The sequence below is a fragment of the Castor canadensis genome, chromosome 16 (genome assembly GCF_047511655.1).
Source record: "Castor canadensis chromosome 16, mCasCan1.hap1v2, whole genome shotgun sequence".
In the NCBI taxonomy this organism is placed as follows: Eukaryota; Metazoa; Chordata; class Mammalia; order Rodentia; family Castoridae; genus Castor; species Castor canadensis.
This window is the reverse complement of record NC_133401.1, coordinates 74,669,155-74,813,333: the sequence shown is the minus strand read 5'-3', so window position 1 is coordinate 74,813,333 and position 144,179 is coordinate 74,669,155. Positions and strand designations below refer to the sequence as shown.

The following is a 144,179-nucleotide window of genomic DNA, read 5'->3' as shown; positions in this document are numbered from 1 at the left end:
GATCAGTCAAGATAGGTTATATTATGCTGTAATAACAAATAGTCCCTTGTCTTACTGGTTTCATGCAAGCAATGACTATTTCTTGTACTTGATACATACCAAAAATGGACAGTCACTCAGAGATCCAGAGTAATGAACACATCATCTTCATCAATTGTCAAGAGAGATTAAAGAAAAAAAAGGAAGGCTGGTATTGATTGAATACCTGCAATTAAATACCTCCAGGTGGAAATGACCCACACCACTGTGCTCATTTTGTTGCCCAGAACAAGTCACACAGTCATCAAGGATGTGAGCATGTGTAATCTGATCGTGAAACCAGAAATAGTTAGGAATAACCCTAAAGACTGCCACACGTGTTAATAAATTAATTATTCACTAAGGAAAGATCTCTGAGCAGAACGATTGACTACAAGAAATTTGGGGTTTTTTTTTGTTTTTTTTTTTAAGTGTCATTGCCAAGGAGATTGATAGAAACCTGACTCAGGAGAGACTTTAATCCATATCCAGGAAACCTTCCAGAATAAGGACCATTTCTTTTCTTGGTGTTTCTAGAACATCATTTATCATCAAAAGAATGAGAAACTGCAGTAACTTTGACCATGGGCATTTCTTCTCAGAATTGTGCCTTGTATAGCTGCCCACATCGAGTGGAGACTCCAGATTTTCCATACGAGGGGCATAAAGGCATAAACTAACAAAGAGGAATGTAGTGAGACTGTCTAAAGCTGAGTTTGCTTAGCAAGGTTGCTATTTATATTTACAACATATATTTATTAGAAATGGTGTAGGCTGCTAATGAGTATTACAGAGACTAGCCCCCAAAGAGAGAAACCCCTTCTTGAACTGTCACCAGCCTGCAGTCAATGAGGGGTATCACACAAATGTTTGTGGCTCTCTCTCACCACAGAAGATGAATTGGTAGCTTACGAGAGTAACTGACTTCATTGGCTTGCCAGGATTGAATGATTTCACTGTGTGTCCGTGGGACTTTGGGGACTAAAACAGGGACAGTTCCAAGAAAACCAAGATAGTATCTCACAGCCTATAGGCATCACCCAGCTCTCAAATATATTTTGTCATTTGGTGTTTTTATTTTTGAGTAAGTGAGCATCATTTAAAAATGAGGTTTTATGAAAGCATCCAAGAGATGTGCTTCTCTTAATAGTTCAGTGGATTCTTGCTCCCCTAGTCCCTCACTGATATAATTAACCAAGGTTGTGGCAGCTGCCTTCTTAGGACATTGCACATGTCATATGTGTCTTCATGACCCTCACCTGACTTTTCATTCATTTGTATCCCTTGGCTAGACCTTGAGGCACAAAGATCTATTAGAAATGTCCGAATGGCCTTTAACATCCAGTCTTTAGGCTGCTCCCCAAACCAACTGCATAAGAATCCTGGAGATGGGACTCTGGTACCCATATTTTTATGTGGTAAAATATACCTAGCATAAAATTCACCACTTCAATCATTTTGAGTGTACAGTAAATTAAGTGTGTTTATATTGTGCAACCATTACCACTATCCATCTCCAGAACCTCCTCATCCTTTCAAATATAAACTCTGTACCCATTACTCAGTAACTCCCCATTCTTCCATCCTCCAGCCTCTGGTAACGACAGTTATATTTTTCTGTCTCTGTGAATTTTCCTTTTCTAGGTAGCTCACATAAGTGAAGTCCCCCAAAATGTGTTCTTTTGTGCCTGGCTTATTTCACTCAGCATAATGTTTTCAAGGTTCATCTATGTTGTTGGTATGTGTCAAAATTACCTTCTTTTTTAGAGTGGAATGCTATTTCATCATATGCACATTCCACATTTTCCTTATGCACTCATCCTTATATAGACATTTGAGTTGCATCTACAATGCAAATATTGCTAGGACATTGTTGTATGAGTATCTGTTTCAGTCCCTGCTTTCAATTCTTTGGGGTTTATACCTAGGGGTGAAATTTGTGGATCATATTCTACTTCCTTGTTCCATAGCATTCATAGTTTTAAAGCCCTGTGGGTAATTCCATTATTCAAACAAAATTGTGAACATATGCACTATAGCTTGTTACCTGTAAAGATATGTACTTTTTCTCTTTCCAATACCAGGGGACTGAGAACTAGTGAGCTATTAGTTGATTCAGTCACAAACCAGGAGCTTAGAGGTTTTAGACTTTATGGAAAGTCTTCCTACTTCTTTTTCCAATCTCTGAATAAAATTCTCTGCTGTCCTTCACAGAATATTTCAAATTTCATTATGTATACTGCTTTAAAATATTAACTCAATTTATAGAATTTTATAAAAACGTCCTGGATTGGAAAATGACACAAAAATAATATCCACTGCTTTTCTTTTATAATATCACAGAACTTAAATGACACATTTTAGAGTAGTGCAGTTATTAAAATGCAGACTTGCAGTGGCATGAATGTCATATATTTAAAAGGAAAGTAATTTTACATGATTTGCTCTCTTATTTTTTTGTCCCGGAAATACAGGGAGAACTGTGGATTCAGTGACTTCACCAAATGGTCTTATTTCTTCTACCATACTACTTTAAAGGAAGACTGGATGTTTTTAGAATCTTTCTTCCCCAGGGAATTTATGAAATGTCAAAATGGTCACATTGGCCACTTGGGCTTGCCTGGGAATGAACGCTTAATTTGGTCATGGGAATAGAAGTACTTTCACCCTCCTGGTCTTTCTCCTCTGTAAACATTCCATTACACTGTATCACTGTCCAAAAAGGAACATGCACAACTGGACTCAATTTATCAGGGGCATCATTTAGGATTCTCCATGTGTTAAGTATAGGAAACACCACTTTATATGACTTAAACACTAAGGAAGGAAGAAGATGAGTTTATGTAATTAAAAAGGAGTGGGTTTCAGATGAGGTTTGATCCAGAGACTCAATGCCACCAAGTACCCAATTCGCCTCTGTCTCTCTGTTCTATAATCTATAATGTTATCTTTACCCTCCAGTGGCTGGATTTTCCCCTTATGCTACCAAAAGACTTACTATAATTCTGTATCTCCCATCTTTACATCATACTGCCTGGGCAGTCTCCTCTGGCAAAGTTGATGTCTAATCCTTTAACTTAGGAGAATGGGACAATCAGCATTCTTTTACCAGGCAAGACAGGAATGGATTCTGAAGTGCAAACAGCATGAGTCTTACCATGCAGGTGGGTTCTGTCCAATGCAGAGCACAGCATGGCTCCTAACCTCCCTGATTCTAAGCAGTGCTCAGCAGTAGAACATTCTGCTATTTGGTGCAGCCTCTATCAACCCTTGACATGTGGATAATGTGAAGCATGGGATTTTTGTTGTTATTTTAAAAAGTAAATTTAATTAAATAGCCACTTATGAGTAGGGGCTGCTATATTCTGCAACACAGTTCTAGAAACTTATATAATGTCACTTATTTTTATGAGGAGAGGCTGAATCCAGAACCCCCAATACCAATGTCTATAGATTCTCAAATCCCTTACGTGGAATGTCACAGTGCTTGCATATACACCCATCCTTCCATATACTTTAATCTTCTCTAGATTACTTATACTACCTAATACAAACCAAATATTACATAAATACCTATTATGCTGTTCTGTTTAGAGAATAAAGGCAAGAAACAAGTCTGCACATGTTCAATAAAGATGCAAAATTTTTCCGAATATTTTTCAATCCACGTTTGATTGAACCCATGGGTGTGGAACCTGTGGACTTATAAGGCCAATTGTACATCTGTTATTCTTTCAAGAATATCACACTTGTGGATTTTTGTTTTGGTAGGAATGTATTATTATTTGTGGTATGTAATGAAAATTATTATCAACAAATCCAAACTTTTTTGTATTTATGAGGGTACCGTGTCATGTCTTGGCCATTATGTCTACTTGCAATCAACTATTTAGACTTCAGTGCAAGATTTTACATTTATTCTACACCTAGTTATTGTCCTCATCCTAAAAGAAATTTTTTATTTGGAGTTTTAAATTTGCCATCTTACTTGCTCTACCAAACTTATGTTGGTGCCCATCATGAAGGAACTGTCCTACACAGTACTTTTCCTTTTAATCTGAGACTGTGAATGCCTTTGGAAATGAAGCATCTATAGATCGTGTGCTTCTAGTGTGATCTTTTCTCCTCCAATACAAAAAGGAGTTCATTAAAGTTTTCAAAAATCACTATCAATAATCAATCATTTCTATCTTTGCACACAGTTTTTAACCAGGGAAGAAACTTAAGACCTGCAGTTAAAATGGCATGCTGAGTAAAGTCAGGCTCAAAAGATTAAAGGTCACATTTTCCCTCATATGTAGAAGATAGACCTACAAGATAAATGCACACATAAATACATATATGATTTTTATATGCATACATACACACTATATATAGAGAGAGAGAGAGAGAGAAAAGAGAGAGCAAACATGGCTGTATTAGTGGGTCTGTCAGATGCAACTACAGGGAAGCAGAGAGGGACAGAACATTAGAGAGAGAAAAATAATGAAGCATTGCATTTGTGTATGAAATAATATAACTCATGCACAGTAAGCTTGGATATTAGGGGAGCAGGGCAACAATTAGGGGAGCAGAGCATCAGTAATAGGGGAGTTAGTCTGAGTAAAGCACGATATATACATGTCTGAAATATCAAGGCAAAAATCCCTTGAACTATCAATATACACTTAAAAAAATGAAGAACAGGAAGGTAAAACAGGTCCTATCCAGGAGTGGGTACCAGTGAGAGAGAAGAGGGCATGAGGAAAGGGTGAAGGAAGGCAAATGTGGTGGACGTATTTTGTATTCATGTATGAAAATAGAACAATGGAAACTGCTGAAATTGTTCTAAGAAGAGGGAGGGGGATGAGGAAGAACAATGGAAGGGGTGAATGTAATTAAGAGATATTTTGAGCACATACATAAATGTTACAATGTATCCCCCATACAAGTATTATATGCTAATAGAAAATTTGAAATTTAATTAAATTTTTAAAACTGGATGTCCAGATTAACACTGGAGTTGACCCAAGGCTCTGTTTCTGGTTCCTTCCACCAGAAAGATGATGAATCCATCCTGAGGCAAAGTCACAAAAATCAAAAACTTAGTCATGTTGTTTTCTTTAAATTTTGACTTCCTTCCCACATTTGCTAACTGTTGTTCTCTCTCTAGGGCTTTTAGGGAGTTGTTTTTATATATTTGCCCAAAGCTTACAGTTATTGGGTGTGAGAAGGTAATTAGTATTCTGATATGTATAGTATTTATTTAACCAGACCTGTATTAGTGAGCATTTAGAATCTTACTAATTTATTTTTGCCACTGCAATCATTTCTGAAATGAACATCCTTATTTGTGCCTATTTGAACATATGGGCAAATAAATAATGAGAAGTGGAGGTATGGATTATGGAGTGTGCACATGAAGGTTATAAAACACATGGCTAAAAGCATAGAAACAATGTCACCATAAACCTATTATCATATCAACAAACCATTTGCTGTAGATTAATAGGCACAATAAATGTCCAAAATTTATCAAAGGAACCAAATGTTTTCAGATAGTGACCACGCTGGAGAAATTACCAAAACATTTTGCAAATGTCTGAGTGTTGAACACCATCCTGTGTAAGTAACCAAGGGAACTGTGGGTTTTCTCTCTCTGGATGATTTGGAGAACCATTTCTTTCTATCAGTAGTGAATTAATGATGGCCATCAAAAACTATGAGGCCAGAGAAACTAGAAGTAGATGAGCAATATAGTTCACTTGGTTACTCTTGGTGCCCCTGCTTGCATCTTAAACCAGGGCTCAGGGCAATGGGATATTATCTCCTCCAACTTTGCCTTATCTCACACTGTGGGGACATCAGGGAGCTATTGTATTTGCACAACACTGGAGCAAGAAAGTTTGCAAACATGAACACTACTAGGGAGGGTAAGACCATGAAAAGGAACCACTCCTCAATAGCCCATTCCCTATGTGTGCCCTACCCCCACTCAACAAAGAGCAAACATTAAGGATTATTAAAGCTTCCTTAATTTCCATTTTGATTTGAAAATCATAGGAAGCTATGATCTCACTTTATGACTCCTTTTTTTTCATGCAATTGGAATGGGTAATGTGACATTTATTGGCTGGTAAAGATTTTCTTTATGGCATTAAATATTCTTTTTCATAATGGTGTTTTACTTTAAAAATGACAAAGAGATCTTATTGTGACCTGGATAGAAATGTATTCTAGGGTGGTCTGAAATTTCTGAATGATTTCCCTGTCCTGTGACAGGTTGAAATTCCACCTCCATGTTTGACGCACTTTGTGCAGGTATCACTGACACTGAGTGAGACAAAGTCAACTAGTTAATGTCTTGTGTTTGGCAAAATTGTTTTTCTAATGCAGTCTAAGAACATCACAAAGAAGATGCTTTTGCTATCAGTCTTTTTCATGTTTTCTTTTTTCAATCAGGTGTTCACTCAGGAAATATTTACATGTGCCAACCATCCATCTAGACCCTGTGGGAAATACAAACATGAAATATCCTTAGGCCAGTTTAGGGGAGGGTCCCAGTTAGTCTCTTGCCCAAGTTAGGTTCTGATGTCAGGCTCATTTTCAGTTCAATTTGACAGCCCTGATATTTTAAGATAAGCATAGTTTCTATCCTTATAGAGTTTACAGTCTAGTAATGAATGTGAACGTTAAATCAAAAGTTACAAGTGTATGAATTCACAGTGAAGAAAAATATCTAAACCTGCTTGTCTTTCCCTCCATGTTAGACAGCCAATATTTAATAAGTATGAACTTCTAGGGATTTTCCACCCCTTTCATTTCTTTCTTTCTGCTACCACATTTCAATTTCCCTTCTATGTGATATTTATTTAAGGACTACCTCTTATGTGCTCAACTCTGTATCAAAACAAGAATATCATTGTATCTACATACTATGGGCACTGGTGCTCTTGCTTGGGGTACCAGGAGGTCTGAGAGCAGGCTTTTTCTTTGTAGCTCTCACAAGGTGACCATACCTTTTTTCTCCCAGTGGAGTTCTAAGAATACCCAGGGTGATAAATTAAAAGGGTTGTTCATGGCCAACAATTTGCTGGGGCTGAGGACAGAGAGACAGTATGTCCCAGGGAATGAAGGTTGGCTAAATGGCCAAAGTTTATTGAAGCTCTCTCTACATTGCTCAAGACTGCAGTTCACCGTCAGCTGCTGCCTGGAGTGGCTTTCACTCCATCCTTCCTTCCAAGAACCACAGAGATGAAGTAAATGAGCCACAGGAATAGGGATCTCTTCCAGGCTGGAAGTATTACAATCTTTCTCTCAACATAAGAGTTGACTTGAAAAGGGAGCATTCACTATTGAGGGATAACTCCGAAGAGGTCTTGTGGTTATAATGGTTTTATGATTATTTTGAATCTTTGTAAAGACTCCTGTGTTTGGGTAACTGATTCCACACTGGAGAGGTCACACAAACATTCCTTAACATTAGTCTGTGGCTTTGTTCAACAGAATTGAAAGAGCCCTGTGTCCATTCCAGTCCCCAGTCATACCCCAAATCTGCCACTCACATGACTGTGGATTTTTATTTTTTCAGACTTAGACTCCCAGTCCTCTGTATTTTTCAAAAACCATATATGTGAAACAGTCTGGGGAGAAGGAACAGACTTCAAGGGACAAGACTAGAGCAGGAGGCTAGTTCAAAGGCTAAACAATAATTCAGTAAGTGCTGATGACCACTTGACCTAGCTGGTGGTGGGGGTGATGTGATAAGAAGTGTCTGAATGACAAATATATTTTAAAGGGAGAATCGACAGGAATTGCTGATAGGTTACAAGTGAGATGGGAAAGAGAGGAATAAGGATAATGGCAAGTTTTGTGGCCTGAGCAATTGAAGAATTGCTTGTTGAAACAAGGAAGGTTGTGGTTGGAGCTGGTGTGGGGAGAATGGATATTTAAAAAATGGATAGGGTTATTGGGTACATTAAGTATAAGATGGCTATTAGACTTCTGTGATAGTAGGGCCTTTCATCATCAGGACAAAATACCTGACATAAACAATTTCAGAGATGAAGGACTTATTTTAGTTCACAGTTCAGCCCATGGTTGCTTGGGCAGAACATAATGGTGGTGAGAGTGTGTAATGGGGGAGGTTCTTATCTCATGGCATCCAGGAAGCAGAGAGAAAGAATGCCTATATCAACTGGCTTTCTCCTTTTCCTCTACCTCCATCCTGTCCCTCAGCCTATGGGTTGGTGTCTCCCATATTCAGGGTGGGTCTTCTCGCTTTAGTTGATCTTACCTGGAAACCCCAACCCAGACTCACCCAGAGGTATGCCTTACTAATCTCCTCAGGACTTTCCAATCTAATCAAGTTGACCATCAAGATTAACCATTACAACTTCCAAATGGAAGTACTAGGTGTATAATCAAGGGAACAGGTTCAGAGTTCAAGGGAAAAGTACTAAAATGAACACAAATTTGAGCTATTTAAAACCTGGAGAAAGGGTGAAGTAACCTGGGGAGGGAGTGAATGGAAGGAAAAGGAGAAATTCAAGGACTAAGATCTAAGGAGGTTCCCAAATTTAAAGGTCAGAGAATCAGGGGGAATCCATTAAAGAGAAAGAGAAGTGATCAGAAAGAGAGGGAGGAAACTGGGCAAGCTGTGGCATCCTAGACTTCAAGAGAGGAAATTGTCTCAAGGAAGAGAGATTAAGCAACTATGTCAAGAGATACTGCTCCAGCAAATAAAATAAGGTCTGAGAAATAAACTATAATTGAAGAATACACCTAAAAATCTAATAGAAGAGATTAAATAGAGTATCTTAAAAAAAAACTGGTTACTACAAAATATGTCAGGAAAAAAGAGAAAGGGTAGCAAAGAAGACATGGGAAAATTAAATAAAATTATAGCCATATTAGTAATTATACTAAATATAACTGACTAAATACTCCAATTAAAAGGCAGAGACTGCTAGACTGAATAAAAATATCTAAATCCTTATATTTGTTTTCTATAAAGAAAAAATTTAAATATAAAAAATAATTACATAAAAAGTAAAAGTATGAAAAATATATACCATAAAAATCACTATTCATAAGAAAGCTGGAGTGACTATATTAATATCAGATAAAGCAGACTTCAGCACAAAGAATACTATCAGAGCAAAGAAAGGGTGTTGCATAATGAGAAAAGTTTAAATTCTTAAGATAATACTGTAATATAGTACAAGATCATATGTTCTCCCTAGGATGGCTAAAATTTAAAAGATTAGAAGCATCAAATATTTTTAAGGATATGAAACAGCTAGAATTCTCTTATATTGCTGATGGGAGTATAAAATGGTATAACCATTTTGAAAATCAATTTGGTGGTTTCTCATAAATTTAAATTTATAGCTTGTTATGGCCCAACAATTTGTCCATAGGTGTATAACCAAAAAAGATTAAAACATCTGGTCCCAAAAGATGCATATAAGAATATTTATAGCACCCTTGCTCACACAATTCCAGACAGGAGAGTAGAAAGCATATGAGAAAAAGTGGACTAGAACTTAGAAGTTTAAAGGAATAAACCATTGTTGTACATAGCAACAGGAATGAGTTTGCAAAACATTTCTCCTCAGAACAAAGAATTCAGGCACAAAAGAATCTATATTGTTTAACTCCATTTACATGAAGTTCCAGAACAGGCAGAGCTAATCTATGGTGACATCTCAGAAGGGGGTGTGTGTGTTGGGTGGTGGGATATGGATGGAGTTTAACTAGGACAAAGCATACTGTAGCTTTCTTGGGTGATGGATGTATTCTGTAGGTCAATCCAGGTATGATTATTTAGGTATAGAGTTCATTTCATTGTTGGATTATTATATTTCAATAAATAGAAAAAAGTTCAAAAAATATATAATAATCTTTAAATAAAAAGTATCCAATGATAATTTCCTCTTCTATATAAAAACAAAAATCTATATATTTGTATTGATATAAATACATATATGCGTATATGTAAAAGCAATATTTTTACATGAAAAGAATTTGACTCAGCACTAATAACTGAAAGCAGTATCTCTCACTTAACTTTCACTTACTCCACTTACTTACTCCATTTTATACCTAATACATCTGAGTATTAGAGAGTAACATGATTTGTTCAGGGTCATATCAATGTTAAACAGTAGGATGGGATTTGACTCCATAACTGTATTACTTTGCTTTGTTCTCAGACAACTAGCATCTTGGGACAATTGTGACCTCACCATAATGTCTCTATGCACTGACTCTCCTCCCAGCTTGCTGTCTCCTGGAGCCTCCAGATTTGATCTTACAACCTTCAACTTGGTTCCCACCTGTCTATCCACCTCTTTTAGACTGATCTTCATTTAGTAAAACTGTACATCTACTTCCCTTCTATCCAGAAACTTTATATTTTTAAGCCATAAGGTAGAGATAATTTTACCGTACCCCAACACGAAGCTCAACAGTGTTAGATCTTAGGAGAACCAATCCTAATCAATCAGAATTTTAAAAGTCTAACTTGTAGATTCCGACAATTTGACAACCTTGTTTTTCAAACATAAAAAATTGATCCTAAAAGCTAGGGCTAAATCTGGCAAGAAAGCAAGAGAATTTGTTTAGAATGTAAAACAAACAACCTTTCAGCAGGCTAGGCCTTTTAACCCCAGGAAACACTCTGGCACCTTGGAGAACACAGGTCAGTGTATTTGTCTCCTACTTTATTGAGTTATTAGTATTAAAAATAACTCTGAGCAAGCATCAAAACACAGTACAGTGCTTTCTACAGATAAAATTTAATTTGCTATCTCAAGAGCTGCTTTTATCGACAAAGATTGGACCATGGTATTTTCAGGGAGAAAGTTTTCTTCTTTCTTCCTTTTTATCTAGTTTGGAGGAAACATGGCCAAAAACATTAGTTCCAAATATTTTATTTCAAACATAAAGACAGAACCAATACTAATAAACAACAGGCTCTTACGCCAACATCGGGGCATGGTTTTGTTATTGCATTACACTGCATGAGAGTTATTGTGCATAATTAAATAGAAAAAACCCTTGAACTTGGAATTATAAAACCGTCACCACAAACCAACAATTCCACTTGATGTGCATTAAGTCATTAAATTTATTATTTAAAAAATGGAAGAGGGAAAAATCTTTTCTTTGTAAATCATTAAAAATGCATGAGGTAGAAAGCACAGCAAACAGCCCATACGTTTGTTTAGGAACAACTGCTGAAGAAGGCAGAATGATCAGAACAGGAAAGAGGTTTGCTAGAAATCAGAACACTGTTATCAAAATGACTTCCACAGGGGCCACCGGGAGAAAGGACTGACAAATTCTAAGAGTGCAAATACTGGTCCCAGTGTCGGGAATGCGAATAAAGCATGCTTGGAGGATGACCGTGGTCTCAAGGAGCCTCATGTGGGAAAATCTAAAGGATGGATTGTTGATAGGCAAGAAGGTCCAGAAACACATGTGGAGGAAGGACCTGGCTTCTGGACAAGTGTCAACCCAGTAAGCACCACACTCACACCAATGACAAAAATAAGGGCTTTCCTGCCAGTTATCTGAGCACCAAAAATTACATCAGTCTGTTCATGCTTAGGCATAACCACCATGCATGCAATGAGACAAGTGGTGTTGGTTAGCTCTGAGAAGCTTTTTCTTTTATGAAAGGTGAGGCAGATTTAGAGGGTGAGCTCAGGACCTTGCACTTGCTAGGCAGGCGCACTAACACTTGAGTCACTTTTCCAGTCCTTTACCCTTTGGTTATTTTTGAGATAGGGTCTTGTTTTACTCCCCAAGCCAGCCTGGATCACAATCCTCCTATTTGTGCTTCCCTGCATAGCTGGAATGACAGGTGCATAACACATATTCAGCCACTGCAGAGATGGGGTCTCAAGAACTCTTCACTGAGGCTGGTTTACAACTACAATCTTCCCAATCTCCATCATCCAAGTAGCTAGGATTACAGGCATGAGCCACAATGCCTAGCCTAAAAAGACTTTTCTTAGTGTGTTATAACTGAGAGACATTAATGAATGGGCAGAATTACAGACAGAGTTAGAAATAAAAGGAGCTCTAGCTGGCACAGGTGTCAACAAAAGTCCTTTGGCTGTCAGAAAGATACTCAGAGACTGGCTTAGGTAGGATATGTCTTTACTAAAGGGAACGTCCAGGCCACTAAAGACTGGGAACCAAGCCTATGTTGGAAAGTGGGGAAGAGAGTTTCCCTCTGTCTCACATGGTATCTCCTGTTAGCTTCCTGTAAGAAGAGGCTCTAAGTGAACAGAGGATTATTTCTGTTTACTCACCTATTCTCTTGGGTGCTCACTAAACATCATCTGTTTTACTTTTTATGTGGTACCATGGATTGAACTCAGGGCTTTGAACTCTACCACTTAAGCCATGCCCCAGTATTTTTGCTTTTTAGTTTGTTTTTCCAATAGGGTCTAGTGTTGTTGCATGGAGTGGACTTGAACTACAATCCTTCTACCTTCACCTCCCAAGAAGCTGGGATGGGTAGCTTAGGCTATCGTGCCCACCTTCCTCAACTTTGTTTTTCCATGCTATCTCTTTTTTGAGACTCCTTTTAAATTTAGGTTGTTTGTGGCATTAGTTTTACATGGTCCAACACTGGCCCCAATGTATATGACCTCTCATCTAATTGATTCTGCCTTTTTCCATCCATATATCTCCTCCTGCTGCTGCTTCTTCCTTTCTACCTCTACTTCTTGATAAATAAGAGGAACTTGTTGGCCTAGTTTGGATCACAGATTTAGTTCTGTCCCAGTCAGTAGTGGTTAGAAGAATGGGTCAACCTTGCAGTTACAGGGGCTAGGGTGGAGCAGATTCTCCAGGAAAGGGCTAAGCATCCATTTGGCAAGCAATCCAGTCATGAAAGCTATACGATCAACCCTAGGATAGTCAGGATTTGAGGCTGCAAAAAATACATGTTCTCACAGAGCATGTATAGCAAATAATTGCTATAGCTCTTAAGAATATATTTTTTGTATTTTAACATTTTTTCCAATTGAAGTGTAGATTGCAATCAACCTGTACATTTAGTGCAGTGTTTTCCTCCCTCCACATAATAGCTGCTATTAAACTCATGATGCATCTTAAATTCAAGTTTCTCTAAGAATTAAGGAAATATGGAAAGCAAAGCTCTCCGGGCTCATAATTTTGTCAAAAGCTAAAAATTTAATCTTTTTTATATAAAATTACTATTAAGCACCATCTCCCTAATTGCTGTGTTTTTCTCTCACTTTCATTTGGAAGATGACAATTTCATCATTTCAACAGGTAATTCCCCAGTCTCATCCTGTTATCCTGTCCTCTGATATTATGTCTAAATCACCTCTCCCTGGATTAACTCATTATTCCAATTAAAGTCCTTGATATGTGTCAAAGACATGCCCTTATTTGTGACAGAGACAAAAAATGTGTTGCTTTAATTCATTCTATAAATCAACTTTTCCACTCCCTTCTCTTAATTATGAGCTGTTTTTCTCTGGAATCACTCCAATGTCTAGGATTTTTTTTAAAAAACCCAAAGTGTTTCCAAAATTTAAGTCTAACACACCTGGCTGTGCCCTTTTGTAATATTCCTTTATACATAGTTCCAAGTGAGTCCTCTAACATGGTTACATGAGTCCCAAAAAAGAACAAACTAGTGGGGCATTGGTGGCTTATGCCTGCAATCCTAACTACTTGAGAGTTTGAGATGGGAAGGATCTGTGGTTTGAGGCAAGCCCAGGCAAGGAGTTCTGCAGACCCCCATCTCAAGCAATAGCTGGGCACAGTGGGGCACACCTGTCATTCCAAGCTACACTGGAGGTTGAGATCAAGAGGATTGAGGGTCCAGACCAGCCCAGGCAAAAAAGTCTGTGAGACCCCATCTCAATGGAAAACAAGCTCACCATGTGCACACCTGTTATCCTAGCTACCATGGGAAGCATAAAAAAATAGGGGGCTTATGGACCGGGCCAGTTTGAGCCAAAAGCGAGACCCTATCCCCAAAATAACAGAGTAAAAAGGGCTGGAGGCATGGCTCAAGCAGTAGAGTACCTGCCTCTCAAGCCTAAAATCCTGAGTTCAAACTCCAGAAATGCCAAAAACATAAAAGAAAGCAATTAAACTAACTGCAGTTTCATCCAGCAGGCTTACTTGTGAGAGCATTTTCCTATCAGAAAAGACTATTTTGGATAATTCTTACACAGATGACTAATCTTTCACTTTTCTCCATTCCAGTTATCTCTGATTTTTTTAACTCTGGATTATTTATTTAGCTCGGTAGTTAGCCAGAGGGGCTAAGAACCGGCTTCGCCGGCAAGTGGGTGATGTGGAAGGAATATACGCTTCCCCAACAGTGTTCTTCAGGTTGTGATGTCAACATGCCGTATGTCTTTAGGAAAGGAGTTTGTCTTTTGGTGCAGTAAATGTTTCAGAAGACAGTACATCTAGGTGACTCTTTAGGGTTCTTTAGCTCTATCACTTCATAAAATGCTTTTTTAATGCTCTGGTTAATTGTCTTGAGTTCTCATAGGCTCAAAAGCAAACTAAATCCTAAACCAGCATGTATAATAGCTCCCTGTTTAACACCCCCATAGTCAGCATCTATCTTGTTAGAGGTTCTAAATCCCATCCACCACCAAATGCACATGCGTGTCAGGGATGCACACAGCCGCGCATGTGCAGGCTCTCTGCTTTGAAAATGAGCTCTGTAGAATCTAGTCCTATAGGAACTCACCTCTGTAATTGTTTTTCCTGATGGATACATAAAAAAAGAACTAATTAATGTTCTCAATCTTTGCTCTGCTAACAGGATGGCACACTTCCTTCAAAGCAAAGGAGGAACTATTTATCCAGATGATTTACACCGCTTTGCAATAATCTGGTTATAAAATCTGGTTAAAGTGGGAAGCCGGATGTGGAGATGTACACCGGTAATCCCAGTATTTGGGAGACAAGACAGGAGACTCAAGAGTTCCAGGGCAGCCTGGAAAACCTAGTGAGACCCTGTCTTTAAAATAGCAAAACGAAACTGGACTATAGCTCGCCCTCCAAAATCTTTTTTTTGTATTTTGGTTTAGGAGGACGTCCTTCCTTCAGGCACCTCATGGGTCCTCCTACCCTGATGGGTGCACGTCATCCCCAAACTGAATCATCACCATGGTGTGACCACTCCCTGGTTGTGAAGTTTACAACCCTCTCTGTCTGGCTTCTGGGTTCATCTCAGATCACAATCCTGCTTGCTAAATGAAGAAATAACTGTGAAAAATTGAATAGGTCTGGTAGCAACCCCTTTAATCTCCTAGGAGGCACAGCATCCCGACTTGCTGATTCGTACAGTGTGTGTGTTATGCTCAAATTACTCAAGAATTCTCTAGTTGCCATTTGTCGATGCTTATTTTTGCAAGGTCTTCATTACTTTCTAATTGACCAAATTTATTTTCTTCATTTCTCTCATTAAGGACAGTTTTTGAAGTAACCTCAGTTGTATAGCTTTTCTAATGACTTTCTTCCTCTAGGATTGGCCTCATTTTTAAACAGGACTGTATTCTTATCTATCCAGCTATTCACCTAGCTATCTGGGGTCTGATGGGATTCTGAAAGGTCTCTGGTCACTGGATGTCTACTTTTATACCCTTGAGTATGGTATTCCCCTGCTAGCACCCCTGCCCCCACGTAGAATATAAATGATACTACATGACTAGGTTAGCGGGAGCCTGGCTTCTCCATTTCTTGATTATTTCTTTTCCCTAATCTAGGCTTCTGAGATCAAGTCATGCTTTGTGTTTCTTGCCCATTGGATCCAAAACTCTGATGATGCCAGAAAACTCTCCTATTGCTACAAAAGCCTGGTTGATCCAGAATGAACTACATCCCATTGGGGTTCTATGTTCCTTTCCAATGCAAATTCCTGCTGAAGATTCAATAGGTCCCATGCTATTTTCAGTTTGTTTCATGACAAAATTGCCTGGAATGTCTGAATTATAGTTGTGTGTGTATTTTAATTCACTGAAAAAGTTGCTTCCCAAGTCACAAGGTTGGACCAGATGATCTGAATCAGAGCATGTTCCAGAGTCCTAAGCCACTTGAGTCTGGAACAACCATCCCTTTACCATTACAGTGAGTGCCTAAAGTCCTGGATGGATGTCTTTCAGAGTTACAGAACTAGTGCTCAGAGTTATTTATCACAGGAGTCTCAAGACACCCCCCTCCCACCAGTGAATCAGTCAAAGCTACTCAGTCTGCTCCAACACAGAAAGCTTAGAACTGTAGAGAAAGGAGCGGGACACAGTCATGCCTCTCTGGGAGAAGCTCCCGACTCCAGGCTCCAGTGCTTCTCTCTCCTTTGCGTTTACTTTGCCATGGCCCTTCACAGACATTAAAGCATTTTACTAATGGCTTATTTCAGCGTTTACCCTCAGAGACTTTATCTACACCTGGTTGACAATTTTAACCGTCTGCTTGGCAACTCAATCTGGTCCAACAACCAGTGTGAGTGTGAATGTTTTTCACAGAATAAACTGCTTTTACTGTTTTTACTGGCTTGACCAGTCAAGCAGACTAAGAAGAGTCACAGGTGCTTTTAAAAAATTAAACCATTTTTGCTGCTTTGATCAGTGGTTTGATGAAATCTAACTGATGTTTGCAGTGCTTGAGTTTTACCCAAGTTGAGGCTTCAAATTTCTTTCATCTATTCACTGCCTTGACTTCCCATGCATATCCTAAAGGACAGCAAATCCAGTGTTGATTCTCAGTCCTCTTATCTATGCTTGGGCATAATTGATATTCCCAGCTCTTTGCTTCATATCAGTACCTTTGAATATTTTGGATTCTGGCTGCACTGTGTACCAACTACATGGCTGTGAGTGTATTACTTCACCTTCTTTGTGCCTCAACTGTCAACTGTGAAATGGGAATGAATATTAATGGAACTTACTTGACCAGCCTATGGCAAGAAATAGACTAGACAGCACATGAAAAACCACAGTAAACCAGAAATGCCAACAATGACTAATGTTTTGGCAGAATTTTCTATAAATCAAACACTGTATCAAGGGCACATTCAATGTTGAATTGAATTATGACAACCAATGACATTTATTGGTATTATCATTACAAATATTTGATTATTGTTTTCTTTGCAGTGAGTACATTTTTGGATGCAAAGATGACCAAGATAATAGCCTAAAATTAATTAATTTATATTCTAAATCAAAGAATTAGACCAAAGCTCAATTAATGGTAGAATCTTTCAACATGGCGAACTTGCGATGTTGAATGGTGAGTTCATGAGATATCTGAGTGTCAAAGGAGGCATAAATGGAAGAGAGATTATTTCTCTGGGAAGGGGTGTTATCAGGAAACCTTTTTGAATATCATAATTTTAATGATGGGTTTGTTTAAATAGGCAATAGCAAAAAAGAAATCATCAGTAATGACAACAGTTAACATGACTTGTTCCTTAGTTAATCCTTCCCAATACACTATGGGAGTCAGGCATCATTGTCATCCCCCACTTTACTTACAAGGCTGAAGAGGTTCCGTAACTTGCCCCAAAACACATGTTTTATAAAACTGAGTCAGAATTTGAATCCAGAACCTGTCCCTAACCTCTATTGATGGTCTGTTTTTAGGTTCTTGGACGGGGGGAACAGCACATTTAGTAGGACAAGTATGCAGACATACAGAAGGAAAGCTGCATGGCGTTCACAGAGCACTGTTGTTTTGTTTGTCTGTAGGGGTGGGAAAGAGGAGGGCAGGGATAGGAGATGAGGATGAGACTGCTAGCTAAAGTCCCTATAGAGAGAGATGGACTTTGAGAACTCTACAAGTGGCATAAGCCACAGGGTCAGAGAGGTAGACACATTTGGAAAAGCGCACCTCTAAGGTGGTGACCTAACAAGACTTGGTGCCAAGTTGAGTCCAAAGAGATGAAGATGAGGCAGGGCTTGAACACAATCCTCAGATTTTCATCAGGAGATAATGACTAAGTGCTAATTAGACTGGGGTTTTGCTTTGTACCCATGATCATCTCAAGTCAGGTAAATGCATGGGTCCTCTACACTTTTCTTTTACACAAGAATATTCTTGAGTTCCCTCAAGGAACTAGGGAGGGAGGGAAGCCATCCAGCATGCTCTCGGGAAATCTTATGTCCATGTCATGTGTCTATCACACATGATGTGAGTGAGCTATCCATCACTTTGCACCTATGCCAGACAAAGTAATAAAAGTGAAGGGCTGGTGGAGGGGCTCAAGTGGTAAGAGCACCTGCCTAACAAGTGTGAGGCCGTGAGTTTAAACCGCACTGCCACCAAAAAAAAAAAGGATAGACGTGAAACAGAAAATGCATGGGGATAGGGGCCAGAGTTTGAAACCTGTCCAATTTACACCATTTTGGACAAAGTCACTGATGTCTCAGCACCAAAATTATCTCATTTAATCCTCTTAATCACTCCATGAAGCAGGCAGAGAAAAGCCCATTTTTCAGATCCAGGAAACTGAGGCTCAGAGACAGTAAATGAATGACCCAGTGGTGGAATTGGGAATTATGCTCAGATCCATCATGCTAAAAAAATAGTGGGGGTTATCAGTTCACTGAAGTCTCAAAAATTGTATCACTCATTTCTCCATAGTATAAACGGTACTACTGTTTTATTGTAAAGTATTCTGTGTACTTCTTCAGCTGAACTTCCAGTTCTTCTTAACCTTATAACACTAAAGTTTGCAAAGCAATTTCCTCCAAACATCTTACGTTTTGCTGAAAATGGCTCTTGCATAATTCCTACCCCTGGCCAAACTCTCTTAATGATGGTATTTCACACCTTATGCATTGAGGTGGAACTGACTCAGCCATTTTTTTCTCTCTTTTGATTTTTTTTCTCCTCCTACCTCCTTCTTTCCCAATCAATATTCATTTTAAATGCAAGAAGTCAGCCTCCTTTTTAGCTGACAAGGCTGCTTGTTCTCATACCTTTCGGGTACATAACTGACAAGTGTCCACTTAGGTGTAGGGCTGATTCTAAATCAGTTCTCTCAAATATTAAAGGGAGAAAACACAGGGGAAAACGAGTTTGCTGGACAATGGGGGATAATGACAATTGGAGCCGAAATGACCCCCAAGTGCTACTGTGTAAACCGTATTGTTGGCAAGAGGGGAGACTACAGGCTCCAGGCGTCCCTCCTCTGGCTCCTCTTTTTGGTTGTTTCCCAGAGGAGAGGACTCTGTCCATCTGGGGCAGCCTCAGCACCTCCTCTCAAGTCAAGTCTTCATCTAGTTCCAACCCTTTTGCTCCTTTTCTTCCTGCCTCTTTCTGGGCAAAGTGCCCATGTGGTGGTATTTTAATCTGATTACATACTGGAATCCCCAGGAGGATTTAAAAAAAATGTCTGTACCATGGCTTCACTCAAGACTAGTTAAGTTAGTGCTCATGGAGGTGGGCCTGCACACTGATTTTTTTTTTGAGGTCCGTAGGCTACTGTAATATGCAACCATATTCAAATGTGCCGTTTCAGGGAGTTGGAGCTCTGGACATGAGTGATCCAGGAGAGGAAAAGTTTGAGAAAAGTCTGTCTGTGGGTTTCACTGTCATTCTTTTTCAAGACATGTTACTCAAATTTAAAAAAAAAAAAAAACTCTACAGATAAAGAGTCACTCTGAAAGAGTCTCCCCAAGCCAGAAAATAAGAAACCATTCTAGTTTTGAAAGCAAAGAAAAACCAAACAAAAGGCAGTACAATTTCATAGGGTAGTTTTGCTTTCTCCATCCCTGTCTCCATCCTAACTAAGCATTCGTCACGCAGCTTATAGGGAAGAGTGTGGTGCTGAATAGATACTCAGTAAATGGCAGCTAGTGGAAGTGAATACACAGTTACTCCTGCAGTATTTATAGAAGCTGCTGTGGCCACAGACCCACGTTCCCCACCTGCTGTGCTCAAAGGCAAACCCTCTTCACAAGGCCACTGAACTTGACCCAGTTTCCTTCACTGTGTTCCTAACTCCAACATCCATTACACAAATACAAGACATCAAACACCCGAAGCCTACTCCAGGCTTTGATTTTAAATAAGTGTACTTTTTAAAAATTTTAGTGCAACTGCAGATTTACAGAAATGTTGCCAAGAGAGTACAAAGGCTTCCTGTATGCTCCCATCCCCAGATTCCCCTATAGTTAATGTCTGGTACATGGTACCTTCGTCACAAATAAGGAAATAAACACTTATTATGTTACTATTAACTAAAATCCACAATTCAGATTTCGCAGGTTTTTATTTAGTGATACTTGTATATGTGAGGATCTTATTTAAGACTTTTCTTTTCATTTAGTGGTCACGTTTCCTTAGCCTCGTCTTTTCTGTGACAGTTTTATAGACTATGAGATCATCCTTACATTTGATGACAATTTTGAGAAGTGCTAATAGAATATCCCTCAATTTGGGTTTGTCTGGCATTTTCCTCATGGCTAGGCTGGGGTTATGGGTTATCAAAGAAAGAACACAAATGTTGGTACCCTTTTCATCACAGGACGGTGCCATTCTCCTCAAATCGCTGGACTTTGCGCTTTTTTTTTTTTTTTTAGTAGCTTAACAACACAAATTTATAATTTATTCTATTACAGTTTGGAGACCGCAAGTCTAAAATGGGTTTTAATGGCAGGGCTGTGTTCCTTCTGGAGGTTCTGTAGGGAAAAGCAGTTTTCTTTTTTTTTTTTGGGAACTGCTGAAGTTTATTTAGTAGCATTTGAACTAGTTTCACATGATTCTTTTTTTTTTTTCATTTTTCTTTTATTATTCATATGTGCATACAAGGCTTGGTTCATTTCTCCCCCCTGCCCCCACCCCCTCCCTTACCACCCACTCCACCCCCTCCCGCTCCCCCCCCCAATACCCAGCAGAAACTATTTTGCCCTTATTTCTAATTTTGTTGTAGAGAGAGTATAAGCAATAATAGGAAGGAACAAGGGGTTTTGCTGGTTGAGATAAGGATAGCTATACAGGGCATTGACTCACATTGATTTCCTGTGCGTGGGTATTACCTTCTAGGTTAATTCTTTTTGATCTAACCTTTTCTCTAGTTCCTGGTCCCCTTTTCCTATTGGCCTCAGTTGCTTTAAGGTATCTGGACTTTGCTCTTAAGATCTATGCCATCATGGTAGCTGTGGTGGGCGATGGCCCAACCTTTTTTTTTTTTTTATTCATATGTGCATACAAGGCTACAAGGCTTGGGTCATTTCTCCCCCCTGCCCCTACCCCCTCCCTTACCACCCACTCCACACCCTCCCTCTCCCCCCAACCCCCTCAATACCCAGCAGAAACTATTTTGCCCTTATTTCTAATTTTGTTGAAGAGAGAGTATAAGCAATAATAGGAAGGAACAAGGGGTTTTGCTGGTTGAGATAAGGATAGCTATACAGGGCATTGACTCACATTGATTTCCTGTGCATGTGTGTTACCTTCTAGGTTAATTCTTTTTGATCTAACCTTTTCTCTAGTTCCTGGTCCCCTTTTCCTATTGGCCTCAGTTGGTTTTAAGGTGTCTGCTTTAGTTTCTCTGCATTAAGGGCAACAAATGCTAGCTAGTTTTTTAGGTGTCTTACCTATCCTCACCCCTCCCTTGTGTGCTCTCGCTTTTATCATGTGCTCAAAGTCCAGTCCCCTTGTTGTGTTTGCCCTTGATCTAATGTCCACATATGAGGGAGAACATATGATTTTTGGTCTTTTGGGCCAGGCTAACCTCACTCAGAATGATGTTCTCCAATTCCATCCATTTACCAGAGAATGATAACATTTCATTCTTCTTCATGGCTGCATAAAATTCCATTGTGTATAGATACCACATTTTCTTAATCCATTCGTCAGTGGTGGGGCATCTTGGCTGTTTCCATAACTTGGCTATTGTGAATAGTGCCGCAATAAACATGGGTGTATAGGTGCCTCTGGAGTAACCTGTGTCACAGTCTTTTGGGTATATCCCCAAGAGTGGTATTGCTGGATCAAATGGTAGATCAATGTCTAGCTTTTTAAGTAGCCTCCAAATTTTTTTCCAGAGTGGTTGTACTAGTTTACATTCCCACCAACAGTGTAAGAGGGTTCCTTTTTCCCCGAATCCTCGCCAACACCTGTTGGTGGTGGTGTTGCCAATGATGGCGATGGCCCAACCTTAAGACCTAGCTGTACCACCCACTCCTGTGTGATCTCAGGCAAGTCATTTTTCCTCACCAAGTCCTACTTGCTTTAGACATCAGCGGGAGTAACAAGCCACCTGCTGTATGTATGTGTTCATGGCATTTAGCAAAGCACCTGGCATAAGGCACATCAAAGAAGTACCAACTAATCTATTTCTCCTTGTAAGCATTATCTTGAACATATTTCTCCCATGTTTCCTCTCCATTGAGTATAGGACTTGAACTAGGGGTCTTACACTATAATATTATTAGATCCTGGGTAAACCTATTCGCATGCTTTGCAAATAAAAAAAAACTCAGTGTATACTATTTCATAATGCTCCATCCTACTCTCCAATTACCCTTTGTAATTGAACACTGGCTTAGCAACTCTGCCAGTATTCTTGTAGTTGAGTTCTATATATCAGAAATGGCTATGATGTATAGAACAACCGTCAATAGAGAATTAAGAGATTTGAGATAAATTAGGACTTAGTTGTTAAGTTAGAGTGTTTTAATACTAGAGATGAGTTGACCTTAATCAACGAGGCTCCCTTGAATGGGGCGGACTGGAACTACTGTGGTAGATGGAAAGCCAGGGTGGGGTATGACCTTGGATGGAGAGTGGAGGAGAGTGAGGAACCACATTGGGAAGCACTTGGAAGTCACAGTCTACTAGTTGGGAATTGGCCAGTATGGCTGTAGGGTCTTCCTGAAGATTGGCAACCTATTCAGCTACAGGTTTAGCCTCATGTTCTTCATCAATGAAAGAAGGATAAGTCCTCAGAGGCTTTAATGGGACCGTGTATTTGGGAAGACTTTAAAACCTGAAAAATGCTACTCGGATGTATTATTTGTGAGTGTCTAACAATAATGGTAAGTTTACCATACCTAGATGAGCACATAAATTTTTCTTCTTTACAAAAGTCAATGATGTGGGCAGAGGTGAACTTTGATCTCTTTAATGCTTAACAAATTTTGAGTTTGGAAGGCCTTGTGCATCTTGAAGGCAGTCTCATAAACCTTGGACCAACTCAGTTCAACAACAGATGTGTAGAACTCTAGATTCAGTGAGGTTGGGAATTAATGGCAAACTTGCTTCTCTCGGATAAGGATCTCTGTTAATTAACATTTTAAATTTTAATGTGTCAATAACTTAGTAGCCTAGTTTGCTTGCGTTGTGAGTTTTCCCCCCTTCCTATGAAGAATAATACTGCACAAGTAAATTCACTGAGTAGGGCATTCCTGTAAAATTCATTAAGAAGGTGAGGAGGTTAGTACATTGTCTCAGTATGTCCATTCTTTTATTGCAGAGGCTGGTTCCCGATTTTTATTTTAGTATTAGTCTTATGAGATTCAAGATGATGAATCTGATCTTAAAACTGGAGACATGTGGCTTAAAATTAGGACTCTCTCAGAAAATGGAGGTAGAATGTAAATAAAAGGTTTTGCAGTTCAATTATTGCCCAGGATAGTGCATTTTAGAGTGTGTCTAAAATGACCTCTTATAGTAGCTTAGAAAGCAAAAACATCAATGAGTGTTTTGTTCCATCTGGAGCAGGAGTGTGCTAACTACAGTGCATTTTGGCTAACCCAGCCCATCTATTGTCTGTATAAATAAAACTTTTATTGGACCAGAACCATGCTGGTTTGTATACATGCTGTTTACAGCTGTTTTCACACAACAAGATGAACCACTGTGAAAGAGACTACATGATCCATCCACCCTAAAACATTTATCATCTGACCCTTTACAGAAACAATTTGCCAGCACAAGACTTGAGGTCTTTGGAGGTCCACAGGCAAACATTGTTTGAATAGTTATGTGTTTATTTTTATAAGTATTACAAGAATAACCCTGCAAATCTGTAGCTTCATAGATCTTTTGTTGTTGTGGAGGACAAGTGAAAGAAGATACATGAGGAAAACCTTGATGAGTCTAAGAAAAAATACTAGATAAATAATAGCAAAATGCAAATCTGTTATATGAAACAATATGATTTTCATATTGAATTGACCTTGTTGGTTCCAACAAAACATGACCAAAGAAAGGTATTTTAACAAGTATACTCTTAACATTTCTTTCTGAGTCTTAATAGTAGTTTGGTGTAGAAATAAAACAGATAAAAACGATGGCTTTCACCCACAAACATGAAGATTAGGCATAGATGAACACCTCAGTTGTGGTCATGCAGACACAAGCAAACCTATTTTGGTGAACAAGGAGAACAGAAAAGAGCTTTTGAAGTAAAATCATTCTTCAAGTCTTAGCTCATCAGAAATGTTCTGGCTAACTGGAAAGCCATAGACCTGAAGCAAGGGGTGGCAGATGCTCCTAGTTTGTCATGTGACCATGAACATGAGAACACAAACCGATGCAGTTCTACCACTTGTGGCAAAGTACATAGGCTTAAAAGAAAACCATAAACATCGCCACAATGTTCCACCTTCACTTGGATCAGTGTCCTCTACGTACGTTACATGGAATATTTTGTAGATTTTTTTTTCAAGTTCAGTGCCACACAACACTGAGAAAGGAGCACTCATCTAAACAGAGTTTAGATGCAGGATATTTCAACACTTGCACAGATTTAGAGAACACAACTGTGCCTAAATCTACCTGGTTTGGGGAAAATGCCATTTTTTAAGGATCTACAGTAAAGCCGACAGAGGTTACATCATATGAATTGGGGTCTGGAATTCCTTCCCTTTAAGGCATATCAATCTGATAAGAAACAAGTTGCATGGTAGAAGATGGTGTAACTTCAAACACAAGAGGACCTACACAGAGGACACTTGAGAACACTGACAACCAACCTATGCTCAAACTTGAAGGAGGCTAATTAAGAATACATACCAAAATCCTTGAAGATGTGTATTACCTTCAGTAAACAATTCTACTTTTACAAATTTATCCTTTGGAAATCATCAGAGATACATATATACTAGCATTCCCTGTAGAGTGATTTATAATACTGAAAAACTGGAAACAATTTAAATATTCCATAATAGAGGTTAGGAAATCTTAAATATAATGGACTATTAAGCAGATAATAAAAACCATGTTACTAAAGAGAACTTATTGACATGGAAGATTGTTGTATGTATATATGTGTGTGTGAGAGGAAAACTATTAAACGATATTCATGGTATTGTCCTTTCATAAAACTATGTAAGCAACAAAAACATGAAAAATATTAAAAAGAACTACAGGAAGTGTGAATATGGGATGATTTTGGATAGTGGAATTATTGGGGAAGAATTCCTTTTTGGTGCTTTTCTGTTTGCTGACTAACTTGCATTGAGCTCAAATTATATAATTAGAAAGAAAGTTAAATTCAATTACAGTAGAAAATTATACAGAAAACAAAGAGATTCTCCTTACATCACTTTTTCCTAAAGGACCTGTGACAAGGAACTTTTTGCAAGTACACAAAGTCATATACTACTAACGCCAGAAAGGATTTTCTCCCAGGAGCAAGTATGGCAAAGGATGATAGGACAACCGTGGAGGGTTCATGACTAAAAATCATTCTTCCTGTTTATTTTGTTCAGAAACATGTCACCATGAGCAATGCTGGTGCCAGCATCTCAAGAATGACCTCAGCTTTAGAATCTGGGTGGAACACTTCTCTACAGTACATCAAAGCCCTGAGTCAGCTTGTCCTATATTTCTGCTCCATCTATATATAGCTCAGATCTCCTTGTCATTTCTTTCTGCTGACCCTGTGTATACCCACCTGACAGTGCCAGAAGCAAAAAGTAGCAGGGCAAGCAATGCCATCAGGCTTGGACCAGGTTTGGCATTAAGATGCTTATGTATCAGGTAGTAAGCTGTCTTTACATTGTTGGTCTCTGGCCACTGCGTGTTTATAAATTCTCTCAATGTCATACGTTATTTAAAGAAGAAAACTCATGTCTTTGCTGGCTGGCATTGGCCTGAGGTGTTCTTCTATGAATTTGCTGTGAGATCTTTGATTAAAAGTCCCCTGTTCTGAACCTCAATTCTCATGCCTATTTAATGACTTGCTTAACAAATGTTCAGTGGATTCCTACTCTCACAAAGGTGCACAGAAGAGAAATCACCCATGCCTAAATGGAGATTACAAGTTAGTGGGATGGACTGATATTTTTTTAAAGGAAATTCAAAGCAGTGTGGAAGTATTCCACAAAGGAGAAAGCAAAGAGATTCTTCTGGAACCAAAGGAGGGGCTGCTGAAGCAGACTTAGTGTCAAGGTCATTTTCTTAGAACTGGAATCACCTAAGAAGAAAGTTCCAGAAGACATACTGAGATATAGGCTGAGTATTGCTTATTTAAAAGGCATATGAAATTCACTAGGTTTCATAGATACCTTATGCACATAAAGTGAAAACAATTTTATACAATATATTTAGTGAAAACAATTTGTACAATATATTTAGTGCATCTACATTTTGACTGTGACCTGTCACATGAGGTCAGGTGTCACTTATGGAGTCACGTTAGTACTCAAGAAACTTCAGATTTTGGTACATGTTGGATTTCAGATTTTGGATTAGGGATGCTCAATATGTATGAGTAAGAATTAGTTAAAGAAGGGTGGTGGAAGGAAGGAATTACTTACCAAATGGCCAGCAACAAGAGGGTAGGCAGTAAATTCAACAGATTAAAGGATATTCATATGACTAACATAGAATCTTCAAGAGAGAATGGAACAAAATGAAGGCAGACCATGGTAAAGAGTTTGGATGTGCTCTTTAAAATCCAGTAGTCACATCTTAAAAAAGGAATGGAAACATCCAAAGTTCATTTTAAATAATACATAATAACCCCATGTATCTAAAATATTACTTTATCAATACAGCAGTTTACTAAAATAACCAATGTAATTATGTTGCTATCCCTTTTCCTACTAAATCTTGAAACCTAACATTTATAAGTCCAGTTCGTATCACGAGCTGCATGACCACGTGTGGGCATAATGGAAAGCCACCAAAGGGTTATACTGAGTGTTAGGGCACGACAGCCCTTGGGCAGTGCCTGAGTGGGTAACAGATAATGGACTTCATAGGGAAAGGTGAGAAGCAGAGAAACTAGGAAGGAAGATACTCTAGAAGTCCAGCAGATACATTAGGGGAATGACAGTGAGTAGAAATAAAACTCCACAGCATGTGGGACAATTAGGATAGGACTTTAATCATCTTGCATGCACCTGTGCCCATGGACCACTCAGACCCAAGAGCTGTGTCACAAGGAAAAATGATGTATTTATTTTTTCCCCTCTGACATCTTGGGGCTGAAAGTCACAGCCCCAAGTGAGTGGTCACATGGACATGATCAGTTTCTTAGGAGCCCTGTAGCAAAAAGTTTGGGTGACTGGTTTGTGGTGGTGCTGTTTTGACCCTTTAACATACAGTGAGATAGAGGAACCATCAGAGAGCCCAAAACTAATGGCTGCCTTTTTTCTCTTTCTCCATCAGCTGACACATTGAATCTATGGGGTGAGCAGGGGAGGGAGAGGTAGGTACAGAAAATGACTTTGTAGGGGTGATTACAGCCAGAGAGGGACCAAAAGAGACAACCCTAGGCCCTATATTTCTTCTGCCACCAGTGACTTCCAAATCAAATGAACCCAATCTGCAGATCAAAATGAGATTTTTCTTATTGACTTCTGGAAAGCTTAGCCGACTTCTCTGCAAATCGAGCCTAGTGTATCCTGCATCCTCATCAGCCAAAGCCGACTGCAGGGATGTCAGAACTGGGCCGCGGCTGGCAAATCTGTCACTGATGCATGAGGCCAGGGAAAATCCAGTGCTTATTGGCCTGCCAGTGCTGACCTGGTTTGTTCATAAATGAAAGGCAAATGCAATTTGCAAAACACATAGAACTGATAAGGGGTTACAAGGTGGGGCTGGAATCGCTTTTCTGAGAGCAGACAAGCTCCAAAAGAGACAAAGCAGCTCTTGAGTCAGTTTCCAGCAGTGTTTCTTAAAGTGTTCTCCATTTACCATTCTCACCATAATGACCAGATAACTTTGTTAAAAAATATTCATAACTCAGTCTAACCCTAGACTGGCTGGATTAGAGTGTTTGTGGTTGGGGCCTGCAAAAACCCCATGTTTAACACTCTTCCTGATAATTCTTAAGCAAGAAAAAACATCTTTGAAGAGAAAAAGTGAGACAATAAGTTCCACTTGTACCTAGGAAAAAGCACTGAACATGGAGTCCATCTACTTGGTCCTTAAACTGGATCTGATATTAACTGGCTGGGCAGCCTTTTAGGAAGGGGCAAGGAACACAGATTGCACAAAAAGATGGAGGCCACAAGGCTCAGGTAGGCTTGTTCTTACCACTAGAAAAATGCAGAGGTGATCCCAGGTCTCAGAAATGTTCTACCTCTGACATCTTATTTCTTTAAATCACCTAATCTCACTTTCTTCATTTGAAAAATAGGAAGGTTATGCCTCTTTTTGACTAGTAAAACAATGTACATAAATTTTGGAAAAAAAGTCTAGAAGGTTGACACAGATATATAGTGTTGGTATCAACCCATAGTAGAATTTTCCCTGCTTAGGATATTACCATAAGACTTTTTCTATGCTGACAAAGTCACCTCCCCAAAGCATAGTATTTAGTTTTCTACAAAGCACAAAAGAAAATGCAAAGTGACATATTTTGCTCATTTACTATAGATCACATTCTGTGACAGGGGCCAAATTAACTTCTATTTAATATTGCCACCAGCCTCAGAGAAGACAAGAGAGTTGCCCTGTGACATTGTAGGTTTCATGTCCAAAATCAGAAAACCTATATGCAAACACACAAACAAAAAAGCCTTCAAGAATGGTCGTACCTTAACTTAGCATTCAAGTCTATCAATAATTTGTTCACAAATTATAGGTGAAGCACACCTGTAATCCCAGCTACTCAGGAGGCAACAGGAAGAAGATAATGGTCTGAGGCCAGTCTGGAGTAAAACAAAAACCTATAAAAGCAAAAGGGCTGGGAACATGGCTCAAGTGATAGAGCACTTGTCCAGCAAGTGTGAGACTGAGTTCAATCTCCAAAATTGCTAAAAAAACTAAAATTTAGTCATTGTCTCCTCACACTTATTCAACAGTAGCAACATCTGATTTTTTTTGATGATATGGCTGTGTTTTGCTACTTTACAACTTTGTACTTTTTTGCTCCATACTCTTTGTCTGAAGTGTTTCCCTTACCCCATATCCTATCAGACCCCTACCTATAAAAAGATTATGGAAATATGTATATACTTAGCTTCAAGCATGTTGAATTTGATGCTGTATGTAAAACCCAAACAAATATTCAAACAAAAAAAAGGGACATGATTAAATACCCAACATAACAGAATGATTAAATGAGCACAGCTGTGCAATGCAAGACTATCCACCAGTTCATGTATTCTTGTAAGAGAATATTTGATGGCAGGAAAGATGGTCCTGAGATACTACTGAATGAAAGAGAAAAGTAGCATTTTAAAAATTATCTGTAAATGCAGTAGAGGACACACACTGCTGATTAGCATCTGATTTTTTTTTTTTCGCATGATATAAGGTGTTTGTTATAACGCCACACAATTAGGAGAAAGCCAAGCAGAAAAGTTCTCAAGACTAACACAGAGATCTCACAGAGAAATGAACATCCTGCTCACTGTTCAAAACTGTAATATTGAGCTAAATGTATTGGTGCATACTTGTAATCCCAGTACTCAGGAGGCAAAGGCTGGGGCATCGTAAGTTCAAGGCCAGCCTGGGTTACATAGGCAAACCTATCTGTCTCAAAAACAAAATTCCAATACTGTTCATGGTGAGGTAGTCAGAGTCTCCCAGGACCAATATTCCCACAAAGGAGCTTCTCTCTGCCTCTGATTCCCTCTCAGCTTCTTTCTCCTATCCTCTGTCTCAGATTTGAAACATGAGCAAGAGGGTCTGATTGATTCTCACAGTCATTAGCCAGGACTGGGCAGAGCTCTCAGGCCAGGCCACATCATGGCCAGTGGTCTGGGCAGCCCACAGACAGGTGCTTTTGGCCTTGGTCCAATCAGTCATGAGCTCATAGCATAACGACATGACAGAACACAGACAGGTGTATGTCAGGAACTATTGTGGATGCTCCACTCAAAACCAACTGAACACGTTGCAAGCGCTCAGACTCACACACACCTTTCTCCATTACATTCATCAAAGTGAAATCCGGCGGGGAGGGGAGTAATACCTGTGGTTATACCTGAGTGGTGTGGGAGAAAGCTGTTCAGAGTTGGGTTTGGCTTTACATAGTAGATAACCCTAAATCACAATTGTTTAAACATAGGAGGGCTTATTCTTTCAAGCAGAAGTTCTGGAGATGGCTGTCCAGGGCTGGTATGGCAACTGACAAAGTCATTAGGAACTCAGGAACATTCTGACTTTCTGCTTCTCATCCTAGCATATAGTACAGAATATTTCTATTCACTAGTGTTCTTTTTATTCTCTCATTTCAGGAACATGATAGGACTACATTTCTTTCTCTTTTGGAATTTTAGCATGATACAGGACTTGCTTTGACAAGTGAACTATGAGGGAAAGTGACATGTGCCAATTCTAGGAAGAAGCTCCTGGTACACAATTTGTCTGACCTTCCACCAACTACTGTGATTTTGAAAGCACATGTTGACAGGAAGCTACCATCAGTCAGGCAATAGAGTGATTAGCGAGCACAGGTTCTTTGCTGAATCCTATTGAATATTTAGGTAAGAATGAATTATAAAGCCTCTGAAGTTGGGGCATTGTATGTTATTGTAGCATAACTGGATCTGTCCTGATGAAATACATGTTGGCAGTCACTTCCTGGTCCACCTAGACAGCTGGAGGTTTAGCCATCACTGTCATGTCCACTGCATAAAGAAGGGAAAATGGGAAAGGACAAAAGAGCCAGCCCTCACAGTGAAGTCATCTTTCTAAAGGAGCCTTCCTGGAAGTACCACTCAATTTTTTAATTTACATTTTATTGACCATAATTTAGTTGCATAGCCAACACAACTGGCTGCAAAGGATGTTGGGTAATGTAGTCCTCTAGTGAACTGTATGGCTACCCTGGATGTACTCAATCTTGTATTACCAGGAAGAAAGAAAGAAAAGATATTGGATAAACAGCCAATAGTATCTACCACAAAACATGAATCTTACCTTCTTCTTATATTTACATTTTATTATTTTTTAAATAAAAACTTACGATTCATATAAGGAAAAATATGTTATTAGAACCCTCTCATTCAATGATTAGGACAGCACAAAATCTCTCTTCATTGATTCAACAGAAGCCAATTTTCCCTCCTCTGAGTCTCTAAATATTGTTTGTCTCATCCTCATCTTCTGCTCCCATTTGTCATTGTGTCATAGTTATGTGCCATGTCTCCTAGCTATCATAAGTTCTTTGAGGACACAGTCCAGTTCTTATATTGCTCAGTCTTCAGATTCAGTTGCTTCATGTGGTAGAAAACACCCCAAAAAAAGGAGCACGATGGAGGGCTATTGCTTAAAACTATTTATTTTCTTTTAAGTCTCAAATTGGAAGCAAAATTAGCTAAAGCTTCCTCCAGAGGAAACACACTAAGTACTTAAGTACAGTATCAAGTTCAGATCCTTCTTGAAGAGTTCAGATTGTAGACCCACCCTACAGGCATGCAAGAAGGGAGATGACATGACTCATATGGAAACATGGACAGGTTGAATCTAGGTTTGTATGAATGTAAGAAACACATATGCAGGTTGTCCTGGTAGCTCAATGTCAAAAAGGTTAGCACAAGAATGTTCTCAAGAGTACACCAGAGCTACCCTTCACACTCTCAGTGCCTCCTGGCCACCTCATATGTGAACCTTCTTCATAATGAAATGCACAGTATCTTTGAGGACCTAAGACCTGGAAATTGCATCTGAGTAAACCTCATGCAAAATTTCAATCTATAGCAAAGAGCTGTACAGGAAGAAGTTGACATAATGGTGTTACCTTCTAGGCAAGTACAGGCACATTGAAAAGCAGTTCCATAAAATTGGAGCTTCTAGAAAGGCAATCCAAAATAGCAAATCTAAGAGGCGACACTCTGAGCACCTGCTATATGTGCTATGTACCCGGCACCATGCTAAGCACTGTAATGAATTGCCTCAATACCTCCCACATCTCTGTGCAGTGGATATTCTGACTCATAGTTCTACCAAAAACCAAAGAGCCTGGGAATTTTAGGAAGTCATCTACACTAATGGCCATTTAATAGTAAATGGCCCCTGTATACATTTCCTTTGTCAAGTCACTTTGTGGCTCTTCTTGTCAAAGGATGGAGTCTATTTTCCCAACCCATGGATCAAGACTGGTCTTGCAACTTGCTTTGGACTAAACAATTTTGCAGAAGCAACAGCATGTGGTTCTGAGCCCATACCTTAAGAGGACTTTCATGCTTCTGTTGTATTTGTCTTAAAATTTTGCTACTGCATGTAAAAAGTCCCATTGAGCCTCTATATTCTGGAAGTATGTGGTACAGAGTTGAGTCACTAACTGACACCACCCTCAACTAGCCCTCCCCTAGCTGACCCACCAGCTGATCACAGGAGCCTAAGTGAGCCCAGCCTTACCAGCAGAGCCATTCAGGCAAAAATACTTCAAAAATCTTTACTGCCTTATGCCACTAAGGTTTTACAGTTGATTGCCATACCAGGCGATACACAGAGGGATTAAATAAGTAACCTCCTTAACATCACCCAGTTAGTAAATGGCAGAGGTAAGATTTGAACCAGCTATGTCCAACTTCAGAGCCTGCCACACATGGAAAAGAACTGTGAAAGATTAAATCCCTTGGCAATGTCTAAAGTTTCTCAGGATCTCCAGGCTCCTAGACAGAGGTCCTGGGTTGCATCTGAGGCTCTCAGTGAACTAACCTAGGCCTCGGGACCTTGGTTTCTTTGTCTTTAAAATGGGTACACTAAGTACTTCTTTAAATAGAGTTCCTGTTAGGATCAAATAAGTTACCTGATGTGAAGCCATTTTGCAAATGGTTGTTGAGATGTCAACTTGGTTAGTGATGAAGGGCTTTGTGCTCTGCAGTCCTAACAACCCCTCAGCAACCCAGGTTGCTCTGCCAGCAAGCATCTTTGAAAGAAATTTCTGTGCAATTCTCCACTCAACAAATGATGCCAATGTGTGAGTGTGCAGGGAGTGAGGGGCATGGTTTGTCCTTATATCACTCCCCCCTGCAGAAAGCAGGGAAGCTGAGATCTAACTAGGATTAAAAAAATAAGAAGCAACAGCTAAAGCTGCTATCATGCTCACAGAGGCCTTTTCTTAATGGTGATTTAATGCTGGGAGATGTAGCTTGCCACAAGATTGGGACAGGACTGTATTTTTTTCTGTTGTGGTTAGGTGAGTAGTAGTGTGGTTGCACTTAAAGGCAGTGAGGAGGGGCTGATAGGAGGGACATTAATCGTGTATGTCAGTGCATGGTCTGGAGTATGAGTGGATTTAAAGGGACAGAAGATGAGGTGTGAGGGCTGAGGAAGACTCTTGGGGCAGGACATCATGAAGGAAACACAAAAACAAGGGTCAGGCTACCCATTGCCTGCACTTATTTTTCTCATTTTTATAACTCAATTCCTTCTCCCTGCAACCCCTAAACCCACTCTAGTGAGTCTTTACAGAGATAATTTAGCTTCCCTAGTGGTACCAGATGTGGTCTCAGCATAGGAAACATCAGGATTCAGAAGCAACACACACACACATGCACACATGCATGCATGCACACACCTTCCACAGTCTCCAGTTTATGCTTGTTTTCATCTCTCATACATCTCAATCCTTTCATAAAATGTGGCTGGGTTTAGTGTTGAACTCTAGAAACTATCCAGCACCATGCACGTACCCGTATGCATGCACGCTCTCATTCCTCAAACACAACTTGCACAGATTATGGGCTGGGCACTGTGCTTGGCCCAGGGGAGAGAAAGATTGTGACAAATGTGACATCTGCCCCAAGTAGAGCCCAGCCCATCAAAGAGGTATCATTGGAGGAGAAGGCTTAACATGAATTGCCAATCAGAGCTGGGCTTCAGTGGCTCTTGTCTGTAATCCTAGCCACTTGGGAGGTTGATATGGGGAGGATCACAGTTTGATGTCAGCCTGGGAAAATAGTTCTTGAGACATGCCATCTCCAAATTAACCAGAGAAAGCTGGACTGGAACTGTGTGGCTCAAGGGTAGAGCACCTGCTTAGCAGGCATGAATCTCTGAGTTCAAACCTAAAGTCTTACCAAAAATAAATAAATAAATGAATAAAATGGAGACTCAGAAATCCCTTCTAGGAAGGAGTAGCATCTGAGCTAAGGCATGAATGAGGAGGAAAGGGAAGACACAGAGGCAAGAAACTGCAAGGTGTGCAGGGTAACAGCAGGGGGCAGGAGGAGGCTCTGAAAGGTGAGTAGGGTTAGGTCAGGGCTGGGGCTTCTAAGCCATGCAGAGAAACCTGCTGCCAGTGGGGAATCAGTGAAGGTCTAAGCAGAGAAGCACCACTGCTTAGTCTTCTCCACCTTCAGGACTCAAAACCTGCTAGTCAAAAATTCACTTATTCATCACTCACTTTTCCTTGCACATCCAGAGCATTAGAAAATACTGCAACTTCTTCTGCTAATATGGAGCATTTGTCTTCACCTCTATTGCTTCTCTCTCCTCAAATCCCCATCACCTTTCACCACCTGGGACAGTCTCCTGCCACTACAGCATACCATGGGTTCTCCTGCTGTAGTCACAGCCATCTTTTCTAAACCTAAATTAGAGGATTTCAGTCCCTTGAAATCCTCCGTGATCACCTACTATGTGAGGCTGGATCCCTTGCTGCCTCCCCAACCTTGGGAGCTTAGGGCCATCTCCCCACATCTGCCTTTGAGCTTCCTTATGATTGCTACTCTTCTTTAATCTTCCCATGATCCTCTTATGTTATTCAGGTCTATGCTCAAATGTTTCCCATTCAGAGAGGCATGACCCAAGCATATGAAAGGAAGCTTTCCACCATCCCTACACCCGCCATTAATCCCTATCCTCTTACCCTCTTTACTTTTTTCTGTAAACTGTAAATTGTGTTGTCCATGTATTTGTTACACTCTAATTCTGTCTTTTATTCTAGAATTCTCTGAGAGAAAACTGGTATGTCCATCGAGTTCACCGCCTGCTATGGTTTGAATGTGTTGCCAATTGCTCAGGTGCAGGAGGCTTGCAACTTAGTGTGTCAGTGTTAGAAGGTGAGTAGGGACCTTTAAGATGTGGGGCCCAAGGGAAAGCCCTTAGGTCACTGGGAATGTTGTGCTCAAAAGGTATTTGTGATGGTTATTTAATGGTCAACTTGACTGTTTGAGAGAGGCCTAGAAGATTAGTGAGGCACACCTGTGGGTGCATCTGTAAGGGTGTTTCTAAAGATGATAAGATCATAAGCGCTCTGACCTAATGAATGGATTAATCCCTGAATGGATAATAATAGCATTCTTGAAAGGTGATGAAGGGTAAGAGGTGGGGCCTAGCTAAGGAAGTATGTCATTTGGGTGCATGTCCTCTAAGCTATATCATGCCCCAATCCCTTCCTATCATCCCCTTTTGGACCCTCCTGGCTGCCATGTTGTAAACTGCTCTCCTCTGCTATGTTCTTTCCATATGATGGACCTCTGGAACTGTGAGCCCAAATAAATCCTCTCTTAGGTTGCTTCTGCCAGGCATCTTTTCAAAGTGACACAAAAGTAACTAATACTATATTAGTATAGTTCTCATGAGATCACTGAATTAGTTCTCATAAAAGCAAGTGGTTGCAATGTCTAACCCCTGAATTGCTATCCGGTTTCCAATGTTGCAGTGTGAACTCTCTCTGTCTATCTCTGTTTCTGTCTCTCTCTCATTCTCTCTATCCCAGCATCCACCATCAGACCCTCACCAAAAGTCAAATCAGTGAGTCACTTGATCTTCCCAAACTGTGAGCTACAGAAACCTCTTTTATTTAAAAGTGAGCCAGAGTCAGATATTTCCTTCTAATGAAAATGGACTGATAACACCACCACATCTCATCTCAGAACCAAGGTCTAGGATCATAAGAGGTGTTAAAAATATTTATCAAGATTGAGGATACATGAAATTAACTTGTTTTGGGAAATCATCTCTTGGAATGATTATCTAAAAACTCAGTCTCCATAACTAGATTCAACCTTCTTTTAATCTTCTACACCCATGTTTTTCTTCCATATAAATCTAGATTCTGAGACCACTCTCTAAGGTCTTTAAAAAGGAATGCCTTACCTCTCTGAATCCCAGCTGTAAAATAAGAGTAATGACACTCCATGAAAATGCAATTTAAGGATCCAATAAGAGAGAATTTATAGCTTAGGCCTGATGACGGGTTTAGATTCTAGGAAATAGATCATCACAAGATGTTTGGATTCAATGGGTACATGCCTATTATTGTTCTGTATTCTGATATTTAATATTTAGGGTTTTCTTCTTTGTGTGATAGCGTCTCACTATGCAGCCCAGGCTGTCCTCAAACTCATGATTTTCCTGCCTCTGCCTCCTGTGTGTACCATCATGTCTAGCCAGATAGTTAATATTCATTTAAATTTAATATTCTAATTTTTATGCTAGACCACAAAGATCAATTCTAATTCTTTTTTATACTTCCCCATCTCCCCACTCCAGTTTCTAGCACAATGTCTACTTTTTGTTTATTTCAGTGGAAACAAACAGTTTTTTCTCCAGAATCAGGGTACAACTGGGGATTCTTTGCTTTGAGCCATGCAACAAGAAGGAGCTGACTCTGACTGCTGACCTTCAAGATCTGATTAGTCCTCCCCATTTCCCTGGCCTCCTGTTTGTTCTCCTGACTGTGAAAGTAACTGAATCCTTTGTCTGAGTCACTATTTCCTGGAATATGTTTGTGAGGAGGTTCTCCCTCCTCATTTTGTCACTGTCCTGGGTTTGAGTCTAAATTAGACACAGGCACACTCTTCTAATGGGCACACACATGCACATGCTTTTCTCATAACAAATATTCTTTCTTAAGAATTGGAGCAAATGACCTGTATATGGTATATGAATGTTGATTTTTTTAATGTAATAGAGCCAGTAAGTCATTCCTTATCATGATTTATAGACAGATGACATGCCTTTCTACTGCTACATAGTCTTTCATGGTAAGATACTCCAGAGTTTATTGAATAGATCTTTTACTAGTCTTCATGCAAGAAGACTGACAAATGTAGGTTTGTTGGAAATTCAGGTTTCTAGTGCCCAAAAAAATTATACCAACTTACATTCTAATCAATGGCAAATGAATGTCTGTTTCCCCAGTATCAAAGGCATTTTTAAAATCTTTGAAAATCTAGTAAGCAAAGCAAAAAAATGAAATCTCATTCTTGAAAATTGGTATTTTTAATTGTGCAGAAAGCTCGATATTTTTCTAAGTTAAAACCACTTGTGTTTATTTTTCTTTGAACACGTTATTACTATTCTTGGCTCATTTTTCTATAAGGTTGTTGGTTTTGTTTTTTGATTTGCAGGCACTTTGAAGAATTACAGAGATTGGGCTTTTATCTGCCATATCTGCCTCAAATATTTTTATCTAATTTGATATTTATTTAGTTGTAGCATTTTCCATACAGAATTTGAAACACTTTATATTGTTAAATCCATCAATCATTTTTAATGGAGTTTAACTTTTGTTTTTTCTTCAGATCTTTTGTAAATTACAATCACAAAAGCATTCTATTTCATTTTTCTTTCAGTGATTTGTATAGTTTTGTCAAGTTTTTACATTTAATTTAATTAATGCATATGGAACTTTGCATTATCTTTCCCCTGATACTCGTGTTACCATGGACTTAGAGGCCTATAACAACACACATTTGTTGCTGCATAATCTCAATGTATCAGTCCAGGGATCTGGGCTAGCTTAACTGGGCCCTCTGCCTAGGGTTTCACAGGCTTCAATAAAGCTTTTGACCAGAACTGTGTACTCATGGCAGCTCAGCTGGGGAAGACTCCATGGCAGCTTGTTTTATCAAAGCCCACAAAGGTAGGGGGAAGGGAAGAGGGGGCTGACTCTAGAAAGACTGGCACTACACTCTTAAGCCTTCATGTAAAGCCTTCACTGCCTTTGTCACATCCAATGGTTAGAAGTAAATCTCTGACCACACTAAAAGGGATTACACAAAGACTGACTACCAGGAGGTAGGAATCATGGAGACCTCTTCATAGTCCATCACCCACAAACATTTTGCTAAAAGGAGGAAGGTATAGATATGAATTTTTTTAGATGGTTAGCTAAACATCCCAGTAGCATGTATTAGATTATCAAACTATCCCCTACTTGTTAGAAAGTCTACATTTTAAAGCTTTTCCTGGATAGAGAATAAAATGTCCCACACTAGGTAATTTCTCCATTGTTCCTCATCTTAAGTATATTATCTGTAACAGTGGAAATGTGGCTTGTCAATCCTACAGTCAGTTTACTAGGCACAAAAGGAACACACATCCTCAGAGGCAGTCACCATTTTCAGCTTCTGTTTTATGCATGTTTATATCCATATTGATATCTAGCTATAAATAAAGGTTGAGGGAAGGCAAGTAAAGAAAGGTCATCCATTATCTGACTCCTTTCCTCAAAGAGGTACATGTTCTTGGCATAGCCCAGACAACCTCTGACAAACCCAAGTGTCCACTAAGAGATGCTAAATCAGTCAGTTTACCAAGACCCAACACTAATCTCTCGCACAAATGAGGCAAACTCAGGAGCAACGTGGGGAAGTGGAAAAACAAGAGGTAGACCAGGAACACTTCTAAGGATAGCAACGTATCTCAAAAAGATGACACAGATAAGAAAGGTTGGAGAATTTGGTAGGAGACCCATGCAGTTGAATTGCATGGTAACCATTTTTCTCTTATAAGTAGGATCCTGTTGAGTTTTTGGTAAAAAAAAAAAAAAAATACTTTCTGTGACTTTTTAATATTTTATCTTAGATTCTATGGCCATCCATTGAAACCAATGTCATTGTCTTTGATGGAATTGTAATATGATGGAAAGACGATGCTAGAAGCACATACTAACCATGACATTCACCTCCACCGTTCCGACAATGCATCCCCAGCCTGCCACAACCTTCTGGAAAAAGGCTGTTTCTGCCTTATGCATTAATGGCTTATGAAGTCTATTTTTTAATTAAATGGGACATATACAGATATTTAAAAGACAATGGCAGCATGAAACACACAATGTTCTGAACTTTGCTCCTGTCACTTAACGATATGTCTTAATATGGGTTCCATATTAGTACTGTAGAACTACCTTGGGTTTTTAACAACTACAGGAGACCCTTGGTATCCATGGTTATATGGCTCTAAGGAGACCACCATAGAGGAAAGACTGTGAACGCTTAGAATACATGGAGTTCAGAATCCTAAAATTACTTGCTTTAGGTCTGAGCATCCATAACTGCATGGAGAAGGCTACTTTACTGTCACAAAATGACTGTTGTGCACATTAATACTGCTGGCCAAAAAACAGATCCAATTTCATGCTCTTTATCTCAAATAATGTGGATGCTTGATTCATTTTCCTGGAAATGGCATCCAACTTCTCCTAAAGACATGCATCCCTTCAACAAATCTCAAATTTGCACTTTATCATCAAGTAAGTACATTATGTGCCCTTTTTGGTTTTGGAGGATTACCATATCTCTTACTTTGCTTTTTGGGTACCATTTACTTTTTGGGAGGCAGACTGTATTTTCACAAAATCAAAGGCAGGGAAACACTCAGCAGATCACAGAACAATTCCAACCAACTGATAAGCATGTAGGACCCACCAAGAGTTTCTCTACACCCACTGAGCTGCAGAATGCATGCTTGGGAATTCAAAATTTTAGTTTTCAAATTTTCTTTTGATTTTTTAAAAAGTTTATTATTGTTATTTTTTGACCATGCCTTATCAAAATTGCATGTTATAAATCCTTCAATAAGGACTGGAGGCTTGGCTCAAGCAGAAGACCTGAGTTCAAAGCCCAGTACCACCAATAAATAAATAAATCTGTAAATAAGAGGGGCTTACAGTATACACCATTGTTTGGATATAATTTATGTAATCAGCCCCTATTAAAGAACAGTTAGCCAGTTTCCAACTTTTTGCTATTAAAATAATGTTTTTTGAAAATGATGTCATATTTCACAATACCATTTTAATTTACACTACTTTAGAAAATCAATCAGATGCTATTACCACCATAATTGATGTAGTTTCCACCATGGCTCTCTATCAAAACTCAGTGCTATAAACAGATGCAGTGGCCCTAGCCTATAATCCTAGTTACTTGAGATTTAGAGGTCAGGAGTGTCACACTTAAGAGGACACAGTCCAGGCATAAAGTTCACAGACCAGTCAGGGCATAAGGTGAGATCCTATCTCAAAAATAACCAACGCAAAGAGGGCTGGTGAAGTGGCTCAAATGTTAGAGCACTTGCCTAGCAAGCATGAGGCCCTGAGTTCAACCCCAGTACTGCAAAAAACAAACAAAAAAGTACTATCCTCTGCAACAAGAATCAAAGAGGTTTACGTTGACAGCCACTCACTGAAACGAGCCTACAGACAGGTTGAGTTTGAACCAGAGCTTACTTTTCCATCTTGTCAGCATTAAAATCGGCAGCATTTTGATGTGACTTAGAGAAATTCTATCAAAATCAAGATGTGGAGGTTTGTCTTGAACGATTAAACATGGAGTCACTCTGGCCTCACAGTCTCTACTCGAGGAGCATAAAACCTCTTCAATTGAGATGTCTGGGGGGACTTCTGTCCCCCACATTTCCAGGATGGGGCCTGGCAAATGCTCCATGTCTCTGAATAGTCAATTGTCATTTATCATTACAAATTCCCTATTTTCTCCTCTACAGCAGAGTTGGGAAAAAGCCCGAAACATTTTTTAAGCTCAGCATAACAGGAAAACAAAACAAAAAAAAGCCCATACTACCAGCAGGCCCTATTAATTCTTTACTCATTTACATGACCAGCCTGGTCTTGAACAAAATTTGAGTTTGTAAAGACATAATTAAAAGAAACAGGCCCTCTCCAAAGTCAAACATAATTTTAGGAACAATCCAAAAACTGCTTACTATCTCCCTTCACTCTTTATTAAAACCCCCCTCCAATTTGTGAAACTTTGTGATATTTCACCTGGGAGAAATTATTTCTTAATATCATTTGTTTAAAACAACCTAAACTTCAAAACAAGTAAATAACAATAGCCTGGAGTCTAACCACAGACTTTGCAGTGAAAGTGGGCAATTCATTGGTTCTGAAGGAAGGAGAGGAGCTGGCAAAACTTATCAATGTTGAACATTTGCATTTCTTCCCTTTTTGATGGTCTCCCTCGGTGCTGGGAGATTGGTTTTCTGTGTTGGAAGAGAGCATGGCGAGCAGCTGCTTCTTTTGGCCTAGTGCAGGATAAAGAAGGGAACGTGGCACAGAATTCATCTACCAAATATCCCGACAGGTTAACCAGGTCTGGAGTACGGAAGTCACAGCTCTTGCTTTTGAAGTTTCCTTGTATGGAGTATAAGAGATTCTGTTTCTGGGAATAAGAATTTGCTCTTCAAATTCATTCTCGCTACAGACCCTAGGAAGTAACTTGCCTCTTGGGCATGATAATCTCCTAGTGATGAGATACCGACAAGAAACAGGTTAAATACAAGCGTGATCTTGAACAATATAAACACGCACGCACACTCCTAGGAGGATACAACAAGGTTATGCTCATTACAAGTTATTAAGTGCCTCCTATCAGTCGGGTGTCATGCTCTGTGGTACACATGCATATCTCATTTAACTCTCTCAACCCTGAAAGATCTATGTGTGTTTAACCCCGATGCATAAATGGAGAAACTGAAGATCAGAAAAACACAGTGATTTTTGCAAAGGCTGTATGCCTATATAAGACAAAGCTGTGATCCATCCACTCTTTCTGCCTCCCTTAGACACTTAGCTAAATTGCTGGACAGATTCTTTATAGAACAAATATCCTATGAAGAAGTTTGCACTAGCTTTTGATGAGCATCCTCTTTGGAGTCTATAATTCTGCTGAAGGTAATCATTTAGCAAGAAACCTTTGATTCTATTATTTATGTCATTTCTTTCCTTCCTCAACTTCTTCATAAGAAGCAAGCTCTGCTTGGCCCCCTCCTACTCAAACAGCTCACAATTGATGCTGCGACCTCATTTCTATTCCAAATAACTTTCTGTTGTTATATTTTATCAGCCAGTTCTCTTCTTGGCACCATCGTTTATGCTCAAAAAAGTAAGCCACTATTCACTATTTCTGGCCACTGTCAGTCTACCATTCACTGAAAATCCTTGACTAGACATCAGGGGGCCACACCAAACCTCGGTCACTTGTCCTACAATCCATGAAGTGTTTCTCACCCTATATCCATCCACAAATATCTACAATGATACTGTTTTTAAATATGTAATTGTTTTAATTGCATAAAGTAAAATTCATTCTTTGTGGCATGCAGCTCTAATGAATGGCTATATCTATCTAGCCACTACCAAAATCAAGGTACAGAAACTTCCAGGTTATCCTGATTTTTCAAGCCCCATCTCCTAACTCCTGTCAGTTACTAATTATGTTTTGCTCCCTGTAAATGTCATATAAAGTGTGATCATACACTGTGTCACTTCCGGCCTGGCTTCTTCCACTCAGCATATGTTTTTGAAAAGCTCACCTATATTTTTTTAGGGTATCAGTAGTCTATTCCTTTTTATTCCATTGTAAAGATATTTCACAGATTGTCAATCCATTTGCCAGTTGAGTGACATTTGGGTCGTTTTTAGTTTTGGGTGACAATGAATAATAGATGCAATAAACATTTATGCATAGGGTTTTTGTAAATAGAGATTTTCTTTCACCTATACACATTCCTAGAAAGGTGGTAAATCTTAATTCAAATGGTAAATATATGTTTAATTGTGTGAGGAACTCCTGGACTGTTTTCCAAAGTGACGGTAACAGTTTGTGTTTCTAGCAGCAATGTGAGTGTTCTAGTTGTTTCACGTCTTTCTCAACACTTGATACTGTTGAATTTCTTGATATTTCTTGGGTTTTTAAGCTATTCTGATAGGACTGTACTGATTACCATCACAGTTTGAATGCACTGCTCCGATGACTAATGTTGAATATCTTTTCTTACATTTATTTTCACCCATGCATTTTCTTTGGTAAAGTATCTTTCAAATAATTTGCTCATTTAAAAATCTGGATTCTATTTTTGGTGATGTCCTTATAATTTAAAGATGAATTCATTTGTTGGGTGCCGATGACTCACACCTAGAATCCTAACTACTCAGGAGGCAGAGATCAGGAGGATCACAGTTTGAAGCCCGTCAGGGCGAATAGTTCCTCGACCCTATCTTGAAAAACCCTTCACAAAAATAGGGCTGGTGGAGTGGCTCAAGGTGAAGGCCCTGAGTTCAAACCCTAGTACTGCAGAAAAAAAAAGAATTCATTTTAAGTTGGTTCTATGTTAAAACTTAAACACCTGAGAAAAGCAACATGTTATACTTCTATACTGACATCTCAATGTAAGTTAGTTTTATTCAATTCACTCAAAAGGAAAAAGGCACCTACTATTTCCATTTCTCTGTTTTAGGGACTTGAGGATGAAAATAAGCAAACATAGCCAGCATTCCAAGAGACTTTTCTGGGTAATAGGATCAGATAAACAGGAGATGGCTTACCAGAATAACCATACAAGTGGCTACAGTAAAGGACAGAGTATGATAAATGCTTTGTAAAGTAATTTAAACAAAGTATTGGGGATCCCATTGTGGAAGGGATGGTATCTGGTTGGGTGTCTGGCCTTTACTGATGGATGTTATTTTGAAAAACAGAGATATAAAGGTAGAAAACAATATTCTAAACAATGCTACAACATATAAATGGTGAGGATTCCATAGCTAAAACCATACTTAGGGATCAAAGATTGAATGTTCCCCCTAAGACCAAGAAAAGGATGCCTGTTCTTATCACTTTCATTCAGTGTTACTCTAGAAATTTGGACCATACAAATTAGGGAAGAACATATGGTCTTAAGTATAGACAAATCCTAAGGAGTCCACTAAAAAGTATTAGCATAAGTGAATTCAGCAAGGTTACACAATGTAAGATCAATACACAAAAATCAGTTGTATTTTTATGCACCAAAAATGAACTATCCAAAAATGTAGTTAAAAAACAATTCCACTAATGTAAAATCAAAAAGAATAAAACACTTATAAATTCAACCAACTGGGAAGTACAAACTATTGTTGAAAGAAATGAAAGACTATCCAAGTAAACTGAAAAATAATCCAAATCTAAGAACTGCAAAAATTAATATCAAAATTGCAGTACTCCCCAAATTCATCTACAAATTCAATGCAAGTTGAATATCATAGCTGGCTTTCTACAGAAATTGGAAAACTGGTCCTAAACTTCCAAATAACTGAAAGAAGTCAAAAGTAGTCAAAAAATCTTTAAAAAGAACAACAAAGTTAGAGGATTCACATTTCCAAATTTGAAATTAAACTACAATAATAAAAACAGTTTGGTACTGGCATAAGGATAATCATATAGATCAATGGAGTAACATTAAAAGTCCAGAAATAAACTTTCAAATATCGATTAATTATGGGCAAGAGTGTCAGAATAATTCAATCAAGAAAGAACATTATTCTCAACAGACAGTACTGTAAAAACTAGGTGTTTGTATGGGGTATGCAAAAATAAGTCTCTTTGGACTTCTCCCTCATACCATATGCAAAACTTAACCAAAAATAAATGGTAAGAGCTACATATGAGATAAAAATTTTAAAGTTTTCAAAGGAAAATACAGGAGTAAATTCTCATGACCTTTGATGAAACAGTGTTTAGCTATGACACCAAATGCACAAGCCAAAAGTGAAAAAAAAAAGAGTTTACCACAATTAAAAAATTTTTGTGCTTCAAATTATATCACCAAGGAAATAAAAAGATAACTCATGGAAGAGGAGAACTATTTGCCAGTCATACACCTGATACCGGATCTATACCCAGAATATGTAAATGACACTAAAAGTAACACTAAAAAGACAACATAATTTTAAGAATGGATAAAGGCTTTCAATAGACATTACTCCAAAGAACACACACAAATACACAACACACCCATGAAAAGATGCTCATTAGTCATCAAGGAAATGCAAAGTAAAATTGCTTCACAAATATTAGGATGGCTAAAATCATAAATATTGGGTGACCAGGGATGTGGAGTCATTGGAACCCTCACACAGCTGAAGTATTGTAAAATGAGATAGCTACAGTGGAAATCAGTCTGGCAGATCCTCAAAATAATAAACCTAACAGTTTTCACGTGCCCAGAATTCTAGTCCTAGGTATATACTGAAGAGAGTTGAAATATATGTCAACTGAAAACTTGCATAGAAAAGTTCCTAGCAGCATTATATAAATAACTGAAAAGTAGAATCAGCAACTGATGAATTCATACAGGAAATGTGATACAGCTATACAGTAAAATGTCATTTTCCCAAGAAAAGAAATGAAGCACTTGATATAGACCACAACATGGATGAACCCTGAACACACACTTAGTGAAAGAAGCCAGATACAAAAGGCCACATGTTGCGTGGTTCCATTTATATAAATGTCCAGAATAGGAAAATCTACAGGGACAGAGATCAGATTAGTGGTGGGCAGAGGCCAGGGGAGCAGGGAGTGACTGGGTTTCTTTTAGAGATGATGAAAATGTTCTAAAATTAGATAATGCTGATGGCTGCACAGCTCTATGAATACATTCAAAACCACTGAAGTTTGAGTTTGTAAATCATATCTCAATATATACAGCTTTTTTTTAAAAAAGAAGAAAAATGGTAGACTCCACTGAAGCAAGGTGTTCAGTAGGTTCCGGGGGATCTATGAAGAGACGTGAACAGCCATATGGTCAAATCTGCACTAGTATTTATTCCAGAAAGAGGGTCTGCAAGAGGTAGACTCATTCATTGTAGTGTGTTAGAAGGCCACTGCAGAGACTACCCCATCCTCAGTGTTCAAATGAAGGTGCCATTCTGTGTCCACATTCCATATGAGAAACTTAACAGGTGACCTTGCTTTCACAGTCTTAGACAAGGTCTTCCTAATACCTTCCTGTAGAGTAAAAACATTCATCCAGCACCCATTCGGCTGCTGATTATTCTGTAAATTGAACGGACAATTGGAGTTGTTAGTTCTAGAAACACACACTTTAAACAAAAGTTCGCTTTCTAAGTTATTCCTCTGCCAAGGCCATCAAACATCACATACAACAAAACCACAGAGATAGCACACCTGGTGAGCTGTGAGTAGACACAGCCACAAGAAGTCAAGGAGCTGTGTTAAAGAAGAGCATGAGAAGAGGAACAGCGAAAAATTTAACTGGAAATTAAGGATAAAAGCTAGTCAGTGCTATAGAGCCTCAAAGTAAACATATATTCCAAAAGTCCAAACAGGAAAATGGTTCAAAAATTATGGCATATTAGTGTAGAAAATATTATGAATTTAATAAAAATGGTTCTTCATGTTTAATGATACATACTATTCACCATGATTCAATCATATGTTAAAAAAGACATTGAATTATTAACACAAGATAATCTCAAGCATCTATATCTATAGATATATGTATAGCCATAGCTATATATTTTTATATAATATTCTTATATAGGTATAATTTTATTGGCACAAAACACAGGTATACATATTTAAATATCCTTTATTATATATAAAATAACATGTTTATATATTTACATAATTATTATAAATAAAATAATTTTATATGTATTAATAGAATGTTAATTCTAGGGCTGAGATTTTGAGCATTATTTGTTCTTTTATTGTCAGAGGCAGGAAGATGGATAATCCAATATCTTGGTAATTAGGGCAGTAATTACCTGCTCTTTGATGTGGCCACTTTGGAAAACACTTTGGGCATTTCTTAAAAAGAAAACAACAGGGCTTGTGGAGTGGCTCAAGTGCCAGAGTGCCAGTCTAGCTAGTGTGAGGCTCTGAGTTCAAACCCCAGTACTGCCAAAAAAATCACTACAAAGAAAACCATCAATTACTATATGATCCAGCAATTCTACTTTTAGGAAGTTGCTCAAGAGGGATGAAAACACTGACAACACAAAGCTTTGCAGAGGAATGTTCATAGCAACATTACTCCTAAAAGCCAAAAAGTAACTCAAATGCTTATCAATACTAATACATAAAACATATGTTATCCATATAACACGACAGAATTCAGCATTAAAAAAGAATGTATAATGAAATATGCCACAACGTGGATGAAGCTCCAGAACATTACATCAAGTGAAAGAAGCCAGACAACAAAGACATATTACAGGACTCAGTTGCATGAAGTGCATCTGAGAACAGAGATTAACTGTAAGTTATAGATCTTACTAGAAGGTTGGAAGTCTTGCGATGGTGATTTCAAACCCAGTTAACCTTCTAAAAACCACTGAATTCTACACTTCAAATGGGTTATGATACATGAATTGCTCAAGGTTGAATATTTTTTGAATCCACCATGGAGGCTTGGTCTCCAAAGTAGTGGTGTTGAGAAGTAGGAAGCCTTTAAGATGGGGTTCAAGTAATGGGGGCTCTTCCCTCATGAAGGGACTAATTTTGCTCCTCCAAGAGTGAATTAGTTACCATAAGAGCAGTTTGTTAGCTGGGTGCATGTGGCTCACACCTGTAATCCTAGGTACTCAGGAGGCAGAGATCAGGAGGACTAAGGTTCAAAGCCAGTCCAGGCAACTAGTTCGGGAAATCCTATCTTGAAAAAGGCCTGCACAAAAAAGGGCTGGTGAGTGGCTCAAGGTGAAGACCCTGAGTTCAAGCCCCAGGACCACAAAAAAAGAAAAAGAGAGAGCAGTTTGTTATAAAGCAAATTTGCCTTCCTCAGCTCACTCTGTTGCTCCCTCTCCTACTATGTGATCTCTATTCTGCTCACACTCACTCAGCCATTTTACGCAACCACCTGGGGACTGCCCCAGAAGTTGAGCCAATGCTAGTACCTCTAGGAGGTTCTAGGACCTCTGGAACTTCAAGCCAAATAAATGTCTTAGAAATCACCTTGCCTAGGGTATTTTGTTAAAGTCTCAGAAAATGGACTAAGATGTAGAGTAGACTACAATAAAATTTTACAAACTGCCCTCCCAGAGTTTATCAGAGTTTGGTAGAGATCTAGAAAGCCACCTTTAAAAGACAGAATGGCTCCCAGACCAACAAGACTTGACTGTAGCCCAACTGAATGTAGCAAGAAATCTGTATAAAGAATGTGCCATTGGAACACAGGTGACAAGTCATAGAACTGGTAATAAAGGGGGGAGATGGCCTTGGCTTATAATGTAGCATTAGGTCTTCCATTACTCCTGTCATGAGTGAGGTAAAGAGCCAAGAAGGTTGGTGCTGAAAAGATCACTCAGCCAAGAGTTATCTGAGGCCAGACCAGTCCAAGAAAGAAGTGAATGCTCAGTTTCCCATGCAGCCTTGCTGCAGGGTGAAGATGCACTAACAGGTCAGTGAAGATTCTTCTGGACTCTGGGTGTGATCTTTGTACACCAAAAAGTTTCACATTCTAGGTACTGTACCTATTTCTGAACCAAGTTAGTGATAACAATTCCTTGTGAAAACCAGGTTTCTGAGCCTACGATCTGAGAGCTAGCGTGTGGAAAGTAAGTTCCCTGGACTAGATGTCTTCCCACACAACTGGTCTAAGTAGTTAGAGATCCTCCCAGTTGGTTCCTTCTTTCTTGATCTGTGCTCCTGGACTGTAGCAGACATGATCCAGTGCAGCACAGTAAGTAGAGCATGTTGGGTAAGATGGAGAGTCTACAGTCAGACCACCTGGATTCTATTGCTTACTACCTGTGCAACTTTGAACACCTTACTTAACTTCTCTCCATTTCAATTTCCTCGTCTATAAAATATATAATAATAGTACATACTGTGCATGGTTGTTGAAGGGATTAAATAAGCTCCTTAGCAAAGAGCTTGTCACATGGTGGTCACTCTAACAGTAGTTATTATTCTTCGTTTGACAACTAGCAATCTTTTTCCATTTTTCTGGTTTTTTAAATTGATTTTCTTTGTGTAAGCAACACTTCGATTCTGAGTCAGAAAACAATGTAATTCCAAAAATTTGAAATAAATATGATTTCAGTTTAACCAAGAAAAGACATAGAAGAAGGAAGAAAATAAAAAACAAAGAATGCTCTAAAAATACTAATGAGTGACAGGCATTTTTCAAAAGATAGAACTTTAACATTCAGGCCTTTCCTGGCTAATACAAGCCATTTGGTGACTGAGTCTGAACAAGCCCCATCAAGACTTTGTTTATGGAATCATTTCACCACTGTTTAAGCCACACTTCATCTTCCCAGAAAATGGGCATGGATACCTGGACACTGTAGGGATAGCAATGGAGCCAGGTGAGAAGGAACAACACAGTGGCAAAAGTGAGGAGTAATCACAGTCCCTCTCCACCTCCCTTTCCATTTTCTCTGCCTCAGAGTCCTAGTCTGTGGTTTTAAACAAAGCTCATGCACAACTTAAACCACAGCCCTGAAGGCCCCAGTCAACCCTAGGCTTTGCGAAGGGAGCTTCCAAACTCTCCAAACTGTCACCCAAGGTTTGATTAATTTTCTGAAAAACATGAATGGTGACAAGATAGCATTTCACATCCAATTTCACTAATTAATATTGAGACATGAGCATTCCTGTTGTTTTTCAAGACTACCTTCAGATCCGTCCTTACCCTTGCACTGATTTTGCAGTGGAGCCTAGTAAGGACCATTAACATGAAAAGGACCAATGGTGTGTAGGGGGAGAGTAGCACCTGTGCTTATGCTGGGAAAATCAGCTTAGAGGGGTTCACTCTCCAAAGCCCATTCCCCAGAGAAGGGTTTTAAAGACCTAGAAGGTCTTTAAAAAAAAAAAAAAAAAACCTGGGAGGGTTTAAGTTTGTTTGGTGAGCCACTTTCATTCTGCTGATGGCCTGGAAAGGAACTATCAGCTACATGAAGCAGAGTTTCCCTCGGGTTCTAACACACTCTTCAAACTGCTTCCCCTCCTCATCCTTCTTTCTGTCTTTTTTTCCCAAGCTACAGTCATCTTCAATTTCGTGTTAATTCAGAAGAGAGTCAAAGGGGAGCAAAAAGCAATCTTTGCTTCTTCCACTCAAGTGAAAACTCTAAAGGGACCATGGCTCCCATTGAGGCGCATGCTTTAGGGCCTGGAGACAAAGTAAAATGTTCTCAGGAACACTGGGAGATTAGGTCATGCAGATAAAACAATGTGATTAAAATCGTGATGGATTTTTGTTTGATGAGTGAAAAAAAAAGTCTTGTTTGCTCTTGGTTACAAAGAATGCCCCTGGCAATCCCTACTTAATCAGGATCCTGATGAGTGCATTTTCCCTCACAGGACTAAGACACCAAGGAAGAGTCTATTTGAGTCATCCTCTGGTCCATTCCCCATGGTTGCTCCATTCCTGTCACTTCACTAGGCCATGCTCTGGAAAATAGATGTTTCTTCATTCCACCAATTTTATAATTGTTTTCAACTTCAATCTGAAGATTATGAAAATAAATAAAACCCTAGCTCTACCTAGCCTCAGAGGGCCACAAGCATTCTTAAATTTCTTCCACATCTCTATGGGGAAGTAACATTCCTTTATTATTAAGTCAGTCATCTTCTTTACTTTAAGGATGGGATGACAGGGCTGGTAGAGTGGCTCAAAGTGATACAGTACCAGCCTAGCAAGCATGAGGCCCTGAGTTTAAGCCCCAATACTGTCAAAAAAAAAAAAAAAACCATGAAGGATGGATGACAAAGACCCTAAAATTGGAGCAATTTTTTCAAGATCACTTCCTGGGTAACAGGTCCCTCACAAGTACAGTCTTCAGAACAATGGAGGAAAGGGATGGGTAGGCTAATGTGAGAACACCCTGCTGGATGCTTGAGCCACACCTTGAAAAGGGTTAAGAGAAGGAACATTCTTTACTATTTATTTCTGTCACCATGCTCCAAAACCTTGGAAAAAGCTAGCTGCTCAGCATCAAAAAGTACAGAGCTGTACAGATGGAAATTAAGTGGTAGAGGTCATAGTAGCATTATTTCAGATTCAGATATGTTTTGGTTATTAAAAAATAAGTAAATGGAAGATCAGGGAAGGTTCTGATTTGATATAAAGAATTGGAAATAATGCTAAGAAAAGAATTAAAATATTTTATTCTAGCTAGGTATGGTGGTACATACCTAGCTAGAATACCTCTAACCCCAGCAACTCAGGTGGCTGAGGCAGGAGGATTGCAAATTCCTGGCCAGCCTGGACTACAGAGAGAAACCCTGCCCCAAATAAATTAAACAAAAACAAGTTAATTCTATTCTGAAGTCCCATCACCAACTTGCAGGACAATCTTGATCTTTTTACTTAACCTCTCTGGTCCATGCTCTTTCATGGGCTTACGGAAGCTCAGCTAAACTCGCCCTGTCATCAGGGTTGGTATGGAGTAAGAACTGATAGAATTTCTTGAGCAAAAAGCTCTCTACAATCTTTAAATGGTACCAGGTATGGAGTGGGAGTTGGGTATCTACCCCTTAGAAAAGAATGATTAAGGGCCATAAGGCTTCAATATGTCCCAGGCACCAGGCTACAGACTTTGCAAACTGACCCAATTCAGTTCACAAATGTGCTTTCACCTAAGTGCCTGCATCTCTGCTTTAAAAAGTGAGGAAGCTGAGGCCCAGAGATATGAAGACACTTTCCTGAGAGTCACACAATCAGGAGGTGTCAGAGCCAAGATTCAAAGCAATCTTTCATTCTGAACTTGAGCACTCCCACTCTACACCACTCTACATGGCCACAGCACTATAGGGAAATTCAGATCAGCCCTAGCAGAGCTCCACTGAACAGGACACAAAAAACACTGAGTTGGAGCACAGGCATGCAAAAGGGAAGGACTACCGCCCTAGTCAAACCCTTTTCCCCCATCCAGAAGGTTCCAGTCCCTCTGTCAGATGAGTGCTTCCAGGCAGAGGGCAGAAGGGGAGGCTTGGAGGCAGCCAGGCTTGGGGCCGCCATAGCCCTGAAACACAACAGCTGAATGTTCCACAAATCCGTGCACGGCTCCCTCTGCTTGAGTTCATTCCAAACAAATCCATTAAAAGCACCATCTTAATGAATATTTTATACAGTTATGACATAGTGAGCCCCATTTAGAAGGGGCTCGTGCTGAAGGCTGAGACGACGAGCTACTAACATAACCAACTCATCACCGAGGCCAATAGAAATCTGGTCAGGGAACACAGTAATTTTACACAAAGAAAAAAAATGAAAGCTATATACCCCCTTCTCACTGGTTGACAATATTTTTTAAAACACTGTGTACCACATTCCAGCCATCAACAAGAGGCACCTGTTTGAATAATTAATTTGTTTTTGCTTGGCCTCTTTGTGGCTTCTGAAAATATTCAATGGACATATTTATTTGCTTGTTTTTCTTTGTTTTTTCTTTTGTTTTGTTTTGGTTTTTGGTGGTACTGGGGCTTGAACTCGGTACTGGAGTTTGAACGCAGGGCCTCATACTTATAGGCACTTGACCCATTCTGCCATCCTTACTTATTTTTATTAAACTTGGTTCTACCTTTGAGCTCTTCATGAATGTACACATGAATTCACTCAAAACATACACATCTTAACTCACTTCACCTAGCAATAAAAAGTAGAGAGCAGGAGAGAAGTCTCAGGGACAGGTTCAGTGGTGCCCCGGGTACTATGCCACTTCCCCAAGTCTTGCTCCTCTCCCACACAAACATGGTGTGGCTCAAGGACCTTGGGGGAAAAGAGGGATGATCTTCCAACACAGAGAGTAAACCTATGGCCTGCATACAAATGCCCCCTGAAGTGAGGTTTTGTGGCTTCCTATTGTTTTTAAGAAAGATGAATTCGTTAACATTTGAAAATCTGGAGATTTCACCAACTCTTCTGGATTTCTGTTTTCTTGAACAATGAGGAGGTTTGTCATGATGGGGCCTATGTTCTTGTACAGTGAGAGCCACCTGGAGCTGAGTCCTATCTGATAGAAGACCCAAGTCCTAGTTCTCAGTGTCCACAGTGTTTCCTTGACAGAAAGATGTCAACACTTGTCATTACCTTTACATGGCTGTTTTCCTTACAGTAGAAAGGAAAGTGAGGTATTTTTCATGCTCACATTTCTATCCAAAGTAGAAAATGAATGACAGATTGGATAGCCACTCATTCAAAGAACGATGGGAGAAAGCTTTTCAGTCTAATTCTGTGTGGGAGTGAAAATGATGCACTCAGGTCTTATATGCAAACAAAAATCATGTTGGCTTTACCCAAGATTCTTGCCTGGCCACTGTGGGCATTTGAGGATGACAACCTGTTCCAAAGACTCTAAACATGTCTGGACATTGGTCTTTCCATCTGCATCCTCATAGCTCCAAGTGTCCTTAGAGCTTGGCCCAAGCCAGGCATAAAGTAGGGCCAAAAAATAAAATGCACAGTAAACAAAAATTATGCTGTACCCTTTCACCTTTTTATTTGGACTGATTTCTGGATACTACATACCTGATACTCCAATTCTCCATTCTTGCTGACTTAAGAATACTTTTTACTTCAGGACCAATCAGAGTAGAAAGGACCTGGGAGTGGAATCCCATAGCGAGTTAGTGGCTGGTTTGATGAGGGGAGTCATGTGAGGATCAGCCAAACTAATATTTAAATTCTACCTTTGCACTCAAATGACTTCCATTTCTGGGTCACAGACATGAGCTAAAGGTGTGTGAGATAGTTTATTGGGGAATATGATTTCCTCCCATAATAAAGAACAAAAATGTGGGAGGAGGAAAACACAATGAAAGGAATCAGGAACTGCTTCAGCCAAGTGGTTACTTCATCCAGGGATTTCTAAGTGGAATGAGGCTCAGATCTGCAAGCCAGGGACAAAAGTCTTCATCCATCACCTCCTGTCACCATTGGCAGTGTGTTACCAATGTAGTATGCTGGCATCCCCATGCAACCAACGGAAGCCAAAAAGAAACATGTAAGATGATACAGCTTTGGCTGGCATCAGTAGCAAGGCCAAGAAGGTATGAGGTGCTATACAGAGGATGTTCCTTCTGTACAGAGACTTTGGTGGAATTATTTCACTTCTTGAAACCTCAGTCTTCCTATCTGTGATATGGGATAACACTAGTGCTTCCTTTTAGGTAATAAAATAATCCATGTAAAGCTCATAGAAAAATACCCAGCATAGATCCAGGTGTGGTGGGGCATCACTGTAATTCCAGTTATGCAGAAGGCACAGATGGGAGAATTACAGATTGAGGCCAGCTCAAAAATAGTTAGGAATACCCTATCTCAAAAAACAAGTTGAGCCTGGTGTTATATGCTTATTATCCCAGCTACACAGGAGGCAGAGGTAGAAGGATCATGGTCTGAGACTGGCCCCAGGCAAAAAGTTGAGACCCTGCCTGAAAAAGAAACTAAAAAGTAAAATGGCTACAGATTGGCTCAAGTGGTAGAGTGCTTTAATAGCAAGCATGAGGCCCTGAGTTCAAATTCTACTACCAAGAAAATGAAAAAAAAAAAGGCCCAGCTCATCACTCATCATGCATGCTAATGAATGACAGTTCCTCATATGAGCTCCTACCTCCAGGGCTGTACACCCCAGGGGACCATTATCTAACTGCTCTATGACAATAATCAATGAAACCAATGATAATTTTGACCTCAGCCTTCTCCTAGCGAGAAATTGCACATGGGTACTGCTTGGCAGGTCTGTTACAGACATGTGTTCTTTCACTCCTCGGGCCAAAAAATACATGTCTGCAAATATATACATATTTATATACAGAATGAACATTTCCAGTCCCAAACTCTGAAATCCAAAATGCTTCAAAATCTGAAAGTTTTTAAGTAGTGCTCAAAAAGTCTGGCATTTTGGATTTTCAGATTAGAAATGTTCAACTGGTATAGCCTGAGCCAATATTTCAAAATCCAAAGAACTCAAAATCTGAAACTCTTCTGATCCCAAGTGTGTCAGGTAAGGCCTCCCCAACCAGTATGTATGCATGTGTGTATGGATATGGATATGGATCTATTTTAAATGTAAGCAGGAATTGGCCACCACCATCTAAAAATCTGAACATTTCATATAAAATGCAAATCTCCAGCTTATCCTGTGCCCACTGGCAACAGGAACTAGTAGTGGTAACCCCATGCAGAAGGAGCGTGTCTTTTCCAATCTGCCCGTCTCCCTTCTACTTATGCACAGCCTACAGTCACCCCTGGGCTTTTGCATTTCAAACTCCTGCACTGATACTTCACCTAGAAAGGCAGGGGCCCTGGGAATCCTGCCAGGACCCAGGGAGAGAAAATGCCAGAAACGACCAGACGACCAGGCGTTGTTTGTCAGTGAGAAGGCTGAAGACCGCCTGATAGCCCTCAGAACTCAATGTTCCTGTGATGGAGAGCTAAGTGGATCCTGCTGAGGTGACAGTGTGTGGTGCCTGCGAGGCTGGTCATTACTAACCTGAGACTGAGGTCACTCCAGCTGCTCCTGGTGCCTGCAACTCTGTTTATTTCATCTCGGTTCATACCAGAGATTTATTTTTATGAACAGTGAACATTTTTTGTAACATTCCCTCATTTAACCGTCATTATCAAAGTCTCTGCCCAAAGCCCATAGAAGCACTGTTATTGCCCATATAACATTTTCCAACATAAACCATTTAGGGCATTTTTTCCCATTTTTTATTTATTTCTCTTCCATTACATTTCATCTGAAATGTGCAAGGGGGAAATGTGTCTTGGTTTTATGTTGTCTCCTACAGACCATAAGCGCTAATGGTGGGGGCTGCCTATTTTGGAGGTTAATAAGCTATGAGGACATTCATCATGTAAGACAAACAACCAGGATATAGTGGTCTCCTTAAAAAGTGCTGGAGTTTTGTATGATGGAGGAAATTGAAGAGGAAATAAACAAGCTTCTTTGTCTCTTCTGAAAGCCAAGAAAAGAAGGAACATGGGGTTCATAACAGGAAGCCAGGGAGATTAAAAGCACAATATTGTAATATTGCTCCTCAGATAACTCATCAGTAAGCAAATGCTCTGTGGAGAGCACCCATCTCTGAATTCTCAGAACCTGAACACAGTGACTAATTTAATAAAAGTTTGTACTGTACTCTTAGAAGCTCAACTCAATGGACTTAAGCAAAAGCACTAATAGGCTCACGGACTTGGAAAGTTTAACGTCTCAGGCCCAGCTACATGCAAGAACTGAAACAACGTCTGCATGTGTTCCCCTAAATGCATGTGCTGCAACTTGATCCCCACTGTGGAATTAAGGGGTGAGGCCTTTGCAGAAGTGATTAATTCATGAAAGTTCCACCCTCACAAATGGCTATGTGTCTATGAAAATGGCTGCAGAGAATGTGCTCCTTGCTCAGTAGTCACGTGGGACACAGTGTTCAACCCCTTTCTACCCTTCTGACACCCTGTAAGGACACCACCAAGAAGATGCCATCCAGCCAACAGCCCTCACTCAGTATCAAACTGCAACAGCCTTGGTCTTAGATTCCTCCTCAAAACCATGAGGAAAAAACTGCTTGCAAACTATCTGCTTTCGTATGTTTTATGCAGCAGCACAGACAGTCTAAGATACTAGCTTTAGATTATTTCTTGTTCTCTCTCTCCTGAACACTCCCTCTTCCTTTCCTTCTGTTGATTTTTACTTTAAAGCACGCTCTCTTCTTTGGGTAGTCAAAAATTTACCAGAAGTTTTAGGCTTAAATATTTCAGGTTCTCATTCATTTGTGGAATCTAGCCCCAACAGGGTGACAATAATAGTGATGGGACATGCAGGTGAACAAAGACAGTCTGAGCGGGGGTTGGTGTAAGGGGGGTGGGGCAAAGGAAAGGAGGGAGGTGTGGAGAGGGTCCAAGTATGCCACACACAAAGACAGACAGAAGACACACACGCACACACATGCACACACAGTGACAACAGCACAATGAAACCCACCAAACACTTCGATAAAAGAAGGAGGAAGGAGGAGCAGATTGAACCTGTTCACTCCCTCCATTACAATTTCAGAGTACTGTACACATGTATGGAGTTATCACAATGAAGTTCCCATGTGTTATTAATGTACACAATTCAAAAATATAATAAAACTGTTTCAAAAAGAAGTTCTAGGATTACATTCCTATAAACTCAGCAACTCCATGATAATAGGGAAGAAGGGAGGGAGGGAGGGAGGGATCAAGGGGACAGGAAAGAACCAAGCTTATCTTTTCCAGCAGTTCTATCAAAAGTCCTCATACAAAGTTCACTGGACCAGTTTGGATCCCCGAACAAATAGCTCTGGGCAGAGGTGAGGAATACATTAGGTAGAAAGCCAAGGTTTAACCTACTCTATCCACAGGGGCCGAAATTGGGGAAGGTGGAATGCATGCTGGGTGGGCATAAGGTTCAGCCACCTCCACAGAGGGGCAGGTGGTACTGTTTCATAAAGAGAACAGCAGGAGTCAGGAGCCCTGGACACTTCGTTCAGCTTTGGAGTAATGACCTAAGAAGTCTTGGGAATTCAGCTTAATTCATTGCTACAAATAGGTACTACATCTGACTATGTGCTAGGGCTGTGATAAGACCTGAGAGCAAAGTTGTAAAGCCATTGACAATGATCTCAACATACCATGAAATGGCAGAGGTCGTAGTACTTTGGGGGAAAACAGTGTAGTATGTTCAAGTTACCAGGGTGTTTTTAGATTCTCCTAGAAATGGACTCATTAGGAATGGAATGCAATCAATAGATAATTGGGATACAATCTAGGAAACTTGAGTAGAGTCACAGGAATGTGAGACAAGGTAGGGAAGGATGTCAGTGAAGAGGGGCTATCCAGCAAGCCATCTCCAGTGCCCAGTAGAACTTAATCTGCTAATAACTCTGGGAGCCAGGATAGGATCCATGCCTCCACATTCCTTCACAGCAAAGGTAGAGGCTGATGGAAAGGAAACTGGGGTACTTAAGTATTAATTTTTGTCAACACACCTGCCATGTGTGTGGACAGAGTGGCCTTCCAAGGCAAGGGAAAGCCCTCAGGCAGAGATTCAGATGTTAGCGGTTGGCCGTGGGAGGGCCTAGGAGTTAAGAGGGGAGCAGGGTACTGACGGTATCTGATCTTAGAGTAGGTATCATTTTGCTGTTTTTCCTAAAAAAAAGAAAATTAGACCTAAAAATTCCTGAGGGCCTAAGCAACTCTACAGTCCAAAAATGCAACATCTATTCAGACCATCCTATATGGTATATACTTCCATGTTAGCTTGTCTTAAGCTGATTTTAAAACATTTCAAATGCACATGGGAAATATCTGGGTGGTGGGAGGAGGAAGCAGGTGGGAGTGTAAGGTTAATTATTTTGTGGTTAAAAATGCAGGATTCCACACAAAAATGCCTGACATCAAAACAGCCTAACCTTACTTCTGGAGGACCTGCTGACTTGTAACCCTATGAGCTTGTGCTCTGCACTTGCAAGGTAGAATTTCAGGCTATAGGCTATCATTAGAGGACCCTCAAGTCTGGAGTTTCACAGGGAAGGTAACTGAGGCTTCAAGCTGATCCTGAGCTCCTGACAAGGGCTCTTCCCTTTACAAGACCAGTGCCAGAAACCAAAAGGTAGAGTTGTACATCATCTTCACTGCTGCAAAGCTTCCAACCCAGGGAGGATGAATGAATCTGCTTGTAGTATTTCTAATATTTCTTATCCTTGCAAATGTACTAATGGCTGTCATACAGACAAAATCCCAAACATTTCTGCAACATGCCCATGATTCTGTGTGACTACAGTTTCAGAGAGGAACTCTTCATTCCAACAAAACCATTCCCCAAGAGCCTACCTTTGAAAGGCACCTGTTCCCTCCAAGAGCCCACACTGAGCCGGGTACCAGAGCATGTGTGTAGTGAGTTCCCTGGGACAGATTCATCTTCTTCTCATTTCTTAGGATGTGTTTTGGTAAATTGGATCTTTTCTCTGTTTTTTCCCCTCCTTTCCTTTTTCCATTCCCTGGAGCACCAGTATTATTGCTTCTAAATGAAGCTCAAGAATTGCATTTGATTGCAAAGGATGAAGCATGTCAAGAGATAAGACTAGGGATAGAAAAAATGACACTCCTATAATCCAATAATGAATAAGGACAACGGAGAGACTCTTCCAGAAGCACTGTTGAAGATGGGATGACCATCTCCCATCTCCTGTGTACTCAATTCAAAGGCACTAACACGACCCAGCAGTTCTCTGGTTAAACACAGGATCAAAGTAGTTGTAATGAAAATCCACAGTACACACATAATAATGGATGGCTTACCTTTGTGTTCTCCACTGGAAATAGTTTTCTAGGAAAAGAGTTTAGCAGATTTTAGGAGTGATTTGAGCATTGTTGGGCACTGTTTGTTTCATAGTGAATAGAGAAAGGATACCCTTATTTGAACCTAAAATAAGCATGAAGCTTCCCTGGGCTTCTCTCAAGTCTTAGCACTTACTTTAGGCAAGAGAGTTTCCTCCAGAAAAACTTTGTGGCTCAGTGGCTGAAGGAAACCAGAATGCAAGTGCTTCCTGAATGAGGATTTAATACTGCTTGGCAATAATGAGTGCTATCTTCTATTGAAAAGTTATATTAGGCAAACTTCCAAGTGTTTTATATTCATTTACACCCTGAAAACATCCCTCAAGGGAAATGTTGTTCATGTTCCTACTTTACAGATTAGAAAGCTGTTTATGTCTTATGATCTTCCCGTACTGCACAAAAGAAATCCTGTAGACAACTCTACTACTGCCATTATGTTGCTTCTTTGAGTAAAACTACTAATGGAGTTAAAATTACTTTTTAATGTATTTCCATGTTAGCTTTCCATTGCTATAACAAATACCTCAGATAACCAACTTATAAAAAGAAAAGGTTCATTTTGACTCACAGTTCTGGAGGTTTCAGTCCATGATTGGTTGGCCCTGTTGCTTAAGCAAGGCAACACATCACGGTTGGAGTATGGGGTCCAGCAAAACCACTTACCTCATACCTGGGAGGGAAAAAGAAAGAAGATGAGAACAGGGTCCTGTTAGGGTGAACATAAGGGCAGCCAGGTTTGGACCAGACCCCCTCCCCCTCTCAGGTAGTTTACTGGAAACCCCCACCCAACCCCAAAGAAGGACAAACATTCACTTTTAGCCATTATCACTGGGGACCAAGAACAGTTGAGCAGATGAGTGAGCTAACCACAGCTGATATTCCCAAGTTGCCCAGCAATGGCATTCCTTAGCTACCTACAGGAGACTTTTCCCACCTAGGGACCTTCCTGGTACTTTTCCACCAGAAAAACTCCCCCTCCATCAACCCCCAATCTGTAAGCAACAGTGGACTCTGGCTTCTGCTAGAGACCCACCTTCACAGGCTCTCTTTCCTGAATAAAGCCTGTGCTGATACCTAGCCATCTCCCCATCTATCTCTCTGTGTCTTTTCAGTCTAACAGATCCCATAATCTCCTTTGAGGGCCTCCAACAATGCTCAAGACCTCCCACTGGGCACCACCATTTGAACTTTTCACCACCTACTAGAGAGTTGGAAGGGGAAAAGAAAAGGGGGAGAGGGGAGGGGATAAGAAACAGTAACAGAGTGAATGTGATCAAAGTACATTGTGTGCCTGCATGGAATTGTCACGATACACATTTCCCCTTACTATGTACAATTTAACACGTGCCTAAATAAAAAGTTTTCACCACCTCCCAACTGGGGACAAAGGCTTTTACACATGGGCCTCTAGCAGTTACTAAGCATTAGTGAATATCTGAAGTTTGAGAGAGTGCTAGGCAATACTGCTGAAAAAGAAGTAAGAATGTACACAGATACAAGAAATTACTCAGACAGTACCTGGAAACAATTATATTCTGGGAGCTTCCTTAAGCAAAATTCTGTTGCTGTGCCATACTACACCTAGAAGGAAAAACAAGAAATAAAAATATCAACATTCTCAAGTAAAGTTTTATACAATTTTGACATGTGTTTTAAAATTTAAATGTACAAATAAAGTTACCAGACAGTCTCAGAATAAAAGTGGTACACACATATCAAGCATTTATTCTAACACAGTTTTGTAAAAACAAGATGCTTTTTTAAAGCAGCACTAGTGAATACTGAAGTTTTGATTTTTCTGTAATCTCTTTTATTTAGGGATAAGTACTAATTTGGGAATATTATACAGCAATATTAAAAATACAGCAGATAAGCTGCGGGGTAGTGGCTCATGCCTGTAATCCTACCTACCTGGGGGGCTGAGATTGAGAGGATGATGGTTAGAGGCCAGACCTAGCAAATAGTTTGAGAGATCCACCCCCCCATCTCCAAAATAACCAGAGAAAAATAGACTGGAGGTGTGGCTTAAGCTGTAGAATACGTGATTTGCAAGCCCAAAGCCCAGATTTCAAACCCCACTCCCACATCCTCCCAAAAATACAGCATATAAAATAAGTGTATATATTTCACAGGCCTTAATAACATACTGATATTGTCCTGAGTCTTATTTTAGGTACTTACACATCATTACTTGGACTGTGTGATGTTAAAATTTCTTCATATAAAAGGAATGACTTTCTTGATATATAAGGAGATTTTATAAACCATTAAGAGAAAGGATGATAAACAGCACAATGAAAATAACAAAAAAATAACCTAATATATATATAAAAGACTAGCATACAACCCAACAGAAAATGAGCAGAAGATATGAAAAACATTCTCAATAAAAAAATACTTCTGCTTATAAATGCATAGCAAAATAGTCAACCTCAGTCAAATGAGTAAGACATTTTACTCTATCAGCTGAAGTTTTCAAAGAACATATATTTCAAGGAAGTGGTTCTCAGATCACAATAAACATTGCAGGTCTCACAAATGTTGATCTCAAGCTCTTCATAAAGAGTAAGATTTTCCCCTTTTCTTTTTATTAATCCCCACACTGTGATATTTCTCACTTTGGCTGCTTCATATTTTCCCTCCAGCAACAATGTTGGCTTTGTCTGCATAAAATTCCTAATCCACAAGTCAGAAAATAACTACTTTGAAAGTTGTATGTGCGGTATTGGAGAAGAGAAGTTCTGCATATATGAATCAGGAAGGCGTTTATCAAGTCCTTCGGTTTCAATGTTGTACTTTCGGAGTGTTCAGCGTGTTCTGAAAACAGCTATTCAGATGAGGTAGTTAAAGCCATAATTTACACTCAACCAGAGAAGACAGAAGTGAGTGTGAGCCATTTCAATAAGTTTGGTTGTCAGTTTAGGTAAATTTTTATTGAAAATATTTGGATTTCTTACCCATGAAATAAACCATTGCTGCCTTTTAAAATTTGACCATAGATGTTAATATGAATAATGCATGCTAGTGACCATTTTCCTGTTTTATCACATTGAACTCTTACAATAACCCTACAACAGAGCTGCTCAAATCATTCTCCATTCACAGAAGCTAGTGTCGCCAGAGATTAAAGGATTCATCCAAAATCACATGACCAGTAAGGGGAAGAAGTTTGATTCCATCCTGGGTAGTCTCTTTGAAATCCAGTTTCTTAAATATGCAGCCATTCCATCTACAAATTCTTGCTGTGCCCAGAAAATGATTTTATTTACCTTCATGCACTGAATCAGTAAGCATGTCCATAGAGATGAATTTCTTTTCTTAGAAACTACTGTTCCTTTGGGTGAGGCTGCTGTTCAGTGGTGTTTAGAGGGGGCAAAGGGCATCTTCTCTGTGTTTTCCTCACCTTTAAGTTCTCCCAGTGGACTAGCTCTAATGTTTGGTTGGACATAATCCAAAATGCTCTCCCTCATTGCTGCATCTAGAATGCTAATCAGCCGCATCAGCAACCAACATTCCCTGTGAAATTCAGGAATAGAACAAGTCCAGTGTACCAGCAGAGGTTTGGCTAAGACCAGAGGGAAAGGGTCTGCTATATGTCTCTACCTCTTCAAAGATGTTTCCGACAGGCCTAAGAATATACAATAAAACCAACATCACAGGGGGATAAACTTCAGCTCCATCTGGAGTGAGTTTAGTAATTGGGGTTCACTCAGAAAGAACTGATACGCCCTGCTATTGGAGGTATGCAAGCAGAGGATGAGTAACTACTTAGCAAATACAAAAGGAGCCAGGCACCAGTGGCTCACACCTGTAATCCTACCTACTCAGGAGGCAGAGATCAGGAGGATCACGATTTGAAGCCAGGCAGGACAAATAGTTTGCAAGACCCTATCTTGAAAAAGTCCATCACTTGAAGTGGCTGAAGGTGTAGGCCCTGAATTCAAACCCTAATACCTCAAAAAAAAAATGCAAAAGGGTCTCAAATCTTAGGTGAATAGTTAACAATTTTTCAACTTTATTGGCCACAATCACTCACGTGGTACATCACAAATAATTTGTTACTAATAGAGAACAATATTTGTGATCGGTCTTTTAAAATACATAAATTCAGGCCAGGCACAATGGCTCACATCTGTTATCCCAGCTGCTACTCAGGAGGCAGAGATTGGAAGGTTAGCAGTCCAAGGCCAGCCTGGGCAAACCATTAGTGAAACCCCATCTCAACAAACTTGGTGTGGTGGTATGCACCTGTAATTCCAACTATGCAGAAGATAGAGGAAGGAGAATGGTGATTCAGTCTGGTTTGGTCAAAAAAGCACCAGACTAATCTGAAAAATAACTAAGCAAAAAAGGGCAAGGGTATGGTTCAAGTGGTAGGGCACTTGCCCAGCACAGAACGTATTCTCTTTGTAGTGAGAAAACTTGACTGGTCTACAGCAAAGTGGGATTCTCACCCTTCTCTCCATTATCCCTCCTGTGTGTTTTGATAGAATGAAGTCTTTCGGATTTCCTCCACACCTCAGATGCCATGTGTCTGTGATTCTGCAGAGTGCCAAAACAATAACCGCAAGCAGAACTATTCCAGGCTCACATATACATTGTGTAAGAACACATGTAAGTGGCCATGTCACTAAAGTCACATCTTAGGCACCTAGAATGGCAAGATGGTCCCTTTGGTTCCCTGTAAGAGAGTTTCAAGGGATAAACAAAGGGGTCACTTCACTTCTAGATGAAACCAGGCTGCTTGTGTAAGACTACAGCAGTGAAAACTGGAAAGAGAGGGAGAGAAAGAGAGAGAAACTGGGGAGTAGAGAGAGAGAGCATGCAGGCGAAGGGAGGGAAGGGAGCAAAAAAGCAAGAAAGAGCAAGCTTTTTCACTGGCACAGAGACAAAGGCTTACCCCCAAGGAAGGGAAGGGAATAAGGACCTATCTGAGGCACGGTCTTGGGCAAGGTGTTTGTATATATGTGTACGAGGAAGGAAGGGGAAATGTAGTAAAAACAATCAAGTGTTTTGAAGGAAATGACCCTGTCTGTCTGCTCATCATGGAATTTCATGTTATTTTGATTATTTCATATTAATTCTCATTTATTTAGCAAGCCTTTATTTGAGCACAAATTGTGTGCCAGGGCCTAGACTTAACATTAATTAAAATACAAGTCCTATTCCTACTTAATTCTTCAAAATGCCTTATTATTGCAGACTGGAGGAGAGACTCAAGCTGTAGCATACTTTGCAAGCAGGTAGCCCTGAGTTCAAACCCCCAACCCATCAAAAACAAGATGCCTTGTTGTCAAGTCCCAGTGAAGGTCACTTTTGTACTATTAGAGTTACCTGAGCAGTGGCCATACATCCCAGTGTACACATGTAGTCCTCTATGTGTAATAATTATTTTTAAAGGGTCTCTTCTGTCTTTAAAAGTGATGGATGAACTTGCAACTTCTATCCTGAGATTTAGAGAGCCAGCAGTGCTGCTCCCTTTCTTATACCAAAAGTCATAGTAATGTCAAATTAATTTTCTCAAACCTACTGGTGAGCTGAAATAGCAAAGTGTAGCCCCAAATCTAAGAAGGTTACAAGGAGGGAGGAGATGTGAACACATGCCCTCCTGGGGAGAAATCCTGGAGGCCACACCTCTAAGTTCCTGCAACATGTTCATGTTTAAAACGGGATTAATAGAAATAAAAGAGTTCACATCTCCCATGTTCAATCATCACTAAACTAGGAAGCTTCAGAAAGACACCTGAGAGCAAGAAAATGCTGGAAGAAAAATGAGAAAGGAACAAAATCTTTTAAAGGTGCCTTCTGAGATGCAGCACAAAAGGAAGTCCCAAAACTAAGAATTGCGCAAACATTTCTTTTTTTTTCTGTAACCCCAGAAAGAAAGAATTTGAAGCCTCTGGCAACAACAACACAAAACCCAGCCCAATACCTAATTGATTTAACTCAAACTCACATACTTAAAGTCCAAGGAAAGCCATGCCCATTGTAGACATAAGACCAACTTAATCCAGTCTCGATTGTACTATAAAAAGATGTGAAGCATACACAAAAAGTATTCAGAATAAGGCAGTCATCTAAACCAGGTTCAGAAATGACACTCTATTAGAAATATCTGACAGAAAAATTTAAATAACCATTAGTATGAGCCCTAAAGGGAAAGATGTGTAGCATGCAAGGTTAGACAGAGAGTTTCAGTAAAAAAGAAGGAAACTATGTGAGAAACTCAAGGAATGCCTTCAACAGACTCCTAAGGAGAGTCAACACAGCTGATGAAAGGAATGATGAACTGGAGACAGGGCTGAGGAATTATGCAGATTGGAACACAGAGAAGAAAGAAAGAGACTGAAAAGGAAAATGAGGAGAAGGAGATGGAGGAAGGGTAGAAGGGGGAGGAGGGGGAGGAGGAAGAGGAGGAGAAGAATGTGGAGGAAAAAGTGAAGGAGGGGGAGGGGAGGAGGAGAAGGGGGAGGAGGAGAAGGGGGAGGAGCATGGGGGAGGGGGAGAAGAGGGAGGGGGAGGAGATGCATGAGGGAGAGGAATAGCAGGGGAGGAGGGGGAGGGGGAGGAGGAGGAGAAGAATGAGGGAGAAAAGGAGGGGGAGGAAGAAGAGGGGGAGAAGGAGGAGGGGAAGAAGGGGGAGGGGGAGGAGGAGGGACAGAAGCAGGAGGAGAACTACCACCACCACACATTTAAGAGTTGTGAGACAACCTGAATCACTTTAACAGACACAAAACTGGAATTGTACAAGGAGGGAGAAAGTGGGACAGAAAAAGTATTTGAATCAAAATAGGTGAAAGGTTTTTAAAAAAAACCCTTTCCAATACTTTCCAATACTTAATAAACTTCTGTAAACAAAAGAGAAAAATTTTGAAGACAATTGGACATTACATACAAAATACAAAGGTAAGAGTTACAGCATATATCTTATCTTAAATCATGATAATGGAGTGACATCTTTAAAGCACTGTAAAACTTTTAAAAAGCCAAAAGAAGCTGTTATTTCAGAATTGTCTGTCTGTAGGAAACATCTTTCAAAAATGCCTTTCTCTCCCATTAGATCTATAGATTCAGTGCAATCCCAATCAAAATCCAAGCATAGACATACTTTCATACTATTTAATGTACATATTTATATACATATTAAGAAGCTTATTCTGAAATTTATATGAGAAGGCACATGAACTAGAACAGCCAAAATGTTTTTTGCAAAAGAAGAATAAATTTGGAGGGGGTCACACTTCCCATTTTCCAAACATTAAATTATTAGTCAAGGCTGTATAGTAGTGACAAACTGGAATGGAATAGAGAGCCCAGAAATAAACCAACACACATGAAGCAACTGATTTTTGACAAAGGTGAAAAGCAATTACATGGTGTAAGAACAGTCTTTTCAGCACTTGATGCTTGAATAATTGTATTGTCGTATGCAGTGTACTTTGACCTATACCCTATGCAACATAACTCAAAGTAGATCATACACCTAAATTTAAAATGTAAAACTGTAAAATTTCGATAAAAGATGTAGAATAATGGTGTCTTGGGTTAGGCAAAAAGAATTTAACTATAATAACAAAAGCATGCTCCATAAAGAAAAAGAATGTTGGACTTTATTAAAATTAAACACACTCACTACCTGAAAGAAACCATTATGAGAATGAAAAGACATAGTTAACCAAAGAAGCTATACAGTTTGTAAATAAGCATGTTAAAACATGCCCCAAATCATTAATCAGTAAGAAAATGCACATTAAAACCACGAGATGCTGGCATGAAGTATCATTACCCCTTTTAGAATTGTTTTTTCAAATAAAATGAGAACACCAAGTTTAGGCAAGGAAGTAGAGCAACTGGAACGCTCATACACTGCTGGTGGGAATATAAAATGAGAAAGTCATTTTGGAAACAGTTTGGTGGTTACTTGTAAAGTTGAACCCAAAACTACCATAATTTACATAAATGTGAAAAAATAAACAAGCCAGGACAAAGTGGGAAAGATGGAATATAAGCCTGTGGTAAATAAACTTGTTTGAGTTTTGATTGACTCACCATATCACACTGAAAGGGTTAGGGAAGAATGTAGCTGGCCTGAGAAACTTGAGAAAACAGAGTTGTGAGTGGACATTGTTAGGATACAAATACAAATCTGTACTCTGAAGTGTTTGTAGCACAGGAGCACATCCTCCCAAAACTAGTAAGTAATTTCAAAGGGAGAAAATAAACATGCAGTATAGAATACAGACAGTCAGACAAGTAATCAAGGTTAATATCACCCATATGCCATATCATAGTCCTGTACCCCTAGGAAACACTGCCTGTGTTCTAGCCTTCCCAAAATGCCTGAGCTCAACGAAATTAAGAGAAAATGTCAGACAAACCCAAATTACAGGGCAGTCTACAATATAAGTGGCAAAGACACTTTAAAAGTGTTACGGTTGGAAAAGACACAGAAAGACTGAGGAATTACCAAAATTCAATGTGGGAACCTGGATTAGAGCCCAGAACAGTAGAGAAAGAAATCATTATTGAAAATACTACTGAAATCGTAGTAACCTTTGTAGTTTGGTTAATGGTATTGTAGCAAGTTAAACTCTTGGTTACATAAGCTTTTAGAATAGTTGGATGTTACATGAAGGCCATACTGACTTTGCAACTGTTCTCTAAATCTAAAATATTTCAATATATAAATGATTTTCTCTAAAGTGAACAATGACTTATATGAACATTCTTTTCATTTGCTATAACTAGAAGCAATGGCCCTATTCCCTACATCTAATGCTACACCTTCCTGTACCAAAATCTTGTCTGAGGAAGGAGAGGAGGGTAGAGGAGAGGAGGGCTGAAGAGGACCCAGGAGCATAATATTCCCTTCAAGGGTATGCTCCCAAGGATCTCACTTCCTTTCATCAGACCCCACTTCCCAGTAGCACCAAAGACTGTGGCCTTTAGTGGATATTTCAGATCCAAACCATCACACTCAGTTGGCCAAGATTTTAGCTTTGCTCATGAAACTACTGGTCTTTCAAAGGGATAAAAAAACTTAATGAAAAAGAAATCGTTCAAATCATGAGGAAATACAGAATATTCTGTTCTGCTGACTGGAAATTTCAAGCTTGGCCAGGTCCTATTTTTAATGTTTTTGCTCTTGATTGCTTGGGGTGTGTGTGTGTGTGTGTGTGTGTATGTATGTGTGTGAGTGCATGTATGTGTATGTATGTGTGTATATATGTGTGTGTGTGTGTGTGTGTGTGTGTGTGTGTGGTCACCTGGGCCTGTTAAGAACCATGAACTGTTCTTTGAGTATACACCATTTGTTCTCTGGTCTTTGAAACCATCTTGAAATCTGTGTTTGAGGCACCGATGATGCACTTGAACCAAGGACCTTAAGTCCAGAAACTCTGAAACTACTACAGGAAAAACACTTCAAGATATAAGTATAGCGAACCACTTTCTGAACAGAGCTCCAATAGCTCGGGGAAAAAAAGAGCAAGAATTCAAATGGGATTGCATCAAATTAAAAAGTTTCTGCACATCAAAGCAAACACCAGAATGAAGAGATAAACTACAGAATGAGAGAAAAAGCTTAGTCAAATCTTCATCAGATAAGGGATTAATATCCAGAATATATAAAGAGCTCAAAAAAAAAAAAATCAAACGCCAAGCTAGTTTCTCACTGGTGACTCACACCTGTAATTTTACTTACAAGGCTGAGATCAGGAGGATTATGGTTCCAGGCCAGACCAGGCAGAAAAGTTTGTGAGACCCCATCTCAATGGGAAAAAGCTAGGTGTGATGGCATGTACCTATCATTCCAAAAACAGCAGAACGCATAAACTAGGAAGACTATGGTCCAATCTGGCCTAGGCAAAAATGGAGACCCTATCTCCAAAATAACCAGAGCAAAAAAGGACTGGAAGCATGGTTCAAGTGGTAGAGCATCTGCCTAGTAAGTGCAAAGCCCTGAGTTCAAACTCCACCACTGTCAAAAATAAATAATAGCAAAAAAAAAAAATAAGTGGGCAAATGAATTGAACAGACCATTCTCAAAACAATTACAAATGGCCAATAAATAAATGAAGAAATGTTCAATATCCCTATCCATAAAGGAAACACAAATCACAATGACATTGAGAACCCATGTCACCCCAGTTAGAATGACTATAATGAAGCACACAGAGAGCAAGTGTTGGCGAGGATGTGGGAAAGGTTCCCTTATACACTGTTGGTGGGAACATAAGCTAGTATTACTACTTGATGCAGCCACTATGGAAATCAAATGGAGGTTCCTCAGGAACTAAAACTAGAACTGCCATATGACTCCACTACACCACTCCTGTGCATCTAACTGAAAGAATGTTAAGTCAGCAGACAATACAGGCACCTGCACACCCATGTTTATGGCAGCACTATTCACAATAGCCAAGCCATGGAATCAGCAAGGCGCCCGTCAACAGAATAAGGGACAAGGAAAATGTACACACATACACATACACACAAACATACAATGGAGCATTATTGAGCCACAAAAAAAATGAAATTATGCCATTTGCAGGAAAATGGATGGAACTGAAGATCATCTTGTGAAACTAGACTCAGAAAGTCAAATACTGCTTGTTTTGTTTCATTTGCATCAACTAGATCTAATGAATTAAAAATGGCCATGAATGTAAGTGGAGACTTTGGGGGGAAGACCAGGGGAAGGTCACTGGGGCAAAGAAAGGGCAGGGGGGAAGAATATGATCAAAATACATTGTATGCATGCAAAGGTCATAATGAAACTGAATTTTTTTAAAACTGCAAGAAAGCTTTTTAAAAGGAAAGGTGGGAAAGGGGAGATAAGAGTAATACAGGGGATGAATTTGATCAAAGTACGTTATAGTCATTATGAAAATTTCACAATGAAACTCCCCACACTACAATTAATGTGCACTCATAAAAATGTGAAATATGTAACAAAAAGAAAAATGTCAAAATAAAAACAATTAGTGAACCTATAAGAGGAAACTGGTCAGGCTAGTCATTTTAAATGAGAGGGGCTCTGAAGCTTAAATACTGAGCTAAATATTACTGGCATTAAAATCACTATTTTAGCAACATACAGTAAGCCATCTACATCTACAGTGTTCTGTCCACATGGATTTAGCCAACTGTGGTCCACAAATGTTTGTAAAAAACTCGCATGTGTACCCAACCTGTACAGACATTTTTCTTGTCATTATTCCTTAAACAATCTAGTATAACAACTATTTACATAGTGCTTATACAGTATTAGGTACTGTAAATCATGTAGAGAAGATTTAAAGCAGATGGAAGGATGTATGTAGGTTGCACACAAATGGTGGGCTGTTTTATACAAGGACATCTGCAGATTTGGTCATGGGGGGTCTTGGAACACAGCCCTCATGGACAGAGATGGACAACTGTAGTATCACAGTAGCTCTCTTGATGTTCAGCAGTTCACTAAATGCTTTGTACATAGGAGAGTTTTCAATCGTCTCAAAACCTTATGAAGTATATATTGGTTTTCAATCCCCCTTAAGAGATCAAACAAAACCAGAGAGGCTAGACAAGTTTCTTAAAGTCACACAATTATAAAGTGGAGTCCCCACTCCAATCCAAGGATGCTAGACTCTAGAATCTGATTTATTACAAACTATGCTTTCCTGTCTTCCTTACCAGACAAACTACCACCAGTTTGTTTGTTTGTTTGTTTGAGTTCCTAGCTAGAAAAACTAGTTCAAACCCAGCCCTGGGTGAATTCTCAACTTGGGGACTCCAAATCTCCCTCCATCACCATCTCACTCAAGAACAAGGCAACCTATCAGGTGTTTCTAATAGCAGTTAACCTCCTCCCAAACTAGGGCAAGCATTCCTGCCACGGATCGGATCCCTATCTGAACTGCTGGGCTTATGTTTTAATACAATTACATAGCTCCCACTCCCCCACGGATCCTCTTTATTCTTCATTTGCTTCCAATAAAGAGGCATTATTTGCTTGAGAGCTTTCCAGAGCAACATGAATCCATCTTTTGAAAACTCATCCCTGCATCTGGAAAATTGAATGATGGTTTGGTGTTTGTTTAGCAAGAAAGTCAGTCTGTGGAAACAGCATTGTTATTTTATTATCTTTAATGCTTTTAAACCATATTAGGCAGATTTAATTAACAAAGAAGTCTTTTCTTACCACTCTCCACTCCCCTCCTCTTTAAGTGGACAAGTTGGTTTTCACTCTCAAACGAGTTGCCTTTGAAACATCCCACTAAGTACTGACATGACCACTTAACTGAATTAACCAAGTGGTCCATCTGTACCTTCCTGCGCTAGCCCAGTAAAACAGGTGTTGTCTTTAACATAATGAGAAGGCTTTTTTTGATCAGACCACTTCTTATAAAATTAAATACACACCCATCACAGAAGCAAACATCCATCATCTGAATAAAAAAGCTTACTCCCTCAGCCCTTAAGAAAGTGATGTCTGACTTCCCCTGATCCATTCACCAGAGTTTTTCTGATCACTTTAGTTCTTCCAGTCTTGCTTTTTGTTCTTTGTATCAATAAATGCTGTAACTGGGGATGCTGACAGTGCCAACGTGTGACGGCTTCCATAATTATCCCATCCACAGCTCCAGGTACTGCTTGGTTCCCTCACACACCAGGTAAGATTCTGAACCAGAGAAGGCTAAGCATAGCTGGTGTCCAGTTACTCCTCTCAGTTTTCCAAATCTGAATAAGGGAAATGAAAATATTCTTCAAAGATAAGCCTTCTTTGTTTTAAAGAAGAGAATCAAAAAGAGAATCCATTTCTTTTTCGAAGAACGCATATATAAGATCCCAAATAAGACACAGAATGCATAAAGATGATCATAGATAGTATCAACTATTGATTGGGGGACAGAGCAAACTTGCCTGTGAATTTATTCATCTCAATTGAATTTTTTAAACCCCAAACTGAATTTATTTAGAGAACGTGACTTTGAGCAGAAATATTCAATTAATTATAAAAGTCATAATAAACAAGAATAAGAGTTTATGGAACTGAGAACAAACACTTGCCCATTCAAATAACATATTCTGGGTCATAAAAGCAAATATAAAATCTATACAAATATAAGGTCTGAATCTGAGAGAGGATCCAGGGTCATCTCATGTTTTTCACAGGTAGCTAAAGAACTGGATGTCTTTTTGGTTAAACTGTGCAAAGTGTCTACCATGGGATCTTAACACACAACGCTCCCCACTCACATGGCAGTAAGGATGACCTCATGGCTAAGGGAAAGACCTTTCTTCTTACTTTGTATCATTTCCTTCTGTTATAATCCAATCCATATAGCAATTATCAAGCACCTATAGGAATGACTGACAGCATTAGATGTGCACAGAAGAACCCTAGGCAGCTTACATTAATAAAACATTCGCCCTTACTTCCAGGTCAACAGAAGATCTATTTGTGACCCACAGTAAAAGGAGCAAGCAATTAAACCCTTATGTAAATATGTGCAAGGAAAGCCTTTTACTTTTCCCTTTATTCTTATTCTTACTTCCGTGATGCCTACTAATTTTTCGCACCGTCCTTTCAGAGTTTACTCCTGATTGGAGATCCTATGAGATTCACAGGTATAAGAAACAGCCCTAACTTTTGAGGACTGTACAGTCTCACTCTGGGAAAAGACAGATGCATAAAACTGTTAAAAAATTAAGGCTTCAAGATGAAGTTATGGGTACAAGATCAAAAAATGCAGAATGTTGTGTTAAAGGCCTTTTTTCTAAGTCTTAACCTCTATGTAGCCCAAGGCAGAATATGCTATGTGATTAAGAAAACAGAATCTGAGGAAGACTATTGAATTACTGCGTATGAGATGAACTGAGAAGGAAAGAGCACAATAGCATAATGTAGAAAAGTCACTGTTGTAGTTTTTCCAACAGAAGGCAATGAGGCCAAAAGCCTTCTGACGTACATTCAAATCACTTGGGGAGCTTTTGCAATACGCTCCTGCCACATTAGCCACTAACTACAACTCTATAGATTGTGAATATAGCAATGCATGTGGTTTCTATAAAGAACTCCCCAGGGTGCTGGGCATCAGTGGCTCATGCCTATATCCTAGCTACTTGGGAGGCTGAGATCAGGAGGATTGCAGTTCAAGGGCAACCTGGGCAAGAAGCTCAAGAGATTCCATCTCAACCAACAGCAGGGCTCAGTGGCATGAGCCTCTTATCCAAGCTACACGGAGACTGAGATCAGGAGGATTTTGGTTCCAGGGCATCCCAGGCAAAGTAAGCTTGTGAGAACCCACCTCAATGGAAAAAAGCTGGGTGTGGTCACCTCACCTACAGTGGGAAGCATAAAATAGGAGTGCTATGGCCCACACCAACCTAGGCAAAAAGTGAGACCCTGTTTCCAAAATAACCAGAGCAAAAGGGCTGGAGGTGTGACTCAAGCAGGAGAGCACTTGCCTAGCAAGCACAAATTCCTGAGTTCAAATCCCAGTACCACCAATAAATAAATAGATAACTCCCTGGGTATGTCCCCCCTTAGTTAAGTACCACTTCCCTAATTAGGACATCTGGTCTACCAAACAGGCTTTTCTTCAAATCCAGGTGGTCCTTTTCTAGCTGTCTGTTTGACATCTGACAAGTTTATCATACTCAGGAAATATACAAATAAGTTATTTGGTTTATTTTTCTACTACAGGTGTAAATAAATGTGAGTCCACACTATAAATCTTAGGAAATTAAGTCAAACCTACCAAGACCCAGACTTCTTGTACAGTACTACCAAATCCCAAGTAGAAATGTATTTTTGATCATCTTGCTTCATATTATATAATTTATCACTTCCTTTCCATGTGTCAAGTATCCTGTGACATGTCACATATAGTATCTCACTCAGTCCTCACCACCACTTATGGAGAAATCACTATTATTATTCCCATTTTATTTTCTTGAGGTAATGGAACTTGAACTCAGGGCTTCGCTTTTTTTTTTTTTTTTTTTTGGTGGCACTGGGGTTTGAACTCATGGTCTCATGCTTTCTAAGCAGGTGTTATAATGACTTGAGCTACTTTGCCAGCCCTTTTTTGTGATGGGTTGTTTTTCAAGATAGAGTTACATGAACTATTGCCAGGGCTGGTTTCAAACCGTGATCCTCCTGGTCCCTGCCTCCTGAGTAGCTAGGATTAGAGGCATGAACCACCCATGCCTGGCAAAGGCTTTGCACTTGCTAAGCAAATGTTCTACCACTTGAACCACACCTCTGATCTTTTTTTGTTCTGGTTATTTTGGAGATAGGGTCTGGCTTGTAGCCTAGTCCAACATGAACTAAAGTCTTTCTATTTTATACCACTGGGATGACAGGCATACCACCACCATACCTATCCTGTCAAGATGGAAGTCTCACAGACTTTTTTACCTGGGCTAACTTAGAACCTCAGTCCTCCCAATCTCAGCCTCCTAAATAGCATGGGATGACGGGCATGACCCTATGCCTGGCTATTGGATGAGATGGGGTCTAGAGAACTTTTTGCCTGGGTTGAGCTCAAACTGAGATTCTCTGGATCTCAGTCTCCCAAGTAGATAAGTTTATAGGCATGAGCCACTGGAACCCAACTTACCCTCATTTTGTAGATAAAGAAACTGCAGCTCAGAAAGGCTCACTCATTTGCCCAAAGTAATACATAGCTATTAAATTATTGAAGGCCTATGTGTTAAACTATTAGCATCAGTTTTATAATCAAACAGAAATGAGTCAAATAGTTTCAATATAAGTGAGGCTACATATGCTAAAAGTCATTTTTTCAAAAAAAGGAGATTAAAAACACTCACCACAAACTCTATTTCTAGTGAAACTAAGAGAAAGATGTATTTGTAGTTTGCAAAATGTAGAGCACTTGCCTACATGTATGAGTTCTGGGGTTCTGATCTCAAAGAATTTTTGAGACCAGAATACATGTGACAGAGAGTAAAGAGAAAATGCTTGCAAAATAGTATGAAGGCTGATCGGTGGAAAAACTAAAGGAAGAGCCAACAAAAACAGGGACTCAAAGTCAAACACTATTTCTTGTTTGCAATTGCTGGTAGAATTTAGAGGAGTGGGGTTGGGTCCATGCAGTCACACAAATAAGGTATCTCCGTCTTTGTGGCAGTACAAGGCTACTCTGACCATCTGCCACACCCCACAATGACAAATATCTTGCCAAAGAATATCAAAATCATTGAATGAGGAATAATTTACAAAGTAACAAGCAGAGCATTATCACAAAAAGGCTGTAGGAGAAACACAGAGAAAAGCCACAAAGCTTACCAATATATAAAGGACACTCACTAGAAAAGTGTCTCCATGGAGATGAAAAATGTGACCTGATGCCACCTTACACAGTTAAAAGTATGAGTAAGGCAAGCACTCCTATGAAGGAATATAACAAAACATAGATGCAGAATCTCAAGGGATAAATGATGAAATTACAGAAGATTTTAAATGATCTAGCAGGGGCTGGGATTATAGCTCAGTGGTACAGCACTGGCCAAGCATGTGTGAGGCTTTGGTTCTAATCTCCAGGACTGCTCCCCCCCTCAAAAAAAAAAAGAGCTGGCAGAATGAAGGAAGAAACAGAAGAAAAATCAAAACATCTAATAACAAATGAACAGATATGAAAAACCACACTAAACTATTTAGTAAGAGAAAGAATAAGTCTAGATTCATAGTACACTAGTAGAATGCTTGCCTAGTATACAAGAGAGAGGAGAAGAAGGAGGGAAGGAGGGAGAGAAGGAGAGATAGAGATAGAGAGAAAGAGGGAGAGGTAGGAATATAGAGAGGGAGAGCTAGAGAGAAGGACAGACAGAGATAGAGACACACACAGAGAAAATAGAGAAACAAAAGGTAAGCAAAAATAGAAATAAAGAGTTAAAAGGGATTGATGACTGGGGATAGGTATAGAAGAAATGTTGTGAAGATGCAGCAGTTGGATAATTGGAATCTAAGGAAAAAATTTAAAATGATGAATCAGAACACATTTTGGAAAATGTAATCAGAAATATGTCTCCTGCTAATGGTGCTTTCTATTTCTGTCATTCCTTTGAATATGTATTAATAGCATTACTATAAGAAAGACCTATCCTTTTTCCTATTTATCTATTTCATCATTCATTTCTATCAATATAGACTAATGGATGATTTCTTTTATTCTTTAAGTTATATTGTAATCTGTCATTAATTTTCTTATCCTGATTGTCTCAGCTTTGAACACTAAGAGCTTTTCAAGTTGTCTCCAGTGTCTTTTCAAACATGTCACCATCATTTTAAAAATACTTCCTTACTTTTGGAACCACAGTATTTTTCAGGCTTGTCTTGTATTTTCTCTGCTGTATTCCTGGAATCCACTAGTTCTTAAAGGAGCTCTGATTCCTGCTAGTGGAGAAAGGCACATAGAAGCCATAACCTGAGGACCTAGTGTGCTCACTGCCACTGGAGAGCTTAGCTCCTCTTGGTGTACACAGGTAGGAACACATGTGCCATACTACTTATGGACATATACACACATCTGTGTTTCTTTTTCTGTCTGCATGTATTAAATATCATGAGTTCAGATTGATATTTCTCATACTAATCTAAAATGTCCCAGGACTTATTCTAGTCTTCCCTCCTTTACTCTATTTATAATTTATTTCTCTGAAAGTAAGAAATCTGCTTTCATTATCTGTAATATTCATTAACTTTTTAAATTCTATTATATACATAAATTAAGAATTGACTACCATATCCCTGAGAGAGCCAAATTGAGTAGCTAGAGTATAATGTTTGTGAACAACTATGTTGGTCTTGAGCCTTGGAGTGTATAGTCAAAATACTGTTTCTAAAGTTACTAGGTTAAATTTTTGTCTTCTCCATTCTCTTCATTTGTTCTTAATTTGTTACATGTTTAGTTCATTTGTTATTTTTATATTATATTTTGGATGCCATCCACATCCTGATGGATTTTAATTATTTTGTTCAGTATGTGAAAAGTTAGCATGGTTCTAAGAGTTAAAGCTAAATGGGAATGTGCACTTGGAGGAAATCTGCTCTTCAGTTGCTCCTCTACTCCATCCCCATTCCCTCATGCTTTTTACCTCATTACCATTTGTCCCTGTAGGAGATAAATCCAATTAGTTTCTGGTTCAGTCTTTCTGTATTTCTTTTGCCCAAATGAAAATATTTATGTATATTTCTGTATCTCTTTCTTGAGGAATATAAATATTGTTTTGATCTTTGAAAAATTATTACTCTATAAGTAGAACATAAACTACTTGACCTAATCAATAAAAAAGAACAAAAATTTAAAAATAAAAATCATAACAGGTAAATACTACAAAGTGAGAAATAATTTTGAACAAATCTGTCAATAAATTTGAAAGCATAGATAAAGTAGATAATATCTCTGGAAAATATATTTTACTAAAAGGGATTCCAGAACAGACAGAAAAAAATGTAAACAGTATGATTTCCAAAGATGATACAAAGAGAGTTGTTTGACTACCACCACCATTACCACTACCCCCCCCAAACCTACATGTATAGATGTTCTCATAGGAAAATCCTTCCAAATCTTAAAAATAAAATAATTTTGATATTATGTAATAAAGTAAATTCTAACAAAAGATTGAGCATATGTACCTATAGACATAGACACACACACACAAATAATTATAGGCCAATCTCACTTATGGATATGGAGTAAGCTTTTTAAGTATATATTAACAAATATAATCTAACAGCATATTTTAAAACACCATTTTATGGATGGGACCTGTGACTTGCTTCTAGCTAACAGAATACAGCAAAGAATGCCTTCCATGGTTATATTATATTACCTGAGACTCTATCTTACTAGCAGACTTTCTGCCTTGCTGGCTTTGACATGGCAGTTGAGACTTTTGGAAGGCCCAGGTAGCTGAACAACTGGGATCTATTCCACAGATCCAAGGAGAAGTTAATATTAAGAAATTTATTAATATGTTGGGTGCTGGTGGCACATGCCTATAATCCTAGCTTCTCAGGAGGCAGAGGTCAGGAGGATCACAGTTTGAAGCCAGCCTGGAAAAATAGTTTGCAAGACCCTATCTTGAAAAAACTCATCACAAAAAAGGGCTGGTGGAGTGACTGAAGGTGTAGGCCCTGAGTTCAAACCCCAGTACTGCAAAAAAAGAAACTTATTAATATGATCTGTCAAATTAATACAGGCCTAAGCATAAAATGTGATCATTCTTTAGATGCTGAAAAGACATTTGACAAAACTCAATCATTCTTCACAAAAATGCTTAATGAAATAGGGATAAACAATTTTATCTTGAGCTAATAGCTATTGGAAAAATAGTAGAGTTATTTTTCTCAAAAAGCATTCAGTTAGCATTGTACTTACCCATGGGCCACTCATCCTCTAAATTCCAGGGGCAGTGTTGCCCAATTATTAGAGAACTAAAGTACACTTTATGCATTCCAAAATGTCCGTGTGAGGGAGTGAGATAGCCCCTAGCTGTGGTGTTCTGAACAATGAGTACTTCCACTAAGGTGAAACTGAACACATCATGCACTATTACAACTCTTCTTTAACAGTGTCAGAGAAGTCCTGAGCAGCATATGAGAAAAAAAGAAAAGAAATGTATAAAAACTAGAATTAGGCTCTTTTCTACCAGAGCCTACACACTGCAGAATGGAGTCACCTTAGCCCTCTCTAGTTTGCCTGTATGGGTGAGGAGCTGAGAAGCACTTTTCACATCCTCACCTCCAGCACTTTTTACAACCACATTGATGGGGCTCTTGTGATAATGAAAAGAACTACAAATCTCAGATTCTATTTAAGAAGAAGAGTCTTGGGAGACCCAAAGACATGCACAGAGACACAAACAAGGGTACTGGAAGAAATTGTAGCTATTAAAAAAAGCAGCAAACCCAGACTAACTCCTAAACCAAAAAATATAAATCTTTACACATTAAAGACCCATTTTCCTGAGTTCCTTTCAGCTGATGCATCAGTTCTAACTTTCAACAATATTAAAAGGCATGCTAAAAAGCAAAATAATAGCATCTAACAAACCAGACAAGAATCAGATTCAGATGCATATACATTCATTGGAGATTCGGGAATTATCAGAATAGGAACTTAAAATAACTGTGATTAGTGTGCAAAGGACTCTAATAGACAGTACACATGTGCAAAAACTGGCTTGCAAAGCAAGCCAAAAGATGCAAATTTTCAGAATCAAAAGGAAATACCAGGAATCAAAGCACTATAATGGGATGAAGTATGCATGGATAGGGTCATTAGTACATTGGACATATTAGAGAAAACAATTGGTAAGTTTAAAGATATATCAACAGAAACTTCCCAACTTGAAAAACCAAGAGAAAAGAAGTATTTTATTAAAGCCACAGAAAGATTGGGCATATGGATCACACATGTAATCCCAGTTTATTTAGGAGGTAGAGATTGGGAGGATCATGGTTCAAGGCCAGGCCAGACCTGGCAAAAAGTTAGTGAGACCCTCCCCCCATCTCAAAAAATAAGCCAGTCTCAACTCTTATAATCCCAGCTACATGGGAGGTATAGGTCGGAGGTTCCTGTCTGAGGCTGGCCCAGGTAAAAACATGAGACTCTAACAGAAAAATAGCTAAAAGTATTGGGGGTGTGTTTCAAGTGGTAGAGTGCCTACCTAGCAAGTGCAAGGCCCTGAGTTGAAATCCCAGTACCATCAAAGCATAATTTAAAAGAAGATGCAAAATACTTAAGAACTGGTAGGACAATTAGGAAAGTTATTACACATATGTATAATGAAAACACCCATTAAAAGAAATGGAAAGGAGCAAAAGAAATAGAAAGTAATAATGAAGCAATAATGAGTAAAATGGAAAAAAGAATTCCAAAATTAATGACATATATCAAAATGTAGATCGAGGGAGCTCAGCAGACTCTATATGGGAGAAATATGAAAAATTACAGACTGAGTCATATTATATTCACACTGTAGAAAATTAAACACCAAGAGAAATGTTTGAAAGAAGTCAGAGAGGAGGAATACTATCTTAGCAATTGAGGAGCAGGCATAAGAATTACATCAGACTTTGCTTTAGAAACTATGCAAGCAAGATGGGAGTGGAATCAAATACTTAAGTGCTGAAAGAAGGCCACCAAATAAAAAGTCTATATCCAGAAAAGTCATCTTTCATAGTGAAGAAAAACAAAAACAAAGACTTTCCTAGACAAACAAAAACTCAGGGAAGTTTTCACTAGCAAATCTATCTTACAAAAAATATTAAAAGAAGTTTTCCATCATAAAAATACTATGATATTAACACCTACCTATTGAAGAGATAAGCATTAAAGAAGGAATGAAAAACGCAAAATAAAATCTCTGCTTATCCTTAATTTAACATACATCAGTGTGTTCAAAATAATAAGAGCAATAATGCATCAGATGACTATAGCTTATAGATCAGTACAGTGAATAACAGTAGTTATAAAGGATGAGCTGGAGGAACTGAGAATACTCAGTTTTAAAGTAATCATACTACTCATTAACCAGTAGAGTACATATTATATACGATACGCACAATTATATATTTTTGTATGGATGGAATATGTAGCCATAGTATAGCATCCACATATAAGTAAAACTTCAATGAATTATATCTGAATATTGAGAGCGCTAGAGAAAACACTAAATTAAGTATAATGGATATACTAAGAGGGAGAGAAAATAGAATTATAAAATGCTCAAGCAAAGCAGTGAAGGCAGAAAAGAAGTAGAAGACAGGAAGAAACAAATATGAAGGACAATGAGCATGAAAGAGTTACAAATATGGTTGATATCAATACAAGCATATCAACAGTTGCTTTAAATGTGAATGATATAAATACACCAATTAAAAGACAAAGACTGTCACTGTGGATAAAATCAAGACCCTCAACTCTACGTTATCTATTAGACACTTACTTTAAACATAAAGGCACAGAAAGATTAAAAGCAAAAGGGTGGAAAACACATATTAACAGTAATCAAAAGAAAGCAAGAGTCACTATTCATTCTCTGAGTTATAATAGTTGAGTTTATGATTTTTTTTTTTGCTTCAAGATGGTATGAAAGCATAGCCATATAGTCATTTTGGTTTTCACTTTCTGAACAGTATTCAACAAATTACATGCAATAAATTACAAGATTATTCAGCCCTTTATTGTAAAATAGACTTTGTATTGCATGATTTTGCCCGACCATAGGCTAGTATAAGTGCTCTGAGCATATATAAGGTAGGCTAAGCCATGACACTTGATAGGTTAAGCATATTAAGTGCATTTTTTGATTTAAGATATTTTCAACCTACACTGCTTCATAAGTTGAGAAGCATCCCTATGAATTTCAAATCAAGAAGACTTCAGAAAAAGAAAAATTATCAGAGAAAGGGCACTGTGAAAGGTAAAGGAGGTCAGTTCTCTAAGAAGACATAGTAAATTTTTAATGCATTTGTGCCTAACAGCAGAACATCAAAATATGGGAAGCAAAAGCTGCTAGAACTACAAGGGAAAAATAGATGAATCCCCCTTTGCAGTTGGAGACTTCAACACCCCTCTCAGTAATTGACAGATCCAGCAGGCAGAAAAGCTGCCAGGATACAGTGGAACAGAAGAGCACCATCAATCAACTGGATATAATTGACACTGATGGAACACTTCATCCAATAACAGCAGAATACACGTTCTCCTCAAGCTCACATGGAACATTCACCAAGATAGACCACATTAGAGGCCATAAAACACATCTCAACAAATTTAAAAGATCAGAAATTGTGCAAAATATGTTTTCAGATCACAGTGGAATCAAGATAGAAATAAACAGAAAGATATGCTCTTCTAAATAGCACGAATTAAAGAAGCATCATAAGAAATTTTAATATATTTAAAACTAAGTAAAAATACAACTTACAAAATTTGTAGAATGCAGTGAAAGCAGTGTTTACAGGGATATTTATAGAGGCAACATATGAAATAAAAGAAGAAAGATCTAAAATAATCTAAGCTTTAACATTAGAAAAAAAACTAGTAAAAAGAAAAGCCAATTATATCCAAAGTAAGCAGTATGTATAAAAGTGATAAAATTTAGAGCACAAATCATGAAATTATAACCAGAAAAAAAAAAAAATAAGACCCAAACACAAAAGAGATGGTCCCTTAAAATGATCAACAAAATACACAAATTTCTAGCCTATTAACCAAGAAAAGAAAGAAAGGCAACAGTAATTGCTAATAATTAGACTGGCAAATCTGATCCAACCATACATAAAGGAATCATCCACTGTAAGCCACAACATTTATTCCAGGTATACAAAGCTGGTCCCTGCTTTTCTTATCATTAATTAATTAGAAAAATGAATTGATGTAATCAACCAGAGCAACAGGCTAAAGAAAAAAATTACATGGTCATATCAATGAGTACAGAAAAAACATTTGATGAAACCTAGCACTGATTCATAATAAAAACTCTTACCAAGCTAGAAATAGAGGTTAACCTCTACAGCTTCATAAAGAACACATACCAAACCCTGAAGCTATCATCATTCACATGATGATTTTCTAGTCCCTCCTGCAGGGCAAGGATATCCCTTTCACTCAACTGTTTTAGCTACTCTAACAAAATGCATACAATTAGGTGAATTTATTAAACAAGAAATTTATTTATCACAGTCCTGGAGGCTGGAAAGTCCATAACCAAGATGTTAGCAGATTCAGTGTCCAGTGAGGGCTGCTCTTTGCTTCATAAATGGCATCTAGCTGCTGTGTCCTCAGAAGGCAGAAGGGGAAGCAAGGTCCTCTGCATCTCATTTGTAAGAGCACTAACCCCATTCATGAGTGCAGAGCCCTCTTGACCCCATCACCTACATACCACCGATTAATTCTTTTGTATTGGAATTCAAGTCTCACAAAAGAATCTGGGGAGACATTCCATTCGTACTATAGCACCACTGGTATTCAACATCTTACTGGAAGTCCTTGCTAATGCAGTAAGACAAGAAAACTAAAAGACACACAGAATGCTGAAGAAGAAAGGAAAGTGTCTTTTCTTGTGGATGACATGATTTTTTTAGGTAGAAAGATCTGCCAAAATCAATATAAAAACTCATGGAACTAATACATAATTATAGAATGGTCGCCGGTCCAAGGTTAATTCAGAAGTCAGTCATTTCCCAATAAAGCACCAACAAACAATTAGAATTTAAAATTTAAAACAAAGTAGGAGTTAGTTTAGCATTCCCCAAAATAAAATACTTAGGTAGAAATATAACAAAATAGGTGCAAGATCTAGACAAGGAAAACTTTAAAACTCTGATTAAAAAAAAAACAAAGAACTAAATAAATGGAGGGCTAATCTGTACCATGTATAGAAAGACTCAGTATGTTTTCAAGATGTTGGTTCTCATGTTGACCTAGCAATTCAGTAGCCACAATAAAATCCCCAGCAAGTTATTCTGTGGTTATTAATAAAGTGATTCTAAAGTTTTCACATATATATAATTTTCATATATATATTATGTATATATATACATAATATATATATTAATTATTGTTGTATTGAGGATATATTGTGATATTTAGAAAAGTTCTTAAAATATATCAGAGTTGAATTCTCCTCCATCATTCTCCTTTATCCCTCCCTCCCCCCACTCCTGGAATAGTTTGAACATGTCTCATTTTTCATTTTCATACATGAGTACATAATAATTCCACTACATTCAGCCTTCTGTTTTTATAGAAAGACAAAAGACTATGAAAAGTCAACCTCACACTGAAGAACAAAGTGAGAGAACTGAAACCATACAAATTTGATACTTAATATAAAGCTACAGTAATCAAAATAGTGTGGTATTGATGGAAAATAAACATAGATTGGTAAAGAGCCCAGCCCACAACAGAACCACACAAATAAAGCTAACTAGTCCTTGACAAAGAAACAAAGGTAACTCATAACAAAAGGGTATTTCCTTTCAACAAATGGTGCTAGAACAACTGGACGTGAAATACACATTCAAAAAATCTAAATACAGTCCTTATACTTCACAAAAATTTAAATCAAAATGGATTTTAGGCATAAATATAAAATGTACAACTGCAAAACTCCTAAAAGATAACGATAAAAAAAAATCCAGGTGACCTTGTATATGGTGATGAGTCTTTAGATATAACATGAAAAGCACAATCCAAGAAACAAAAAATATTGCTAAGTTGGACTTCATTAAAACTAAAAACTTCTGCTCTACCAAAGACATTCAAAATAAGAAAAGACAAGTAATTCAATGAGAAAAAATATGTACAAGTTCTATTTGATAAAGGATTTACATCCAAATTATACAAAAACTCTTAAAATTCAATAACAAGAAAAAATCAACCTACTTTAAAAATGAGTTAAGAATCTAGAGAGACGTCACTCCAAAGAAGGTACATGAAGACAAATGCCCATCACCATGGCCACCAGGGAACTGCAAATTAAAACAATGAGATATCACCATATAACACCTGTTAGAATGGCCAAAGTCCAAAACACTGACAATACCAGACATTGCTGAGGATATACAAGAACAGGAACTCTCATTCATTGCTGGTGGGAAAGCAAACTAGTGGAGCCATTTTGGAAAACAGTTTGACAATTTCTTACAAAGCAAAATGTAATATTTCCATACTATATAGTAATTGTATTCCTTGGTATTTATCCATGTGAAATGAAACATACGTCTACACATCAATACTGCATTGTTTATAACAGTTTTATACAGAACTCCAATCCTATAACTTGTCTTTCTGGTCAAGTTATAACTGGTCAATAGAAACTGTGATACTTCTAATCAATGAAGGGCAATTCAATGATACAACAAAGAAACATACCAGCCACAGAAATACAGAGGAACCTTATATACACACTGTGAAAAGGCAAATCTGAAAAGGCTACATGCTGCAGGATTCCAATTATATGACATTCTAGAAAGGTTAGACTAGATGGAGTGAAAAGATCAGTAGTTGTTGAAGACTCTCTCCCTTATTCCCTCCCTCCATTGCCCCACCCCATTATTCAACATCTTTCTTCATATATCATTAGATCTTCTCCCTGCACAGATATTATATATTTCAATATTGTTGGCTGTCATTCTCTTTTCCTTTCCCTCCTCCCCCAAGTTCCATAGAGTGGTTCCACTGTTACAAACATGTTCTACATTTGAGTTTGTATACAATTATTTTTGTTTCTGTGTATATGTTTATCTTTTGGATCTATCTTCCACCTATGAGAGAAAACATGTGGCCTTTGTCTTTCTGAGCCTGGCTTACTTCACTTAATATAATGTCCTCCAATTGATCCATTTACTGTCAAACCAGGTCATTTCATACTTCAATACACCCCTTGGAACATGGACTTTGGAATTAGTAACAAAAGACAGGACTATAAAATAGGTACAGTGTGGGGGTGGTGCTTGTGAGAGGAGGGAGGGTGAATGGAGGAGACGAAGGTGAGGGAATATGGTTGATGGGCTCCATATATATATACACAAAATAGAACAATGAAACTTCTGGAATTGTCTTAAGTGGGATTAGGAGCCTTAAAGTTTGCAGGAGTGTGGAGAGATGGTGGGGGTGACCTAACCAATGTACAATGTAAGTCTATTTGGAATTGTCACAATTAATCCACTTGTACAATGCATATAGACTAATAAAAATGGGGAAAAATAAATTAAATAAAACAATTGGTAGTTGTTAGAGATTTGGAGGCAGGGTGGAAGGGACACAAACACAGGCAATTCCTAGAATGCAAAATTATTCTACATGATACTCTACAAGGTTGGGTACATGGTATTATGCATTTGTCTAAAGTCATAGAAGTATCCAACATGGAGGGAACATTAATGTAAATTATTATTAAAAAAATAATAACGATGTATTGGCTGGGCATGATAGTCCTCACCTATAATCCCCAGCAGATAAAAGTGGAGATAGGAGGGTCATGGTTTGAGACCAGCTTGGGCAAAAGGTTATGAGACCCTATCTCAAAAAACAAGCCAGGGGTGATGTTGCATGCCTGTTGTCCCTGTGGTCCCCGCTACTTGGGAAGCAGAGGTAGGAGGATCGAGGTCTGAAGTCAGTCCCAACAAAGTTAGTAGTGAGACCTTATCTGAAAAACAAAAACATCCTGAGAGCATGGCTTAATTGGTAGGGCATTTGCCTAGCAAGCCCAAGGCCCTGAGTTCAAGCCTCAGTACCACCAAAAAAATTAAAAATAAAAATAAATCAATTATCAATTTTTATTTGTCAATTGTAATAAATGTACTACACTAATGCAATGTGTTAAAAATAAGGAAAACTGGTGGGGAGAGCAGTCAAGGAAAAGAGGGAATGCATAGGAACTCTGGGCTCACTACACAGTCTACTCAATTTTTCTATAAACCAAAAACTTCTCTAAAAATTCAGTTTATTCATTAAAAATTTTAGTAATTATAAGAAAGCTCTCTACAAATTCACATGGAAAGCTCTACCAGGGGTATGGGTAAGAGAAAATAGCAAAAACAGAAATATATACAATATGTTGCTTTTTTACTAAAGATGGGGAAGGAAATAAGAGCATGTTCACATTTGCTTGTTTATACATAAAAAGTTTTGGAAGAATGAGAAACAAACAACAATGGTTATTGTGAAGTTGACAGGTGAACTGATGAGATAAACTAGAGAAAATAGATAAATATCATGTGAATGTAGCATTATTTTTCAAATTATATTTTTAAAAATACCCTCAGAACATTTGTCTGAGCTCTAGAGAAGGTCAGGCTTGAATATCTCAGAACTAATATTTTTATTTCATATTTTGAATAACCCTGTGGAATTTACTCCATAGAAATTCTTTCATGTGTGCACAGTGTATACAGAAACGCTGCAAAGATATTTACTGCAGCATTATTTATAACAGAAGAATAGTTGAAAATGTCCTAAATTTGTATCAACCAGAGAAGTGGCTAAGATGATTGTAATGGAGACATATTAGAAATTACAACACAGGAGTTTAAAAGAATAAAGTAAAAACTACCCATGATGTACAGGTTAGGAAAAAAGATGCAGAAAAATGTAGACAGAAAACTTTTAACTACAACATGATTTTGTTTGTAAAGGCAATAAAGAAAGACCTGGAAGGATATATAACAAAGTAGAAACAGTGCCCATCTCAGGGGAAGCATGTGAGATTTTAAGAGTAGGAGGGGAGAAGCTTACTTTTATTCTTTCTACTTCCTATTGCTTGACTTTCCCCCCACAAGTATGATGTATTGCTTTTTATACACGAATAAAAATATAAAGATTTTTTAAAAACCCAATGGAGTTTTTGTGTCTAGAAGCTGCAGCCATCTTGGGGGCTGTTTGCTGGTACCTCCGTTCATTTCTTTCAGACCAGGAAGGACTAAAGGAACCTCAGTGTTCTCTGTAGCATTGTTAACCCGGGCACTGAATCTAACTTGCCATACTCTGTAATTGGATCCTTCCCATAAAGCTGCCTCAATAAAATGTCCCAAGTGCCACAGCCAAGTGTTTAGGAGGCACAGAGGACCCTGGTGGCAGCTTTGGGGGATGGGGGTACGGGTCTGTGCCTGGGGCTTGGGTCTAAAATGCTGTAGGAGGCATGCTTTAAGTTCCAGCAAGCTTAACTAGCAACAAAGGGACACGTCTGCATTTCTCATGCAGGCTTACAGAGCCTTGTTTGCAAGGCTGGGGATCCCTGGTGAGCAGTTTTCTGAGGCTTCAGTTACAGTACAATTTCAGAAGTATTAATGCAATGAGACTTTTGTATAACTGCAGTAAGAAAGGGGGGAATTAACTCTGGTTTCTCCAGCAGGCATTCACAACTGCTAATAATGAATCCATCTCAAGAAAAGTAATTGTGGATAATTATCCCCCTAAATCGCACCTCATGCCAGACCTAAAATGACAGGCAGGGAAGAGGCCTGAGGACTTGTTATTTGCTAGGTCTGGAAGCACAACTGGAAGTTCCTGCGTGCCTTGTTTTATCTCCTAGAGACCTCTGTGGATTGTCTTGTCATCTGGGAAATAAGCTCTCCACCTTGATCATTTCTTTGTTTTAAGGTTTCAAAACTCAAGAGCTGAATCCACGTGTGGCCTTTTAAGTCATGCCAGTTTGGAGCTACTGACTGTTGGTGCCTTACGCTTGTGTCAGTTCCTAACATTGACACAGGGAGAATGGTGGACTTAGAGCATGAAATTACACTAGGTTGCCCATCAGAGTTGGAATATGAACCCTGGTCTCCAGAAATCCATTCCAAATTTCTGGAGCCATATCTTCACTTATTCATTCATACCAACAAATATTTACTGAGTATTTATGTACAGGAGGAAGAAGATAGTATTTAATTAAAAGTACTGACTTTGGAAATAGATTGCTCAGGTTGTCATTCAGTTCCAATGCTTGGTATCTCTGTGTCATTTACAGAGTCATGTAACCTCCATACTTCTCCATATTTAAGAGAGAATAATGGTGAAACTGACCTCAATGGCCATCATGAAAAATAAAAGTTAAAATATGTAAGAGCTTAAGAAGAAAATATGTAGCATAGTGACAGCTACTGCTGTCTTCTTACTTTAATCATTATGCACTAAGAATTACTCCATGGACTTGGATTACCATGATGAACAAAAACAGACGGACGGACTTCATGAAACTTATAGTATAGTAGTCTAGTCAGGGAGAGATGAGACTTAACCTAATCAGAATGGCTAGATAAAGCTGATCTGGGGAAATGAAGCAGCTCTGAAATGTACAGGAGGAATAAATGAGGCAAAATGGAAAAGTAAGAATCTTTTGAATGAAGAGAAAAGAATATGCAAAGGCTTTGGGGCTGGTGGTGCACAGTATGTGTACACACAGCTGTGAGACAAACACATTCCTTTTTTTGTGAGGCTAGGGATCCAACATAAAGCCTTAAACATTATAGGCTAGCACATTCCACTGAGCTATACCCCAGACCTGTACATGTATTTTTAATCTACCCAAATGTATGTGTGGTTGGAGCATAGATAGTATAGTAGTGCAAGACAAGATTGAGTTCTGTTAAGTGTCATATCTCTAAGGACTTTGAGAACCATTGTAAAAGATTTATCATTATCCCATGAGTAGCAGGAGTACGCATTTGATCAGATTTCCATTTTGAAAAGACTTCTCTGACTGTTGAATGAAGAATAGAGTGAAGGAATGCTTGTTCTTTCTCAAATAATCAACGTCTCTCCTTGTTGATATTAATGTCATTGTATATAAAGAAAGGCATGCACCTAGGGAAGATAGCAGTGGTAGCCTCACAGAGAGCTTGAGAGGCTGAGTATGGGAGGAGAGTCTGAGAGGATGCAAATTTACCCTGCATGCTAACCTAGAGAATTACATACCCCTTGCTCCTCCTTTAGATGGTCATCATACACAGTAACAACAGGAGTGATTTGCTAAAAGCAGTGGAAACTGGTTTAAGCACCTACAGCTAAAAGGAAATTTGATAGATGATAGGGATAGGGGAGCAGCCCAAGGTTAAAGGGTAGGCTACACAGCCGGGCTTAAAATGAACTGAACTGAATCCAGGCAACCCTAAACAATCTTGGTAGGGAAGCAATGTGGAAGTAATATCTACCTCTTCAAGCTTTTTATGTGGGATGGATGCTATGCATCCAAAAATCAACAGAGGCCCACTGAAGTATTTGTTCATGAATTCATCTTCCTCTCCCCACACCTAATCATCTCCAACCCTACCTCCCCAAATTGTCCCCAATACATCTCCTCTGACCTGATGGTTTTCACCCCTCCTTCAGGCCTCATGCCACCTGATGCATCTTCTTAAATGACCCAGGGAGGGTCCCCCGATAGATCATCCTTCAGCAATGAGTATCAATTTGGTGGTGAACACCCTTCTGCACTTGGAGTTGTTTGAATAACAGTAGTCTAATAGCTGGCTACTTTCAGGGGTCTGTGGGGAGTGGGAAGAAAGACCCTCAGCTTTGCATACAGAGAACAGGGTTCTGACTTCTGCTCATTAGTTATGTAACCTTCTATGAGTCTCAGTGTCCCCCACTCATGGAATAAGTACAGCAACATCACAGTTGACAGGACACGCAAAAGAAAGAGCAAATGCAAAGACACTGATAAACCAGTAGTTCTCCATCCTGAATGGGCTTCAGAAGTTCCTGCTCTCTCTTTTTTTTTATTATTAAAAGACAGATGACTTTTCCAGATGTACTGAGTTGGAATAACCAGAGTAGTCCCCCAGGTAGCTGTATTTTTAAGAAGTTTCCAAACAGCTTGAAATGAGCAATGAGGGTTGAAAAATGTTTCTGAATCTGAATTTTAGGATATGTGCTTCTATTCAGTTGTACTGGCACCACTGAGGTCTGGCTACCATTGTTCTACACTTCTCTCTTTCATTCTCACACACCTCCATACTGCCTTCCACTGAGTGTGCACAAGAAGCTTTCAATAAGTATAAATCAGACATGTCAGCAGTCTGACTTGAACACACTGAAGTCCCTTTTGTACCCTTGGGAACAGATCCTGACGGAAGGTCTCAGGGGATTTGGCTGTGCTGACATTGAACTTCAGCCCCTCCTGCTTTCCCTTTTCTCTCTATGTTCTTCTTGATTCTCCATCACACAAGAGTCCCCTTCTCTGAGGTCCTTTGTACATGCTGACCCTCGAGTCTATGTTCTGCTTCAGACATTGAAATGCAAGCTTTTCCTTAAATTCAGCCACAGAGATACCTTCCAGGCCATGTGCTCTCAGTCACTTCCTTCCCACCTATCACTCTCCATCTATGTTGCACGTAATTTACTTTCTGTAAGTCATTTGTTTTCTTTTTTTTTTTAGTGGAACTGGGGTTTGAACTCAGGGATTTGCGCTTGCAATGCAGGTGCTCTCCAGCTTCAGCCACACCTCCAGTCCATTTCGCTCTGGTTATTTTGGAGATGGAGTCTCATGAATTATTTCCCCAATGCTGGCCTCAAACCACAATCTTTCCAATCTCAGCCAGCCTCCCAAGTAGCTAGGATTACAGGAGTGAGCCACTGGTGCCTGGTTCTAAGTAATTAATTTATTTTCTTGTTTTTATTCGGCTTCTTTGCATAGAATGTAAGCACTGTAAGAAATGAATACTTCACATGTAGCTAACTGCTTTGTCTATTGTGCTAAAAGACTGCCTGATACAACATAAATGCTTAGTAAATCAATCAATACAATGAATAAATAAATATACAAACTCTAAGGCAAAGGAGAGTCACATTTTGCTATTCCCCAATACTTCAGACAAGCTGTGAAATGCCCCAAATTTCTACTTTGATTCACCTTCCAACTGCTGAATTGCAATTCCCAAAATCCACAGCCAAGTGGTGTCAGGTGACCATAGGCCCTAAAAAAAACTATCATAAATTGCTTTATACATTTTCTTCTGGGGCTTAAGCAATGAACTTGATATTTACTGTTTGGCAAAGTCTTTCTGTTTTACTTTGTTGGTAGGTGTAAGTTGATTTTTGCAGCCAAAAACACCTCTTTCTGGCTGGCTTCCCTGTTTTTGCCGCCTTTTACTAGCATACCCTGGAGTAGTATAACCAAGCTGAGGTGAGTTATATGCAGGCAAATGGACCTTAATGAGTAGAAAATCCAAGGAATTCATTTGATGTTAGCACATTAACGCTCTCTTTGCCAAGTCTTCCAAATTTCAACTTTTTCCCACAAAACGTAAAAATAGTGGAGAAGGGGCCATCTCTTTCAAGGCCATGATCTTGGAATTACATGAACAATTCTAAGTATTTCTTTAAATGAAATGTGCTTAAAGCAGTCAGCCATCATCAACAACCCCAGACCCAAATGTCAACAAGGCCTGTGGGGGTAGTAGATTGGTCTAGAGCCTGGGCCCTTTGTCAGATGGACTTGGTGCTGTTGTTTACTGGCTGTGGATCTGGGACAGAAACTTAAGTCTTCCTGTGCCTTGGGTCCCTCATCTGTAAACTGAGAGCAACAGTATCACCTGTACCATATCAGTAACCACAGTTACGGATGGTTAGCGTGAAATGTGATAGACAGATGTCTGGTGACTAGCACAGTACTGGCCCGGAGAACCCATTTCTGAAAGTTGGCTGATGACTAACTACATCAAAGAAATGACATCACACTTCTCCTTTTTAGTCTGTATTTCCTACAATGCCCTTCCATGCTGTGCTCCCCCTTACAGAGTGCTGAAGGAGGGGATCAATTTGTACAGAAAGACACATCTGGGCCTGGTTGTGACTGGGGTCCAGGTCTGAGCCTACTCTGCTGAAAAATAACATCAATTTCTATGCTAAACGTGCCCTAATGTATTGTAGGACACTCGCCAAGTAGAATCATGTATGCTATAAGGCAATTATGGAGTACAGATACTTTTGACAGTCTGCTTCCTACAAGGTCCTCTGAAGGGGACATTAAGAAAAACACAGGCCCTGGCCCATAGATCTCATGGAATCTCAAGTCTCAGTCCTGTCACTTACCAGTGAAAATGTGAGCAACCCTTGGCCTTGCTAAGTCTCAACTTCTTCCTTTATGAGATGTCAAAAGCATTACCTGATATCACACAGGGTCACTGTGAGGGAGACTTAAAAAGATACAATGTTTTTAGTAGTTAGAAGCCAGCTCTTGAGAAGATTATCAAGTGACTCAAGTGTCAGCCCAAAGCCAGGAAAACAAGTACTCTCCAAGGGTCGCATAGCCACTAGCAAATGAACACCCCAGAGAAAACAGTCTATGCCAGATAGAAAAACCATCACCACAGAGAGTTTCAGTCATTTCCACAGATGCCACCACCATGAAAACGCCTTCCACATTTGTATCATGGTTCACAACCCAAAGGCCCAGCCAGGAACATCCAGTTGGCCCAGTTCAGATCATAAGCTGCTAAGGCTTGGGAAAAGAGGAACATGAACCCTGCTAGCTTCTAGAGTTGGGACAGAGCATTGCTTTCCAAATGCCACATACCCATGAAGGGCTGGGAGAAAACTTTGCACACAGGTGACAGTTACATCATTCTGAATCACACTGCCAGGATGGAATTCAGCTGCCTCTCAATGGAGGTGATCATGACCACAAACCTGAGTATATCCCTTATGCTGGAGCTGAAGGATGGATGGATGAATGACTTCCACACAAACAAGATTTATTGTATGAGCCCACAGGCATTTGCTAGAAATATTCCAATAGTTTCACACTGTTAGGACAAGGCGTTTGTGTAACTTCTACAAGTGAAATGATTTATTGCTTTATTTTTTCTAATATAATCCTATCATCTCTTTACAATGCATCAACACGATGACCAATAGCATGCTGGCAGGAATGTGGTTCTTCCAGGATCAACCCTGACCTGAAAAATTCTCCTGCCCAGTACCAGGTACTTCCTTAAAGCTCCAGAAAATTCCCCAGCCAAAGATTTCTTCCCTTATTTCCTCTTCTGCCTCTGGATGTGGGGGGTAGTGAATTCGATGTATGAAAAGAGAGAGAGAAATATTTTAAACCTGCTGGGAACTGTCTCAAAGGCTGCCTTCACGCAGTAAATACATTTGTTATGCAGTGATGGAGAATTTTGGAGGAGAAAGCAGGAGACTGAGAAAACAATAGCTATCTTTGGAGCTTGAAGTCTTTCTTGGAGCCACTCACCACCCTGGCACTGGGCCAAAAGCATGCTGTCTCTCCACCATCTCAATCCTCCACCCTACCCCTGCATCCCTGTATAATAAGCAGCCTAGAGTGCTGTCATTTAATCCACACACACAGGGCTCCCCAGAGCTTGCAAACTCTCTTCCAACTGCCTCCTTGATAGGTATCTAAGAAACAAATGAGGAGAAAGGATGTCTAAAGCCTCCATTAAGATCGTTAGGTTAGAAATGCTGACAATAAGTCGATTCTTTTTGACATGACTGTCCTGGTAATGAAGGGATAGTTCTACATGACTCTTCCTAATGTAAGATAAGATATGAATGGTCTGATTTTCTGACACATGTCCAGTGCATCAAAAGGGTGGGGACTAGTGTAAGAAAATAGGTTCTTCCAGTGATACATTAACAGGAGTCCTTGTTGAGAGACTAAGGAAAATGCTACCCTGTACTTTAATGTTCTGGCAGCTCACCTGAGAATGGAAGCTGGAATTCCTGCAAGAGAAGGTGAGAAAACTCAGGGGACTCCACCCAGTGTCCATTTGAAGTTCCCTTGTTTGCTTGTAATGAGGAAAACCACAGGGAGAAGAGGAAACCTTTGTGTTCTGGAATGTCACTTTTCATCTGATTCTGGCTGCACTGTGGGTGGGGGTCATTAGGTGGGCCTGGTTCTGTCCTGTTGAAAGGAATGGAGTTGCTGGGATTTTAAGCAGGCCCCTATAGCATATGGGAATGAAACTGTACATGAGAGCAGACTAGCAGGGCTGGGTAGGCCCTGAGACAGGAAAACTGGCCCACCATAACTATGAGAGAATGTAACAGAGACCAGGATGCAGTCACTGAAAGACAATGTCTTTCAACATCCAGTTATCTCTCCTTAGACACTAAGTCCATTCTAAGGAGCTTGGGGTTATTAGGAGAGCCATGTTTTGTGAATAAAAGCAAACTAAACAAAACCGAGCCTCTGTCCTCTCAACTTTCCTTACCATACCCCACTTCTTTCCTTTTCCATGGTACCAACCACCATTTAATATATTCTATAATTTACTGTTACGTATCCTCGGGTTAGCTAAGGGTCAGGGCATGGGTCTTTGTTTTTTGTGTTCCAAGGACCTAGAAAAGTGCTGGCACATAGTAGGCACTCAAAAAATATGTGTGAAATAAATGACTCATTAAAGAACACTACAAAAAGTTCAATATTTCTTTTTCTTTTTCTATTGGGGTTTGAACTGAGAGCCCTGTGGCTGCTAGGCAGGTGCTCTACCACTTGAGCCCTTCTTGCCTTAGTTATTTTTTGAATAATGTCTTGTGGTTTTGCTCAGGCCAACCTGGACTGCAATCATCCACTTTATGTCTCCTGTGTATCTGGTATGGAAGGCACACACCACCACGCCCAGCTCATTGACTGAGAGGAGGGTCTCGCTAACTTTTTGCCTGAGCTGGCCTCAAATCTTGATCTTCCCTATCTCCACTTTCTGCGTAGCTGGAACTACAAGGGTGAGCCACCATGCCCAGCCAAAAAAGTCAACTATTTCTCTTAAATGCCTATTAAATTTAAATTAGTCAATTTAACTTCTCTAGCAACTTAACCATGCTATGTGAAAGACTTATTATTACTTTGAAATAAATAGTCATCAAAAAGATACAAAGAAAATGGCAAGTACTTTGGGATAGGTGAAGATTCAACTGAAAGCCAAAGGTTAGTAAATCTGCCCTCTGAAAAGATTCTGGTGCATTCTCATGAATTAATTCCCTTTTTGATAACACTATGAACAGAGTTACTAGTGAAATTAATAATGACCAATGTCTATCAAGTCCAATCATGCCCAAGCCCAGAGCTAAACTATTTTGTTGCATTTTCTCATTAAATTCACACAACAAATCATAGCAGCTTTCCTGAAAGCCATTTCTCTTTAACAGAGGACAAACATGAGTTACAGAGAGGTTGGGTCAATTAGAAGAAGGCGACACTGGGCACGAAACCCAGGTTTTTCTGATCCTGAGCTGCCACTCAGGTCCTCGTCGCAATGCCTCTTTTTCATCCTCTCCCTGTCTCTTAGTCAACCTCTTCCTCTAGCTCATTGTGGTAGAGACCTAATTTGAGTGTGTTCACATACCCAAACTTGGTCCCCACTGTAATAGCATTGAGACATGGTAGAGCTTTAGGATATTGATCCTAGTGTTAGTTCTTGGGGCACCACCCTCAGAAGGGATTACTGTAGTTATCTCAAGAGTAGCTTGTCATCAAGAGTGAGTTTAGTTCCTCCCTAATCTCTTGTTCCCTCTTACCAGGTGACCTTTTTTTTCTTCTTGTGGCTATTTCCTTCTCCATTTCTCTACCATGCTATATGACAAAGCCAAGGAGCCCTCACCAGAGGCCAAACAGATGGAGGCACCCAAGCTTGGACTTCCAGACTCCAAAGGTAAGTCAAATAAACCTCTATTCTTCATACATTTCCTGGCATGGGTATACTATTGAAGCAATGTAAAATAGATGAAGATGAGTCCCACCCAGGAAAAAGGAAAAATTAAAGGGGAAGATGTAGTTTTAGTCTTAGGAATGGGAAAAGCAGAGGCAGCTCTGTAAACACATTCTGGAGGACCCTAATGTTCTCCCCCCAACCTGAGAACACACAACACTGAGGTGCAACTAGGGATATGAACTCAGAGATGCTCTGTGACTTTCTTTCTTTAGTCAACTTAATCTCAAGGGTTGGGAAAATGCACCTTATGGACCAACCCATCCCATGGATGAACCATGTACCTGCCCCACCTCCCTTTCCATCCTGGCTCTTGAGTTAGTCAATTACATCCCCATCCCGAGCCTGCTGGGACAGATGGTACCAGATGGTTAACTTACAAGTTCTGCAATCAAACTGCAGAGAGGTTGCCAAACAGTGCTCCTTGGAGCCCTGAGATTTACTCAAAGATGTCTCAGGTACCCCTCAGGGATGAAGTGGGAGGGGAGACATATACCTCATCCAGAATAGCTCAGCTTTTACTGACTTCACACCTGACTTTCTGAACTAGATTTGTTTGAAAGGGCTCATCAATCACAAAAAGGAAAAGTATAAAGGTGCAAGATGGAGAAACATCTCCACTAGAAAGAGACCTGGCTGACACTTGAAGAAAGTGGGTTACTGGAACCTCCTTTGCCATTGACTGGAGCAAGTCACTTAACCCCTCTGGAACTCCGTTTCTCATCTGTACAACCAGGAGACCTTGTATCAACATGGGTCAAGTACTTGTGGTAACTGTACCATAGTAATACTTGTAATATGGGAAAGTCTGTATAGGACACATGGGACCCCTGTGTAGTATTCTTGCAGCTCTTCTGTCAACCTTAAAGTACTAAACATTTTGAAAGTTTGTTAAAGTTAAAAAATGGGCTTTATAAGCTCTGTTTCCTCTAAAAAATGCTTTGGATTGTTTTCAGTTCTCTCAACTGTCAGAGAACAGAGGTTAGTGGTCACTAGAGGGTATGAAGAGAGGGTAAGTGAGGCTAGAGGGAAGCTGGATAATGGAGACCAAAGTATAGTTAGATAACAGAATAAGCTCTAGTGCTTTAATGCACAGTGGGTTGACTACAGTCTCCACCAACCTATTAAATATTTTATGAAGAACTAGACACAGGAGCTTGTAGGCTCTAAACAAAAAGTGATAAGGAAATAGAAATGCCAGTTATCTGGACTTGCTTGTTACACAGTTTATATATGAACTGAGTTATCACATTATACTCCCTAAATATGTACAATTATTATATGCCAATTTAAATTAAAAACAAAAATACACAACAGATTTTCTCTACTTTAAAGAAAACTCTCTTAGTATATCTTCCTTGAGTTTCTTCCAACAAAATTCCAGTTATTTATTTGCGTTCAACTATACCTGGAAATTCAGAGGAAAACTGTTAATTCCTAAAACTTTCTAATACTGGCTTATTATATAAAATTCAGTTCATCTGCATTTTGTAAACACCAGCTTTGGGCATCTCTTGTTGGAAGGCTTCTTCCTGGGTCCTATGTATCCTTAGCAGATCGATCTATAGCATGGACCACACAATGCACACACGAATATATACATAGGCACAGACATATATCCCTAAGTACCCATATATGTGAGCACAGTAAAACTAAAGTTAGACAGATAGCTCTGATTTTATTGTCCTAATGTGATAACCCCTGAACATCAAGCTTGCTACATGAAGAAAACAGTTCAAGACCTGGCAAAATTTAGAAACGGTAGTCTCTGTAATCAAAACCTAACTTTGCCATATCTAATTCCAGCCATTGGGTTTCACCATCAAGTCCCTGTGACTTACAGACCTCTAATCAGTGTCTGGCTGTGTGCTGCAGGCTCCCCATTCCCTGCTGAAGAAGTTCTTGACAGGAACTACCAATGCTCAATTTTCAGATACACTGGGCTTTGGAGATGTATGGTACAACAGGGAGCATGGTGGCCCCAGCACCTGATCTCCTGGAAGAAAATGGCCAAGTGTTTGCTTGTCAGGAGAGCTTCCAGTTGCCCTTCATGACCCCAAATTCCTTAAGGACAGTTCATGACAATGCAGTAGATCCCAAGTACCACGAACACAATCAACTCTGGGGGGCTTGGGCCAATCTATAAATTGGCTGTTTGGAACCAAATTGCACAGCTATCGCTGACTTGAGTGGCCCTAATGAAATCGTAGCTACTTGACCTGCTTACTCACAAGGCCTTTAGGAAAAAGAAAATCCATTAATCAATTTGTTTCTTGAGGCAACTTAGCAACAGGAATCCCAGCAGTGGATTGGGTGCCTTTGCTAATGAGCGAGTTAGATTGAATCGTTACTTGCATCAACGTGATTTAATTTTTGGGCCATTGATTTTCATTAGGAAGATTCAATGCAACCTTCCCACCTTCCTGAAGACAACCTTGTCTCTTTGGGGACATGCTATATATCACAACTGTCCCAGTGGAATATCACCAAATGTCCATTTTAACAGGTTCACATCTGTGACACCCAAAATGTCCCTTTGTTAGGAATAATTTCTAAGCTCCATTCTTCAAAAATCAACCCCCAACTTTAAAAAGTTTCTCATTTTATCTTCTGTATGAATCTTACAACCAAGGACATTTTAATCCAGTTTTGATACACTTGTTTATCTATCTGCATTTTCAGTAAATACTTATCAAGCATCTAGGATGTTCCAGTACTGTACCAGGTGCTGAGAACACTTTGGTAGATAAAAGAATGATGGTCCTTACCCTGTGAAGATTACACTCCAGTGAAGAAGACAGATGAGTAACATGAAAATAAATACATGACGACCTCGTGTGGCAAACTCTACATTAGAAAGTCAGATCCCAACAGAGACTACAGGAGTGACTCAGTTATGTAGGACAGGGAATAAAGAAAGCTAATGATTTCTGAGCACGGAGGTAAGTATTTTACATACATTTTCTTAAATAAATCTCTTCAAAGTCCTGTAGGGCAGATATGATAAGAACCTATATACTTAAGATGCAAAACTGATTAACAGAGAGGTTAAGAAATTTACCCAAGGTCACACAGCTAGCAATTTTGCAGATTCAGCTGTGGGCTCCAGCTGCCTGCTCCAGGGTACATACTCAATCATGTACCAGACTCCCTCCCTGGAGAAATGCTTTATCTGCTGTTGCCTGGAAGTCTACAATGAGGCCCCCACACCAGAAGCAGGGCAGAGCATTGAGTATAGTTGAAACAGCATGGCTGAAGATCCAGACATGGGAATTGTGTTGTCTCTCAAGGAGGCAGACAAGGCCAGGCATGGTGGCACAAGCCTACAACTCAGCTACTCAGAAGACAAAGGAGGGATTGTGCTGGGCACCGGTCACTCACATCTATAATCCTAGCTACATGGGAGGCAGAGATTGATCATGAGGATTGAATTCAAGGCCAACCTGGGCAAATAGTTTGCAAGACCCCATCTTCAAACTAACCAGAGCAAAATGGACTGGAGGTGTCTCAAGTGGTAGAGTGCCTGCTTTACAAGTGCGAAGCCCTGCATTCAAACCCCAGTTCCATCAACAAAAAAGACAAAAGGTAGGAGGACCTTGGTCTGAGATCACCCCCACTGTGGGGCAAAAACTCAACCCTATGTGAAAAATAACTAAAAGCAAAAAGAGCTGGAGGTGTGGCTCAAGTGTAGAACATATGTCTAGCAAGCACAAGACACAGTACCTCCCAAAGAAAGGAGTCAGGCAAAGCTGAAGCAAGAGGTACGAGATGAACTTGATCTTCTCTGCATGTTACAAAACCATTTTTAGCCCCTAACTAGAGATTTGGAGTGCTCCCCCATCCCCACCAAAGGCTGTCATGAATGGCTTCATTACAATATTGAGAACCTAATACTCTACAGATATTCTCTCACACTCTGCAGGGAATCCTATCACCATTTGCTTTGGTCTTTTATATGCCTGCTTAATATCCATCTATGACCCTACCTTGCACTTTTTGAGGGAAAGACACCATCACATTCCCTTTGCAGCCTGAGTCTCCAGCACAGTACAGTGATACAAGGAGGTACTAAGCAAAGCAGGAATCAATGACAACCAAAAGAATGGATAAAGTGCCTTGCACATAGCACAGTGTGTAGCCAATGAATGCCTGAGAAGGAACAAAAGGAGGCACAGAGAAAGGTCTGTTCCTGTCTGAATGGTGAGGGAGGGTGGGGGTCAAGGCAGAGTCTCCAACAGAATGTGAGTATGAACTGAGTTCAAGGTAAACATCCCCACATGGAACCATGGGCTGGAATCACCGGGGTAGTCGCCTTGGTGCTTGGGTTCTCTCTGTGTCACTACACAGCTGTGGGACTTTCCAGGGGGAGGTCGCTTCCCTTGTGTGATATTTAAGAGCAGGGGACAGGAATGGCAGGGTAAGGATGGCTGCTGGGGCTCTCTTTCCTCCACTCCATATGCCAGGCTCCAAGTCTTCTCGGCTGCCTCCCATTTGTCTTCCTCGTGTGGAATATTTCAGATTTACAACGCCATCTGTTGAGGGGCACAAGCCCAGGCAGCACAGTTCAGCCTGAGGCCCTTCTGCCGCCCAAGGCAGGGAGGTGGCCCGAAGTAGCTGGTGCCAGGCTTGTGACTTCCCTGCCCGCTCCCAAGCTAAGCAGACTTCAAGGAGTGATGGATGAGGACTCCAACCAGGCCACCTCCACTTATTTCTGCAGCTGGTTGTGTGGCAGAGTCACGATTCCTGGTCCTTCTTGTCCGTGTCTTGTGTTGTCTCTCTCATATGGTTCAAAACGGTCTCCTGGCTTGGCTCCGAGCAACCTGGGCTTTTCTATTTCACATTATACATCTCTCTCTTCTGGCATCTTCTGACACTGCCTTTGCCAGGGCTCTAGGGGGTGGCTACTGAACTCTGCCACTCTGACTGAGGAATACACTGTCACAAAATTACTAGAGGATCATTCAGGTGACAAAGCACACAGTGCTTCAAGTGAGAAGATGCTATTTTGTTGGAGTACTGGGGGCCTAGCCATTCAACCCACTTCACCCAGGAAAGCCTCTTTATTTAGAAAGCAAAGCTGTCTGCCTATCTGGAATGCTCTCCAGCTGATCATGCGTGACAGACATCACTGCAGCCGACAGGCCCTGTGTGTGCCCTGGAATGTGCCACCCGGCCACCCTCCAATGTACCAGGATGGAGCAGTAACCAGCGGAAGTGCAGGATTGATGGGCAGGAAGGTGCTCTGTCATTCGACTTACATCACCTCCTGCCTGGACAGCGCATTTGTCTTTCCAGAGTGCCTTCCTGTGCCTGTGCTTCCTCTACCTGACTCTCATGAAACCCTGGGAAACACGCAGAGTGGGTCTCATCACTCCCCATCCCCCCCATTCTCATTTGGCTGACACAGTTCTGGGAGGTACATGATTTGCCCAAGGTCACGTTTTTTGTTTGTTTGTTTTGGTGGCACACCATCCAACTCCTAAGCCGGTGTTCTTCCCTCAGTCAGCTTTCCAACTCTACATTCTGTTTTTCTCAATCTTATAGTAACTGTGTTCCTGCCAGCACTCCCAACAGATAACCAAATCCTTAACTCAGCAATCTGGTTTTGTGGGGGTCTCAGGGCCGTCACGTAGAATACATAGGAGTATTCTGTATTTCAGGAATTCAGACTTAACCAGTTTGGAATCATATTAGCAAAGGTTGCTCCAGTTTGCCTTAAACATGAAAAACTATAGGTAAACAAAGTGATATTACATTGATCGTTTTACAGAGAAGAAAACTGAGGTACAAGATCAAGTTTCTTGCACAGGATCACTCAATTAGTAGGTAGCAGAGGCAGGATTTGAACTCTTAACCACAGACACCTCGTTCTTCATTGCTTTCACTAACATTAAATAAGATTTTCCACAGGACAAAGGGAAATTGAGGGGACATGAATTTAGACAACAAAAAGACAAAGAAAATATCAAGAACTCAAACCAGTCCTCAGTATATGATGTCCTAAATATAAAAAGTTCTTTTTTAATCTTCAAAATAGGTTGTAGGAATTATATCTGATATCAAGAAATTTGGATTAGTGGACTTGGCCTGTGGTCCCTCTGCATGTCAGCCATGTGTGGCAGGTTCCACAGCAGCTATTTAATAATGCACGGACGGGCCCCCTCACGCAATCTGCTCACATGTTACCTCTGCCCTCTGTCCACTTGTACAACTTTGTTTATCGGTATAAGCAAAACATCAAGGGCTAAAAAAGCCAGGAGATGTGATCAGAAGTCAATGGACCAGAAAAGCCAAGTATGGCAGTACAAATTGCTCACTTCCAAGAAAACAAATAAAATTTTAAGATGTACCAAAGTCAGCAATTTCTTTTAGTAGCTGCAGAGACTGCCTCTCTTCCTTGGCCTAACAGACCTGCCTACATTTAAGCCCAGCTCAGAGACAGACTGCAGGGTCTGAGAACCCAGAACCGTGGGGCAAGAAGAAATTAGAATGACCCATGGGCTGAACGTACACTATTTGAAAGTCCTAACAGTTTCCCAGTATGCAAATGAACCCATCATTGGCTTGGCCCTGTATTTAACAGGTTCTAAATGGATACCTTCTACATCTCACTTAAGACATAAATTAATATATTCGTTTTTTTGTCCTTCACTGAGTAATAAAGACATAGTTCCAAGCCAACTTTAAGAGAATGTCTAGGGAAACCACCGAGAACATTTGTAGTAGTATATTCAGATCTCTGCAAAATCTGAAAAAAAAAAAAATTTTTTTTCAGGCTTGCTTTTCTTTAAAGTGAATACAGAAAAAGGCAGAGAAAAGCAGGTATAACTTGTGTGAGATAATTGTGTTTTCAACGTACTCGGTTTTATGTATGCAATTTCTTTTGGAAAAGGACTGATTCCAAGGATAGATGGACCACCAGGGTATTCAGGATGATTCCAGGACAGATAAGATAAAGTACCCTTCTAGTGGCAGAAATTTTGCCAACTAATTTTTAGGTACCTGAATTCCAAACACAGCATGGAATTTGTGGCCCCACCCATCAGGCCCAAATTCCTAGTTATAAAGAAAAAGAGATTGATCATTACACAAGGCGACTGGAAATCCAATTTTGATGATTTAAGCATAAATGCATCAGCAAGCTGTGCATTTTATGCATAGATTCAGAATAGTAGGGAAAAAAGATTAAGAAAATAAAAGACTTTACATTTCCTTTTCCCAAATGCTTTAGTAAAAAGTGTCTTAAAACGTTTAAAAAAAACAAAATGCAGAATCCTTAATTTACTGGCACCAAAGATCTATTGTTGCAACTAGCTAAAATCTAAAGAGAGGGAATTGAAAGCGATAAAAGGGAAGGAGGGTGGGAGGGAAAGAAGGAGAAAAAAGGGAGGTAAGGAGAGGACAACTCCACTGAAATCTTACCTTAGATGGTGAGACCAAAGGGATCTTGGCTTTGTTTTTGTCTGTCATCACCACAAATCTGTATTTCAAATTAGGAACTGACATACCGTTTCCATTAAGTGATGTTAGCAAAATTTGTTTCCAGGAAAAGTTTAAAACTATCCCCAAGTTTAAGCTTCCATCAGTTATGTCATAAAGAGTAGCAATCAGTTCCAAAGTTTCATGGCTATCATGGTTGCTTCCCAGCTGTTGGAAGTGACATTCCCACTGAGTATGTTTTCAGCAATATCACCATGAAATCACTTCAGGTTTACATATAGATTGTCACGGACATTTCATGAATTCATGTTGAATAAAATGGATGATTCCAAGCATTACAGTTTCCAATCCGGTTTTAACCCCCAAAACAGAAGGACAAGAGATGGTGGGTGGCAGGAGACAGAAGAATGAATATCATGTCTTTTAAAATATACAGCAAAAAGGAGTAAGGATTATTTTTAGGTTGTAAACACCCTACACAGATACCCTTTTTCAGATCATTATAAAATAAAGTATCATTGTTATTTTTACAGAGACTGGCTCATTTTTATTTTCTCCTATAGTAGGGTTGGCTGTTATATTCCAGAAGTCTGCGATTTCACAGCTTCCAGGGCTGGCTGGGGTGAATGCTATAATTTGATGTTGCTTTTCTATAGACAAAGGTAGCACTCTTTCAGGCTTTCGCCAACAGACAGGAGGCATGGTAACGTGTGTCTTCATTCACATTACGCCCAGCTGTGAATTGATTCCTACCTCACTCCAGAGTTGAGCCTGGTGTAGTGGGAATTCCAGGTCAGAGGTAAAAGCTAATGTTTCTGGAGACACAGAGGAAGGGAGGGGGAGTTTAATCTCAACACTCCTGATTTAAGGTCTTAGGGTAAATGCCACTATAACAAGGCTCCAAACCAGGAACGGGATGACATAAGCTCTCCCATCTCTAACCCAGTTACCCACCAGAACCCAAAGCATCCTGAAGCTCATGATGTATAAATTTAATTTCTCTTTTATGGCTGGAGCACTGTTCTCCATGATTTATAAATCATTGGGTCGGTGATTTCTTTGAAATCTTTGCCTCATTTATGCTCTTGACCTCTTGACCTCCTGATACATTTATTTATGCCAGAGATCTCTTCGCAGTGGTGCAGTTTAATGTCATTTGCTTGAGACTGGGTGGCTGAAAAGCAAAGAAAACAAAGGCAGATGTTAAAAAGAGGCTTGTAATGCAAAAATGTGTGTTTAAAAAAAGGATACACAAAGGAAAAAGTGAACCCTTAAAACATACTATTCCTGCACTATTGATTTATTGCAGGAACCCTCTATTTATTGAATACTTTATGGGTATCTGATTGTATGGCAGCTGATGGAGCAATGAGAAAATACTGATCCTCCCAGCAAAAATATTTGCTATAAATGTCATGACATCCCTTGTCTATAATTTGATTTTTTCCAGATGGTAATTTTTCAAGTTTCAGAAATGGAAAAGTATGCTTTAAGACAAGTATACATAAAATGATATCTTTCTCCTTTGTCTCTTTGTGATTTTGGTTTATTCATCTCTGTTGTTTACCATGAAACAACGTTTGAAGAAATCTGGTCAAAATGACATCTGATTAATTGGGCAGGGCACTTCCTACACGGCCCTTTGCTGATAACCCAGCTGTCCAAGAACCATTTCATTAGGAGAGATGCAGAGGTAGGCGACAGTCACAAAACCACTGGGAAGCTGGGTCTGCTCTAACAGATTGGCACAATTTGTATCACTGGTGCTCAGAACCTACAGGGCTTGCAGAGCTCCGAGCCAAAGACAGGCTCTGCCTCTTGGGACAGCTTGCACTGCACCATGGCACTTTCACTCCACTAAAGTGACGTGAAGAGAATGGTCCTCAATGGCAACTAACATATCTGCCTGATGCAGAATTAGTTACTCTGAGTTTACACATATAGTCACAAACACACACAACCAGACACGGTATCACAGACGTAATCTAAAGGTAAAATTGAATTTTATGTTATCTATTACAGCTGAAGTTAACAATACACTCATGTTAAGCAACCCAGTGTTAATGTCTTAGAAGTCTAAATGCTTTACCATTTCCAGGATTTTATGCTTTACAGAGAAAGCACATCATTTTCATACTCAAATTATGTAAATTCAATAATGGCAGCCCCACCCCTATCCACAAGCCTCCATTTAATGAACTTCCCCCCCTAGAGATGCTTGAAATCTTATATAGATTTTTTGGTTATATATATATACTTATGATAAAGTTTAATTTATAAATTAGGCACAGTAAGTTACTAACAACAATAATTCATAGAAAACAGAAAAATTATAATAATACACTAGGACAAAATTTCCAGTATCATGACTCCTGTACTTAGAAACTGTTACAGTGTAAAGTAAGGGTTATTTGAACACAGACACTGTGGTACCCTAACACTCAGTCTGACCACCTAGGCAGCTGCTAAGTGACTATTGAGAGAGTGGCTTATGTGGCACAGATACACTGGACAAAGGGATGATTGATGTCCCAGAAAGGATGGAGCAGAATGGCATGAGATTTCATCTCACTACTCAGACTGACACACAATTTAAACCTTACAAATTATTTATTTGCTAATAATATTGAAATACAATGCATCTGTGTATGAAGATAGTGTAAACTGTTGATTAACAGGGAATCAGAGCAATAGAGAAAGAGTAACGGGTTAATGTGATTAAAGCATGGTATAGACATGTCTGAAGTGCCAAGGTGAAACACCCTTGAATAATCAATATTAAAAAATGAAGGACAGGAAGGTAAAATGGGTCCAGTCCAGCGTGAGTACCAGCAGGAGGAGGGAGAATATAAGGAAAGAGTGAAGGAAGGCAAATATGGTGATTGTGTTTTGTATTCATGTATGATTTTTCTAATTCATGTATGAAAATAGAACAATGAAACTTATTGAAATTGTTCTAAGAGGGGGGGAGAGAGGATGAGGGAGACTGATGGAAGAGGGATTCTAAGATATATTGTAAACACGTATAAATGTCACAATGTATCCCTCTGTTTAACTATTACACGCTAATAAAAAAGAAAGTATGAACAATAAAAACAAATTATTTATTTCTGGAATTTTCCATTTAATATTTTTAGCCTCTAGTTGGCCACAGGTGACCGAAACCACACAAAAAGAAAACTGTGTGGATGAAAAAGAACTACCATACCATGGCTGGGTGTGATGGGGCAAATGAAGGAGAGGAAGAAAAGGAGCAAGTTAAATGGTGTGTTAATTTTGCCCTACATTTTACTCAAAAAACACATGTAACAATTGTGAATCAGGTAACACAAGTCAGTGGTTTTTTCCCCAGATTTGGGTTCCCTTGTGCCTCTGTAGTTGTAAGTCTCTTGCTATACTTGGCATGATTCAAGGATAAAGCTGACTGCATCATGTTTTCACCTTACATGTTGATGCTAGACAGGAGTGCTCTACTATGGGTTAATGTCAGCCCATGTCACAGCTGGGCCTCCTGCCAGTGAAAGGCAGAGTCATCCTTTGGTACCAGTGGGGGACAGGTTCCATGAACCCCCACAAGGAACAAAATCCCAGCATCTTTCACTCTCTATAGAAAATGTCTTCGTATTTGCAGGTAACCTACACACATCCTCCCATATACTTAAATCATCTCCAGATTATTCTAAATAAAAGACACTTTTTTCCTTTTTAATATTTTTGATCCACAGTTGGTTGAATCCACAGGTAAGGACCCTGAAGGTGCAGGTGGCAGATTGCCCTAAGAAAAAATCAAGATACAAATCAAGAGCAAAAGTCCCAAAGGCAAAACAGACACACCAACCATGAGTCCATTTCCAATGATCAAAGCACAAGGACAAAGTCAGCAGATAGATGGTACAAAAATATCAGCCCTGGTTATTTCAGAAAGATGGCCATTTTTTTCTTCATATGTTTCTCCAATTTGTCTGCAATAAGCACAGATTAGTTTTATGTTAAGGAAAAAATCATTACTCACTAATCACTAATCGTGAAAATGAAAGTGGTTTGAGAGACAGACAGACAGACAGACAAATCCAGCTAACAGGGCCTAGGCCTGGAGAGTATCATCGTGGGAAATCACCAGAGCAGTTTAGTGTGTTCACAGCTCAAGACACATGCCTTATAGTCAGAAATGGTCAGATTCAAATCCTGATGCATCAACCCTTGGTCTTGAACAAGTCAGTAAGCCTCTCTCAGAAATGGTGTGTTGGTAAGCATTGAACAAGAACTCTGGAGGAAGTTGGTTCTGGCATTTTCCTTTTCCATGGATTCAAATGCTCCTACTGTAACCAATCAAGACATGAGTCTATGGCCCTGATCACAAGATCCCTCACAATGTACTGATTGACTCCCAAGCTGGTACAAGCCAGCCCCACACAGCACCCTCTCTTAGCCTCGGTATCCTAAGCACCTATTCACAGGTATGTTGTCAGAGATGGAAAACTGAAAGTGTACAAAACACTTACCTAAGGGCCAAGCTCAACTTGAGCATTGAAATGTGCAGAGCTGGGCTGGCAGAGTAGCTCAAGTGGTAGAGCACCTGTCTAGCAAACATAAGGTCCTGGGTTCAAACTCCAGTGCCGCCAAAAAAAAAATTGTGCAGAACATCACAGATATAGATTCTTGTGTATCTATAAGCTACCCCTAGAAAAATACATAAAAACTGGTAACATGATTATCTCTAAAGAACAGAACAAGAAAGCTGCAGCATATTGGAAGGAGAGCTCACAGTTTACCATTAGTGTCTTTTAATTTAGAATTTTAGTGTATTCTGTATCCTAAAAATAAATAAGATTAAGAGTATTTTGCAAGTCATAATAAGAACTCAATAACTTTAGCTGTCAAGACTGGCTGTATGTACTGATCAACATGGCTGCCTGCTGAGCCCTCGCAAAGAGACTCAGTATGTATTACAACACAAGGGACTCCCAACTAGAATGTGAAAAAAAAAATTACTAGGTTTCTGTGAAAGAGATCATTACCAATGACACACCTCTAGTTTTTACACTGGGCTGTCATTGAGTAACTGTCAAATGCTATCCCCATGATGTTTAGGGACTACATTATAGATGAGAGAGTGACAATCTTTGCATCACCATGCATTCTTGATTTATTACAAAATATTCAAATTATAGAAATTAAACAATGTAAACAAGTCACTATAATTTCTTCCTCTTTTTCATTTATCATTCCTTCTTTCTTCTTTTTGTTTACAAATATCCTTGCCTGCCCAGTCTCTGAGACCTTATCAGCTTGACTGCTAGATCTCAAGGTCCCCTCATTTTCTGTACCTAGAAGAATTGGGCAAGAGGGATTGGGAGGATGAGGCAGTTACATGGGTTCCCTCCCCTGTAGCTGCAGAGTCCCAGGTCTCCCTTGGTTGCAGGAGGCACCACCCCTCTTGCCTGAGGCGAGAACAGAAGTGAGCCTCCTCTTCAGGGCGCAAAGTAGAAGAGGTTCCCTTAATTCATCATAGCAATATTTGGACCATTCTCTGACTTTTAATAAGACTTATAGTCCAGGAAGAACAGAAGGAAACTACCAACACAGAAACTTTCTTAGAATGAGGTCTAGATGCCTCCTGCCAGGACCCCTTCTGGAGATAGCCCCCACCTGGCCTCAACGGAAAGAGGAGCCAAGCCTATCTCCCTTCCTCATTGTCCAAATACCAAATCCACATCTCCAAGGAGGAAGAGATGGCTCTCCTCAGCCCAGCCCATACTCTCTACACCCAGGACTCCCATTCTTCCCCAGGATGACCAACGGCAACAACATATATTCTTCTCTGATACAAACCCCACCCTCACTGAACAATCTGTAGTCAGTGCACTTCTCAATGGCTGGATGGCCAGATCCCATAAAGGACCCCCAGTTCAGTCCAGGCTGCTCTGATCCTGCACTTCATCTATTGAGCTCCTTGCAGTTACTTCCTTGGACACAACAGCTCAAATAATGATCCCCAGGCTACTCAGATTCAGATAACCATGGTTAGGCAGAGAAGGCTCTCACACACATGCATAAAAGAAACACAAGGAGTTTTGCTTCATTCATAGGCAAAAATGTATGTGGACACATGAAGCTTTTGATGGCTCGGTTGAATGTCTCTGCACCTATGATTTTTGCAAGCTGAACAAAAAAAACACCTGGGATCTTGCTTTACATTCAGGTAAGAGGGAGGGGATTCAGTGATTTTCCTAGAACAAATGAGCAGTCTGACACAGAGAACTCAGAGGGCTGACTTGATTAAGAGATAAGCCTTTGCTTTTTAGGACAGAGTTTAGTTTGTTTGTTTAGCTTCTTCTCCTAAATGCTTCAACACCTTTATACACATTTTCAAATAGGTCATTCTGTTACAAGCATGTTATTTTTACATGATTAAGATAATTTTGTAGATAGAATACTGTATTGTGTCTTTAACATGTTGCATGGGTGCTTTTGTGTCTAGTCTATGCTGATTCAGGAAGAAAGGATTCTAATGGAAGAAGGAAGTCAGTATCACCTTCGGAAAATCTGAGGGTATTGTTTAGAGCTCAGAGCTCATCTCCTTCCTAAGACCACCCTTTGAATAGGAACCTATCTCCCCAGCATCCCACACAGTCTACAGAATGAAGAAGGTACTCCATGATTTTCTGTTGGATAAATGAACAATGGAATAAATAAGTGAATAATTACTGTGCTCTCTGCAAGGACCAGATTCCCCATGACTTGCCCTGCTATAGCATCTCGTGCCTGGCACCTTTCTCAACCTTCCACCATCACTGTATCTCTGCAACTGTGTCCCCCAAATATGTTGAAGCTCTAACCTTCAAAGTGATGGTATTAGGAGGTGGGGCCTTTGGGATTGGATCACCTGGGTGGAGCCCCCATGAGTGGGATTAGTGCCCTATGAAAGGGACCCCAAAGAGCTCTCTTACCCTCTTTCTGCCCTGTGAGAATACCATGAGAAGTGGGCAGACTACAATCCAACAAAGGGCTCTTGTCAGTCAGGTTTCACACTTCCAGCTTCCAGAACTGGAAGAAATAAATTTCTAGAATCTATAAATTAAACAGTCTAATGTAATCTTTTACTCAGCTCAACCTGGCTATAACAGTTCCCATTCCTGTACACACTACAATTTTAAACTGTTTTTTAATAAAAGCAAAATGTCATCCTCCCCCCCTTAGGAAATGGATCTTTAAGAAGCCCCTCATTAAATGGGCCAGTGCCTTTTGAAGAACAAAAACGATGCTAGCAGCAAATTACAGTCAGGTGTGTTCTCCATCTGTGTTTTGCGACTTCTCTTCTCCATGCACCTGTTGTATATGGGTCCTTCAGTGTTTCTCTAGTTTCTCAAAAGAGATGTCCTCCCAGAATCACAAAAAGGCCCAACTAGAAACCCAAGAAGAGTTTGTCCTAAGCATGTGGTACTTAGCAGTATAGAGTCTAAACCATCTTGGATCAACTTCTAAAGAATAAATCTCCCCCTCCTTGTCTGCGAAGTAGGAATAAATAAGATACTAGGCACAAAGTGTTTAACTTACTTCCTGGCAGGTACCAAGGACAATATGCATTAGCTTTTAAAATGATATCAATCAAGCAGTAAAGAAAGGGCAAGTTTCAGATACTAGAGTCAAGTAGTGAAGAAGGTATTTGGGGGACAAAGGCTTTATCATTGCTCAAATCACACAAGTTACATCTGGATTATCAAATACATCATACTAATATTACTCTTCTTCCCCTTCAATGCCTGTGACAATATCACCAATCCAGCCCAGTTCCACCTCCGTCATTCCCAAGCCAATGCTACCAGGTGAGGAGGATTGTCACCAGAAAGGAAATCTCTGTCACTGCTTATTTAGTTGGCTCCCTCCTTTGCCTATGTTGTTCACACTCTCATCAGTCAGTTGTGTAAATATTTTTTATAAATACACACTGGGCTGAATTATTCAGCCATAAACCTCCATTCACTTCAGGTTATAAAGTCACAGAGGCCCAACACCAAAAGGTGACCAATTTGTGTTTTTATTTCTGATACAGTGTACTGATCTCTTCCACTGAGGATGTTCTCAACAGACAGCTGTTGAATTTCACAGTTTCAAAGCCTGAAGCTAAAGTGTATAAGTTCACCTCTATTCCAGCTGCCTTCCTTTCTCCCTCACTGCTTCTCTTCACATGTTCTTTGATTGCTATTAACAAACTTCCCAAATGAAAACTAAATTCAGGAACTGTGTATGTGTTCAGTATTAGACTTTATTCTTTTCCAGAGCATCTTGATATTTTATTAGAATATTCAGTATCTCAACATAGGGAGCAAGTGATATCACATACCACTTCAATCTTTAACAACAACGACAGCCAATAGCTCAGCAGAAGCATTTTAAGAAATTTTTCCCTTTGTATTGATAGAACTCTTTTGAGGTCACACTCAAGGTCTTTTCTTCATGTTATAAAGTAACCATTTAGCTAAGCTTCTGTTTTCTTTTTCAGGTTTTTTCCAAGTAAATACACGGTCCTAAGGCAAGGTGGCAAGGGACAGTGTGATGAACAGGGTTTCCAGACTTCTCTTTGAGAACTTCTGCCTTACTTTGAATTCTGAAGTTCCAAGGCACATACTGGTACATTGCAGCTGTGTTTATATAAGAAAAGGGAACTGCAGAGTTCAACATCAAGCCAGTAAAACCGATCCAATCTTACTAATTAGGGCTCCCAACTGATCTTTCCTTACTAATATTTACTTTGGGGGAGTCTGAACACTCCTAAAAATTGCTATAATTACATTATCCCTGAAAACACAGGGTAGGTGACCTGTTTTGACCATGCCTTAAAACAAATCAGTTTTACTTCATACCAGCAGTAGGGATTATGAGAGAATCCCGATTAATGAAATATGGAGTGGGAATTCTGAATTTTGTGAACATAATTCAAACCAACAGTTCAGAGAAGGAGCTCCAGGGTGAGTGAGATCAGAGTTCAAGTCCTTTGAGACAGGGGACAATTTACTTTGGTGCTGACATCCTTAGTCCCCGATACATAGGACACAGATGATATAGCTTGTAGGATTATTGTAAAAATTAAACAGAATGGAGTATTAATCACATAGTACCTACCATGGCATTCAAAAAGTAATAGGAAGAACTTGGGCTTGGTATTTTCTTTCTTCTTACTTCTGTGTCTTTTATTGAGTAGGAAGGCAGAAATACAAACTTCCACTGGTTTCAAATTCTTCCTCGAATACTTGCACATTCCTAAGGAACAGGTAATAAACATCTGAGCAGAGTTTGGATCTTATAACAGTATGGTTTCTTACTTGGAGTTTGGGGCATTTTTTTTTCTTGTGGCAAAAAAAAAAAAAATTAAATGACTAAACATTTCCAGACAATACTTCAACATCACCAGTGTCTGTAGCCTCCTGCCATCGCTCCTAAGTGAACCGTGTAACACACATTGTGAATATAAAATTGGGGTGGAAAGAGGCTGGCTTTGACAACTGCAATTCTGTGCTTTAGCAACCCTATAAAACAGGTCAACAAATTATGCTCTCCGACCCCACCCGGTTCCTTGCACAGCCCCAAGAGAATTGCACCGTCGTCAGCTGAAAATCCCCAGAGTGGCTGGCTGGAACATGAGGGGAATGGCAGAGCAAGGCATAGAAAGAATATTGATTGGAGGGCTACCTCTCTAATTAAGGGAACCCTAGGTTTGTGATTCTGAGGATCTTACAACACCAATTTCCCAAATCAGCCTGACACACTTGCTTTTCTGTCTGATGTCCCCTGGGCTTCTACCAAAGGCTTTGTGTTCAGTGTCAGAGAAAGAAGCACTGTAGCTACAACCAGGTCAGTTTCCCACTTTGACTTCTGAGGATGGAAGATACTTCCTGAGATCCGATGTCTTAATCTGCTCCTCCCAAGGCCTGGCAGTACAAGCCAGAGTGAAGGGCAGCCTCAGGTTCTTCCTAGGATGCACCTTTCCTTTGCCTGTTTCTGTCACGATAAAAAGACTACCACAATTCTCTGCCCTAGAAGAAAAACCGGAGGATGACAGTCTATGACCTGGAACAGCAAAATGGCAGAAAAGTTAAGAGAACAATCTCTGGAGTCAAGGAGTGGCACATTGCACTGCCAGCTGTTATACTTACCAAAAACTTTCTTTTCTTTCTCTTCTTTTTCAGTGGTACTAGGGTTGAACAGAGGGCCTTGGGTTTGCTAAGACAGGAATTCTACCTCTTAAGCCACATGCTTCCAGCCCTTTTGACCTTAGTTATTTTTGAGTTAGGATATCTTGTTTATGCCCAGGCTGGACTATGACCTCATTTACACTTCCCCACATAGTTGGGATAACAGGCATGCACCACTGCACCCAGCTTTTTTGCACTGAGATGGGGTCTTGCAAACTTTTTTGCCAGGCTGACCTATAATTGCAGTCTTCCTTATCTCAGCTTCCTTCATTGCTTGGGATGACAGGCACATGCCACACCCAGATATTGGTTGAGATGGGGTCTCACAAACTGTTTGCATGGGCTGGCCTCAAACTGTAAGCCTCTTGATGTCAGCCTCCAAAATTGTTAGGATAACAGGTGTGAGCCACCGCTCCCAGCCCAACAATTTTTTTAAACTCTGTTCTCCATGGCCCTCATATGTTAAATAAGGGTAATAATGGTATTTGTTTAAATTGGGTTCCTGAGAATTATATAATTCATGTAAAAAACTTATATTCTTACTTAGTAAATAGTGTAAGTAAAATGCATTAGCTGGTGCATTGGGGAACAGGATAATAACTGAGATCAAACTTGAGCTTAGCCTAGCTTAGGTGGAGAATTACATTGCTGAAAAGTGTTGGATGTTAGGTTTATTTGACCTACAGCAATGTGATATTAGGGACAAGGAGTCTTAAAGACCGTAATCTAGGCCAGCCTGGGCATAAACAAGAGGCCCTATCTCAAAAATAACTAAAGCCAAAAGGACTGGAGCCATGGCTAAAGAGGAGGGAAGGGCAGAGAGGGAAGGGAAGAGGAGGGGAAGAGAGAAGGAGAAGGGAGGAAAGGGAGAAGAGAGGAGAAAGGAGCCCTTTGGGCTAGCATAAGCAAATAACAGCTTTTAATTTTCTACTAGTACTACCTTCCCCATATCCCAAAATTTTGATGGGCAGTATTTTTGTTATTGTTCAGGTTCAAGAATTTCCTAATTTCTGCTATAATCTTTTCTGCCCAAGGAGTTGTTTAGAATTATGTTAACCATAATGCAAGGTATTTTTAGAGAAAAGGTTCATTTTATTGTCTCTTTCTACAGTAAGAGGGTGGGGCTGTATGAGCCTCATTTTTTTTTTTTTTTTTTTTTGCTGATTAAATTTACCAGGATTTGTAAAGAGTCACCCTTATAGTTATATTTGGAATAATTTCTACTATCTTAGCTTTCAGTTTGTCATATTTGCATATGTGTGGGCTTTCTTTTTTTCTCCCCCCACCTTTTTTTGCCTTCTTTTGAACTACTTTTATTCTTTATTTTATTCTATCTTTTTTCCTAAGAAAACGTTCCTTCCCTCTGAAGTTTCTACTTGAGAAGTTATTTTTTTGCTACTGGGGGTAGTTTAGGAACACTTTCCTTTTTCTTTCACCCAGTTTTTTTTTTTTTACTTCAACCCTTCTTAAAAGAGTTTCATTGGATACAAAACTCACAGTTGACACATTTACTCCCTGAAGGTAATCATTGTGGGCTCTGTTGTTGCTCTTGGAAACCAGTAATTTCATTTTCTTTCATTTCAGATCATTTTTCATGTTTTCACTTACTTTAAGGCCTTTTTGTTTTGTTATTATACTTTTCCGCTATGTGTTTGGACATAGATTTTTTATTTATCTTACTCATTCTGCTTTTATTTTTTATCTCACTATTCTTATCTTTCATTTATTTTAGATAATTATTAGTCATCATCTTTCCAAAAACTGCCTCCTCTGTCACAATCTTCCTCTAGAATTCTGTTTAAGCAAAGTCAGGGTTTCTCACACTCTCATTTCTCTTAATATTGCTGCATTTCTTCGGGAGTATCTTCTAGTCTACTAAATCTCTTCTTAACTTTATCTAAAATGGAAGTTCACCCATCTGTTGAGTTTTTTGTTTCAATAATTATATTTTAAGAAGTTTACTTGCAGCTTGGTGTGGTAGTTCATGGCTGTAATTCCAGCCCTCAAGACACTGAGGCAGGATCAGGAGTTCAGGGCCAGGCTGGGCTATATAGTGGGATTGTCTTGTTTATTTGCTTTTATAATCTTTCCAACAGTTTCATGGGCTCTCGTTTACTACTAATGTTTTCATTAATGCTTTTATTACTTTAAACATTTAAAATTGTCACTTTACTTTCTACATATGATAATCCCAATATATGAAACCTTTGGGTTCTATTGTTTCTACTGACTCTCTCATCATGCCTTGTTTCCTGATGTGTTAGTAAGTTTGAGAGGGACACTTTGTTTAAATTTTTTTAAATCTGTGGTTGTTATTTGAGGTCTGGGTGGAGGCACATTCATCTAGAAATGAGTCACATTTACTTTAGTCAAAAGCTTGGAATCCAGGGATCATTTGTCAGTATATTCTTAATTTGGGGTTTTTTGAATTATACACATAGACAGAATTTGGTTTCTGACATTTGCTAAGTAATGCACTATAACTCGTCAGGAAGCACTGTCGTGTTTGTAGACATCTTCCCTTAACGTATGTGCGTACTGGGGATGGTAGTGGTGAGGGAAAGCCAGTCATTAAGACAAAATTATATCTTTAATTTTCACAAGAAAATATATTCCAGTGTATGCATGCGTGATTTCTCAAACATGATTTTCTTTAAATCAACAATATAGGATAGAGGCTGGTGTCCTTTAAAGTAGTTGCTGATAACCTGGGTTCTTAGCTACCTGCTATACCACTCCAGGTAAAAGCCCTGCTTAGCAATCAACATTCAACATAATCACTGAAGGGATGTGGTAACTATTCACCCTGCAGTGTTCTCTTCCTTTATCCCCATGTCATACCTGGTCAGCAGAAAGTGTTATCCCTTCCACAGATGTGGCCCATGATGCACCATGGGGCTCTAGGACCACTCTTCAGAACACAACTTAGATAAGATTCTCAGAATAATTCTCTCTCATGGAAGACTGATATTAAAAATGCTACATGTAAACCCTTTCATAATAATCACAAACATGCTGCTTCTGATATAAATAGCTACAAAGTAAATTCCTCCACAAGATAAAATTTAGAGAATAAGAGATTGTGTGCGTGTGCTAGTGCTGGTGACTTTGAACCCGGGGCTGCTTGCATGCTGAGCACAGGCTCTACCGCTCAGCTACATCCCCAGTCTAGGCTGTGTCTTATAATGCTATATTTTATTGAACATTTTCCTTTTGTCCTAGCAGTAAAAGCTTGGGAGTGATATTTATGCCTACATGAAATAGCTTTCCCCAGTCTTTGTTTTCTAACTCGATCATTCCTCTTTCCATCTCCCCTTACAAAGTGTGCCTGTGTCTTCACTTCTCTTATATCAGTACTTGCTATTGTGAGCTTACCTGGACCCTGGGAGTCTGAGATGCATTAACAATCATATTAACTGGTATCTCTGGGCCTCAGTTTCACTATCTGTCAAAGAAAGGATTGGGCTAGATGATTACTTATGGGCTTAATGTTTGTAATCATTGATACAAAGAAGAGTACAGTTGAACATGTACGGTAAGGCCTCTGCACGAAGCCTTTCAACTCAGAGGTACAAGCAAACTACTAAGATCCTCTTCACCATGAGGACTCAGTCATCTTCATACAAAGAATTAATTGGCATTAAAAGAGGCAATGACCCAAATGAACTGTTTATACCAGGAAAATAGGAAGAATTTACCTTTTCATAAAAGATCTTGATACATACCACGTCAACCCGATTACATGTCCATGATAGACACTGCTTATTACTTAGAGCACTCTTGACTGATGAGCCCAGATCTGGTCTCAAAATCTACCACAGCATTCTAGAGAGTCATAGGCAATTATTTGGAGTTATCATAAAAAACAGCTAATATTCAATGGCAATTTCAGTGGACCAGGCATTATTTAACCATTCATTTCCTTAATTCTCTCAACAGTGCTATACTGTACTTTGCTTTTTATCATTCCCTTTCTTCAGATTAGTAAACTGAGTCACACAGAAACTAAGTGAACTCATCCAAAACCAGAGTTCATAAAATCTGTTTGCCTTCCTTTCCTTGGTAGCTGATGCTAACTGAAGCTAACAGACCCTTAGGTCTTCAATTTTATCTGAAATATCATCTCCAGAGCCTCTGAGAGGTGGGTCTGCTCTCTGCTCTTTTACAGTTTCTGTCATGCTAATTACTAGACCTTATTTTATTCTAGTAGTCTCCAAAAAGGATATGTGTCCTCCAGGAGATGTGTGAGACAATTTGCTTTAGTACAGCAAGAAAGTATTTTTCCTTTTACTTCTATTTATTTTGCCTGGAAATAAGGAAATTAGGCTATACCAACAAATGAAATAAGGAACAGTAGTAGAGCATTATAAATAGGTTTTTTAGAATTTTTGTTTTTATGTATAGGAAGAATGATCAAGAAATATCTGGAAAATAGCAGACCATATTTAAGTTGGACACATGAGGGTATGACTTCCAAGTAACGAGACCTTCAGGTAGAAAATATGCAGCTAACCAATGCCTCTGCCATCTACCCAGAATGTTGTAAAGAAGAAAATTAGAGCTGCATTATTATCCACCATCTATTTTCTTTTCGGTGCTGAGTTGTCGCTTGGGTCTGAACTGAGTCTCAGTTTTGTAGCTGGAAAGAGAATCAGAGCACTATTTACCATTGGAGCCATAACCCAGCCCCTCTGTGGTCAGTTCTCCTGTTTATAAAATTGATATGTTAATAGTACTAAACTCTTGACTTTACTTGAAAGGATCATTTAAATCATATAACTTTGAGCACTCTGAAACTCCAACCAAAAAATGGAGTCTTATCTCTCTACTACAACTTGAACTAGGCTTGTGATTTCATTCAACAAGCACAGTGTAGTAAATGTGACACAGACATAGCGGTTGTAAGTTTAGGCCTTGTAGCCCTTACCATTTCTGCTCTCCACCTCTTATAATACTCCCATCACCATGTGAAAAAGTCCACGCTAGCCAACTTGAAGAGTAGAGACTACATGAAGAGAGGGGCCCAACTGACAGCCAGTACCAAGATGTGTGAAGAGGCCATCTGGAATCATCTAGCTCTTTCAGGGCTACCAGTTGATGTGTCAGCACAAGAATGAGCCCACTTAGGAACAACAAAAAGAACCACTCAGCTGAGCCCTGTCAAACTGCTCAGCCACAGACTCATGAGTTAATAAGAAACCACTATGATTCTATGTGACACTCTTCTCAACTCCATAAAATAAGCAAGATGGATAACACCCCTCATATAGTAAATGAGAAATATACTTCACTACTCCCTAACACAGTATACCCCCACTGGGACATGTGAAACTGTAGAATGGGATGTAGAAACCACTTTGTGGTTATTATAGTTTTAAAAATGGAAAACAAACAAAACTTTACTAATAATACACATATTTTTGCTTTTTCAGATACTCTACTGATTGAGTCATACCTCTAGTCCATTTTTCTCTTTTTTTTTTTTTGAGATGGGGGGATCTCATGAACTCTTTACCTGAGTTGGCCTCAAACCATGATCTTCCCAATCTCAGCCTCCTGGGTATTAGGGTTACAGGTGTGAGCCACTGGCCCCTGGAATATTAGAGAACATATTAGGAATACATTCTGGGAATTGCTTTATTGATAGTGATGTGACATCAAAGAGTTTACAAATAGTTATTCCAAGCAAACTTAACAGAAGAGAATACAATAGAATATGGGTCTAGTAACACTATTAGTTTATGATCACAAATGGAAATCTAAACCCAATTGTCTGATCTGGACTACAGCACCACCAAACCCCCAAAATGCAAAGAAATGAACAGAAGGCAAAATGAACAGGAGATTTACTAAAGAAAATGCAACTAATTGTCTTTCAAGATTGTCTTCCTTTGGGGAATTAAGCATAATAGTTAAAAAATTCAAATTATATAGTTTTCCAAAGTATAAATAAAGTATCTCAGTATGGAAAGAATGCATTTTTTTAAAAGGAGAATAGATTAAATTAAGCTCTAGTGAACATTTCAAAATTTTGTTTGTATATGATTGCATCTGGAAAACATCATTCTTCTAAATAGGAATATTTTTCAATATGTGTCATATTGTTAAACAATCATGGAGGTCCCAATATGCTTTAAGAATAATTCTGAAGCTCTTCTATCATATATATTACATGGAATAAAAAATATCACAGGAGGCCAGGTATGTTGGTGCACACTGTAATACCAGCTACCCCAAAGATGGAGACTGGAGGATAATGGCTCAAGAACAACCCAGGTAAAAAGTTAGTAGGACCCTATTTTAAAAATAAACCAGGAATGGTGGTACACATCTGTGGTCCTAGCTACTTGGGAGGCAAAGGTAGGAGATTACAGTTTCAGACCAACCCAGGCAAAAGTACTAGACCGTATCTGAAAAACAAACTAACATGGAAAAGGACTAGAGGCATGACTCAATGACAGAGCACTAGCAAGGACAAGGTCTTGAGTTTAATCACCAGTGCTGAAAAAAATATCTTGGATTCCCAAATTCCATATACTACAGATAAGCATAAAAGTTAGGTGATATTTGTGTGTACACACACACACACACACATGTTTTGTTGAGAAGTCATTTATAATGTCAACTCCCACCATCCACTCAAAATAACGTCAATGAAGAAAATACACTGGTGTCCCACATCAATCAGCTAGATGGACAGGGCCATGTCTATCAGGGATTATGAGAGGTAAGTCACACTCTTAGCACAGTATCTAACACACAGGAAATGCTCAATGCATATTTCAAATTAAGAGGACAGGAATGGAGTTGAGGATGCCAACCCTGGGGAAGCTTTGGCAGGGCCAACCCCTTGGTTTTCACATATGCTCTACTAGCTCCAGGGAGGAGCCATTGTCAGCCTGGCTGTCACAGAACTGACCATCATCCAAGTCAGTCTTCCCAGAATCCCTGACTTTACAGATGAGAAACAAGTTCCGAGGAATGAAACAAAGTATACGTGAGTATTCACATCAGAGTCCAAAGGTCTCTCGAGCCCTGTTCTTTACGTGTATTAGCCTGCCTTCAATAATCATTCTAGGACAGATGCAATTTTCTGTCTGAGCTAATCTCATTCTCAGTAGTAATGTCCCAGACTCTTTGGAGTCTTGTCCCTTCTTCCAGGTTCCAGACTGAGGGACCCACCCAGTTTATAACTGATGTGCCATGAGCTCAGAGTCCAAACATGATATGACACATCATGAACACATTCAAGTGGCCTGACAAAAGTCCCACACTCCAGCTGTACCATAGCTACCCGTCACCTACAATAATGACAGCATATTACATTGCTTTACACACACACCATGAAGGGTGAGCAAAACACACCACCTTTCATAGTTCATTCCAGCTTGGCCTTTTCCTTTAGTACAGAGGCTCTCAGCTGGGGAGATTTGTACCCACAAATACTTTTACCCACAACTAGGGACATTTTTTGTTGTCACAAATGGAGAAAGGAAGGTGTATCACTAGCTTCAAAGGGTAGAGGTCAGGAGTGCTGCTAGATATCCTACCATGTAAAGGATAGCCCCCCACAACAAAGAATTTTCTGACCCAAATATGAATATTGCAACAGTTAAAGTTTGCTTTAATAACTATAAAATTCTTCTACAGTAACTGTATTACAGGTTACAGTGCTATTACCTTAGAGTAACAGATAATAGTACTGTTACCTTGCAGATTTGCCAACGCTGAACAAGAGGGTCTGTGCTAATCCCCCAATATGGTGCCTACTTCACAATGAACAGTAGTCTTGCTCATTCAGCAAATACACGTAGAACACAAGATACTGGGTGTAGGGGTGTGTGAAATACTCATCTTCTCTGCTCTAATGGAAATGGGGGTCTAGAGGATGAGACAGACATCAAATAATCACACAAACCGTAATAGTTAGCTGTCATTATTTTGATTGTTATTATTAAGAGAATTGCTCCTTTTGGCGACTTCTCCTGCTTCTATTCTTAAGCCTTTGCTGTGATTTCTCTCATATAATCCAAGAACTAATACCAAATGTGTGAGTAAGCTACCGGTCATCCATACCCACTCTGGGATGGAATAGCATGAAAGCTCTGTTCATCTGTCAGCTCTTCAACCTCTGGGAGAAGCTGCCCCCAAATTCTAATTGCCTGCCGCAAACACCGTAGTGTGAAGAGAAGGGGGCATGTGATCCACGGGCGGCCCTGCTACCACGCTGTGTTGCTATAGTAAGGATGCCCTTTATTGATCAGACTTTCCTGCAGTCATGCAAGGCCCCAACCTGTGCTGAGCTCCCCCAAGGGGCAGTTGGCAGGCGGTGATGTCTCTCTGGACCAACGCTGATTCCCAGTCCTTGTCCTCTCTCCTGCCCTAGACACACAAAAGCTGCCCGGAAAAAATACCTAATGCTTCTTTGTGGTGTCTTGTCATTCACACACTAATTTGAAGTCACAGATCAAAACTAGGTAGAGACAACAGGGAAGAGAGATTTGAAGACTCCCCCCTTCCCTAAAGCAAAGCCGCAGTCTTATACCAGCAGTCAGCAAACCCACCATTTTCCCCAGGGACTCCCTCTTACTCTTTAATTTTACCACTTCCTAGAAACCCTCCATCTTACCACAGCTTTTATTATAGGAAGTTTGGCATTGAATCTTAGGACAAATGTAATATGTCTGTCACAGTTTAGAAAGCCGGTATCCTGAGAGCTTACCAGACTTGCTCAAAGGTCACAGGGCTGGCTAGTGACTGTACAATTCAGAGACATCCAGTCTCTCACTTCTTCCCTTTTAGTACTTCCAGAGAATAAGCAAACAAAGGTATTTCCATCTGGTCTTTCCTTTCTGTAATTCCTAAAAAAGAAGACATTAAAATCTTTGTGGTCCCTTCACTGAGTAGTCAGACTTATCTACTCAAACTCCTAGCTCATCTGAATTCACTTGTGTTGGTAATCTATGAGCTAACTACTGCTACTATTGGTGAGGTACATATATGTAGACTAGTCATAAGAATTAGTAAAACTCATACAGCAAGTCAGGAGCAAGACCAGAATTTGGGGTTTCAGATAATACAAGCTCTTTTAAGTCACACAGAAATGATCTCACAGCTCTTTACCCCAGACCAGCAATACACATCATTAATCCATCTCAGCACCCTTTCCTGTCATGCCTAGATTCAGGTTTGGGTTCCTTCTTAAGACAATGCTCCAAATAAGCATACCTATTAGCAGGTGATTTGGGACAGCCTCTTAAGCAAAGTGTATTCCAGATAAGACTTAAGAAAAACTGGAAAGAGAAATATGTAAGGTCACAGGCAGAACATTCTAGCTAGAGAGGACAGTCTGTGAAAAAGTGGCACCATGAAATGACAATGACATGTTCGAGGAACTGCAAAATGGAACTGTCATTGCCCAGTCTGGCTAGGTGGGAATCTGAGGGATGGCCCCATTTCTCAATGACCCTCTAACTGCTGGCTCCTTAGTGTGAATTAATTTACCACTAAGGCACAGGATAACACAAAGACAAGAGTGCAAAAAATTTCTTCAAAGGCTACACTTTTTTTGGTGGTATGGGAGTTTGAACTCAGGGCCTTATGCGTATTTAGGCAATTGCTCTGCCATTTGAGCTAGGAGCCTAGCTCCAAAGACTACAGTTTTGAGTAGGGTATTATGATACCAAGTAGAAGAGAGAATCATTCAGCTTCATGCTAGGGAGAAGTCGTTGTCACCCAGGGGAGGGTGTTGATTATCAACTGCATTGTTTAAGATTCAATCAGAGGGGCAGAGCCGTGGGAGGGATATATGCACGTGCACATGAAAGGATTTCTTAAGGGGTTGGACTTGACACCGTTGTGTGTCAAGCTGTGGTCTTCATAGCTCATGTTAGAGCCTGGAGCCTCAGGTCATCAGTGGGAAAGGGAAGATGAGTATAAACTGAGGAACAGCAAGAACAAGCCACTTAGTAAGCTGGAACCCAGGAGGAGGAATTGAGACATGCCTCAGTGCTCACTGCCTTTGATACTGATGGTGTGTATTTCCTGTATAAGCCAAGGCCCTTCATCATGGAGCTACGGAGAAGTGAGGCCCAAGGATATGCAAACACACCTGACTACTACCTCATGACAAGAAGGCGAGCCTTCACACAGGTGACAATGTGTATGAGCTACAAAATGGCTGCTGCTTCACTGCCAGTCCCCAAACTTCACACAAGGAATCTTTCTGCAGCCTACCCTTACAGGAAGAGGATTCTAGGATTTGTAGACATTAAGTTCAGCCTAGCCAGGTTTTTGAAGCCATCCACAAGTGAAGGATGGACCCTTGATGGCAAGTCCAGCCTACCCATCAATATTCTTCCACCTTCTGCTCCTCCAGATTTTCTATACTGTTGTGATCATCTCTGGATATAGGTGACTCATGACCTTCAGAAAGAAAGAACCAGTAGTTGACCTCTCTCTCTCTCTCTCTCTCTCTCTCTCTCTCTCTCTCTCTCTCTCTCTCTCTCTCTCTCTCTCTGTTTCTTCTCTTCTCCTCCCTCACCCCGCTCTCATCTCTGTCTCCCAGTCTCTCTCATGTGAGCCTAGAAACATGCAGGGATTCACTTGTTAGTGGCTGAGGGATATGTTGCATGAGTCAGTTGGAGGCACCATGTGCAAGTTGGGAGCCTGTGCAGGGAGAAAAGCAATAATGAGATGCCATAATCTGTGAGAAACAAAAGGATGCCCCTCACTTCTGGCTTTCTGTGAGTGGTCCAGTTGTATTTTGCTTCCTAGGTAAACATATGATAGCTAACTTCAATCAAAACTCCACTTTCAGCCTTGCTATTGTCTGCTGGGATAGTTCTGGGTTTTGCCGTCTGTCAAATCTCTGCCTGAGTCAAACAGCTGAGGTTCAAGATCACCTGTGCCTATTTCCCAATTCTCCTTAGTTACCAGGGACCCAGATGGCACAAGTTAGAGGTCCTTTCATTCACACTCTCCATGCCAGAGCCATGCATGGTAGTCGTGGTAACTCAGAGTGAATGACAAATAAAGCCAGAGCTGAAAATGTCACAAAAAAAGTCTCCCTCCCATGCTGAGTGCTGGGCATGTCATGTCAACCAAGGCCCAGAAAGGTAACAGGGCAATTTCAGCTCATTGCTCCTCAGAAAACACCCCTTGAGAGATGGTGCTCTCCCCAGAGCTGTCAATCTTCCAGCCTTCACAATCGTGAAGATCAATTTGACAGAACATTTTAAAGTAACTCTTTCAAAACTTTTGCCAGAAAAAAAAAGCAAAGAAAGAGGAAAGTGCTAATGGTACATCAGAGCTTCAGACATTCTGCAGTCCAGTACTGGGTGGACTCTTACTTCCCACAGTCTTGCTTCACCCTTTCTTGGAAATGGATGAGCACTGTGAGGTTCTTTCTATGGTATGGCAGGTTTGAGGACCTTCTCAAGAAAGATGAGGGCTGGCAGAGCGGCTCAAGTAGTAGAAGCCTACCTAGCAAGTGAAAGGTCCAGGTCTCGATCCCCAGAACCACCAAAGGCAGATGGGATGACATCATGCCAATTTTCTTCTTCAAGAGGAATTAAGGGACTGTGTGGTCCATTTAAATCACAGACTTTATAAATGCCACAAATTGAGACACTATGCCAGACATACAGCAAGCCCACCTTATTTGAGAATTTGTTAATACAATTTTAATAAAGTGTAGCCAAAAATTAAAACAAAAATCAAATGAAATTTCAAAAACAAAAGTTTCAAATTCCACAGGTCAGTTGATGGGAGACACTCTCAGTCAGTCCCGTGCGATAATCAGTTGTGTTTCAATCATTGCATGAATTGTTGTTTCCCTGCCATTAATGATGCCCAAAGAGCAAGGTAAAAGTGAATGTAATAAAGTGACAATTTGAGATTTGTTGGAAGGCAGCCTATCTTTAGTGGAAATTGGGCTACACTATGAGAAAAAAAATGAATCAAGCCCCCACAGTTCAGCACTGAACTCTTCATCCTAAGCACGCATGGTTTTTCCTCAATGGCAGTCTCCTTGGAACCACATACCCAAATTACCCAGCACCTGCTGTATTTCATTTGCATCTGTCAGCTGTCTGCTTGTTTCAACCTTGTGAAGAAGTTGTGCAGTAGCCAGTGAAATCAACACCTCGGGTAGAGTATCTGCAAGTGATGTCAGCCTGGACAAAAGTTAGCAAGACCCTACTTCAAAAATAACCTGGGTAGGATGATTCATGCCTGTAATCCCAGAAACTTGGGAGATAAAGGTAGGAGGATTGCAATCCAAGCTCAACCCCAGGTAAAAAAAAAAAGCAAGAAACTTTATCTGAAATAAAAATAAAAGCGAAAGGACTTAGGGAGTGTCTCAAGCTGTATAGCACCTACCTAGCAAGTGTGAGGCCCTGAGTTTGAGCCCTAGTATCATAAAAGAGGAAAAGGAGGGGTGAGAGAGGGAAGGGATGGGAGGGGGGAGTGGTGGAGAGATGGAAGAGCAGGAGGAAGGGAGGCAGGGACCAAAAGGTAGACAAACACCACAAATATTGTTCTAATATAAAGACACCATGCACCAAAATCTTTTTGTTCATCCATTCTTCATTCAGCCTGGCATTCTTAGAAGTGAACACCTGAGTCAAATGATACATTGTTTTGAAGTTTCTGATCCCTTTGGCTAACCTGCTTTTCAGAAAGGAGGGACAAATTGACATGCTCTACTTGTAAATTATGTGGGTGCATCTTCATTATTTTATTTGCTTCTTAATGAAAAGGGGAGTGTGCAATAAAATGCCCCATGGGGTAGGGGAGACAGTAAAGTGAAGAACATAACCCAGAAAAATGATGACTTTGACCCCATGATCTGAATGGCTGAGAAATGTTTGGTCTGGCAAGGCATGAATGATTATGGGTGAAATAAAAGATTATGCTGGTCCTACCTGTGAACAAGGGCCTTGACCTTCCAGAATCCAGCAGCAATGTGAAGGAGAGGGGACCCCCCGTGCCAGGCAGCTGAGCATTTAGGAGAAGCTGACCGTGAACAGCTAAGTCCCTCAACCTCTAGTGACAGGAAAGCCAGATGAACTTACAGCTACCTGCAGATAGTATCACATTTCTCAATATCACAGCCCCTTACAGCTAGGGCAGCTCACCTGTCAGAGGCAGATCCGGCCCTATAATTCCCCAATGCACTGTGGGCTAATTGCCATTGCAGAAACAATCCCAAAGATTACAGCAGGTGTCATAAATAATGAAGGGCTCTGCGACGCTGCCATATGACAAGGTCTCCATCGCTCTTATCTTTTACTAGAGAGGGGTCTGTGCATTTGTGTTACTAATGAATCTTTTTCATTTGTGCAAGTGATGTTTCCGTTTGACAATGACATGCACATAAAGTGGAGGTTAATTTACTCCATTGCAAGAGGTTCATTATTTAACCTGACGTTGAGGACAAAACAATGTAGCTTAATAGATGACAAATAGAAATTAGTTGTGATGAATTTCATCATTTAATTCTAGCAGGCTCTCTGAATGTTTGCCATAAACATGGCAGGAGAGCCAGAGTTACCTTGTCTGTGGGTGGGATTTGCTCACTCTGCTCTTTCCAGGGTATCACCCAAGGATCAGGAACGTTCCATTGGGAGGTTCCATTGGAAGCAAGCAATTTTCCCTTACACAAAACACTGGAGAATAATTGATACCCTGCCATTGTGTCAAATTTTATTAGATTAAAAACCAGATCAACATTTGATTTATAAGGCTAACCACAAGAAGTTATATGAATTTTGATAATTAGTAATATTGGTGACTAAGCCCTACTCTTGCACTTTTTTCCTTCTTCCATGTGGAGTTCACAGAGAAGTAACAGGAATAAGTTACAATGTTAGAATCAAATGAAGCTTGTGTTTGAACTCATGTCAACTGGTTACTAACAGGGTGCTATGAGTGTTTAAACTAGCGTCCCCCAAGATAATGCTACTGGTAAGGCTGTGGATCTTTAGGAGGTGATCCTTAGGGCATTGGGGGTGTGCTCCCAAAGGGATTGGGGGACCCCAACCCATCTAGTTGCATTTCTTGCTTCCTGGCCTATGAAGCAAGTGGTTTGCTCCACCACTTATTCCCGCCACCATGTGCCACCCTTGCAAGAGGCCCCAACAATGAGGCTGCCCAATCTTGGGTTGAAGCCTCCAGAACCATGAGCCAAAACACACCTTTTCTCTTTGCAAGTTCATTGCCTCCGTACTTCCCCATAGTATGAAAGCTGACTAACATACTAGGTGTAGAGAATTGGCTTTTCAATTTCTAGTCTTTGATTCCTTACGTATAGTATGGGTGATGATAGTATTTACCCCATACCATAGGTCAATATGATTCTGAGAGATGAGAGATACATAGAATTTAGAATGTTTATGGATTTGGTGTTCTTGAGTAATGGTCAGGAATTCAGCCATTGATTGTGTTCTTTTCTCCTTTTCTATCAAAATATGCCCTCTGCAAGAAAACGGGAATATGTCATTTGCATCATCTTCATGTGATCGATGTTTTTCTTACAGAAGTGTCTACATTTACATATGCCTTTTCTCCCTGAAGGAAAAGAAACTCCCTACATTATCGAGTTTTAGGTCCAACTGATTACATACTGGGGAAACGAGAGAAAGCATTTTAGGCAACAAGTACGGTCTGTGTGAAGGCCCTGTGTTAGCAAGAAACTTGAGAAATACAAGAGACTAAAGGAAATCCAGGGTGTCGAGAGCATAGAATTCTAGAAGGCCATGGTTAGAAATAGGCAGTGCCAAGATTTAGTAATCCTTTGAGGACCACAGTAAAGAGTTTTGTCTTCATCCAATAAAATGACTAGATGTCATTAAAATGTCTTAACCATGGCAGTTATCTGTTCAGATTTCATTTTAAATAAATAAGCCTGTAAGTGGGCATGGAAACAAACTTAGAGGAACAAGGATGGAGATAGCCAGACTAGGCTGCTGGCTACCAAGATGGCAGCAACTCGGATGAAGCAATAATAGATGTCCAGAGGTTTGATTAAAAAAAAAAATGTAGGCTATAAAATTAACAACCTTGGGAACAGAATAGGCATTGGGACAAAGAAGAAGAGGAATGAATGATGATTGCATAGGTCATCAGAACCTAGTTTAGAAATGAAAGAGTAATTTCTGCCTAAGTTAACACACATCTATTAGTTACTGAGCTTTTAATATCTATATGTGGTATGTATACATGTATGATAGGTGCATGCAAGGGAGAGGGAAGTATTTGTGTGTACACAGTGTGCTCACACACATATCCAATGACACTAGTTATATAAAGTGAAAAATTTGAGCACTTTCATACCTCTAAAAGTATACACCATGCCTCCCTCCCACTTCTGTTAACTTTACTCTGGGGCATCTCTCTCAAGTCACTGAGCTTGTTTTTCTAAACTACCCAGTGCATAGGCAGCCCTCTCTATATCTTATATTATCCACCTAGTATGTACCCACTTCCTTTTTATTGTTATTTTGGTCTCTATTCAATGTATCAGTTTATGGCCTAACTACACATATTTTAATAATTTTGAAGGACTTTTTTTAGCCATTGAAGCCTGTCTAAAGACGGCCTGAAATAATCAGTATTTCAGATTTTCAGTGCTCTCCAGCCCTCTCCCCACCACACACACACACACACACACACATTCATACATGTTTTGCTATTTTAAAGAACGAGATTTAACGGCCATAAGGCACTTTTAAAAATAACATTCACATCTGGGCTGACCACCTGTATGCCAAATTTTAGCTTGATGTTAATTAAAACAGGCATGTTATAAACCTCAGGAAATGGCAGCTGACCCCTAACTATGAATGTAATGCTGTAATAATACATAGTAAAAATAAGACATTTGGGGGCTGTTGCCCAAACCACTCATGCATTAAAATTCTCACCACTGTATCTACCCTTGCATAAGAATTGGTAAATCAACTGCAGAAGTGGTTCAACCAGAAAAAATAATAACGATAATAATTCAAGGGATAAGAATTATCCATTCACTCAACAGACATGTTGAATACCTTTCCAGGAAAGGCATTGGTGTTCTGCCTGGTAAGGAAGATCCTACATGGAATGTGGAAGGCTATTAGTGCTATCCTGACAGATAGGATAACAATAATATCGGCATGGGAGATACTTATTGCACTTCGCTGTGTCCAGTACTATGCTTAGTCTACATGACTTCAATCAGTCCTCCTAATAATAATTATTATTGTTGTTATTATCATTAGCCCCACTGTACAGATGAATAAATGAAAGTTTATAAGATTTAGTTAGCCTCCCTGGGTGGTCCAGTTGTCCAGGTATCTTCATAAAGGCTACAGAACCAGGCCCCCTTTCCCACTAGGACCTGGCTCCATTTGTGAACACACTCCATGCTTTTCAGATCCAACTACGAGTGACCACCTATATTTTCCTCCACCCTGTTCTTCTCTGTGTCATTTTCTTCCCCTGTGACCCCAGAGATTCTCCCTTTTACTTTTCACCTTCCTGTCAGCTTCACTTACTTAAAACCACCTGCCTTAATTGTCTGTGATCCCCTCACATTTGACAACTCAGCCTCTGTTCTGCTTTGATTTGATCCAGCTACTGGCTAGTACCTTTGAGTTCCAGGATTGTCCTCTTCCCATTCTTTGCTTCATAAACTATGGTATTAGAAACTTGAATTTTAAGACATATATATACATAATGCAACTAATGTGAATAACATGTATTTATTTTGTAACTAGGTATTACAATATATCTACAATTGGCATTTAAAAATCTTCAAATTCTCTATCGTACAAACTCTACTACCAAGAGTGCTCAGTTGGCACGACTGTTAATGTTTAAACTGCAAGGCCAGGTTCATGTCTGAAGTTTCCACATTCACTTCCAAACATGTATTTTTTAATAAATTTTTATTGGGATATATTCATTATACGGGGGGGGGGGGGAACCCGTAGTGACAATTCTGATTAAACTTTTATTGTACATTATTTACACTGCCCCCTTTGTCTCTCCCCCTCATCCCCCTCCACCCCACTTAAAGCAATTGCAAGAGGTTTCTTCTGTTTCATATAGGTGTATGATGTCCATCAACCACATACCATTGTCTTGATCTCCTTCCTTCACCCTCCCCACCATTAGTACTCACACACACACACATACACTGTACCTATTTTACAGTCCTGGTTTTTGTTATTAATATTTAAGTTGGTGTTCAAAAGTGTGTCTCAATGTGTGCCCACTGTGGGTGTACTTAACTTTGGTTCATTCAATCCCTTCCATTATTCTCCCTTATCTCTTTACTTCCCACCCCCCATTTTTCAACAGTTTTCAATACACATCCTTATATCCTCTGCCTTTACATCTATGATATGCAATATTATTGATGCTCTGTCACTCTCTCTTCCTTTCCCCCTTTCCCCAAGTTCCATAGAGTAGTTCTACTGTTACAAACCTGCTCTACAACTGAGTTTGTACATGGTCACAATTGTTTTTGTATATATGTTTCTCTTTGGTTCTATCTTCCACATATGAGAGAAAACATGCATCTTTTGTGTTTCTGATCCTGGATTACTTTATTTAGCATGATGTCCTCCAATTTCATCCATTTACCTTCAAACCACATGTCGTTATTCCTTATGGCTGAGTAATACTCCATTGTGTATATGTACCACAATTTCATGATCCATTCATCGGTTGTAGGGCATCTGGGCTGTTTCCAGTGTTTGGCTATTGTGAATAGTGCTGTGATGAGCAATGGTGTACAGGTGTCTCTAGCCTGTCTTACATTCTTTTGGGTAGATGCCCAGGAGCAGTATCACTGGATTATATGGCAGTTCTATCTCTAGTGTTTTTGAGGAATCTCCATGCTGTTTTCCATAGTGGTTGTACTAATTTGCAATCCCACCAGCAGTGTATAAGGGTTCCTGTTTCACCACATCCTCGCTAGCATTTGTTGTTGTTATTACCCTTGATTCTGGCCATTCTAACTGGGGTGAGATGAAATCTAAGTGTTGTTTTGATTTGCATCTCTTTTATAACCAGGGAAGTTGAACACTTCTTCATGTATTTACTGGCCATTGTACCTCTTCCTTTGAGGATTCCCTGTTTAATTCATGCGCCCATTTCTGTGCATTTTTTAAAAGTTAAAATAAAACTGTCTGAAACACAACTGTACAGCAGCTTCTAAAATTCAAAATAACAGTTGCTCATAATAAGCACGAGTCACAAAATTTACTGGATATGTGACATATGACAATATTTAACCACGATCTGTCCAGAGGAGCTTCTTTCTACTGGCCAGGACACTGACTTTGAATTTCCCTCTACTTCTCCACTTACTATGTGACAAGTCCTTTAACCTCACTACGTCTCAGTTAATTATCATTGAAACAGGAGCAGCTATAGGATCCTCCCTACAGAACAATGATAGAATCAAAGAAGATATTACCTTTAAAATGCCTGGCATAGTAAGTACTCAGTAAATGATACCCTTTCTAATACCAATTCCTTAGTAGAAGTGGTAGTTTTTAAATCATTGTAATTTTTCTAGACAAGTACTAATAGTAGTACTGGTTGTTACAAGGAAATTCAGACTACTCCTTCCCTCTTCCATAGTATCTGCAACAGTATTCCCTCTTCAATAATAACTATACCTGCAAACACCATACTGTTTTCTCTGTCTTGTGCCTTTTTATACATTCTTCTCTTTCCTGGAAATGTGGGTCCCTATAAGCTGGACTAGAGAAATCCACACCACCATCCAAATATTAGATCAAACAGCACTTCTGTGAAGTCCACCTGACTCTCCAAGAAAGCCTAAAACAATCCTTATCTTATTTTTGCAGAATGCTTCCCTAACAGACTCAGCTGGTAGAGAATGGGACTACATATTGTTTTATTTGTTTTGGTGACACTGTGTTCTCAATATTAGGCACAGTGGCTAGTCCACTGGTGGACTCTGGATCACAGAGGCATACAAGGAAAGCTTTGGGACCAAGGCACAGAGAATCCCACCTTAAGATGACATACATTAAGGAAGTGTGTGACCCCATACAGCATGCAGAACAAAGGCTCATTCAACAGTTCAACATCCACATAAAAAATCTAGCTTTTCCCATTATCCCCCTGTCATCCTTAGACAGAACCTTCATAGTTACAAGATGGCTGCTACATTACCAATCCCCTCATCCAGGTCCAATAACAACAACAAAGGAAGAAAAGACTCTCTTTTCTTGAGTTTCCTTTAGAGCAGCTAGAAACCTTTCTCAGAAGCCCCATCAGACTTCTGCTACTCCATTTCCCAGGATTAGGGTTTTATGTTCATTCCCAAACCAATCATTCACAAAGGAAATGAGATTACCACAATTACCTTCAGCTAGGGATCAGCAAACATTTTCCATAAAAAGCCAGAGAGCAAATATTTCAGGGTTGGCAGACTAGATAGTCTCCACTGCAACTACTCAACACACCCTTGTAGCAAAGCACCCACAGACAATGTCAATGAACGATGTAGTTATGTTCCAATAAGACTATTTATGGTCACCAAAATTTGAATTTCATATCATAGTCACATCATCAAATATTCTTCTTTTGAATGTTTTTCAACCATTAAAAAATATAAAAGCCATTCTTAACTCAAAAAAAAAAAAAAAAACAGGCAGCAAATTGGATGTGGCCCAAAGACTGTAGTCTAATGCAATCACTTACATTACTTGAGGTTAAACGCACATTGAAGCACCATCCAATAAAGTATGCAATAAATATTTGAAAAAATTTAGGGAATTAATAAGAGAATACAGTTTTTATCCTTAAGAAGTTCACAGGATATCCAGGTACATGTATGTATGAAGGATGTACTTAAAACAACTGCTTTGCCTAATGAGGATGAATGTAGTAGAACTAAACAAAACCTGTCTGTAACAGCTGAAATATTAAATTGCAAAAATATGAGCTAAATAATACTTTGTGTCAAGATGTGTGGGAAGTACAGATTTGCAAAACTCCTCATAAATCTAGAATCATAAAGGGTGTGAAAGAGGTTAAAAAGATTAGTTCATGGGTATTTTCTATATTAACATCTTCTGACTTCACAATTTTCCAAACATAATTTTGCATGTATCCTGATGAAGACAAAGAGATAATTATAGAGAAACTGCTTGCACTCAGTGTAAGTTAATCAAATGTAAATTAAATAAGCTGTAAATAGAAGATATTCCTTGGTTGATATTGCAAGTGAATCACCTCCATTACAGACTCGTTTTTGCAAAATTACATCTAATCATAGTATTTTAAGATAGTGTTTGGCAAAACATCTCTAAATCTGTCAACAAAAGCAATGATTACGCCTTTGCAGCTGAATACCTTTGGCAACAAACACCCATCTGTCCAGAAAGATTTATACAGGGTTCTTCCTGAAAGCAAAGGGAAAATCTAAATGACCTCTGGAAGGTTCTTTCACCCTTGTGCTCAGAGAATCAATAAAAATTCATTTTAAAGTCATCTTACTACAATTCTTTTTTAAAACTACAAATCTAGGATGCAATCAAGTCTCTTAAGAATCCCCAAAATCAACATTTTAATCTTGTTTATTGAGTTCTGCTCTAATAGTCTTCAAACTTCTTGATATGATTCATATGAACCGTAAACTGGGCCAGGTGTGATGCCTAACACCTGTACACCCAGCTACTAGGGAGGTGGATATTGGGAAGATTATGGTTAAAGGTCAGTCTGGGCAAAAAGTTAACAAAACCCCCATCTCAACAAATAAGCTGAGCTTGGTAGTGCACATGTGTGATCTTAGCTATGTGGGAGGCCTAAGTAGAAGGACAGCCATGTAGGCCAGCCTAGGCAAAAATGTGAGACTCTATCTGAAAAATAGAGTTCAAACCCCATACCTTAAAAAAGAAAAAAAAAAAAAGCACTCCACTCCACTGATTTTTTTTTTTTTTTTTTTTTAGTCCTTCATGTATCTGGTGCTTCCAGCCCTTGGACCATGTAGCTCCTTCTGCCCAGACACTCACTCTCTTGCAGACCTCATTTATCCTTTGACTTCTCTTTCCAGCCTCTGCTCAGGTTGGGGACTCAGGAAGCCTTCTCTCTCTCTCTCTCTCTCTCTCTCTCTCTCTCTCTCTCTCTCTCTCCCTGGCCTGTCATGGCTTGGGTGATTCTTGTATGAAAGTAGCACCCCTTTCTTAGTGTTTGTGATGCAAGTACTTTTCTCTGTATTTGAAGAGTTGAGGTCAGGACTTGGTCTTGTTCATTACAGTAAAGAACAGAGGAGGTGAAATCATATACCTTACTAAAAAGAGAACGGAAAGAAGTCAGTGGAGACACCTGTCATGTTTATACATGTCTTTATCAGAGAGATCTTTCTGGAAGCATGGTCAGGGAATAAACTTCCAGAAGACACGAGAACAGATGCTGCACTGGGACATCTTAGGAAATTATTTCTAATGGCCAGGTGAGAGGATAGTCATGACTACAGTCCTGAATACTGGGATGGAGAATCATGGTCAGTTCAGAAAAACATTTAGGAAGCAGAAATCTATGCCATGGGAGACGAGGGCATGGCAAACTGAAGAACTTAGAGAAATCCAGGTGAAATTTGGTTTCTGGTTTGGACAACTAAGTAAATGACAGTGCTAATCACTTGAGGAAGGCTATGGGAAAAAGAAAAGTTGAGGCTGGGGGAAAGTGATAAATAACTCCATTACTGATGCACTGATTTTGCAGAGTGTACCAAGCACTGGGCTGGCAGAGTGGTTTAAGGGCCTGTCTAGCAAGTGTGAGGTCCTGAGTTCAAATTCCAGTTCTGACAAGGAAAAAAAAAGAAAGAATGGTGTGTCAAGCATTAAGGAGAGGTGACCAATTGGCAACTTCATACAAATCAGACACAAACAGCAAAAGTGAAGAATAAAAATAAAATTTGAAAGCCATTGGGTGGTAAATAGTATTAAGTCAGGAGTGTACAGATCACTTAAAGATGATTTAAATCACAAAAATAGAGGCGGCCCTGACTAGAAGCTTGATCAATTCTAGCATCAAAGGAGAAAGGAACTCACAAAAAAAAAATGAAAGAAAGAAAGAAAAAACTAAGGAGTGGCCACAGAGCAGGGTAAAACCAAGAGGAACTACAACCAAAGGAAAGGGAAAGTTGAAGACAGAGGTTAGTAACAATCACAGACTCTCAACAGCACATCATAGCAAGTATTTGCTAACATGTTCACAAACCTACCAGTCACTTGCTCTGCTCAGGATACAGGTCTATGTGTCCACTGAGACTGCTCTGCTCCACATGTCTCTCATTACTGTGGGACCAGTGAGTTCCCTGAGTCCTTTTCTTCTCCCAGTAATGGTAGAAGCCCAAGGGGAGTGTGTATGGAAGCTTGCAAAGCCTCTTAAGTCTGGTCTGATAGGCACTTTTGCCCATATTCTATTATCCAAATTAACTCATAAGACTTGGCCCCATGTCAACAGTGAACAGGTGGTCAACAGGGGTAAGAACTGAGACTGTGGCTGGAGCAATTTCATAGGAGGTATGACATTGTCCACAAGTGAAAAGTAACATTGCTCACAGAAATATACACCCAGATCTAGGAACCTGATTGGCCTATCTTTTTGGAAGACTCTAGAATACCATAGGTCAGCCATTACAAGTTAAGTCCTTATAAGAAACTAAGGATTTCTAGAAGAAAATAACCACGTACTCTGTGTGCGTTGGCATTTTTTTTTTTTAGCAACAAGGGAAAGACTTGCTCAAGTAAGTTCATGAAAAGGGAGATTTATTGTAAGGATACCCATTGATTAAGAGGTGCAGCTTGCCAAGAATGTAATCATAGAATGGAATTACATCTAGGGGCTAAACACAGATTTCACATAGGTCTCCTGGTTTTTTTCTCATATTACTTTAGCTTCTCTCTGCATTTCTGTGCAGTCTCCACTATCTATTAACCAATGCTTCTGTTTGCTTTTACTTTCTGTTCCATCCTAAATTCTCTTTGTACACATTTCTGACTGGCTATGACTCTAACTTGGGGGCATTTTCTTCCTCTGCTTTCAGATGCCTTGGACTCTCCAACTTTTCCAGGTCAAACTATTAAGGGGGAGGTTTTAACTTTTCCAGTTTGTCTTTTACAGTATACTATGTCATGGGTAAGCCTGCCAACTAGTCACCCTTCAGTCAGATGGTCATCCTTAATCTAACACTTGGGATTGGCGGTTACAAGGAATAGGGTTGTTTCACTTATGAAGTACTGTGGACATGGAGGGACCAGCTATGCTTTCTAGTAAAAGAAGGTTCCCAGAGCCATGGAACTAGGCTTCAAATAAGAGTAAGTGGAATGCCTACCCCCTATGTGGTGACTTCCCCAATCAGAAAGTTCATCATGAAGGAAGATATACTAGAGATGCTAGGACTGAACCCCAGGCCATTGACTGACTTCAGAATTAAAGGGAGACTTCCACATGCTATACAGTGCAGTGCTTCTTTTAAATCTCCCAGTTCAATGTCATTCACAGAAATGTGTTCCCAGATCCTTGAGATGAGATCTAAATAAATAAATTGAATGCATAATTGTAATACTGAGAGAGAGATAAGAAAAAGTAAAGCCACACTGTTTAGAAGATCCATCCAAGGAGTGAGACGCTGGCAAGGAGAAGGTCCTTCTTCCACCCTCTTTGAGAGAAATGGCACAATAGGGAAGAGGGGGGAGGCCCATGACAATTGATTGACAGTGGATGATGAGGCAGTAAGACTCCCATGATGGCCATGTTTGTTCTTCCCACATTACCAAAGAGCAGGGGCATGTACCTGGAAGAAGAAGCAACAATATTTCCAGTGGGCACTGGTTGACGCTATCCAAGTTCCCTCCATGCACACAGAGAATAGACACCTTTGGACTCTGACAGTGTGGTTTATAGAGCATGTATTCTTGGTCCATCATTGGCAAGATTTACCTGTCTTTTTTGTAGGAAGTTATACACTGAGCATTAAGAACCTATATTCCAAACCTGGGTTGTACCCTATCCCAACCAAAGGTATCTGTAATTACTCAATTTTAAAGGCTTAGTGTGGGGGCACATGCTTATAATTCCTACTACTGGGGAGACCAAGACAGGAGGATTGTGGTTAAAGGCCAACCTGGGCAAAAGATATGGAGACCCTATATGCATGCTGGCATATGTCTACAATCCCAGTTACTAAGGAGGTAGAGGTAGGAGAATCATGTTCTGAAGCCAGCCCAGGCAAAAGCACAAGACCCTAAGTGGCTCAAATGATAGAGTAGGAGGCCCTGAGTTTAATCCCCAATACCACAAAAAAAAATAATTTTATATTGTACATTGATTCTGGGCTTAGCACTGGGTCAAATCTGAATGGGATGATATTCCTAAAAATACAAAACATAGTAGAAGCAACCTGAGAACACTAGAGGATAGCATATAGTCATGTATCACAAAAGAGAGCAAATACTTCAAACAAAACAAGGGTTATTTAGAATCACTATATTGTGATCATGGATAGACAGGGGAATAAGTTTGAGAGAGTCCCAAAGAACACAGCTAGCATGACTCTTAAAATTTTTACAAAACACCTCCTTCTTTTTCTCACGCCCCAAAATAAAGCTAAATAATAAAAAGTATAAATAATTACTTACTTTAATTTTTTAAATAAACATATGACACACCTGTTACTTTTAAAAGGCGGGATGGAGGTGTTAGCAAATCAAACTCTAAGGTGTCACAAATCCAAGAAGGTAAAAAATCACCACATTCAAGTCCCCTTTGGGTTTAGAGAGATTTATGCTTCTTAAGGTTGTCCAGACATTAGCAGCTCAAACCCCCACACTATATCCTGGCTTCATTTAAAGGACCCATAGGTCAGACCAAAACACAACAGGGCTTTATATGCCAATTTTTCCTGACTCTCTGTAGGTCGGGGAAGTTAAGCTCATGTAATTAGGGGATAAAGAAAGAGGCTGGAAGTGGGCGTTAGAAGTACAATGGAAGTTCCAGAGTTTAAAGGCTCAGTAGGAAGCCAGAGGAAAAGTCGATAAAGTCATGTCTTTATGAAACATGTGTTTTCCGTAGGGGAGTAACGCATTTGCCATCACACCTAGGGAATTTCTCTGTGTCTTGCCACTCTCACCCACCTGTGGGGCAAGAACAGTTCAAATTCATCATGACTGGAAGACCATTGTTACCCTGAGTTGCCTCTATATCATCAAATATGGATTCAGGCCAACACCTAGCATTCAGTGCATTTGGATTCATTAACTTTGTTTCATAGTTGCTAGTCTAGGTGACTTGTTATAATAATTCTCTCTCACTGATTGAACTATTCATAAGTGAGGCCAAAGAGCACAGAAGTTTCTGTGAATGATGTGGGCAGACCCAAAAAATGTAATCTCAACAGATAATCACCAGAAGAGGTCAGGAAGCAATGAACAAAAGTAAAACAAAGCAGTAAAAACTAAGAACAGCAATAACCAAGAAAAGAAATGGAAAAGATTCCTATAATCCTTGGCATAAACACAGAGGGAAGAATGTCCCATTGACAAACATCAAGACTCCTAGTGAGTGACTAGCACCCAAAATCAGTCTTCCAGATCCCATCCGTGCTACTGACAAACTAATGGAGCTCAACAGTCCTCCAGACTGGAAACCAGCATTAATGGACCCATTGAGCTACTTCTGAAAACGGAGGGCTGCCTTCCATGAAGAATCAAGAGCTATTACCAGAGCAGTATTCTTACGACAACACATCAATGACATGTGATGACCAGTGTTTATCTATTAGACATTTCTGGCACACATCACTGTCCTTAAATTTTCTCAGTGTTTATTCATTATCTAGCCATTCATTCAGCCTTTATGCCCTTCCTGCCCGTCTTCCATTATTTCCAACTTTCTTTCTTCTTCTTTCCTCTTTGTCCCTTCCTTCCCTCCTCTCTCCCTACCTTTCTTTCTTTCTTACCTTTCTTTCTTCCTTCCCACTCCCTCCTGCCTTCATTACTTTCTTCCCTTATATTCTTTTTTCTTCTTCTTTCCTTCCTACCTACCTCCCTTCCTTTCTTTCTTTCTTTGCTTCCTTTCTTCTTTGTTCCTTCTGCTTTCATTACTGTCTTCCTTTCTTTGAAGAAATGTACACTGAGCATTTACTATATGCCAGACACTGTTCTGGGTTTCTAGGAGATGGCAGTGTCTAAAACAGACAAGATCTCCCCTTGACTGTACTATACTGTTTGATATGAATCAAATAAGAAATGAGTAGACAAATACATAAAGAATTTAAATTTCCAACAGGGATGGAAGCTAAAGAGGACAGAAAATGTAGTAGGAGAGAGTGAAGCTGCTTTAGAGGAGGTGGTGGGAGCCTGTGGCAAAGGGAAAGCTAGTATTTGTGCTGAACCCTGAATATTGAAAAATGTCAGCTGTAACTCAGGGTTTCACAGCCTTAGCGTGAAACCCTGAGTCACTCTTTGGTAAGAGGATTCACCTGTCCATTGAAGAGTGTTTCACAGCATTCCTGACTTCTACCCACTAGATGCCTTAGCAACTCCACCTCCAAGTTGTGGCAATCAAAAATATCTCCAGACATTGCCAAATGTCTCTAGGAAGACAAAATCATCCCTATTCAAGAAGCAATGTGCTATGCAAAGATCTGGGGAATTGTCTTCTGAATAGAGGAACCAGCAAGGGCAAACCCCACATGGGACAACCATGGTGTGCTGGAGGAAGAAGGAAGTTGGCCAATGTGGACAGAGTGGGTGAGAAGAGTGCACAGTACGGGAGGAAGTTGTAGTGAGGGCATCAGACCACATGGGACCTAACAGACAGTGGTAGGATTTGCATTCATGTCACGAGACTCACCCCATATTGCAGGTTGATTCCTGCAATCAACCAGGGGTATCACCAAGCTACTGTTCTACTGTTTGGGGCTTCCCCTGAGTCCAAAGGCCTGTACCTTCAACCACATCAGAAAAGAATCACCTAAAGTACCTTTAAAAATAATGAAATCTTAGAGGGGCACATGTGGCTTATACCTGTAACCATAGCTACTTGGGAGGCTGAGGAGGATCATGGTTCAAGGCCAGCCTGGGAAAATATTTCAGAAGGCCCCCATCTCCAAAATAAATAACCAGAGGAAAATGGTGTGGAGGTGTGGTTCAAATGGTAGAGCACCTGCTTTGCAAGTGCGAAGTCATGAGTTCAAACTCCTGTCTCACCATTAAAACAAAATAAAACCTCCATTCCAGTGATTGCCTCCTCAGGAGGTTACTGAGTTGTATTACAGCCCACTTGCAAAAATGTTCAACATCAGTTTTTAAAAGGTTTTCATTTAACATCACCAGTTCTAAGTGAAGCAGCACTTAATTTATCATTCTTTGTGGCTTTGGACAGGACCAAGATTCCCAACAAATAAATTATATGTCACATTTGATTTGTGTGCAGATTACATGCTATTTCATCAGAGATAAAAAGAAATTGCCAGTATAAAACCATCATCAGTAAAGTTTACGCTAAGACTGGAATACACTCTTCTCTTTCTTTTATTCCTAATGAGAGACACAATTAATATTAACCCTCTTAAAATAAAATAGACACCTTAATGAGATAAATCAGATAGACTTTCTCAGGTGGGAACAGCAGTACTGAAAGCTGCAGGACCAATTCTTCAACACCTTCCACATTTCAACCACACAAAAGTTCCAAGCAAAATTACTCAGGTGTGATTAATTGAGCTGCAAGGTAAGAAAGTGATGGTATGTCAGAAATAATAAAAATAATAGAGTAATAAAAATAAAGCAGTTTGTGGATGGTATAATAGATACAGATTTGAGCTCATATAGTCTCCTCTGCCCTAAACAAAGGCAAAGGCAAGGAGATTTTGCAAAGTAGCCATATGGACAAAGTGAACAGGAAATAAAACACCTGAATTCTTCTTTTAGTTCAAATAATCACAGAAGCTACATGGTGTAGCCAAAAGAGCTTGGGGCCAGGAAATGGAGTATCTGACTTATAGACCACTGAATAACTCTTAGAAAATCTCCATGCTCTGCCTCAGTTTCCTTACCTGAACAATGGGTGTAATGGTCATGACCACACTTAATTCACAGATTAGGTAAAACACCATGATATTACAGAAGTGCAAAAATTGTACATAAAGTATAAAACTTTATATATATAAAGAATATAAATAAGAATTATGGGCTGCAATTCACCACAATGTCTAGGACTTTGTCCTACGATGGATCTTCTGGGGCAGAAAGAAGAAATTCCAAGATTAAGTTCCATCTGAAATGATCCACAGACCCAACAGATTCAAGTGATCTGAGGAGAATTCACCATTCTCTTCCCCTGAATAGAAACAGAGTGACACACCACAGGCAGGTGTCTTCTCTCAAGGCTGTTCTCAACAGTCAATTCTATTGATTCACACACACTGGCTCACCATGTCCCCCTACCCAAGGAGTATAACATTCCATTAAAAAAATAGCTACTGAGGAACCAGGTACCTTGGCTCATGTCTATAGTCCTAGCTACTTAGGAGGTAGAGTTCAGGAGGGTTGCGGTTCAAGGCCAGTCTAGGCAAAAAACTTGCAAGACCCCTCTTAGTCAATCAAAAGTTGGGTGTGGTGGTGCACACATGCCATCCCAGCTGTGTGGGAAGTATAAAGAAGAGGACTGAAGTCCATAAGGGGCAAAAATAATCAAAGCAAAAATAAAGCTGGAGTGTGGCTGAAGAGGTGGAGTGCCTGCCTAATAAGCACAAGGCCCTGAGTTCAAATTCTAGTACTACCAAAAAATAGTTGCTGAGTACCTACTAAATACAGTGCATGTATTAGGTCTTCGGAAATGGAAAATAGGCCAGATCTACCCATGGATTAAAAAAACTTGTAGGGAAAAAGAAAGCATTCCATCATTAAATGTATACACTGACATGCTGTATACTGCTTATGTGTTTACTGTCTATATATCACTCCTAGAATCATAGGCTCTATCAGAATCCAGACTCTACATATCCCATTCATAACAGTTTTCCTACTGCAGACAATAATACTTGGCACAAAATAGATATTCAATAAGTAGTTGTTGAATAAATGGAAGAAAAACCCTTGCCCCTGGAGAGTTCACCTTCTGGTTGACAAATAGGAGAGGGAGCTGTTGATATTTATTGAACATAGGACTGTGCCTGTCACTTTCTATGGACTCTTACACATTGTGCAATCATTTTATAGGTAACACCCAGAAACAGGATGGTGAAAAACACGCAGAAAACCACACTCTTTGTGCAGAAGATGAGCCTGTTCCTGCATCCGCTCACAGCTTTCTTGAGCACCATTTTTCATATGTGCCTGGCACTAGAGAGAGGAGAAAACAAGACCTCACCTCTGTTCTCAAACCCATTGCAAGGGGAGACAATGGAAGGCAACAGATACGTCTTCCTGATGCCAAAATCCAACCCATTCCCCACACTGCTTTCTTCTGGACCATAATTTTGTGGGGGCAAAAAGAGGAACACAGGGGAAAATGTGAATGTGTACATGATGTATGCACACACACATACACACCCCAAACTGAAGCTGAGTATCTCCTGTAAG

General features: G+C 39.6%; 1 long non-coding RNA gene across 2 annotated transcripts; it reads right to left on the bottom strand.

Moving 5' to 3' along the window:
* Positions 1-59,594: 59,594 nt before the first annotated feature.
* On the bottom strand, positions 59,595-123,415 carry LOC141417996 (uncharacterized). 2 transcript variants are annotated; one of them, XR_012442612.1, is made up of 5 exons: positions 123,281-123,415; positions 113,489-120,150; positions 104,348-105,539; positions 61,249-61,311; positions 59,595-60,400 (listed from the first exon to the last, which is right to left on the bottom strand). It is a non-coding gene; the product is annotated as an uncharacterized lncRNA (long non-coding RNA). The 2 variants fall into 2 exon arrangements; XR_012442613.1 differs by having other exon boundaries at positions 113,489-113,626.
* Between the last annotated feature and the right edge of the window lie 20,764 nt (positions 123,416-144,179).